The sequence below is a fragment of the Ciconia boyciana genome, chromosome 14, assembly GCF_034638445.1.
Source record: "Ciconia boyciana chromosome 14, ASM3463844v1, whole genome shotgun sequence".
Classification (NCBI taxonomy): domain Eukaryota; kingdom Metazoa; phylum Chordata; class Aves; order Ciconiiformes; family Ciconiidae; genus Ciconia; species Ciconia boyciana.
Genome location: NC_132947.1, coordinates 1,819,439 through 1,933,157, shown reverse-complemented (window position 1 = coordinate 1,933,157; position 113,719 = coordinate 1,819,439). Strand labels below are relative to the sequence as shown.

Below are 113,719 nucleotides of genomic sequence, written 5' to 3'. Positions count from 1 at the left end.
ACGGAGTCTGCACCCGAGAAGAGATGCTGAGCCCACCCCAGCGCCCACGCAGGGCCAGCCCAGGCTGCTCGCACCCACAGGGGCTCAGCGAGTGGGCCCAGGCTGGGAGCCCCGGGCCAGCGCTTGGCTCTGGACGCTGCCCGCTCAGCCGGGGACAAGCACAGGCTCCCAGCCTCTGGAGCAGTTGCGCAACCCCTCTCACGAGCATAAATGTCAAATTCCTTAAAAAACGCTTGCCATGGTTTCAGCTGATGACCGGGACATGGTGCCAGCAGGGAAAAGTGGCTCCTCCTAGCTTTTTGCAATTAGTTACTTTTCAATTCTGCTGTTTATCTGCTTGTTCCTACTCTGTGGGATGGGGCCATCCGGCTTCCCCCCACCTTTGATGCTCCCGATGAAGCCTCCACACCTCACACTCCTCTGCCCAAGTTGTCCCATTTTCAGGCATGGGTGCTCACCCTCTCCTTTGAAGGGATGCAGGTTTCCTTTTGATGGCTCAGGAATTCCAGTGCCCTGCACTGGACTCTCTCAAACTCTCCAAGCCAGGCGATCACGGTGCCCAAACCGAGAGCGAGGGCATGGGATGCTGCGCTGCGCAGCCACCACGTCACTTCGTGTTTTGGGCTTTAGGAAACTCCCAGTGAGGCAGGAGCGAGGGCTCCCATCCTCTTCCTCACAGGCAGGAGATAAACATCCCAAATCCCCTGGGAAGTTTTCATTTCAAGCCAAGAGGGTGAGCTTGTCCCTGGGTGCTTGCTGGCAGGGAAAGATGACTGCCGAGTCTCTTCTGTGTGTCACCACACCCCAAAATGCATCTTTGGGCTTCCTCGGGAAGTCCCTGCTCACTTTCCCTTCCCCAGTGATTCTCAGCTCCCTCCTGTTTGCTGGGTGCACACCCACTTACGGACCTAAATTATCCCCCCAACCCATCCAACAGAGCAGCCAAGGCTGGCAGCAGGACCCGGCCGTGCAGAAATGCTGCTGCATGAGCACCTGGCTTGGAAACACGTGGGGAATGGGCTGTCTGCATCACCTCGGCCCCATGCTTCGCACCACGGAGCCGGCAGAGATGAACCGCAGCAGCGGGAGGTGTAAGGAGAGACGAGCATCCTCCCGGCGACGCGGCAGCGCCGGAGGCACCACCACGGGAAAAGCCTCTTGTCAGCTACCGCGTCCCCCATTGATAACGTCTGCCCAGCATGGACCCACCCGAAACATGGGAGCAGACAAAAAGCCCAACAAGTCCTCAGTGATGAGGAAAGAAAAGGAGAATCATGCAGTAAAACCAGAGGAGCAGGAAAGAGGAGATGCTGTTTTGGTTGCTGGCTCCATCGCTGCCTGCAAAGATCCCAACGCTGATGGGGCTCGTGTGCTGGCCTCGTTAGTGTAGATTTAATACTGTGATGTTTCACAGAATCATATAGATTGGAAAAGACCTTTAAGATCATCGAGTCCAACCGTAAACCTAACACTACCAAGCCCACCACTACACCGTGTCCATAAGCACCTCATCCAAACGGCTTTTAAATACCTCCAGGGATGGGGGCTCCACCACTGCCCTGGGCAGCCTGGTCCAGTGCTTGACAACCCTTTCAGTGAAGTAAAATTTCCTAATATCCAGTCTGAACCTCCCCTGGCGCAACCTGGGGCTTTGTTTCATTTAAGGGAAGCAACAGGAAAAAGAGGGAGGAGAGAGAAGTGACTGAAAAAGCTCCAGAACAAATCCTCTCCAGGCTCCAAGGCAGCAGGAGAACCACCCAGGGACACCGGGCTGCGCCCGAGCCCCTCGGAGCAGCTCTGGCCCACCGAGGCCGCTGGCAGGGGTCGAACAGCAGGGAACAGTGCTGTCAAAGCCTTCTCTCCCAGTTACAACAGAGCAGGCGGGTGCTCACGAGGCTGCCGGGGCTTCGTAGGCTCCTGGTCCTGGGTTTTTGCAGAGAAGGAAGCCACGTGTGCTGTCCCGTGTCGTGTCCTCCCCCCCCCCCCCCCGGTCCTTTGCATGGGACTCTGCAGGCCACAGCCCAGCCCCAAAGGAAATGGGGCTTTGCACTTGTGAGAGCTGCCAGGAGCACGCTTAGAAACCGGGAAGTGACAAAAACACTGTCAAGCCTGTAACCAGGAAGGGAAGGCTTAATTAACCTTCCTTCAAAACACCCGAGATCCCTCGCGGGAAGGGACTGGGGAGGTGGAAAAGCATCCCCCTGCCCCTGGGGCTCTCGCAGAGGAGCTCATGGCCCCAGCTCCGCAGCCTGGGGGCTGCCTGCAGCATCTCTCCTCCAGGACTGGGTATCAGACCGACCCCTTTGCTCTCAGACCCAGGTGTAGTTTTAACTACAGAAGTAGCAAAAGAAAAACCCTCAAAACAAACAAACAAAACCCCAAACCCCACAAAACCAAAACCAAACCCTCACCACCGAGCAGATGCTTCAAACCTAGCCAGGCATCCTTCCTCTGACAGCAAAGCACACTGAGCAGCCACAGAGCTCTGCTGGCCTCTCTCACAACCTATTTGCCAGCTCTCCACTGCAAATCCACTTTTAAATTTAAGAGAGCAGCTCCCAACCCCAGTCATACATGCACTGCTCCCCTTGCACCGTGCTGTTTAAATCAGTAGCGACTGCCAGAGCTTCCAAGAAGCCAATTCCCTGAGGCATCACGCCGTAAATCCGAGCCAGCACTGCAGCTGCTGCTTTTCCACATTAGAAGTTTCTCCAGCCTCAGCCCCCACTGCCAAGGTTACCGCTGCGACTGCGGTCCCACGCTCCGAGCTCAGGGAAACGGCGTGAGGGAGCTGGAGGCACGTCTGGTTGACCGGCGGTGAAGGGAGCAACACGATGGCACTTGGAGGGTAAGCGTGGGCTTGCGGCTCCCCAGCCCTTGGCTGAGCACAGGTACATCTCGGGAACCAGCTGGTGTTCGGCATCTTGAAACGGAAACATCAGACTGTAAATATTATTCAGTATATCCCATCGTGAGAAAGCATCCGGCGAGCCGACAGACAAACAAGCCAGAAGGATAGGGCAGAACAGAATATTTTGGTTGCTTCTCGCCTCAAGCTGCTGCAGGCAGTTGGTATTTGCCTGACAAGTTCATAACACGTACCCAAGAGCAGACTTCAGTACAGTTAGATAGAACAAGACAAGAACATTCACCCCATTTTCTCCCAAAGGAATGCTTTATTGACAAGTTTCCTCAGTCTTTATCTGTAAAGAGAAACAGTTCAATACGCAACCTCCGGCAGTCCCCGTTTCACTGGCTCTGCTCCTCGCAGGGAGGCCAGTTTCAGTCAAACAAGGAGCACCAGTAAATGACACTACACTCCACCTACTGCCTAGTACATCTGCCTTCTAATATTTCATCCTGTGTCCCCAGGTCTGCAGAGGGAGGGGAGCAGGGGTGGGGGAAACGGAGACTAATCAGCAGATAAGTGTCAAAACTTGCTTCTCTAAAGAGAGGTCAGAGTTAGTTCAGTCCCTCCAGAGTGATAAACCACTAAAACTACCCAGATAAGTACATAACCAAGTCTAAAGACCTGAGTAAGTCCCACTTCGCCTCTAAGGCACAGAATTGCTCACTCTAGGTATTTCTATGTGGAGGCACCTTGCCTAGAATAAGATCAGGCCTCTAGAAGAAAACTCAGAATTTTTCAGCTCCTGAGCAATGAAGTTGGACATCAAAAGAGCAAAACATCCAGCCCCTGGGGAACTGGTTGAGCTCCGTGACTCTGCCAGTTTTGTAAATCAAGATTAGAACTGGGGCTTTCAACTGAAAAACCCGTCCAGTCACAGTCAGATGTACCAGATGGAGGAGCCCACAGAGAGGAGAGCAGAGCAGAGTCCCTCCAACATCGTGCCCGTATTGCTAGAGACAGCTTTGGCCTTTTTAACCTGGCCCTGTTGCTAGCAGCCTTCAGAAATTCTTCCTCCAAGAACGAAGGCATAAACTGAAAAGGGAGAAGCAAGTTTCATACACTCAGGAAACGGAGTGCACCACTGAATTTAACACAAGAACTGGCTTATAAGCATGCTGCTACTACTGTATGATGCAAAACTCCAGTGCTCAACATCCAGCTTTATAACCCTTACAGTCTTCTCTATAGAAAAAAAGTCATAAGCGAGTAAAGCGTAAGGTGATGTAAGGCTTGCAATTCAGTTTCAGAGTCCAAGGGAGCATTTCCCTAATATGATGCCGAAGCTTCTTTTTTTTTTTAAGCTTTATTTCTTTAAAGTTCATTGCATTTAAAAATAAAGATTTTTAGTTTTGTTAAAGCTAGAGCATTAGTGTAACAACAAGGCAGCTGCTAAGTGAAGTTTCCCTTTTGGGAGCCCAGAAAAAAACCCAACTGTTTACCCCATTTACCAGACTACTCCAATGAGAGCCAGAGAAAACAGTAACGGGAGAAGCCTGGGAGCTCACCGAGTAGCTGCATGGCATGCCCTGAACAGAGAACGTAGCCAGAAGCTGAGATGCCCATGCACTTGGCTTCTCCAATAACTGCCCTCCTCACGCTGCTCAGGGCGATCTGTTCCAAGTTATGTCAGACAAGGGAAAACTGTTTTTATCTATACCAGGGGCATTTCTGAGCTACTTTAAGGAAACTCCATCTTACATGCTCTCCCAAAAGGACAGCAGTGATACATTTAACCTACAAACTTTAGTGTAAAATATTATTTGTGTACAAAACTTTGCATTCTCTTCGACTTAGATCCAGCAGCAGTGTCTATGAATGAATGATGGATCTCTCCAGACTGGCTCTCAGCCCCTTCTTGGATTTGCATGTTGTTGCTGTTGTGAAGATTTGGGAGGGAGGGGGCTCGCTCTTACAGTTGTGCACAGCCGTGCAAAGCCACGTCGCAGGTCTAGAAAGGAGCGTTGTCTTGTGGAGGCTTGTCTCCAGCTCCCGAGGGGGAGTGGAGGCCGTCAGTGCTATTTTCCCGGCTGCCCACCACTCTGGACTGAAAGGAGAGAAGAGAGTTAGGACAACCAGAAACCAGCACTGAGAATACCAAGTCAATTCCCCCTTGTCAGGGTCACCTACTGTAGCAAAGACTTCACATATCTGAGAGGCCATTTGCCCGAATACTAGTTTACAAGAAAAAGACTGCAGAAATTAAAGTTTCTGCATAAGGCTTCACACTATATGTTTACAAGACAAAGCAGACTTACCTTTATGGTCCCAACTCTATCTTCAAATGACTTGAAGGTTGCAGAATTCCTTAAAGAAAGGAGAGAAAAAAACACAAAGAACAAATCAGGACAAGTTAGTTCTTAACTAAATCAAATCGCACAGCATGACTGGGCTCTCTGGCCGTTCCCATGCAGTGACAGCAGTACCCAGAACACTTCCAGCTCCTCACAGCCTTTGGCAGAAATCTCTCAGGCACACCAGACAAGAACACACATACAAACTCGGAAGGAAAACATTTATACCATGTGCAATCCACTCAATTGCTCAAGCTAAAGTGTTGAGAGAAACAAGTCCTAGTTCACTAGGGAATCAACGCACGACAAGTAGAAAAGAAACTAGCTCTTAGTTTTACAAGGCTTCCAACTAAAAGCATGCTGTCTTAAATAATGGAAAGGAAAAGCTGAAAAGGGTTTAAAACAAAAGCTTCAGTTTCCCATATTACATCCCATGGGCAGGAAGGGGAAGGACCATGTGCCTGTACCTATGGGCAGTTTTATTACTACAGGAGTGATCATTTGCATCAGGAAATGCTCATAAAAGCCACAGTGTAATAAATTAATCAGAGGATTTCATTTTTCTAGCAAAGAAAACCAGGTCAATTGTTCGACAACCTAACAAGCTTCTTTGCTTGCGAACGATTCCAGGGGAGTGCTCTGTACCAAGCATTCAGACGAGGCAATTACTCATACAGAGCTGCTCTCCCCAGGCTAGGCTGCAGGAGCGCTGGGAGATGACTAGCCTCATCTCAGTTATTTTTGTTCGAACGAATTGCTTCGTATTTGCACCCATAAAACAACCTCTGTTGATCTGGAACGAGGATGAACAGAGAGGGGGCTTCTGTGGTCCTCATCCAGCCCTGGCAGTCGTTTCTCCTGCCAGGAGATCACCACCGAATGCACCACAAGGGCACACAAGAAGGACACTGAGCTTCCAGGCTGGAGGCAGAGGGTTCAAGTTAGGATTCGTCTCTGTATTAGCAACGGCCATGCCGTATATTGCGAGAGGAGGGCTGTAATCCCTGCCCTTCAGGGACCTCTGAAAGCTGCAAATTTCAATTAGACTTTGGTACAGTTGTGACACTGCGCTTAAGTCCAAGAACAACACAGGTGCTAATATCCATAAAAGGAGATCGGGTAAAAAAACCACCCTGAATTACTCAAACTGCAGGACATGGTAACCCCATACTCTGAGTGGCATCTGCCTAAGAAGGGAACCAGTTTGTACAAATCAGAACAAAAACCCCAATAATGACGGAGTCAGCTGTACTCTCCCACCGACCCCACTGAGGAGACACAGGTATTTGCTACATTACCTCATCGCTGGCATACTTATCGAGTGGCGGATGGAGTAACTGCTACTCGGAAGCATTCAGAATAAGGAGGAAAAAGTTAAATGACAGTTTTATACTGACACCGTACAACAGCAGCGTACCCTTGGTTCTTAAGCACCTACTGTCCACACACAGGCTGCTGTGGACAATCAAAGCAATAAAGGCCAGCCCTCTCTTCCCTTATTTAACAGCCACAGCCCAGAACTTAGTTTTCCAGACACAGGACAGTAAGCACAAATATTTAACTGCAAACTGCAAGTGTGATACAAAAGTCAATTACAGGGCATTGCTTTGTGGTAGGTTTCTCAATCTGTGTCAAAAGTGTAGGCAAGGCTTAAATAATCAGCTTCCCCTTTAACGTCTGCAAGGGCCTGGCATTGAAACATCTGCTCTTTTAACAGCCTTGAACAGTATCTTACCTAAAGGAATGCGAGAAGGGGTGAGCCCTGGGAGAAGCCACGGGCAGCAGAGAGAAAAGGGAAGCAACAGTCAGACACTTGTGCAGATCTAAACACTAAATGCAGGGCAGCTAAGCAGGGACATGGTCACAGGATCATGGGACAGCAAAGTCAACTACCCAGGAGGAAGCCTCTCAAAATAAATTACAGAAGCAAGCAAAACCCAATTACTTTTCATTAACTCAAGCCAAGCTAAGACATTTTTCAGAGAACAATAACAGCACCTACAGCAACTTAGAGCCAGGGTGCTGGGGAAGGAAAGGAGTGGGTGTGCAACAACCACCCAAAACATTTTACCTACCCCTATCTGTTGCTTTCATGTGGATTTTTTTTTTTAAAGCATGTTTTCCTAAACTGAGGGTTTTACCAAGCACTAGCTGATTTGGTAAAAATACCTCCTTCCCCCATATTCCCCCACGAGCTCTCAAAGACAGTATTGCTAGGACTTCTGGGTGAGAACTTCTGTAACAGGAACCTGCAATGGATACCTGCACGCTACCTTGCCACGCCTGCAGATCTCAAAGTTACAGCTCAGAGAACAAACACATCTCAGCATAATAAAGATAGCAGTATCTGGGTAAAAGGTATCATGTTTACCCCACAAGCCAGTTGCCCATTTTTAGGTTTCAAGGCAAGCTATCCCCCACCAGGTTACCACATTCCCAAGTGTGATTTCGCAATGCAGTAGCATCTAAGTAGTCTGAAATAACAGACCAAGGTTTCCTACTTCTACTAGTAAGATTACCAGGATGCTCTAAAGGAGCTTCTCCTACCATAAGCAGTGTTTTATTCCACTTAAATATAATTTTTGTCTCTGCAGCAGGAAGCAGTCAAGGCAAGTTGGATCTGAAGTACTTGGCAAGGAGGACAAGGGCTTTTCCTTACAGCCAGAGCAAAGACGTTAGGCTTTGTGGTTTCATTTCCCCATGCATCCAAGTCAGCTCTTTGTCAGGACAGACTCCTTGAAACGCTGTCTTTGCATGCAAAATAAATTAATTTTCTACTTACTCTTGCTTAAAGGAGAAGAACACAGATAACACACGTCCATGCACCATGCTACTCTGTATGCAATACCACAAGCACTGGTTTGTTTGTTCAGTATCTTGGCCTGGACCTAGTAGTAATCCTTTTCCTCCTTTCATAAGGATTTAAAGTTTACATAAATTCAGAAATTTGCAGGCACCTTCGGGGCTTGGGCTAAGATTTCATAATGAATTTGCTTGTAGTATTATGTACAGCAAACTTCAGACAACATGAAGTGTATTGGGGGACAAAAACCACAAAGCAAGCTGTTGCCAGCAAAAAGAAAACACTTTCAATTTTGCACTTTGCTGGGGTCAGTAAAATGCAGGAACAGAACATCTAAAAGCCAATTTACTTTTTAACTGAAAGTGGAGATAACAGAAAAAGCTGAATTGGACAAGATTTGAAAAAACCCCACCCACTAATTAAGCTACATTTTCTCCCCTCAAGGCAAGCTAATAGAGCAACAGCATTAATACAGTTAGTGCACAGTTACCTCATTAACTTCACAACGTCTCCTTACAATCCACAGCTATAACATTTAAAGTTATTTTGACCAGAATACAGCAACTCTAAAGACTTAACCCAGGGACACATTACTTGTATTTCATAGCATTTTGGTCCAACCATTTTTAATGGAATTACGACTACGCCCTCCCCGTATCAGAGGCGTCTGTCCATTCATCACGCCTTCCTTGCATTTATCAACCGGTGAAGGCTGACTAAACAAGGAAATCCCTTCTGTTATCTCCACACTTCCAGTGATGGAAAATAAACCTGCTTTACAAGTGAATTTGTAGTGTAAGAGGAAAAAAGAAAAGTACAGCAACAGAGGTTGCAGTGTAGGCTACGAGGCCTGTAACAGAGATCATCCCTGCTCGTTCAGAGAAGTGATCACAACAATATAACAGACTTCACTCCTCATCAGCTCCGATCACATATCAGAACACCATTCACAGTTTCACCTGGCAAGGGTAGAGAGCAGGACAGTTTCTGCAGAAGCTTATGCTCAGAGTTAAACCTTATTCAGAATCAGAAATATCAAGACTTGAATGCAGCACAGGAGACAGAAGTCTGTTTATATACACACAGAAAAACTGAAAGTCTTAAAAAAATCATTACTGTGTTCCCCCACAGGGCTAGATGTACAAAGCAAATCCTGCTGAAATAACTTTGGCAGGGATATAAGACAGGAGCTGCCTCTATTTCATAATACATCACTCAAGGTATTAGCTATAAAAAGGAACGCAGGTGTTTAAACTGGTGATTTATGCTGAGCAATACCATTGCTGCAGAGGTCTGACTTGTTTGTAGTCAGCCACGCCAGCATCCACAGCCAGTTTTCGCTATGACTACGTCAGGGCAGCTCTGTTCCCAGGAGGAACAGGCACACTCTTCACTCAGCCATGCACACCCTCCCTCCATCATCTGCACCTGGGATGGTGCAAACATTTCTGCAGCTGCATGGTGAGTTGGATTCTCCCAACCAAAAAACAACAGGCAGGACCAAGCCTGTCAAAACGGCTTCTTCTGATGGCAACACTGGTTCAGGAGTTCCCTGTTTGGTCCAAAAAGCACAGTTCCCATCCCTTTGCCACGACAGCCTGACCAGACTGCAGAAGTCAGGCACAAAATTTACTTCACCATTATCAGTTTAGCAAAATCAATTACCACCACGTCTTGTGCCAATATCAGTCTGCTGTGACTACACGTAAATCTCTTATTTCAATAGACTAGGTACTTTCCAAGAAAGAAAAATTAAAACTTGAATACTGGAAAGGGTAGGGAGCCAGCTAGTCCTCTGCCAAATTCAGAGAATTGAGCTACTGAAAACACTCACTAAAAATTGCCCTCCAGGAACACAGTAAATAACTCCCTGAGGACAGAACTAAAATAAATCAGTACTACGTGATCAGAGGCCAACAAGTTCTTACCACTTGGATACTCCCAGCCACAGTGGAATAGGAAATTCCCTACAAAGAATGACAGCTACCCATTCAATCCAGGGTCTGATACATCATGTTAAATACAAGCTCTAAGAATACTTCCTTACTAGCCTAGACAGGTTGTATATTCAGAATTAGGTCTCAGTTCCAAGAAAAGTGTGTTCAGAGTATTCTGCATGAAAAACTTGGACATCACTATTAATGGGGAAAGCAATCCTCAGCTTAAATTACCTGAAGATCAGGTAAATCACCAATGCTAACCTTCAACTTTGTACGGCCGAGAAACTCACCTCAGCCAACAACCGAGGGGACCATCCCCCACTTTCCAGTTCAGAGAGGTTTAAATCTGCAATTACTTCAGCGGTCATCTGCTTAAGTAATCTAGATAACCACCAACCACAAGAAATTTTTGATGTTGTCATGATCTTCTGAACCAATTCATATCTATCTTCCAATCTACATGACATAACTGTGCCTAGAAAGCATACTGCTTTTCTCCATGGAAAGTTTACGCACAGGGCTTGAAACTGCACGAAATGCAGCATCCAGACTTTGCCTCATTTTAAAGCATAACAGCGCACAGGAGTGATGACCCCTTTTCTAATCCTAAACAGTAACACTGAGAAAACATACCTCCATAATCCAGTAATGAATGGAAAAGGTAAACTTTAATACTAGTTTCTTACATATGATGGAAGAGCTGCAGTGAAATCATATGACAGTAAAAATGGGAAGGCTGCTAAAAACATTCTGTCAGGTCTCTTAAGCCAAATCAAGCTTAAATGCCTTAGAACAGGTTTTATCCCGTCAACAAGACTTTAATAAGCATTTAATCTGTCCTAAACTACAATGTACAGGGCCACACGGAAGAAGGTAGTCCATCAACAGCAACGTGCTGCCAACCAAGCAGAAAAATGGAAAAAAGCCTAGTTATTGTCTAAAGTCTCATTCCTGTTTGAAACCAAGATCAAAGCACCAGAGCGCAAAACAGAAATCTTACCTCATGTCACCAAGTTTCCTGCTGATAACAGAACCTACATTGGAAAGGGCTTGTGAAGTCTTCTGTCCTGCCTGGGAAAGGGTTTCCTGGGTCTTCTTATAACTAAACAGAAAAAAAACATCATAAATTGAACTAACAGGTAGGATCTGAAAGCCAGAAGCATCCCCCCATTTTGAAAAAGGAACCCATATTAAAGGAAAGAAGCTAGGTTAGTGAGCTGCACTGACTTCACTGAAAAAGCCCCTTCCAGTCTCGCATATATTCAAAGACTTGAAGTTTTAAAGAAGCAGCAAGTGTAGGATTAACCTTTCCATACACTCACTTTACCATTTTGACCATACATTCTTAAATCTGACAAACATTTGCAAGTAAAAAAAGACAAAAAACAACCCAATTTTCCATGTGGAAACTCCAATATCATAGCATCATACCCTATTTGCTCTACAACTATCTTTTGGTCTCCTTGAAAAAGTAAGTCTAGGAACCTATTCCATAACATGCTTGCAGCCTTGAAGAAGTTACAGCGTTTGTTGTAGTGTTAGGTTATGGAAGAAAGAGGCAAGACTAACATCACTGTATAGAAAAGAAATGCAGGAATCAGCATTATCTCTACAACTTGCAGTTTCGAAATAAATTGGTAGAGAAGTTTCCTATCAGTTACCATTAACCACAATACATAAGAAGTCTGACAGCTTGTATTTGTCAGCTGATTACATTGGAGTTTATACCAAAGCTGGAGAAGACAGACACTTAAGAACCTTTGTTTCCTTCAGATGAGACTAATCTCAGGAACAAAGATTCTTTGAGGCACTTTCGTTAACTCATCCTCTCTAAGCTATTCCGCAGTTGGTGATTTACATCTAGATTTATGGCATTCTTCAAATTATAAAAAAGAGACTCAGGCTGGAAAACAAGTTCAACAATTTAAGCCAAGTTTTGTTATTCCAAATATTTCAGCTTGAGATAACTTTTTTGCCTGACTAGGATATTTAGGAGAAGGGCATTATAAACAGCCTAACGCGCTCTCTCATGCCTGAGCTCCCAAGGCTAGAATCACCGTGATGACAGCTGACTTCTTCACATCTCATTCTCTCCAGACAGAAGTGCAGGAGACAGCACCACAGCATCTGAACTGGATTCAAGCAATGCCAATGACAACATCTTGGTTTGTTGGGATTTTTTTGTTTAAGACCCCAGCCAAGTATTTCTGAATCAAGAATGGACACAAGACTTATGCAGAACAGGGCAAAACTGCATCAGCTTTACTTCTTCCTGCTCCTGAAAGAAGATTCCTATAACCTACACATTTTTCAGACCAATTCCTCTTGAATTCAGTGACTCCAGAAGAACCTGGGCATGCCCCAACAGCAAGGCCTCACTACTGTTTCTCCACTACACAATCTTTTGCAAGAAGTAGTTATCTCAGGATAATTTAGGAGTTAATTGGTCAGCATCAACGCTGCTTGCTCCTACATGTGCCTTCCTATCGCAATAACTATGTTTGAACCCTAGGGCCAAAGCTGCTTTGGAAGAGGAGGATCTCAACCCCTGCCTTCAGCAGTCAGGCTCCTCCCTGGCTGACCAAGTCCTGTCATGGGATTTGATTTACAGCTGCCTAACAGAAACGTCGAAGACCTCATGCTCACTGAAGGATGTTGCGCTGACTCTATGTCTGCTTTGCACTCAACTCTAACATCAGCACTGAGCACCAGAGCAGCAATGAGAGGAACGGTTTACAGACTCAAAGGACACCATCATGCCATGCACACACTGCCAACTCCCAGGTATTATGTCTAGCTTCAGCAGATAAAAGGCCAGAGATTTTCCAACAGTATTTTCCACACTTGACAGCAGTATTCTTAAGACAACTGAAGATCTAGCACTCAAGTGCTGCTCCTTCTGCCTGAGTGTGCTCCTTCATGATACAACTGTGTGTGCTGACACAGTGAGCTACATCAAGGAAACGATCCAGCTGAAATATAAACTCGGAAGAACAAAAAAGACAGCAGCAGCCAGATCAGATCACCAGTCTACTCCTGCATCCACAGCTCCCACACGCACGTACACACCTCCACCGCGGCAATGCAGGCGGCAGAGCCAGGAAAGCGCAACTGAGATTAGAAGCTCTTTAACCCAGAACTGCCATCAGACACACATGTGGAACTGCATCTGTGACAACCAGGGATCAGGTTATACAAGACTTCAATGCAACTCAACTACGCCCAGTCCTGACCTAGAAGTTGCAACTACTCTCCTGCAAGAGACACGGCCAAGTTCACCACAGCTTTAAATTCACAATCACTCACTTTCTTCCCTTAGCACCGGTACAAAGCACAATAGAACAATCCAAATCTGGGAGTAATAAATATGAGCTCTGATTAATACCTTGCTCTACTAACAGGCAATTGGCTGCAGCAGAAGCTGCAGAAATCATCTCTGCCCTGTGGTGTTCATCCTGTGGTATTCAAACATTTCATTGCACCCCTCTCCTATAAACCCTGACAGGGAGGAGCCAGACCCGCACCCTCAAATCCTCCTTTATCCATTAATACCAGCTTCCTCACACTTGCTCTTACCCAGCAATCGCCATTTGTCCTGTCTGGCTAAGTACACAAACCATCTAAGTGATGTTACATCCTGGTTACAATGACACTGGAGCTAGGGACAGAGTGGGCTTTCTGTCCTCTCTACGTACTGCTTGCAGGGGGCAAGTCCGCGGCCAGGAACGGCAACTACCAGGAAATTCAGCAGTGCGCAAAAGCACCATGAGGTCACGAGTTAGGCCCACTCCCCATTCAGTCAGGATGCTTGTTAGTTATAATGCCAAGAAGCTCCAACAACAGGAAAGGGGATGCATTTGCATAACAAACCCAAAACATATGAGTAAAACCTCATCCTTCTATTTCTTGAACTAGACTCTTCGCATTTACTGAGCTTTAGACAAAGGAAGTAGAAATTCTATTTGTTTTCTGAAAAGTTGCTCAAATCTCACTTTTCAATCCCCCTCGCCTCTCCATTTTAATCAGCATCTACCTTGCTAGCATGAATTGTCACTCTGTCTAGGGCCAAAGCAAGCAGGAAAACTAGTGTGCCACAGCTATTCAGGCCTTAAGTGCTCTACAAAAGCACACTTCCGCCACATTTCTGGTGCTTATTAAGTACAAGGAAACAAATACAACGAGAAGTTTTCTATTCTAGCAGGCACACCCAGGGACAAACTCTGATTAAACCCCGCTGGAGTCAGTCACACTGTCAGCAAGCAGAAAAACCAAGGTCATCCTATTCAGCAAGTGACATAGTGGCCATTTACATCTTCTTAATCTAGAAAACATACACGGAATGTTGAAAGTAGAATCTGCATACTTTAAAGGTTTTTCTGATACTCCTACTTTTTACCTCTGCTCAGCTTTCACCTGTCTTATGAAGAAAACCTTTAATCACACACACTGCCAATAACAAGCCAGCTCAAAGGACTGAATTTCATACCCACTCCAGAGAACAGGAAAAGCTGGCTTACCTAAGACCTACCTTACCATGGTTAAATCACTTCAGGAAACAACACCACTACCTACCTGCTCCCACTGCATCACTGTAAAGGATTCCCCTATATAACTGCAGGAAAGATGCAGTGAGAAGGACAAAGGCCAGCTTCCATTATATGCTTCCATAATTTAGTCCAGATGAGAATTTAATTTCAGGCGTTTAATAAAAACATGGCTAAGAGACCTTCGCAGACAACAGCTGGAGTATAACAGCTGTGAGGTTTAAGCTGTCCAAGTCCATTTGAGGCCCCAATGTGACAGAACAGCTGCCTTGGACACCACAGCTCTATTTATTCTCATCAGGTACTACAGCAAAAATAAAAGCTCCTGCTCCCTGCAGAGCATGTTGAGGGTAACAAGAAGAGGTCAGTCTGGCTATTCCACAGCTTGTCAGCCGAAGTTATAATGTGTGGCACACAGGTCTCAGCTACCCAGTGGCTTCAGCCAGTTCTCCTCTGAGAGCAGGCAGGCATTTGAAGAGTTATCACTTGGACCACAATAAAATCATTCAAATACTGACCTGAGGAAAAGCTCCCTCTCCCAAAAGAGGCATTTTTTGGGTTAAAAAAGTGAAAGCTAGAAAAGATAAGTGTTTAAATAGATCTAGTCAAAGCAGAGGACTGTGAGCAGGGGCACAGAACATTAGTGGCAGCAGACTACCTTGAAAGCATTTGTTAACGCTGAAGGTTAAGACACTCACGCTTCTGATTGAGTTAATTTTTCATTCCAGTCCTCCAGTGTGCTGCTGGCTGAAAGATATCTACAAACACAATGGAGGTTAGATACAGTGCCAAGATTCATGACAGATGCTTCTTTTGACACTTTCCACATTATTAGTGTCTCTCTACACTTGCAGTATCATAGGCTTTATTTCTCTGACAATAGCTTCCCCCCTCCTCTGCTACAGCCAGAAGGAAAAGAGCTGTTGTTTGAGAGGCGGGGAGACACCTAAGCCCCAGTTTCTTTCTTATTTAAGCAGGTTCAAACACTGAGCACAAAAGAAACAAAGTCTGCAGTTCAGAAGGTGTCAGGAATCGAAAGACTTTGCATCTTCTGCTCCCTTCCTACATGCTGCGTGGTGCCTATGTATTAAAAGCACAGAGCAGTGAACTGACCTCAAGGCCAAAAAACTCTGCCACACCCAAAGCTGTTTCTTACCAATTCAGCATGACCTGGACAAACCGTTACACTTAGTTTCATTTTCTAATCTTCAGAAATCATGTTTCCCTACATAGAAAACAGTACCTTAGGCGTTGTGAGAATTAACACGGGAGGTACAGAACAAATACAAACACTACGAAGTGTCTGCTGCCAGCTCAGACAATACGCAGAAGTGCTCAGAGGAGGTGACGTATCGCAGGCAGTTCACATCACCCAGAAGCATAACTCTCCCCAAGTAGGTCAGAGCTGTCTTGCCTACTGACAGGATGCTTCCAACCCACGTTCTCCTCTTAGCTAAATAACCATCTCCCTCAACACAAGATGTAGAGGGGAAAGAATCTTCAGTGCAGAAAACATTCAAGGTCTCCCTTACGTTCAGGTATGCAGCAGGAATCAAAATTATTCGTGTCTAATATGAATGGAGGCCTAATATAATTAAAGAATATGTTCTAGAGACAAAAGTAGCCAGATGTTCTTTGTCACCTGCTGGTATATACTGCAAAGACTAAAATTCATAAATTCATTCTTTCTAGTGTTGACATCAGCAAAAAGGTTCACATACATCAATGCAGAAGAGCCAGCTTTCAAAAGCTAATATATGTATTTGCATTTGCACAGCCCCTATTTCCAGCTACAGGTAAATGCCTGCAGGCACTCCCTCTCCCCTGTGGTCGTACGGAGAGGCCATAATCAAACTGATTCCTACCACATCCAATGATGAGAAGAGAAATAGTTTCACAGTAAAGATAGAGGTTGACTAATAAGACATCTGATTACAACATGCTAACCTACCAGTGACCAGGTAAAAGGAAACTGTGGTTGATTTTTCAATTTTTTTATAAAATGTGGTCTGGTAACTGATTGGAATTTTTCCTTCTGCAATAGCAAGACCATGAGAGAGATGATAGCAGTAACATTTACTCATCTCCTCTGCAACTGAGGGATGCTTATTGCTGGAAGCCAGGCATGCTGCTAATAACAGTCCTGCTTCACCATGCCTCCAGCTCCCAATCAAGCCCCGATGCCTGTGAGAACAAGTAGCAGCACAAATCAGGGAAGGCAGCAAGGAGCAAGGAGGTGTTGCTGAGGAGCCCGAGGCACTCACAAGTCAGACTGTGTCACTTTGTCATTCCACTCTCCAAGTTTCTCAGATGTTTTCACATAACTAGAAACAGAAAGTGTTAATGAATATAACTTTAATATTCATTTTTTAGAAGACAATGACACAGAGTTCAGTTACAAAGGAACAACAGAAATCGGGCAGGGATGTAGGAGGGAAGATGAGGAAAAAGGGAAGGAATAAACAGCGAGATGAACAGCTCAACGACCTGGTCTGCAGTAGCACTGTCAGTGCTAAACTCCAGTCAAGTTACACAAGACTTTTTAGACTGAACAACACCTCTACAGGTACCGAGAGTCCCTTACACTCAGGCACAACTGCAGGGTCAAACTTACCTCTGACTCTCCTTTTGGCACTGTCACACACTGCAGTGACCATACCCTTAATGCCTGTTCAGGAACAGTCAGTCTAATTTAATTCTTCTTTAGGCAGAGATGACTATGTGTAATGCACGCTAATATTACATAATTTTTTCCTAGGAAGTGCAGGCTTTTTAATTCCAGCTATATGACCCAGAAAATAGCTTCTGAACTAACACTATGCAGTAGAGCTTTGAAACTTCTTGCGCTTCTCTTTGAGCCCGAGTTCAGAACAAGGTAGCAGCAGCCTACGCCTCAAAGAATGGGCAGGAATGGGCAAATTGAAGCGTTGAGTGGTGATCTAGATCTCTAACATCATGGGAAAGAGCATCCAGCAACAATTTATCCAGATCACCCATCTGAAAGTTCTGTTTATGCTGACATAAAGACACTGACGCATGAGAGCAATGAAATACATACTTTTAAGTGCCTTTTACTCTATATAACCACCAGAGCAAAAGCCTCCAGCCACTTGGAAGAGCCCTGGAATATGCTGCTGGGCAATAATTACTACAGAGTCATACTTAATGTGAAACGCGCATCACAAGCAACACTTACGCATTGGAGACTTGGACATCATGCCAGCTTTTGGACAGGTTTTGCTTTAACCCATCCAAGGGAGTCAAACCTAGCTTCCTCTTCAGCTCTCCACAGTGCCTCTCTTTAGCAGCCAGAACTTGCCTGAGAGTACCGATTTCTTCTTCGACCTTAGAGAGAGGTAGAGGTTTGTCTTAAATCACCGTTCAGTAAAATTCTGAAAATTAAGTGTCCTGGTTTCAGCTGGGATAGTTAATTTTCTTCCTTGGTATAGTGCTGTGTTTTGGATTTTAGTATGAGAATAGTATTGATAACACACTGATGTTTTGGCTGTTGCTAAGCGGTGTTTACACTGATCAAGGACTTTTCAGCTTCCCATGCTCTGCCGGGTGCACAAGAAACTGGGAGGGGGCACAGCCAGGATAGTTGATCCAAACTCAAAGGGCTATTCTACACCATATGACATCATGCCCAGTATATAAACTGGGGGGAGCTGGCCGGGGGGTAGCGGTCACTGCTCAGGGACTGGCTGGGCATCGGTCAGCAGGTGGTGAGCAGTTGTATCACTGTTTGGGTTTTTTTTCCTCCCTTGAGTTTTGTTCCCCCCTCTCTCTCTCGTTGTTTTCCTTCTCATTACAATTCATTATTATTATTACTATTCTTTTGTTCCAATTATTAAACTGTTCTTATCTCAACCCACGAGTTTTCTTACTTTTGCTCTTCCAATTCTCTCCCCCATCCCACCGGGGGGGAGTGAGTGAGCAGCTGCGTGGTGCTTAGTTGCCAGCTGGGGCTAAACCATGACATTAAGGCAACTTTCTGCCTCCCTCAAAACCAGCAAGATTTCATTAACATGTGTTTAAAGAACTGGTAGGAGCTTCAGGTGCCTGCAGAACAATGCAACTGAAGATGAACGGTGCTGGAACAGGAGGCCTGCAGCTCAGACTCCAATCGGGAAAACACCCGTACAAGTCACTGTACCGGTGACTTAATGGCATCAAGATTAACAGAACCCATTTCTAGCATTGTAATTTCAACAGTAGATAAAAATCAGTTGCTAAGCCTTATTAACTAAGGTTTCTATCTCATTATTCTTTTCCTCTGACGTCATTAAAGCAAAGCGTTTTTCCTCAGAGATCTTTCTTACAACATTTTCAAAGTACTCTCGCGTTCTTTCCAGGCAGAGGGGGTTCATTTCTACTTTAACTGCAGCTCACCAAGATCTGTGTGACCACCCAGAGCAGCAAAGTCCTCCCTTGCCAAAACTTGCAAGGCAGAGAATCACCACGAGGTTCTCAAATGACAGAAAGGACTACAGAAGAACAGCCGCAGTTATCTTCAGCTACATTTCAGACAGAAGTTACAAACCAACTTTTAAAACCCAAAAGGTACCCAAAATTTAGGCTATCGCATTACAAGCTCTCAGCTCTTCAAAAGCATATAGGCACCAAAAATAGTTGCCTATAAAGTATAATAAATATTTAAGAGAGAAAGGAGAACAGGAAAGCACATTAAGTGCTCCGTTGTTTCAGTTTCCTAGGGAAAAATTAGTTTCTTTTGCATACCACTTGCCTAAAGTGTTTTCTCGCTTCAAATGGAGCTAAAAGCCTAGATTAAGCTCACTGCATCAAAAGCCACTTACTTCCTTAGAGCTCTAAATTAAGTCGTTCTGGGAAAGAGCACGCAACATACCAGCAGCATTTGAAGTATCTGTCAGCTTAGTGCATTTTAACAACGAGCTGAGAGATCCAAAGGCAACACCGCTGCAAAACTCATTAAAAAACCCCGAGTCCTGCTCCCGTGGCACTACGGATTTGTGTTTGTTCCTTCCCAGCAGCACGCAGGCGCAGCCACGCACAGTCCCCGCTGACAAACGTGAGCGCCCCGTTACCTTGGCAAGCTCAGATCTCAACTCCTCCTCTTCAGCAAGAGTCAGCCCCTCGGGCACGGAGGTCCTGGCCGAAGCCGCGCTATCCACGGGAACATCTGTCATGGCATCCGAAAGCAGACCTTTGTTGGGAGAGTTAAGGTTGATATCTGTCAGAGACAAGGAGCAGAGGGCAGACAGGATAAGCAGCCAGCAAGCGAAGCACGTTATGCAAACCTGGGCAGTCTGACGGGAAAGGTGAAGAGAGGGGCTTCACAGAAAGAGGAAGAGAAACCTCCAGTGGAGCTTCCTCCACGAGCATCTGTCAGAAGCGACAAAAGCACCGGGCTCTGCTCCTCGAAAACAGCTCCTCTGCCCAGCAGCGCCCGCTAAATACCCGCAGGGCCCACGCCAGCCCGGGGAAGGGGGAGGGGGACGAGCCGCCAGCCCCCTCCACGGGGCCCCGGAGCCGCAGCCCCCAGCGGGGCCCACCCGCACGGCAACCCCCGGGCCGCCTCTCCCCTCACGGCAGTCCGTCCGCCCGTTCCCCCTCCCCGGGGGCCGCCTCTCCCCTCACGGCAGTCCGCCCGCCCGTTCCCGCCTCCCCGAGCCCGTCCCTCCCCTCACGGCAGCAGCCCCCCGCCCCGGGCCGCCTCATCCCCCCGCCTCAGGGCCCCCGCCTCAGGGCCCCCCGCCACAAGGCGACCGGAGGCGAGGGCCCGTCCCGGGGCCCGGAGCGCAGCCCCTACCCTGGCTCGCGCTCTCCATGGCGGTGCCCCGGGCCCGTCCAGCCGCCACCGCCGCCGCCGCCGCCGCCGAAGAAGCCGCCGCCACCGCCCCCCGTGACGCAATCAGCGCCGCGCCGCCCGCCCGCTTCCGGGAAGAGTCGCGGGGAGAGCGCGTCACGTCGCCACGGCGACGGCGCCACGTTTCCCCGCCCTCCCCCCCGCCCCCCCCACTCCCGCCGCCGCCTGCCCCCGCCTCGCCACCGGAAACGGCGGCAGGGCGGGGGTGACGTCATGGGGCGGGGTGATGTCATGGGGCGGGGGCTCCGCTCCCCCGGCAGGGCAGCGGGGCCGGGCGGGGCCGGCGGTGCCGTGCGCCCGGCCGGAGGGAAGGGGGCAGCACCAGCACGGGCCTCCCGCCCCGGCCTCCGCCGGCCCCGGCCTCAGGGCCCGGCCGGCCCCGGGGTCCCCGCCCCGGCCGGCCCCCGTGCGGCCCCCGGCAGCCCCGGCTCCGTGCCCCGGCCCTTGTCGCCCGGCCCAGGCAGGAGTCCCCGGGCCCAGTGCAGGCCGGTGCTGGCGGCCTTCTCCCGCCGAGTCATTAATTAACCCTGATCATTCACCGTGATAATGAACCGCCCTGCGCTTCCCCTCTTCCCACCTATCGGCCTCTGCAGGCTTTGGGGCTCCTGCGTAGATCCGAAAGCGGCTGCCGTGCCCTTGGGCCTTCCCAGCACCCCCCGCCCGCCCCGGGGGCCCGGCCGCTGGGCCCGGGCCGTTGCCCGCATCCAGATGTGCCTCGAAGCTCAGATCTTCACGCGGTGCCCGCCCGCAGCTGGCAGCAGCGGCACCCAAATGGGGAAGCGAGAGCAGGAGAGGAGGGGTTCGCCCTTCCCTGCTACGGGCCCGCAGCGCTCGGCCCCCGGTGATAAACCTGGAAGCAGAGCGGGAGCCCAGACTCCCCGGCAGCACCACCTCCGCGTCTGCCTCGGCTTCGAGAAGCGCGTCAGGGCGCAGGAGGGTGCGGGGAAGCCCTGGGCTGCTCCGCTTCCATCAATTTTGCAACCCGCCTCGTTGAAAACCCCACTGGGTTGGGAGTCTTGTTTCCAGCTACTTTCATTTTCAGTGCATTTTCCACTCGGTCTCTTCGGGTTGACCAGGATGAGGCGTGAAAAGGGAAGCGAATATAAATGGGGAAATGGGCATGAATTTTTCCGAGCCCTTTCCAACAGCGTGCCTCGGCCGCCCGAGCAGGGGGTTTGCAGTTAGTGCCTGCCAGCGCTCCTGGAAATGCCCTTTCTGGGGCACGGCCCATCACCGCCACCCACCCTGCGTGCCTGCTTGTCTCGGAAAGGATGGGGAGCGTTTTAACAGCTCAGCTTTTTTTTTTTGGGGGGGGTTATTTTGAAGTTTGAAGCCACAGCGCCGGTCTCATTTTGAAGCTGCGCTCAGTGGAAACCCAGGGAGTGGCTGAATGCTGAGCCCATGTGAAAAATCTGGATTTTTCCGGGATCGCCAGAGCTTGGATTCCTGAAAATCTGGCCCCAAGAGGTGGCTGCAGCAGGAGGAGCCGGGAGGGCTGCGGCTCGCAGGGAGCTGCGGTGGCCTCTGCCAGCTCTGCCAGGCGTGAAACCCCACTGCCAAGTCCAGCCTCGCCGAACGGCCAGGGATCTGGCTGTGCCCCGTGGGGACGTGGAGGATCGCCCTCCAAAGATCCAGCGGCTAATTTCCCTCTACCTTCAAGCGCTGGCTTTTAATTAAATGCATCATGCTGCCAACTTAATTATTCCCCATCCCAAGTCCTTGAAGGGTGTTGGGAAGCAGAGAGCAATCCTGCATTTGGGGAGGAAAAAAAAAAAGAAATCCTCTTTGTGGAGGATCTTTGCTTTTGTTTGAAACCACTACTGGGGCTGGGCAGCAATTTGGGGGCAAAATGTCTGCGCTGTCTGCAGAGGCGTTCGCTCGCCCTGGCAGCCGCAGCTTCGTGCCCTCCATGTTCCCCCGAGTTCCCCTTTTGCTGCCGCTGGGCTTTTCACTCGGTTGGGGCTTTTTTTTTTTTTTTTTTTTTTGCCATTTGCTGGCGAACGCTGAAATGTCAGGCCTGGGGCCGGTTCCCTTCGCTGATGCCCTTCCAGCCATGTGGAGGTGGAGGGGAGGGAAGGGGCCAGCTTTGAGGAGCAGGGGGAACTTCTTATTTGGGAGGCGAGCGGCATCTCCCTGTGCCCGGGCATCGCTCCGTGTCTCTGGAAAGGGCACATCCCCGAGCAGCGCGTTGTTTTCCAGCCCTGGCAGAGCCCAAGTTACAAATCACGGCTGTTTCCCAGCAAAGTGAGGAATTGTGCGAACGGCCGCGCAGACGGGAATCGGCACCCTTGGGTGTCCTCGCCCGCCGCAGGTCCCAGGACGGGGATGCTCCAGGTGAACACGGATGTTTCCTGGCCGCCGGTTCCCTGCGTCCGCACCGGGCTCGGGCAGGCGCCGCTGCTCCGTGGCTTCACTTGGAAGCCGACGCGATCTGGGCTCCGTGCCCCCTTTTAAAGCAAGCCCTGACCTAGATTTCCCTGCCCGCTGCAAAGCCGGCTGGGCTCTGCTCTCCCCGTCGCTCCTCCCCGCGGCTGGAAAGGGCCCAGCAGAGCAGTCCTGGCTCCTGCTCGTTAAGCCAGTGGCTATTAGCCCCGTCAGGAGCGAGCCTGCGCCGGCTGATGGAACCCTAACGCGTTTTGCCCGGCCGAACACGATTCCCAGGCATGAGGCGCTAACGGAGCGTCCCCCGTGCAGGAGGGGTGGCCGATGGGCCTATCTCTGCGCCCAGACGCAGCGGTGATGGCCCACGGCCAGCCCTCGGCCCTGCCTGCTCCCCCCTCGGCAGTGCCCCCCGTCCCCACCGAGCCCCCCGGCATGTCCCACCCCTCGGCCCCGTCAGAGTGTCTGCGCCTGGGCTGACGCGGGGGGCAGAGCATCGCCCGGGGGGTGCAGCTGGGTGGCCTCCAGCGGAGACTGGGTGCAGCGTGACCGTGTTGCCTGTCTGTCCATCCATCCTTTCGTCCATCCATCTCTCTGTCCATCTGTCTGTCCATCCATCTATCCGTTCGTGCATCCACGTGTCCATCCGTCCATCCCTGTGTCCATCTGCTGATCCATTTGTCCATCCTTCCATCCGTCCATGCATCCATGTGTCCATCCATCCATCCATCCGTCCATCCCTGTGTCCATCTGCTGATCCATTTGTCCATCCATCCATCCGTCCATGCATCCATGTGTCCATCCATCCATTGTCCATCCTTGTGTCCATCTGCCCATCCATTTGTCCGTCCATCCATCCATCCCTGTGTCCAACTGCCCATCCATCCACCTGTTCATCCGTCCGTCCATCCATCCATCCACCCACCCACCCACCCACGGCTCCCCGGCAGAGACAGACCCCACCTGCGGTTAGGGACCCAACCCTTCCTTGGAGAGCTGTCACCCACTCTCTGTCACCCACGCCAGGCGGCTGCACACGATGGCATTTACCTGGGCACTGGTGGCAAAACACACTCTCAAAAGCAAAAAGCAGCATTAAAAAATGGCGTCTGCACCCCCCCGCTTTGCTCCTGCGGTCTCGGGGCACTGGCAAACACGAAGGTGGAGGTTGGGACCTGGGAGCACCGGGGGGTTCCCCGCGAGCGTCGCTCCCCAGGCATCACCCCGGGGGCTGCCCAAGCCCCCCTTGTGCGCTAAAAAAACCCCTTTTATGCTTCAGGTGAGATGGATCCTCTTTCCCCGTCCCCCGGGCGGCAGTGGGGGGCGCGGGGCGGTGTCGGCGTTCCTCTTTCCCCGTCCACTGCCGTCCCCTGCGTGCTGCGGGGCATCGCCCACCCGCTGCCGCAGCAGCCGCCCGCCCGGTGCTGCCTTCTGCTTTTCTCCAAACCCAAAATAGCCCCCGGGCCGCAGTGGGGGGACGCCGGGGGCGACGCTTCCTCTTTCCAAGCCGCCGCCGCTGGGGAAGGGACAAGGACTCTTGAGCGGGGCTGAACCAAGGGGACGTGGGTGCAGCTGCTGGGGCCGGAGGACAGACGTCAGGCGTGGGGCCCGTGGGCTGGATCCAGAGCATCCGCTGCGGGATGCCCGGCTCGTTGCCTGGACCAACCCAACGCCCCCCACGTTGCCATCTCCCCGCCGGTGCGGGGCTTGGTGCGGACACACGGACCAGGTGGCTCCGTCCCACGGAGCAGCCTGGGGTGGGCTGGGGTTCTGGCATCCCCTCGGGGGTCCCCGCACCCATATCCCCCCTCCCTGAGCAGAAAGCCCCACGAGCTGACGAGGGGTTCCCACCTGGGTCCCGCTCTTCCCTGGAAAGTGTCGGTGACTCCCCGGCCGGCAGCTGGGCTTCCCCGCCTGCGGCCGGAGCCCCCCCTGCTCCCACCCCAAATGCCCTCAGGACCCGTGGGACTGGCACAGGTCGGACTCCTCTCCGTGCCCAACCGGCCTCCTCCCGCTTCCTTTGGGGCCGGTTTCAGAGCCCCTCATTGCACCCCTCTGCCTGGCGATGGGTCCCTTAATTTCTGCTTCGTTATCCCGGCTCGTTTGGCTGCTCTCAGCTGCCACCCGGCCGCGGGGTTTCTCTCCGGTCCCCACCTCGTCACCTCTTGAACCAGCTTACGCTGCTCGTTTCCACCCTCGTCACCGGGAATTCCCCCGGCAGCATTTGGGGTGAAGTTGCTCATCTCCGCAGTCGCAGCGGAGCCCGGGGAGCCACCAGCGCCGTGGATTGCCCTGCTCCAGCCCCACGGCAGCACCCTGCTGCCCACGAGCCCCATCCCCGTGGCCAAGCCCCCCACAGGGGGATGCAGGGGGATGTGGGGGGAACCCTCTGGTCCCGGGGCCTCCCATGCACTCAGAGGATGATGTGCATGCTCCTCTGGGAGCGTGCACGCTCATGGGGACACGTGAACTCGTGGGGACAGGGGCCACGTGCAGCCGAAGGACGAAATGGGTGACAGAGCCACGTCCCATCCCTGGGGGCTTGAGCTCTGCAGCCCGGCTGGGGGTCAAGGGATGGTTCCTGGGGTGCAAGAGCCACGCTGCTGCCACTGCAGCTGTGACCGGCCCTGGACGTCAGCACGGGATGTCCTCGCTGGCACCCGGCACGCCTGGGAGCTGGGGGGGGGATCCGGCCCTCCAGCCCTCCCTCGTGCTCCTGTCCGGAAACAGGCTGGGCAAAAATCCTCCTCCTCCTCCCCGCGTCTGCCTGGGTCTCCCCTGCCCTGCCCAGGGCTGCTCGGGGACCTGCTTCCCACCCTGCTAACCTCGCCCTGGGATCCATCCAGCACCATCTGCCGCTTGGAAAAACCCTGCTCCCTAAGCTGCTCTAATCCCCGAATCCTATCTGCATCCCACATTCGGTGTGAGCCGCCGGCAACGAGCATCTCCCCTGGCTCCCGCAAGCCCACACTCCCCGGCAGCCCACGGCCACGCTCGCTGCGGCCGGGAGGGTTTTCTCTGCCCATGGTGCCGGGGCTGGTTGGGTGCTGGACGGGATCTGGCCACCCCAGCCCCTGCGCTGTGGGAAAACGCAAAATGCTTGGAGAGAAGAGGGAAGAAAAGCAATAAATGATGCCCGACGCTTCCGCCTCCCTGCCCTCCTCTCTGCCCCGGGGAGCGGGGCGAGCTCTGCAGCCGGGGCAGAAGGCTGGAGCGCAGGATGCGGCCCGGGATCGGGAGGAGGCAGAGGGGCGAGACCCCCAGGGCCGGGAGCTGGGGGGCAGCTGGCAGGAGAAGAAAGGGAGCGAGGGGCCGGGGAGAGGTGGGAGAGGAGACGGGGAGGATGGCAAAAGGGCCGAGCACGGGAGCAGACAGACCCGGCGGCTCAGGAAGCCGGGGCCGGAGGAGCGGGGGGCTGGGGGGGGTCTCCCCCCACTCTCCCTGCCCAGGAAGCGCAGGGGAGAGCTTCCCGGAGGACGCGGGGGGAGAGGAAGCACCGGAGACAGCTGCACAACATCTGGCAGCGGCGTGGCCCCCCCTGGGACCCCGAGGCGGCCGAGCCCGGGGGGGCCGAGCCAGCACGATGCTTCCTGCCACCCCTCCGCTGCCAGATGTGCCCCCCCGCTCCCCCCCGCCGGCTGTGCCCCCCGGCCCCCTGCACCCCCCCCTTTCCTCCCCACCACCCCGTTCCTCCGGGACGTGCCCAACACCTGCTCCCAGTTCAGTCCCAGTTTGACGGCGCTCCCAGGACCCCGCGGTCCCCGCAAAGCCCAGGGGACACGCGGCCCCGTCACCTCTGGCATCCCCATCCTTTGATGGCCTTCCCGGCTCCTATGGGGCGAGTTGGGGGGACCGTCAGCTTGCGTCCCCAAATGGGGCGCGTTGCCCTGCGTGGCACCGTGGTGCCATTGCCCAGCGCCAGGCCAGGCGCCCACCAGCCCCAGCCCCGCACGGGGACCCGGCAGAGCAGAGCAGAGGGTGCAGGACCACCCCATCCCGCCGGCACTTCCCACCCCATTCCTCCTGCCCCAAATCCTCCTGGATGCGGACTGCCCCAGGCGGGGAGCTGCCCATCGCCCGGCCCCAGCAAATAGCTGGGTAAGGTTGAAAAGCAAGACAGGATTAGCCGCGGGCAGGGAAAAATAGCCTCTCTCCTCAAAAATAGCTTCCTGGGATAAAAATAGACAGAGGTCCCAAAGCCATTGCTGCGGGGGGACGCAGGCACCAGCTGGGCTGGGCCGCCCGCTCCCACGCTGTGGGACAATTAGGGGCATTATGGGGAGCTTAGGGCCCCTCAGAGCCATCTGGCCGCGGGCAGAGCCCCTCGGCACCGTCCCTGCTGCAGGATCAGGCCCCTGCTGCAGGATCAGCCCCGCTCCGGGTGATCCCAGCGAGCCCCACGGTGGGGATGGTCCCCAAACCCCAGTTATCCCCCTTCCCAGGGCAGGTCCCCAGGGATGCTCTGGGCTGTCCCAGGGCACAGAGCAGGGTTTTCCCCACAGGCAGGATCAGGCCCGGCCGGGGGCAGGCGCAGGTGAAGCCCAGCCTGGAGCTTTGCGGGTGTCCCGTGGCACGGGGGCCGCCCCGCTCCCGGCACTGGAAACCCCCAGCCTGGGGCAATGCTGGGACACGGCCAGGCCACCCCAGTCCCGGCCAGCCCCGGGCGTTTCTGCCCTGCGTTGCACCCTGCGAACTCCTGTCCCTCTCCCGGGAGCTCAGGGCTGGGCTGCTTGACCCGGAGAGCTCGGGCTGAGCTGGAGCAAAACGATTCCCCTTCCCCCTGCTCGGGCAGGAGACCCCCGAGCAGCCCCCGGCCAGGAGCTGCGTGGGGCTTTGACACCCAGGCATCCGCCAGCCACCCCGGGGATGCCCACGGGACTGGGGGGACACTGGTGGGACACGTCCCCCTTCCTCCTGGCGCAGAGCACCGAGAGGCGTCGAACAGCCCTTCCCGCCGGCCACACCGCGCCGCTCCTCCCTGTGCCGCAGGAAAGCGGCATCAAAGGCAGCCGGAGGCACCCGGTCTGCGAACGCGGAGCCCAGGTTTTTCCAGAAAGCTCCGGCTCTGGTTGAGCCCCGGGTGCCAGCCGCGATGGCAACGTCACCGTGCACACCGAGCAGAAGCCGCTGGCGCTGGCGGGGAGGCGGCCACCAGCATCACCGCCATGTTGGGGACCGGAGGGCAAAGGTGGTGTCGGTGACGAGGGACGAGGACCAAAAGCCACCGGCGAGCGCCGTGTCCCTGGCGCAGCCAGCCCTGGGAGGGGGAGCGGGAGCTGGGCTTGACATTTTCACCTCCACCTCCTGTTTTCTGCTCTCCTCCCACCCGGCGCCTGGAAACAGCTCCTCTTTCTCTCCCTGCTTTGCTTCCCACATTTCCGCTGGCCGTGGGCTTTGCACAACGTCTCCCGGCGGGAGAAGGAGTGGGGACCTCCACCCGTTCAGGCGGGAGGGCTGGGGGGGCACGGGGGCAGGCAGGGGTCCCGCAGGCGAAAAGATTTTAGCAGGAGCCTTGCAAAGAATAAATCCCCAGCTCCTGGAGTCATGGGAAAGTGCAAGTTGCCTGGCTCACATTGCTACAGCCAGAAAGATGCTCGCGGGGCAAGAGTGGGGACGGCGGGCAGGGGATGGTGGCATCCCAGTCTCGAGCGGGGACAGTCGCCCTTGGGGAGCGGCGAGGTGGGGGGGGGCCTCTCCATGCCCCCCGGGTATCATCAGCTCCATCCGCTCCCCAGCCCCCTCTGCCCCCGCCGGGCATTAGCCAGCTGATCCTGCTCGCAGCCTCCCTAAGGCACTTACGGGGGTTAAAAACAGCAACTGTCCCAGCCCTGACCCCAGGGGACCCTCCGATGTCCCCAGCTCCCTCAGGGCCCTGGCACTGCCCTGGTGCAGGGTGGGCACCGAGGCCACCCCCCTGCGTGGGTCTCCCCCCACCCCGTTCCGGGAGGGTCACGGGTGTTATCTCCCGGTCACCCCATCCCCTCCCAGCTGGGGCGGTGGGGGCAGACGTGGGGTGACCCACGCGCATCGCCTCCTCCCTGCCTGCGTGGGGGGAGATGGTGGGTGACGTTAATAAGGGGTGCTGGGCTGGGGGACCGTGGCGGGGGCTGCCGTCTGCTGCAAAGGGCCGTGGCGGAGGGCAAGGGGGTCCCCCATCACCCAGCCGGTGCCCCCCTCCCAGCACCCTCCTCTCTGCCTTCCCCAAAATCCTGCCCGGAGGCAGGGAGATGAAAGCGGGGCTCACGCTGCCCTGCCTGCCCTGCCTGCCCACATCCTTCCCCGCACATTCCTCTCCCTCCTTCATCTCTCCGGGGGTGCCCGTCCACACTCAGTGCCGCGGCAACCCGGGCTGGAGGAGACCTTGGCGTTTTCCCCTCTGTTAAAAATAGCATGAGATTTATTTTCTGGCAGCATGGAAAGCCCCCGGGGCGGACAAGAGGAAGCAGCCGGGCTCGGGCAGGCCGGGGCGGTGGGGGGAGAGCGCAAAGGGCAGGAAATAACCCCCGGCAGCGGCGGCCCTGGCGAGGGGAAAATGCTCAGATGCAAACAGTGTGCGGTTAATGTGGAAACTCCCAGGGCAGCAGCGACAGCCGGCCCTGCGCATCCTGCGCTCCGGCCAAGCTGCCTCCTCTCGCTCCCCACGGTAGGGCTCCGGCTCCCCTGGGCTCCCCCCCGGCACCCCGACACCTCCGCACAAGCACCTGGGTTTGCCCTGACCCCAGTCCCACGTCCCCACACCTTCCCTGGCACCCGTCCCCTCCGCCTCTGTAAGGCAGAGGGGAGGTGGGATGCTGCGGGAGACCCCGGGATGCTGGCAGCCAGCAGGCAGGGGAGGGCAGGGGAGGGCAGAGAGAGCATTTCGCGTCCCACCACCCCCTGCCCCGTCTCCCTTGGGTCCAGCCCAAATTGCTCCTTGAGTGCCGGGGCAGTTGGTTTCGGGGTTTGGGTCCCTGTCGCCCCGCCATGACCGAGCAGGGCCATGCCCGGAGCGGAGCTGGCAGCTGCCTGCACGTAACCCACCCGGAGCTCCGTGCTGCCCACCTCTTCCCTGCATTTCACTCCTGGGGGGCTCACCCAGGGGCTCCCACCCGCCCTCCGAGGATGCTCGCGGTGCCTCTGCCCGCACCCACCTCCCACTGTCCCCCTGCCTAAAGGGGGGGGGGGGGGGGCGGCCAGGGCTGACCCCGCTCCTGCCCCCAGAGCACCCTGCCCTTCCCCTGCCCGACGCCCACCCCCCGGGAGCACAGGACCCCCGGTTCCCCCTGCTTCTCCCCGATCCCTCCTCCCTCGGGATGCCCTCTCTGTGCCGCTGCCCCCCACGACCTCCCTCTGCTTCCCGGGGGGCCTGTTCTTATTTCCTGGGGACATTTTGGTTCTTTTCCCCCTTCCCCAGCCCATTCGTTATCAGCCTCACTATTATTTCCTCCCTGTCCACCCACCTGCTTATTTTAGCTGCTTCTTCCTTCCTCTCAGCTGCTTTTGGAGCAGAGTCCGGCCCCGCTCCCCCTCCGGCAGCCCCCTGCCCGCCCGCATCCCCCGGCCCCTCCATCCCCAGCGTCGCCTCGACGCCCCGACCACGGCCAGGCGAGCGATGCCGGGTGCCGGGTGCCGGGTGCGGGCAGCCGTGGGGTGCCAGGCCACGCTGCCCACGGGCACGGTTCCCTGCCTGCCCGCCGGCCGGGTGCGGAGGCTCTATTTAAGGCAGGATCCTGCCGTTGCTCCTTGGCTAATTGAAGCCTGTGGCTGCCCTTTCAGGCTCCTCGGCTCGCTGGCCGGTCCCTCTCCTCCCTGCTTGCGCTGCTCGCTCGGGTTGCCTGGCCTCTGCCTGAACCCTGCCTGCAGGCTCTGGCTGCCTGCGCCCCTGCCTGCCTCCCGCAGCCTGCGTTGGCTTCTGGAGCGCTCTACCGTGCGAACCGGTTTGCAATGAAGCATCTTCCATCAGGGAAAAACACCTGGGTCACATCCCCCTCCCCTGCCTGCGCCCTGCCCGCATCCCCGCACCCTGCCCGCATCCCCGCATCCATCCCAGCACCCCCGGGCAGGCACGGAGGGGAGTCTCCCCCTGCCAACCTTCAGCATTTAAATCACATTTTCAACGCGAGGTCGTGATGCTCCATCACAGGAGGCTTTGAGGAGAGGCTTGGCAGACGCCTGCCGGGGTCCCTGGACCCCCAGCCCCTTTCCCCCAGCTCCCCCCCCATCACCACTACCCCGGGCCGAGCTCCCACCAGCCGCTGTCCCCATTCCCAGCACGTTTCGGAGCGTGGGGGCCGCCGGGAAGGGCTCCCAGCGTGGCGCTGCCAGCAGAGCCGGGAGATGTCGGCAGCTCGTTATTTATTTAAAGCTCCATCCTCCATCGTTGCGGGGAGCGCCTGTCCTGCAGGGAGGGATCCGGCTGCCGGGGAGAGCCACCGGCTGCCCTCGCTGGGGCTTTTCTCTCCCCCCGTGGGGCTGGGCGATGCCCCCCTGCCCTGGGGGAGGATGCAGCCCCCTTTGCAGCCACTTCTCCCCCTGCCCGGCACCGGCCATCGAGCGGGATGGGGGGGGGCACGCTTCCCGACACCCCTGCTGTCGCCCCAACCTGGCGAGCAGGGTTTGGCCTCGCCACCGCCATGGCTCGGTCCCTCGGTGGTAACAGGGACGTGTGGCTCCGGCACCGTTTCCACGGTAACCCCGGATGAGCTCGGCCTCCGCATCCCTCTGTGCCCCCGCATCCCTCTGTGCCCCCGCACGCCGAGGAGCCTCCCGGGGCTCGGTGGGGACAGCGGTGGCTCAAGCCGGGGACCGGGACAGGGACGGGGACAGGGAGGGTACCGACCGCAGGATGGGGAAGGGGAGAGATGCAGGACATTCTTCCCCTCCCCATTCCCAGCACAGCCGTCCCTTGGGCACGGGTGTGTTCAGCCCATCCCGGAGACGGGACCTCGGGGACATCGGGGACCAGGTCAGGGTGTTCCTGTCCTCCCTTCTGGAGCACCTCCCAGGGAGAAAACCAGAAATAGGAGCTGTGGTTTCCCGCCCAGCCACGGGCACGAGGCCAGGGCCACGGGTGGGAGCGTGCCCCGAGTCCTGGGGGCGGCTGGCTCGCCCCGCGGGACGCCCTGGCCAAAGTCCGTCCCCGAGCATCCCTTGTCCGGGTGGGATGGGGCTGAGCGGGCAGTGCTGGGGGTGCCAGGGGTCCCGGGGGGTCCCACCCCGGGGAGGTGCAGGATGGGGCGAGAGACCCGTGGGTGCTGCCCAAGCCGCAGCGCTGGGATGTGCTGTGGAGGAGACCTGGCCGAGCTGTGAGCCTGCCCGGGCTGCCCAACGCTTCAGAAATACCCAGGGGGTCATCCCGGCACCTTCCCCCCGCCCCCCGCCGTGCTCCGTGCCGGGTACGGCAGCGCCGAGCAATGCAGCATGGATGCAGGGCTGCAGCCCTCCACTCTCCTCCCCACCTCTCCCCCCCGCTCACAGCCCCCTGCCCACCCCATCCCTGGCCGCGCAGTCGATCCAGGTTGGACATCCGCAATTTTCCGTTCGCTCGGGCTTGTGTTAAACAAATCTTCCAGGCTGGGCAGCCGGGGCTGGAGCAGACCGGGATGCTCCAGCGGGGATGGCACGGAGGGGCTCGGCAGGGGTGGGGTGCTCCCGAAGGGAAGCGGAGCTGCGGAGGAGATGATGCCGGGCTCTTCTCCGCTGCGTTGGGAGACCCAGGGGGGCTGTGGGGAGCGCGGGGGCCCGGCTCCCGGCCCCGGCCTGCCGGCTGCCGTGGGGAGGGGCAGCGGCTCTGCGGCCAGGATGCTGCCAGCCCGCCCTGGGCACTGTTTCCATCGCAGCCCTCCCTTCTCCATCTGCTCTCACCAGCTCCTCGGGGCCCTCCAGCGCGCGGGGCCACCGGCAGCAGCTATTTCTTATTACAATACGTTCCGGTCCATCACCCCCAAGATCTGCATCCGTGGGACCCGTGTGACCAGGAATTCAATTCCTCCCCGTTAATGAGGAAAGAGCTTTGAAGATGTAAAGCTCCGTACAGGAGCTGAGCATCATTTTTGTTATTGATTTCACTGCCCAGCCCCTGAGACGCTGCTGGAGGACGCGTACCTCCGGGTAAAGCCTCTTGAGTCCTTGGGGAGGCAGCGGGGAAGGACGTAACCCCGGCTTGGAGCAGAGAAAGAGAAATCCCTTCTGCGTAGACACACATCTCTGCAACGCTTCCAGGTCTGTACCCTTCCAAGAGCAAACCCCCCGCACACAGCTTGCAGGACAGCGAACCTCTCCTTGTGATGAAGAAGCTGTTATATTGCAAAACCCCACACCAGGGGCCAGGGGAAGTGATCTGAGTCCTGCCCGGCTGCTAACAAACAAAAATGTCATCGCTGGAAATAACGAGCGGTTAATTACACCGTCCGCCACAAAGTGAAGATGAGAGAAAATTGCTCCAGGTTTATTACACTGGGCAAATACCCCCTTTCAGTAAATAATTTCCATACTCTAACAGGGCTCCTTTTATTAATTGAATTAATTTATTCTTAGCCTTTTTTTTAAGACTTCAGATGCTTTTTTTTTCCTTAGGAAAGGGTAAACAGCCTCGTGCTGTGTACTGCACGCTGGGCATCCGTAGGAGATGATGCCAAATGGGGATCTTCCACCTGCGCAGTGAAACCGAGACGGAGTCGGACCCGAAGGGAGCTGGGGGGAGTGAGGCTGCAGAGGTGGAAGCTCCCCGTGTCCCCAGCCGGTGCCGAGCTCTGCCCTGGCCACCCCACCCTGCCCGGACCAGCGGATGCAGGGACTGAGAACGTAGATGCTCTGCCGTGCGCTTCGCCCCTCTCCCTGCCAGGGGCTGAGACCTTTCTGGCCCCGACAGCCCTTTATTTTACAGGGCGCTTTGCTGATTCTCTTTCAAGGAAATTTGGCACCGGCAAAGTGGGGGGGGATTGATGGGGATGGAGACAAACCCCCCGCACGTCCCCAGGCCCAGCAGAGCCGCAGCAGCGGCAGTGCCCGCTCCTGGGTGTGCCATGTCGGAGAGGTTTTGGGGACGGAGGGGGCCGAGCTCTGGAGGGGATGGAGAGGAACTGCGGCACGGCTTCGGCATCCTCATCCTACCACGGGCACAGGGATGTGGGGAGGGATCTTCAGGGAGGTGGCAGGGCCAAGGTCACGTCCGTGTGTCTCCTGGGTGGGACGGGAGGCCGAGGGGCTCTGCCCATCCCGGAGCACCGTGCACACAGCGGGATGAGTCCGGGTGCGAATCCAGGCTGCGGGAGAGCGTGGGGCAGAGCAGACCCTGCCAGCGCCTGGGACCCCAAAGTGACCCGACGGCAACCCACCACCCTGCCCCGGCCTCAGCCTCCCCGGCAAGCCCAGCCCTGGGGGTCCTGGCGCCGCACGGGACCCTGAGCCGTGAAGGACCCGGAGCGGCGGAGGTCGGGGTCAGGGTGGGGCCGTGGGTTTGGAAGCGGCCCCTCCGCCGGGAGCTGCAGGAAGGGCGGCCGGAGCCTTTTGTCGGCCTCGGCTGGCGGCAGCCGTGCAAAGGTCCTTGACGGGCTCCGCATGGCCCCGTCCCCACGCACCCTCCCCGGGGACTGACCTGGCCGGGTGCTGCCCTTATTTCAGAGCAAGCAAACGTCGGGCGGGTGTGCAGCCTCTCCCGGCTGCTGGTCCCCACCGGAGCGGGGTGGTGGTGTGGGACCCCCTGCCTGCACCCACCATCGCTGCCCCGGGCGGACAAACCCGAGGAGGACAGAGCCTGGGGCCACTGAGATGCTCCATGGACCCCCTGGGCTTCGGGAGCCCTGGGGAGGATTTCCTGCGCTGGCAAAGGGCACCGCTGCCCCTTGGCCCGGACCTCTCCCGGCCATGGGATTTTTGGGAAATGCCTGCCTGGTTCCCTGCTCCCGGGGCCACCCGCGGTCATTTCCCGCAGTGGGAGCTGGCGTGGATGCGGGTCTCACATCTCCCTCCCAGCATCTGGCCGGGGAAACACTGCGCTGGGAGAAATCCCCGGGAACCACGAAGCCGAAGGCTGCGGGAGAATAAACCCCAGCTAATTATCAGCAAGGGAAGGAAGTGGGGAGGAAGATGCTGTGCCGGGGCTGGAGGGTGGGGATAGGAACCATGCTGCTCCACGCTCCGCCACTGACTCACCAGCAGCCCTGGGAAAGCCTCTTCACTCCGGCATTACGACAGATCAGACATTGATAACGTGCTTTCGGCAATCTCACAGACTGACCGGAGTGATTGCCGCCCTTGTGCTGAGCCTCGCATCTCTCCCGGTTAAATCCGGGATGGTGTGGGAGCGGGGAGGTGCTGCGCGCACGGTGCGAAGCCCATCCTCGCCTGCTCGAGATGCATCGTGTGTTTTACACTGTTTTCTACCTTATTGATGCTCTTGGGTGGAGGAAACGAAGCGGCGGCTGCTGCCGCCCCAAACGGTAGCCAGGGCCTCCCCAGCCCCTGCTAACGGGAGCCATCCAGCCCGGCCGTATCCTGACCTGAGTGGCACTGGTGCAAGTCTAATGCATTTCCACTGGGCTCCATGGCTTTTCTCTACATTTTCCCCCATGGGTCTGAGATCAGATGGCGGAGGCAGGGGCTCAGGATGAGGCCCCCGCCACGGGCAGGGTGCTGAGCTGCCTGCAGCAGGGCTCCGCGCGGAGCCGGGGTGCGAGTGGGGAGGGGATGGGTGCCACGGCTGCCGCTTCCTCTCCAGTTACCCCTGCCTGTTCCCACGGCACGGCACCGGCGCTGCCCACCTTTGTGCCGAAAGCACCCAAAGGTGCTGCCCGGTGAAGCACCCCTCCTGCCGCCCCGCTCCCGGGATGCAAACCCGCAATTCCTCTGGATAAATCAGGGGAGCACGCTCGGATTTCCCCCGGCAGGATCTGACCCTCGGATCAGCATCCCTCCCCTCTGGGTACCGCAGCGGGGATGCTTTGGTGGCCCCTGGGCTGCCGAGTGGGACCGGCGGAGATGCCATCGCGGCGGTGAGCGTGGCAAGGCCGTGCCTGCGATCTGGCTAAAAAATGCACGTTAAAAAAAAAAAAAAAAAAAAGCCGCCAAGCAGAGCCCCACTTTTGGTTCCTGTTTCATCGTCTCCAGTCTCGCCAGCAGCCAGCGCCTCAGGGGTTCGGTTTGGTGCGAGAGGCAAATGTCACCTCGGTGCCAGGGGGACGGCTCCTGGCGTGCCCTGTTCTCGGAAGGGGGGGAGCGGGGGGTGCCCGGTGCTCGCTCAGTGCTTGGGGGATTTTCGGTGGAGTTCCCGTGGGTCCTTTCTCACGGGTCGCCTCCCGCTGCGGGCAGAGCCGGCAGCTGCAGGCAGCGGAGGCAGGCTGCCCGCGGCAGGAGCACCAGTGCTCATGCGGGGTGCTTGGGCATGTCAAGGCTGAGTTTTGTGGGTGGCGGGGAGGGAGCCCGGCCGGCTCCTGTGGGGCGAGCATCCTCCCGGGGCATGGGGGGAGCAAGCACTGACCCATTTATCAAGGTCACGGCCGTGGGCAGCGCAAAGCAGAGGCGATGTGACTATTTCTGAGAGCTGAGGGAACTTCACTGGCCTGATTCCCATAAATAAAACATGCAGGGAACAGCCCCTGCTCTGTCCTATTAATTCTGGACCCCAGGGGCCCAGCTCCGTGCGCTTCCAGCAGCTCGGCATCGCCTGCTCTGCTCCCTTCTCCGGAGCCTGGCTGGGCTCAGAAAGGTTCGAAAGCCCCCGCTTTCCACGAAATGCAGAGTGTGAGTGCTCTGAGGGCACTTTACGGAAAATTCATTTGTTTCCTGAGACACACAGCCAGCCGGGAAGGATGCTGGTGTGCGGGGGGGCTGGGGAGCAGAGGACGGCCTCGGCTCGCTGCAGCCCCCAGCCCCGCTCCCCGGTTTCGAGGAGCCGGAGCTGTTTCCACCCGCTGCCCTTCCCCATGTCCCAGTGAGCCGGGTGCTGGTGCCCCCCCCCCGGCACCCCTCTATCCCCGGAGCTCCAGAAGCAAAGGAGCTCAGATCTTCCAGCCCCTCACCGAAGGCATTAGCAGAACAAGGGAGTGTAATTATCTGGGTTTTCTTCTAGGAGGGCATGAACCTGTCTCTCTGTTGAATTTATCAATTGCCACTAGATTTTATTCCTTGCTTTCAATTTGCTTGCGATGGTGTTTTCTGCACCAGGGGCATCACGTCAGCAGCTCCCCTCTTTGCACAGTACGGACACGGTGAATGATCTCACTCTTCCCTCCCCAGCATCGGGTCCTGGGCGCTTCCTCTGACACCTACACCGCAGCATCCCCCCCACCCACTGGTGGTCACGCTGGATTCGCATCTATTAACGACCCTGGCAATGCCCACCCGGCACGGCAGCAGCGGAGCAAAAGCTGCCAGGAGCGCGTCTCGCCCTGGGGCTCTGCTGATATCCATGACCCCACCAGTCATACCCAGAGATGAAGGGCCCCCATTTTCAAGTGACTCAGACTCACCCTTCCTTCCTCAGGAAAACCTGTGATCAGATAAAGCCATCAAACTATCTGGTAAGAATAAACAAGCTCGCATCTGCACGGATGCAGGCTATACCCCTTCTAACCCCGCGCCGAAAGAGGAGGCAACGTGCCTGCTGCCTTAACCCTGTCCTTAGGAGAGACACCTCCAGCCCCGGGAGGAGAAGCGGGGTTTGCTCGCACGTGTGCAAGCCTGGGAGCTGCTCTCCTGGTGTCACTGCCCTTGCTGGAGGTTGGGAGAGTCAAATCCCAGCCGGCACTGGGACAGGCACAGCATCTCTCCATCCTCCCTTGTCCCACTGAGCTGCATCCGTGCTGCACCAGCAATAAAAGCAGAGAGAAAGCAAAGGTGCCCATGAGGGTGAGCAGAGGAGGAGCAGAGGGGGCTGCATGGGCGGAGGAGGAAGAAGGAGGGAGGAAAACATTTAAAAAACCCCGCAACTGCCACCAGATGGGCAGCTGCCCCCGCAAAGGTGGTGTGCTGGCAGGCGGAGGGGCTGGTGAGGAAAAGAGCAAAGGAAGGTGTGAAGATTTCCCTGCAGATTAAACCAAAACCACACTGCGTCTGCTGCTCACTAACCCAGGCTCGGGCAGGGAAGACAGGGTGGGGCTGGGGTTTACTTGCAGCCCCTGAGGGTCCCGGTCTGGCAGCGGCAGGACCCCCCCAGCTCCCCGCGGGTCTCAGCCCTGCCTATGCCTGCGGGATGCCGGGGGGCTCAGGCCAGGGTGTTCCCACCCTACCTGGGGGGTTTGCATGACCCCGCAGGGGCTGGGAGCCCACGTCTGCCGGGGCAGCTCCGCTTCCCTCACCCCAAAAACCCCTCGGAGGCTGGAGACGAAGGAGCGCAGTGCAAGGATGCGGCTGCGGGCTCCCGGGGAGGTTACACCGGCAGCTTGGCAGATCCGGCGCTGCCTTCTCCAGGAAAAGCAAGGATGGAGCAGGATCTGACCGAGGTGGGCAGAGGAGAAGCACCACGGGGCTGCTTGACCTGGTGCCAGGTCCAGGAGTCGAGGGCAGGAACTGAAGCTCGGGGCTGGTGCAGCAATGCTGGGAGCAGATAACGCATTACAGGGAACAGACTCCCGGAGAAGCAAAAAAAGCGAGTGGGTTGGGTTTAGGAAAGCTGAGAAGAGAGCGGAGAAATTTTTTGAAGGTGTTTGGAACTACTAAGTCCAGGGGGAAAGAAAATAAAGAAGGCATCTGTCTTCTTCACCTGCATCCCTGTGCCAGTCCCCAGAGAGCAGGAGCTCCCCCAGGCTCCGGGGACAGCGGCATCTCCCCCTCTGCCTGGGAGCATCCCCAGACCTGGGTGCAGGTCCCAGCCCCGCCAGCACAGCTCCGGCCAGGGTGGGCTTCAGGGCTCATCCAGACAGTGACAATTTTCCCATCCGATGGCTGAAATGGGGTCAGACGCAATGGCCGGGCGAGAGGGCTCCTGCATGGGGCTGAGCGCACGCGAGGGACGAAGGCGAGCAGAGGGGAGGCCGAAGTCATCACTGCTGGTGCCTTGGTAACAGAGTCAGGACCTGGGGGACACGGACCCCTGCCTCCCCTGGACCCCCGAACCCCTCCGGACCGATATCCCCCTGCCCACGGCCCCGGGGCGATGCTGGGCTCTGCCCGCGCCCTGCCCTGCCTGCCCGGCCGTCCAAGAGAGCCAGGAGAAGAGGAAACATCTTCCCAAGGGCGGCTGGCTCGGGGAGGGATTTTCCGCTGCCTGTTTGCCGTGTGCTGCCGGAGCCAGCCCAGCCCCTGCTCAGGTGCTGGATCTCCCTGGCTGTAATTTCATCCCTGGGCTCCCGTAACGGCTCTGGCCGGGCCGCACGAGGGAAGTGACCGGGGCGCAGGTCCGAGCCCCGGCCCGGAGCTGCATCCGCCCGGCATTTCCACCCCTTATCTGGCCGCTCCCCACATGACTCCCAATTTTCCTCTTCTTCCCTCCTTTCCCCACCCCACCCCGCACACCCGGCAGCGCTTCCTGCAGCAGGGCGAGGGCTGGGGGCTGCTGGGCGCCCGGCGGGACCCCTCCCTGCCGACCCCAGCTCTGCCCAGATAGGAAATCCTGCAGAAGCCGAGGGCTGGGAACAGCGGCCGAGCTCTCGCCGGGGTCGGGCAGCACCGGGATTTCGGCTGCAGGTCGCATCAGCCAGCCAGGCTGCTCCAGGCAGAGGGGGAAAGCCGGGGTGAGCAGGGAAAAACCCAGGAGGAGGGCATGGAGACCACCGTGACATGCCCACGCCAGCCACCCATCACCTGCACGTGTGCCACGTACACCAACAAGAGGTTTTTTGCACTTAAATATGCAACTTTCCCGTCGGGAAGGGTGGGAGGAGAGGGTGGCCACGGGCATCGCAGCAGGAAGATGCTGCCCACCACGACGCAGGGCCACCGGCGTGACCCCGACAGCTCCCAGGTCTGTAGGAACCAGGCGTCGTCAGCATGGCTACTCACAGAACGGCTCGGTGATGCTAAGTCCTATTAACTGCCTGTGAATAGCCTCAAATATAAACCTCATGACAAGCAATTTAATATAAGTTCCAATGTCGTGCAAAATGCTTCTGATTTACTTAAGAGCATTTTGTGGATGTTTTGCCAGGGTTCTCCTAATTTTTCTTGTTATTATTTTAGAATGGGAAGCAACCACAGAGATCTGCCGCTACCCCCAGCACAGCTCAGCTCCAGGCACTGCCCCACGTGGGACCCCAAAATTTGGGCTCTCTGGGTAAATTCAGGACACCGGAGGTAAAACCGAAAGGAAGCATCAAAGCAGGAGCAAAGCGCAGGCGAGCTCTCCATCCCCCCTGAGCCAAGGGGGGAACCGAGGTGGGGTTAATTCACCCAGAAAGGGCCAGCCTGTGCCCGCCGGAGCGTCAGCCCAAGCTCCGCATAAACGAGAGCAAAACTTGACTTACCGTATTTAACCTAGCTAAACCTCGAATGTGGCCTGCATCGTTAGGCGAACTACCAATTGCCTGACTAAACCCCAAACCACACTTCCCAGACTTCAGTAGTTATATATATTTTAACTGTTGCTTCTGCCTTTTTGAAGCGTAGCTCCATTACACGCGCTATTTATACAGATTGCACGAAACAAAGGGCTCACGTGCAGCCCGGCAATTTCTTCGGGTTCTGAAGAAAACCAAATTGTTGCAAAGAGAGGGATATATTTCAGCTAAATCTCTCTTAAACGCTGAGTAGTTTGAGGTGCTGTAGCAAGAAGGCTCGAGCTTAACTGAGAGCCAGATCAGACTTTGAGGGGTGCTGGCACTATGGGAATGTCCCTATTTGTGTGTTGCAAGTATTGAAAAGAGAAATGGGTTTGCCCATTTCTAAAGGGGCTGGTGTGAGCCCCTGGGTAACGGCTGGGAAAGGTTGCAGGCGTGAAGGACGGCAATACTGGAGGAGGAAGGATCAAAATTTATTCTAAACGTGTCAGCGCTGCGCTGTTGGTCTCAGGAGAAAGCACGGCCCCGGCACTGGCTCTTCCCAGGCGTACAGAGGCGAACGTCAGCGAAGAGCTGCAAAAGGAGAAGATCTGGTTAAAGAGTACCACCCGAAACGCAGAGCGGTGAGCTGCTCCGGATCCACAGCTGGGAAAGGAGGAAACCTTTCCCGAGTGCCGGAGCACTACGATGTAAAATAAAGCAGAAAGCAACCCTGAGAAGAGCCCAAGCTGATGAAAAGGAAACAGAGACCCTGTATTGCAGGAGGAGGGCGATGCCGGCGTAGTACAAAGTGATCTGCTTGAGCCTGGACTGGCACTGAAATGGTCAGCAGGTTCTGGGTGGGAATCAAAGAGGCCCCAGGTTGGCTCCAGGCTCCCAACGGGGTCTGCAGAACCAGAGTTTGGCTGCTGCTGGGCCACCCCAGGGAAGAGAGCAGGCGAGAGACGAGACAGAGCCGGGGCAGCAAGCCGGGGACGGTGGGGACGGAGCAGCCAGGAGAAGGTCTGGGGACAGAGCTTGCTGCTGTCCCCCCCCTGCACGCCCTCCTGCACCCCCCCGTGCCATGGCCCCGGCACCTTCCATCCTTACCATCATCTACAGCCTTGGGGGAACCTAAACGAACACCCCGGAGCTGAACTCAGCCAGGCCACAAGGAGTCGGGAGCAGGGACCGAATTTGGCAGCCTGGATGCTCCTCCACTTGAGAGGCTTTGAAAGGGAATGTATTTTTGGAGCATCAAAGATCAACTGTTTCTGACTCCGGCCAATCCCTTTCAAGAGCAGCACCAAAGGAGGTCAGTGGGATGCGGCTGGTCAAATATTTTGTACATGAACATCATCTCTCACCCCCTCAAGTATTTACAGACCTGAGAGCATTTCCTGCTGTTCCCCCCCGTTGAATATTTGGTGTCTCTGCTTTCTCTAGCAGGATGGTGCGGTGCGTCTGGGTTAGCGGTGAAGACGTGAAGGACCACCCCAGCGCTGCCCTTCAGTACGGAAAATAAAAACTAAAGCAGTGCAATGTGTTTAGTCACACAAATGGCAATGGATGTACCCGGCAAGCGGTGAAACGGCAGCGTACGATAATGAGAAAAAATATGCGGGGGTGGTGGTGGTGGGGAGATGGGGTGGAAAGAGGGAGTTTTATTCTCCAGGGTTTTTTTGTAATCTTCATTCACCATATTTAGTAGGCTTGTGACTTGCCCTTGCTAGCTCATGGAGAATTCCCCCAAGTGTTTACTCCCACAACCCAGCAAATGCCTCAATACACATCATGGAAAAAATACAATCGACATCTTCACTCCCACTAGAGAAGGAATTCTAACTTGCCCGGCACAGACCGGGAGTATGTGCCTGTGAGAGAGACAAATACTGCTTCATTAGCTCGCCTCAGATGTGGTTTACTCCTCAAATGACCTGGTCAGGGCTGCACACCACCTCCCTCCCTTCCTTCACCTAAAGAACCGCCTGACCTTTGATCGGAGCAATAGGGACAGGAATGTGGGTCCTTTAACCCTTTCCTCCGACATCCCTGAGCTGCTCTAACTTGGCTGGCAAAGTTGATGGTCCCAGGATTTTCAGGGATCCGGAGCTGCCGTGAGGGGTAGGAGCAGAGCCCTGCAAAACGGCTTTCTTCCGTAGTTGGGGAAGAACAGGCTTTGGTGATGGAGATCCATGTCTACCGTGTACAGAACGTGGAAACAAAATGGGGATCGCTGCGAACAGAGCTTACAGATCAGAGATCGCTCGGCTTTTTTTTTTTTTTGCACCTCTATTTCAGAGCACAAAACTTTTGTAGGGGGAAAAAACCCAGAGTAATTAGGCCATTTGGGTTTTCTCAACGTGCTTCCAAACTGACCACGTGACAAGGACACACAAGAAATAATTTTAATTTATCAAATGTAAAATCTCCTACAACTGCGATGAATATAAGGTAGAGCAGAGCCGAAGAGAGGAGCTAGAATGAGAATGCTTCAGAATTACTGATGATTTTGCAAATGGGACGCGGTACGAACGCAGCAACCCAGGCAGCTTTCCTCTACCGCTGTTCCCCGCTCCCGTCCCACCTCACCCCGGCACAGGGGACAGCGGGGGGCTGGCTTATTAGCACCGGTAAAGTCTTTGAGATTGTCTAGTGAGCGATCACAGAGGTGCAGGGACGCCGAGCAGGTGGCAGAATTCAATGACAGGCGTGCAAGTCCGCATGGGCTTAATTTGCGCAGCCGGTGACGATGATTAGCCACTGAGCATCGGCACGTGGCTTCGGCTTGGCTATGCCGGTGGCTGGGGGTACATTCGAGCGCTCGCACGCTCTTCATAAAGCAAAGGGAACGTGTCGGGGCGATTCCAAGCGCCCTCGTGCTACAGGAATATGACTTTTACCTGTTTTCCCAGTGGCTAAAAACTATCAGCGGTGCGACTAAAGTCCTCACCTCCGGCGGTCTCTGCCTTGATGAAATCCGTGATACGGTGGTGTGCAAAGGACGTTGACTCGGGCTGGAAACACGCGGTCTGGAATCCCTGACATTTCTCCAAAGAGGTCCATCGTTATGCTCTTAACCTCTCCTTTGCACAGCTTGTTTAAGGCACTTTGCACACCAAAAATCACACGAACTACCCTGATTTTTCCTCCAGCTCCTCTTTTTTCCTCTTCTCCTCTTTTTTCCACGCACGTTCTTTCCTTCTTTATGAGGAGAAACCACTTCTCTTCTAAGGACAGGCTGAGTAATTGCAGTATTTACCTAAAATACAACACAAACTTCTAATTAGAGGGGGGGGAGTGTGACTGGCAAAAGAATATTAAACCTTTTCCAATCTCCTGAAATCCTTTGTGCAGAACAGCTTTGGGAAACTCGGCCTGCCGCCACCCTCCCCCTCTCGGAGAGCGTTCCCCAGGGCAGTGCCCAGGCTGCAGCTGCTGCTGCTCTGGGGGAGTCAGCCCAGCCTGACACACAAATAAATACCACGTAAATAAATACTTTTTTCCAACAAAGAGCTGGGGAAGAAAACCTGGGTCGGAGGAGAGGAAGGGAACGTAGGCGCTGAACCTGAGGAGCTCTGGGATAACTGGGGGAGCGTGGTTTCAAATGCAGAGGAGCGAGGAAAGGCAGGAGGAGTGCTTATAGCTGCAACCAGGTATAATATAGGTTTTATGCAAAATAGATATATTTGCATAAAGATATAGCTCCATTTTCAATCAGCTCCTCTAACCTTCACATTTCAGTGTGGAGCCGAAAAAAAAAAGAAAGACAGACTTAAAGCACAGAAGTATTTAACACCTGCAGGCGCAGGGGGGATAGCTTCACATGAAAACCAGCTTGAGCATTTAGGGCGGAAAAGGGGTTTTGGCTGTTTAGTTCCAGTGCCCTTTGTCCACAGGTGACAGAGACTGGGAAATGTGCGTACAAAATGTGCGTACAACAAGGCAAACACCCGGGATCGGGCATGCAGACAGAGCAGGTGGCAGCGGGAAACCCCGCCTGGCGACGATTTAGTCTTGCTTAAGTCTAAGAAATTGTGTCCTTCGTTGCATTAACAGACAACTTCTGCAAAGTCTTCATTTGCATTTTAATGGAGCTCTTTCTAGGAAGGTGCTGCTTGGACTCTGTCGCAATATAAAGCAAAGAGGTAATTAAAAACATGCTGGAGTTAAAAGACATTTCATTTTCATTAACCAGGTTTATTCATAGTTTTTTCAAAATTAAAGGTATTTAGGGTATGTAGGAGGAAATGGGGGGGGGGGAGGAAAACACGTGACGGAATATCTGTTTATTTAAATTACAGATTAAAAAGTGGAGAATACACTTTTTGTGAGGGGACGACCTAGAGATTAAAAGCACCTTGTAAAAGTGGAGTTGAATAAAGAGTAGGCATAAAAAAGTCAATGCCGAGGCTTCAACAGTAGGTCTGCCTACTTGAAAGCCAAAGATGAAGAAAATACATAGGATGAGGGAAAGGAAACCACGGAGGAAATTTTTAAACCTTAGGCATGCAATTATCCAGGCAATTACTGTGATTACACACCTAAGTCAGTTAACTCTGCAAACAAATGGCCAACCCAAGTTACTCGTTATGTGTATTTCCCCAATTTTGGGCACAATCACAGTATGCAAATGTTGATAAAGTTTGCAAACATTTTATCTGCTGGACCAGCTCCTGCTTTCACAATCCAGCAACTGCACAGATTTCAAGAACGATTCCCTCGCTCGCCACAGCTATTGTACGACCGGCGTTGACTCCCTCCACGCTCCACAGCTATCCTGTCCTGTTAAGCTCTGTCCTTTGAAATATAGGGCAGTTTCCGTCAGATCCTTCAGCGCGACCGTCAAAAAGGGCAAAATCCTGCCCTTTGTTGCAACAAGAGGTTTTTCATCCCCAGATCTGACGGCACCCTACGCCGACGAGTAACTAAGATCTCAATTTCGCAGCGGCAGAACCTCATTCTCCAGACCCCCAGCCACGCTCCCCAGCCAGCCATCAAGCCGGGCCAGCGCCCCGCCGCCCAGTGAAGTCGGGGGGCTCTGAAGCCTGCACGGCTGCATATCTTTCTTTTTTTTTTTTCCCCCTCAGGGGGTTCTGAAATACAGCTTATTTCTTAAGAGAGCGGAAAAGTGATTTTTTCCCCCCGCAAGGTGCCGAGGAGGCAGCAGCACGGCCAAGGCAGCGGCCCAGCACCGCCGGGAGCACGGGCTCCCATGATGAGCCAACCCCTGTCCTTCATCCCGGCTGCGGCTCCCGGGGAGGCCGCGGTGGGCCCGAGGGGATGCACCCCGACGACGGGAGACGGCCGGCCGCAGCGGCGCGCCCTCTCCTCGGGACAGGCGCACCTGCCGCCACAGAGAGGCGAGGCGAGGCGAGGCGAGGCGAGGCGAGGCGGGAGCCGCCCGAGCCGCCCCAGACGGGCCGGCGGCCGGTCCGGAGCGGGGCCGGGGGGAGCCGCCCGCCCGCTCCCCGCCTCAGCCCTGTCACCGCGCCGTCCCGTCGTGCCCCGCGCAGGCGAGCCCGGGCGCGCGCCCCCGCCCTCCCTCACTTCCGGTGTCCGGCAGTAGCAGAGCCGGCGGCGGCGCCCCCGCTCCCCCGGCGCAAGGGGGGGGGGGCGGGGGGGGAAGGGGGCGGGGAAAAGGGGCGGTGCTTACGGAGGCCCGTTGCCCGCCACCGCCCAATCATCGGCCGCCGGCGGGGGGGAGGGGGCGGGGAAAGCGCCGGCACGCGCCGCGCGGCGCCGCCCCCGCCCGCCGCGGGCTCGCGCCCCGCGCGCCCGAGGGAGCGGCGGGAGCGCGCCCGGGCGCCCCCGCCTCCCCCTCCGCCGGCTTCTCCCCCCTCCTCCGCCCTCCTCCCCCTTCCCCTCCCCACCCGGGAGGAGAGGCACGGAGTGACCGACGGAGCCAGAGCTCCGGCCGCTCCGAGACCCCGCTCTCCTCCATGGGGCCCAGGTAAGCGCGCCGCCCCCCGCCCCCTGAGGCGAGCGGGGGGTCGCCATGGCCGCCCGCCCCCTGAGGCGGCAGCGCCGGGCCGCCCCCATCCCCGCGGCCGCCCTGAGGCGAGGCGAGGCGGGCAGCGCTCCGGGGGTGGCGGGGAGCCCCCCCCGCTGCTCCCGCACCTCCGCCTCGTTTATTATCACCGTTATTATCACCCCCCCTACCCCCCACCCCTCCGGCCCGGCACCCTCCTCCGCCTCGGGCAGAGCCCGCCGCGGGGGGAGCGGGGGCCGATCGCTCCCTGCCCGCGGAGGGGGCACGGTGCCTTCTTTGGGACGCGATGTCTTATTTGGTGTGGGTGGATGGCTTAACTTGGTAAGTGGCAGGGTTTAACCCCCCTCCCCCGGCCCTCCCCTCCCCTCGCTCCGCCGCCCGCCCCCCCTCCCCGTAACCTCCAAAAGGGGAATTTTCCAGCTGGTAATTTCTGCTGCGTCAACACCCAGCTCAAGGGAGAGGAGAAGAGACAAGGGGGCATTTTAACAGCAGCTCCACTTGCGAATAGCCAGCCTCAATCCCGGCTCCAGCATTAAAACCCTTTCCGCCCCCTAAAAACCAGCATCCGTGCAAGTTGGACCAAGAGTTTGTCAGGAGTGTGGTTCAAAACTGCTTGGAAAAAGGGATGAGGTAATAATACTGGTGAAGCATGTTGTATTTCTCTCTTTCTGCCTGTCTCTCTCTCTCTTTCTCCCTCTCCTCTTTTTTTTTTTTTTTTTTTTTTTTAAAAGCCAGGCCTGTTTTGGGTTATTGTCTCCCCCTAAAGCCAGACATAGATCGCCTGGCCTTGCCTCCATTTTAATTGCAGGCTGAAATGGGGGAAGTGACCCTCTTTATAAAAAAAAAAAAAAACCCAAACCCAACAACAAACAAACAAAAAACCCTTGAAAAAATAATGCTGTTCCTTTGGGGGGATGTAGTTGATTTTTCATAAGGCTGTAACAAGTGCAAAAGTGCCTGGAAATGTTGTCTGTCATGCTGGGAAACTAGTGAGGTGTCCTTCCCCCCTCCCCAGAAGAAAGTGTTTGTAAAATTTGGCCGAGGGGAGAAGGAGAGGTGCTGTGAAAGGTGCTGATAAAAGAAGGGGTTGTGCTGCTGGATTGCCTTTGTGTCTCTGTAAATAGACATGTCAGTTCCCAAAGTAATACAAGTAGTGTCTGATAACTCAATCCCAGATGACAAATAGAGAATGGAGCAGATTTTCAGGACTGTAATAGTGGGAGGATTTCTCTTTTGAAACGGAGGAGGAAAAAAAAAAATCTTAGTACCTCCTGAGGAGGTTCTTCACCGGCACGTTACTGTGAAGCTGAGCGTTCGGATGAAATCCGGAGATATAAACCGATATTTATTTATTTTTACACCTGACAGGGGAAAGATAAACAAAGGAGAGTTTAACAGCTCTTTAATGAATTCCTCATGCTTTTTATTTTGCAATCTCAATGATTCATTTGGCAAGCCTTACAGGACGGGATTATTATCAGCATTGTTTAAAGCCATGCTAATTAGGAGCTGTGTTTTGCAAACAGTGGTATGGTAGACACCTGTACCAAAGTTCTTGCATGCATTTTAATTGCATCACTGGTATCATTTTTTGCATTTAGTCACTGTAATGTCGATCTAGGTCTCAGTTCTTGAACTCGATCAAGTATTTATTACAAGTGTGGATTCTCTGTGTACATAGAGCAGCCCTGCTACTAATGCATTAAATGTATTTTCTCAAAAAGGCGAGGGAGTGTGTTTTCTTCTTTTTTTTTTCCTGTGGGGTTTGAAAGGAAAAGCTACGTTATCCAAGCAGAGTGAGAAAAACGTAATTTTGAGGAAGAAGCTTGCTGTGACTGGATAGCTCTTCCACTTGTATCACTACCTTGTTTGAACGTTTTATGTTTTTATAGCATCCTTTAATTGGAAATAAAATTTGACTTTCCCCTTCTAGATTCTGTCTAGCTTCTCTCACTGTGTGTCAAGTTTTATATTTTGAAAGCCTTAGTGATGGAAAAAAATGGGTGGAGTGTATTATTAGTCACAATATTTTCAACATGTGGTGAGGAATTATCGCTTTAAGGTGTTTTTTGGGAACTGGCAAGAAGTGGGTAGAGGAGTCTGCCCCATGGGCTGGAGGGAGAGCTAGAAAACAGTGTTTAGGGGAGCTCCCAAACATAAGTTCCTGAAAAATACTATGTGGTTGAGTGTACTAGTGGGATAACTGGAACTGAAATAGAAAACTAGTCTTTTGTTTTTGATGCAGCCTGTCCAGGAGGGGGAATCTCGCTCACAGCTAAACTTCTCTCTCAGTTGTTTTCATAGACTCTATGTTAGCTTTGGTGTCATTTGAGTCAATTTTAGTGTGGTACGAAAAAACGAGGTATTCTAATAATGCTAACGTTAAGTGTTTATTCATGTATGTTTAAATGCTGCTTCATTCTAGAGTGTGTAGGATTGAGCCTTTGAAAACATGACCTGTACATGGGGTTCTTGGAGACTGAAGAAAATGGGCCACTTTCTCCCCGTGGTCTTTGTTTTCTGGGACAGTTGTACAACAGTGGATATGTTCTTTGCAGGAGGGTTTTTTTTTTTTTAATAACTGGAAGTGCTTAGAGGAAAACCAGTTTAGCAGCCCCCCCTTCCCCAGCAGTCCTCCATTGAAAGGAAAAATGCCTCACGTTTGAAAGACCTGTTATTTGCTGTTAATACGCCTGCTTTTCCTCCGGTAGCATGTTGTGTTGCTGTGAGGTTGAGCATATTCTTTTTGTCTTTGCTATCCACTTGTGTGGATTTTTTTTTTTTTAGATACATGTTTTTGAAGTTTCTAAGCAAAGTTTCCTGTCCTCCCAGCAGCGTAGCAGCAGGCTAACACCCAATCCAAACTGCTATTGCTTGCTTTCAGAGCAGAATTATTTCATAAACAGCTCAACCTTTCCCAGGACATTTTTCCCTTCATGTTCTTGCTGGTTTTACTGGCTGCTCCAGAGCACTCTGTAACGCTCTCTAGACTCCCCCTAAATCAGTAAAAAGCATTCACAGGGGTTTTCCTTGCTCCTGTGTGCTTAGTTTAATGGGCAAACAAAAGGGCAAAGAGAGGGCTTAGTTTTAAGTCTTTGAAGAGCTACCTGCAGTTGTAATGGTTATCCCACGTGTCTCTTATAATTCCCAGGAGCCAGCGGTTCGTGTCCATTCCTGGCTGCGAGCATTACCCTAGAAAATTCTGACACTTTGCACAAAAGGATTAGTACCGTGTTTATATTTTGCTCCTGGCTTACGACTGGCTTGAATATTTTGAAGTACATAGCTTACCTGTGTTTTATGTGTGTGATATTTGAAACTTAAAATGTATTAATAGTGAAAGCAAGCGTGCTGCGGGGTTGTCTGTAGATAGCCGGGGTCACGTTAGGCGAGAGTACAAGGACCTACCACGGCTGTGAGATAGAGGGAGGTATTTGGTCTGCGCGAAGTACTGCGATCTTACTCCTTTCCTAAGGATCTCCGTGAGCATTTTTGTGATATTTGGTCGAGTACAATGACAGTCAGGACTCCAGCGTTAAAGTTTGTTGCTTCAAAACTTCAATTTATTCGTTCTTGAGGACTTTTTGTTTCAGTAGGCGATACGTTTGTGTTACAGCCCCCTTAAATACAACCTTCAGTAGTTGGTTTTCTCAATTCCCTTTAGATCTTTAGTCCTTCAGGCAGGATGAGAAATAAAAGCGTGTATCACTTGTTGCGGGACTTCTTTCGGTCGAGGAAAGAATCTCGACTTCCCTAAACAGTTCAACGCTTTTCTGTTTTGTGCTGCCTTGCTGTATTTGGATGCACAAGGATGTCCAGTTTGCAGGGATGGCTGCTGGGGATTCAGTTCCCATCCCATAGCTCTGTTGATTGAACGTGCTGGTGTTGTAACTGCTTTTTATCAGTCTCCCCTTCTGTGAAACAGGGGTGCTGGGGTTTACTCAGCTCTTCCAAAACATTTTTCTAATATACCGATGAAAAATCATAGTCATGTTAAAAACACTTATTCTTCATAAATTCAAACTAGTGTGAAGTCCTCACTGAATTTCCTCCAAGATACAGTGGAGTTCAGAGGCTCGTGGGTGGGGTTTTCTGTCCCTTACCAAGTTAGCTGTGGTGCAGTTATTTTCTGAACAGTTGCTTTAACTTTTTTTCATACCCATATATTTAAGAAACATCAGTTTGCGTTTTGACTGCTGTTGAAATGTTGGGTTTGAATAGCTTCTGAGTGCTTCGCAGGGAGGATGAGATCCTTGACAGCAATTCTAATTAGATGGAAACGTGTTCCAGTTGGTGGTGTTTTGTTGCGTGCAGGCAAGGATGCATGTGTGCATCGGAACAACGCAGCTGCCAAGAGGGGCAGTAGTTTTGCTGAAATGCAACAGGTAGATGCCGAGTTAGAGCTGAAACTCACCTTTTTTTGCCTTGCTTTTTGGGTGTGTGGCTCGCTTTCATTACAGCCCATGCAGTGGTGTTCCCTTCTGTCCTGCTACTCGCTTGGCTTGTGTATGCACTCAGGAAGAAAAACATTCAGCAGATGTTGGAAGTTGCCTGGCGTTTGCTTTATAGTAAAACTGAGTTGGGGTCTCCTGTAGTGGAGGGAGGCAACGGTGTGTCAGAAATATTCTGCAAACACAGCTACTAGCTTGTGTATGGATTAAAATAAACTTGGGAACAAGAATGTCGGAGTGTGTGCCAGGAACTGAGCTGCTTAAGAACCCTACTTAGAAAAGTGAGTAGGGTTTTACGTATTAAAGAATATGTTTATACCTGTGTATACTTAAATACGTAGTTATCTTTCCTAATTATTTCCTCCTCATGTGTTGAACAAGCTGCTTATTCCATCCAAGCGAGTTTGCTTCCTGATATTTCTCACCTTGTGAGGAAGAACTCTGCAGAAAGAGTCGATATTTCAGGCCATTAGCTCACTCCCTTTGAGGAAGGGGTTAAACAAAATTTACACCTTTTGCACTAATACACCATTGGAGGAAATACCTTTCTGACTAGTGCTCAAATCATGCTCTGAAACAGAAGAATCGATGGTCTGTATTAGCCATTAGGTGCTTAAAATACCCAAACCCGACACCAACTAATTTAAGTACTGATAAACGAAGTAGGATGCAGTACTCCTAAAAGTCCTGCCACTATAGTATTGGAGAATGAGGTGGTGGCTAAATATAAAACTAGCTTATTGACTTCCTTCTTATTACCACTGTATCCTTCTTGGCTTCCATCCACTTCTTTTTTTTTATAATAGTTGATCAAGTCTGGATTATGAGATTTATACTAAAAAGTAAGAAGGGATACTTACCCAAGGCACTAAGCGCTTGTACCACGAGTTACACAAACGAAATCAGATTGTTCACAGAGTACCTTATATGTCATCTTTGGTTTTGCACTGGTTGATTTTTTTACTCTTGGGTTATTCCTGACTCCTTATGTGTCTTTTCTGTCTTTTAGGTGCTCTTTCCCTCGGTTCCTCCCAGTGCTATACTTCTCTCTAAAAATCACCTCATGATTCTTCCTCCTTTTTTGGCTCCCTCCCTTTTTACGTACTGAGTTTGGGAACTTTAGCAAAGATCCCCTAGTTAAAAACCCAAAAACCAATGAGAAAGGTTTGGAGGAACCATTCTTCAGGGCAATTCCCAGTGTGATATGCTTGCAGTTCTTTAATCCTCTTTTATTTTTAAGGTGCTTTTTATGTTGGTTTTTGTCTAATAGATGCACAAGGGCAAAGTCTTTTTGCTTAAATTACTTTTGTGACTCTTTTTTTTTGTTTTCTTTTAAGTGGAAGCTTAAGATCTTGCAGGATTTAATGGCACTTGGACAGGTAAGTGTTGTACTAGCCACAGGCATTTGGATTTTTTCAGGCTGTTTTTTTTATCTTCACTGCTAGAGTAGCAGATATATCTGTTGCTAAATTTTTTTGTTTGTTTGTTTTTAATATCACCAGACTTCTCAAGCCTGGTACCCTGCAAGATACTTGATTTTTAAGTGCTGGCTAGCTCTTCTATGTTCTTACTGTGTTCTCCAAGGTCCGTGGTGTGGGTAGTGTTGGATCTGTTCTTCTCTTGGTGCGACCAGATGAGAGAGAGAACAAAAATAGCGGCATGATAGGAGCAATTGTTTCTGTGTTGTGATGGAGCTCTCCATGATGGAGAGAGGGGACGGAGGGACAGGCACACAGACAGAGTTGGAAGTTATGGGGAAATGAGTAAGTGAAATGCAGAGGAAATACAAAGAAATATTACTGCAAGTAAGCATTTTGACTAGAGCATGCACCTAGTGCCCTGTAAGGAAAGGTGCATCCTGTTGTCTTAGCAAATTGTTACCAGTTGGAATATTGTATTTTGGGCTGCGTAGCTTTTACAGGCATGGAAAAGAAAACTTTCACCTTCTGTTAGGTATTTGCATCTTTTTCTGTATCTTTTGAAGGCTGTGATTCAGTCGAGTTGGGTGGGAATAGAACACAAATACCTTACTTTTGTATAATGCAGGCACATAATTTTTCTGTAACCTTAGGCAAATATTTTGGTTTGGAGGGGAATCACTGTAACTGTGAGGTTAGATTAATACTAACCCCATTTAAAGTGTGTGGATGGCAGCTGTCACAGAAACATTAACTGAAACTTTATGATGTCAACTAGAACAAATAATACTGTTAAAATTGTTTGAAATCCTCATATAAAGTACTGGTTTTTACAGAGACTTCTTCAAAGCACTTCTGTCGAAGCATAGTCAGAAGTTGTTAATAGTCTTAAAATTTCTATGTTAAACTCTAATTTAACAGAAGAGCTAAATCATTTCTCCTATGTGTCAGAATATATTTCCTATATATCGGAATACTTGTTCAAAATGGCAAACAGTGTTGTGCAGTTATTTTAACTGTTGCTTGTAATTATGTGACACTGAAGGTTTTTGTATTATGTTAAAGTTTAGATTTTAATTTTTGCCTCCTATTCTTTCCATTCCCAAATACAGGACATCTGATGAACCTTTTGGAGCTTGCTACCAGAGACCGTTCTCCTCTATTCATTAAATCATGCACTATCCAGCTGTGAAACATTGTGACGTTTATTTTTGCTAACAGAAAACATTTTCAATATTGGTAAGTTCTCAGCATTTAAAGATATTTTTGCAATGTGGTAAGGGAAGGAGAAAGAGTAGCTGGAGATAATGTTGTCATGAGGACTTGCAGTTCTTTATAAAATTTGACTTAATGTTGATAACAAAGGCTGGTTTAGAAATCTTACCCAAATGCAAAAGTTGAAGAAATACCTCTGGCTATTCTTCTGCTCCTACCTTGTGGTAGGGCTGCCTCCATTAATCATGGTCACTTGTTCTCTTCCGTTCAATTAGAAGAGGAAAACAGGTGCAGAGCTCAAAGCAAGATGAAAAACTGCAGAGCAGTGCAAAATAGTATAGGTCTCAGCTTCACCGTTCTTACCAGACTATTCTGGCTCATTTTGTGACTCTGGGACGGAGGTGTAAATGAGAGTCTCAACAGTAACAGTCCTAAGACTAAGTGAAAATACCTATTGCTTTTATACTTTGCTAACAAAGTAATTTCCCATGTGTCTGTGTTGGTCTGGCTCCCTCACTCCCCTGCTTTATTTTTTTAACTGTCTAAATAACAGGACTAATAAGAGGTAGCCAAAACAATTGCTATGGAGAAGCGATCAGAATTAGAGAAAGGCAAGACTTGGCAGCCTGAAATAGAAATTGAGAACAAAGTCAATGGTATTTGCTTCAATTGGGTCATATTTGTTTTCAGGATTTTCACAGTTCTGCTTGTTGCCATAAGAATGCTTGGATTTTCCTTATTACTTCATTTGTTTATTAGATAAGTTATTTCACCGTTTATAATGACATTAGTTGGTATGGGAAAAGCTTTCTTAATTTTTATCTTCTGATGCTTTCTTTCACAATCTATTACTACAGGTCAGTCTTGAAATCAACAGTATTGATTTATAGCTTATTTTCACTAGGAGCTAATCTATGTATCGAAGATGTCTGAAAAATACAGAGATCAGAAATAAATGGCAAATACTTTGCTGTAATGACTAACAGTATATAAACAGTATAAAGCTTTGAATAAAGTGTCGTCAGAAGTTTTAGTTGAAGTAAAATGTTGCAAGTGTAGTGAATATGCTATTCTGAAGAAAATAAAGTCTGTTTTGTATAAGGAAAACAGGCTTACAAGATGATAGTCACAGTGGATGGGTCCTCACAGGCAAAAAATCTTTGTGTGGATGAACTATTCCTATTCTTAATACCTCGTAATTGTAAATGTTAATATTTTATCTGAGAAGTCTATCTGTGAAGGTGCCTTACTATATCTAAGGATCTATATTTTACACAGAATTTTCAAAATCTTGGGATTGTTTAGTCTCTTAGGCTAGAATGGTGTCAGCCAGTAGAAACTGGCCATTAAACGTTTCAAGAGGAAATTCTCTTGAATATTCCATTGCAAACTTGATATTTTTTTCTTCTTCGGGAGTTGTATCAGTAGCTTTTTAACCTCAGTGTTTTATAGGTCAGATAAGGTGAATTAGTGCCCTTCAGGCCACAAATGTCTCTTTAAAAAGTCATTAAAGTGAGAATGTTTTGAAAAGCTACCAAACAGGAAACACTGTTGTTTCAAGGATCTGTTTGAAGTTTTAGTATCTAAAATTAGACTTTTCTTTTTCCCCATACTTTAAGAAGTAACTCTTGCTTATGTTACTGCAAAACAGTGACCAGGATTTAATTACCTGCAACGTATTGATACACTTTGAGTTAACTTTTTTGGGGGGGTTCATTGTCGTAAAAAGGGGTGTTATTAACTGAGTTTGGAGGGAAAGCACTTAACAATGTATCACTATTGTTCAGTAATCTTGTAGTTTAATGCTAATAACTTATTTTGGTTTTGTTTTTTATCATAGTTCTGTCTTTCTCCTACAAGAGTTCCTACCAGTGCTATTGGAAGGTCGCAGAAAAGTGCACTACCTGTGCTGCCCTAGGGCTGTTGATGTCCGCAGCTGTTGTAGGAGAAACACTAGACCTGGAACCCAGTTTGTTACTGGTAAGAAGTAATTGTCTTGCATTTTATTTTTTTGTTTAATATTAAAGTTTGCATGCTTTCTCTAACAAAATCACTAAAAATCTTTTCACTGCTTATTACGTTTAGAACGCTATGGCAAAACATGCATCTCTGGTCTCCCCCACCCCCCCCCCACCCCCCCCACCTATTTTTAACTTTACAGTTTCTAAATTTCTAATTCTAATTTCTCATTGCCCTCCTTCCAAAATGTGGAGGCTAACACTTTTCCCTTAGCTTTCATTTTCAGACCTGGTTTTCTCTTGAAATTCTTCGTGCACTGTCAGAGCTAATGAAGGTTAATAAATGGATTTTTCCAAGATACCTTCAGAAATTCTGTCTTTCGGTCACACTTTTGTACTGTGCAGCTTCTGCGCACTATAGCTGGCCTCGTAACATCTGGTAGATGGTTTGACAGGCCAAAGGCCAAAGCCAAGTCTCTAGTTTGAAGTTCTGGAGTAGAGTGAAATGTTTCATGAAAGCTCCCTGTTATTTTACATTCTGCTTACTGGAGTTAGATTTTGCTTGCGGTTCGTGTTTGGATTGCAGAAACAAAGCTTCGATGATATGAATGACTAGAAGCGTGTATTGTTTTGCATGTCCTTATTTTTTTTTGCTGAAATTGGCCACCTTTTAATTCCTAATTGCATTCAGATCTATGTATTTTCATGGTAGAAGCAATTGTCTACTGATGATGTCTTAAATGTATTGTATTTCCTGACAAAATCTAACCTGGACCAACAGGGAGTTGAAGTCTCTTTGCCTGCCCTGAGAACTAGCAGTTTGAGTGAGTGATTTCTTTGCTGGTGTGTTACAGCTACTGAAGGTGTAATGCTTGCCCTGCTGCTGCTGTTTGAACTTTACTTGTGGACTTTCTGGATTGTAGCTACTCCAGAGATGCTAAACAGAGATGTTTTAATGCTGTCGATGATGGGGTAGCATTGGCTTGAAATTGGAGAAATTTTAGTGAATCCTCATCAGGCAGATTTTAATTAAATGCTGGTAGGGGCTTGTGGTAGGGTTTTGTTTTGTTTTTTTTCTCTAAAGTCATTGAGAATTGAGTGGGCCTTTCAAATCTGATAATAAAAATATAACTAGTTTGGGGTTTTTTAAGTTCACTGAAAATGGTTTGCCTCCCAAATGCTTGCCATTTCTGTAATTCCGTAGTATTTCTCAGACTGAATGACAAAACTTTTATTTTCTTCCTGTGACTCCTAACCCCTAAGGATGAGCATGCACTGTTGGGCTGTAATTAACCATTCTCATCCCCAGTCATAAGGGAAAAGTGGTACACTGTTGTTATCATGAAACCATGAGTTGTGAGTAACCTATTTGGTCCAAGGGTCTGGTTTGGTCTGTTTACAACCATCTGCCTGTTTCTCTCAGAATTCAGAGTTGTGGTTGGAATGACCAACTTAACCAATGATCAGTTTCGTGAATCAGAATAGGATAGAAGAGTTTCTTTTTTGGCAGCTGTTCATTTTCATAAGCTGTTACTTGCATCGACTTTGAACAAAGCTGAACATACGAATATAATTTTGGGGTATCTGGTATCAAGAAACTGAAGCTCTTCTAGAATTGCGTGCTCTTCTTCAAACACACTTATGAGAAAACGCTTTACTTCTGGAGATTTGTACTGGTAAAGCTCACGAGCAGTGTCTTTACAGGGAATTATCGTCCATTAATATCCTGAGTCTTCTGCTCGCTTTCTCATGTAGGAGAATAAGTGCAGGTGCTGTCCTTTTCAGTGGCTAAGCTTACGTTGGGGTTTTTTGTGCTCCATTCTTTTCAGCACAGGGCACATGGATAGGAGGAATCCTATGCATTTCTGTTCTCTTTAATTGGATGAAAGTAAAACTCGTATACACACTGTGTCTTGTTGTGCAAGGAGGCGTTTCAAGCCCAATCTCACCTTACAGAGCTCCTTTGCAGAGGAATTTAAAAAATGTTGGAATGTCTTGGGAGTGGAGACATGGACAGGACACAGGGGAAGCAGAGAAGTGGGGTGTGTTTGTTGGGTTTTTGTATAATAAACCATTGGAGTGAATTTGAGTTCTTCCTTAATCTGTTTTTACTTTTCTCTGAAGGGAGAGGGGGGAGGAAACAACACATTTTTGGTTAAATTCCAGTTGGCCTGTTTTCTTTCAGGAGCGTAGAGTGGCTGGTGGAGGAGTGCACTAGTGAATGTTTTGGTACTCATAACTTGTGTCCTTAGTATTAGGTGTAGAAACATGTTTAGAAAATTGTAACAGACTAAATGTCATGTAGTTTAAATTTTTGGTTTGCTTATATTCCGAGAGAGCAAAAAGTAAACAAACAAACAAAACCCCTACCAACAACAAAGCCCAAAAAAACCCTCTAGCCCTTTTTTTTTTTTTTCCTGTTTTCCTTCTGAGAGAAGGGAGTTTATTTTTGTCCCCACTGTTTCCCAGGGGACTGTACCGTACAGGCTTTCATCTGTGTGCTCCATTTCTTGTCTGTGGGTTTGTCAAAATTCAAATAATGCACTGAGTTTTAGATGCAACAAATTTGTACCCCTTAATTTTACTGGTGTTAAGATTTTGGTCAGGAGACCTATTATGGGTACGTGTGCTGAGAGCTTGGCTTTGTAAGTATTACTGGTTATTCTTTTTAAAACCTTTTCGACAGTAGGTGAAGATGGTGTTTATTTAGACTCTTGTTATGTCATCAGGTGATATTTTTGTGTACAAATAACTGTACTGATAGTGCAAAATAAACAGATAAACAGATTTCATAGATGCTATATTTGTAGAACTAGGTTCATTCTAGCTAGGCTTAAGGATTATATAAATTATTAATGCTTACTTTAAGACCAGGTTTTGGACAACATGAAAAAGAAAAAGCTGGCCTGCATCTTGACAGAAGTTTGTATGAAAGTGATTACTAAATCTGCTCATGTTTTGTTCTTTTTGCTGTTACAGGCAAGTGTTGTTTGTTTAGGGACAATTTTTTTAGTTATTTGTGGGAAAGTAATAGATTTGAATTACTGTGCTGTCTGCAAATTGACTTATGGAGAAAGCCTGATCTGCTACAATTTATTTTGTGGAAAACCTACAGATGAGCTTTCATGGTTCGTTGGCTTCTTGGAAAGCTGTGTTGTGGCCATGTGCTGTCATCGCAGGCCCAGGCCTAAAGGATTTTAGTAGGTGCTCTATGTTGAAATCCTTCCATGTACTAAAAAGCCCCGAGATAAAACAAAAAATATATCATTGATCTTTGAGGTCTGTTTCTAAAAAATCTCCACAGTTTATTCCATCTTTACCATGCTTCCACTAGAAGTTTGAAGGGTACTGCTTTTCTGACAAAATCTTTCCAACATCTTTTAAGTGGAGATAAATGTCGTTACCAGGAAAAGGGGAAAAAAAAAGCCCAACAACAGGCCACAAAACAGCATGTAAAATTGGAACACAAGAGCACAGGGTTTTGAAGCTTCCTGAATTTTTAACTACTAGCAAATTGCCTTAAATTTAACTTGGTTTAATTCCCTAGTGATCCTTGACATTAAACGGATGTTCTGGTTTGACATGGGTAGACAGAAAACTAATTAATTCCTCTGAATTTGAGGCATATTTAATTTTTCCCCCAAAGACCTCCCATTTAAAAGGTACAATGCTGTGACAAATGTTGAACGTGGAACAATGCTTATAAGGTAGCAGACCTTTAGACGGAGGAAGATCAAGACATTTACAAGAATAATTGGTGGTTTGGAAGATGTTAAATTTGATTGATCAGACTGAACACGGGAGTATCCACATCATTGCTTGCATGCTTGGAAGTGCTGTAATGTGCCCACCTGTCAGTGGAAAGGGTGCTGCTCTTTGGGATGGGTGTCTTCCCCATTCACCTCCCTATCTCTTTATACTTAAAGTACTTTGGAACAAGGACAAGTTGTCTTCCCTTTGCATAGAGGAATGAATATTGTCATTATTTTTACTTGTTTTCTTATATTCATCATATTTTAGAATGTCAGGTATTTTTGCTTTCTTGACCAAAAGGTACCTGCCCACCCTCTGCTCTTGTCCCCAGTGTCCTTGGAAATGTGGGCAAGTAAGATATACCAGGACTGTATGATCTTGCTGTAATGACAGGCTTTTGTTCATCCATGGCTTGCCTGGAGGGTGTCTTCTGTCAAGAGCTTGGTGGGTGGGAGGGAGGCCAGTAAGGAATCTTGCATAGATTTTTTGTGTGTGTGTGTGTAGTAAAAATCCCTCGATAGGAAATAAAGTCAGAGGAAAGCTATTTCCTAAAGAGGCTAGCAAGTGCTTCATCCATAAGAAGCGCCAGGTTAGTCAAAGCCTGAACCTCAAACTGGTCCAGTCTAAACCAAAGGTAGCAAGAGACAAATATTTTAATCTGGGTTTCTGCCATAGGCAGCTTAAACAAAGGGTAAGGTGTGTCTGAAATAGACTGTTATCAACAGTGAGGGGAACCCAACCCACTGAACTAAGCTGAATAAACATGTGAAATAGTAAAGAAATAAAATCTCAAGGAACTGGTGTAATTTCCAGGTGAAAAACATTGCAGAAGAAAAGCTGTTGTTGCATAAACTCACAAAAGCAGGTGAAGACATTGACAGATATTCCTGATGCTAATCTGTATTAAATTGAGGAAGAGAAAATTACCCTTGCAGGAGATTTCCTGCCCCCCCCCTCCCCCCCCCCAATTCCAGGGAGTTGATGTCTTGGAATATGGATTTTGATACCTATGAAGGAACAGCAAAAGGAAATGCCATATCTGAAACCTTCTGATTGCTTCGTAATTGTATGCTGTGAGGTTTTCTTGCATCTTCCTCTGAATCGTAATCGTGTGGATATGGCAGCTGTTGAAGACAGGATTGGTGACGGACAACTCACTTTATCCTATGTGGCAATTCGTATTTCCTGAGGGGACTAAGCTGACTCTTCAACTCCTAAAAGTAGATGCAGTAGTGGTTTCTGGAATAAAGACAAAACTGAACTGTCATTCTGCCTTAAGAGGTGGTTCTCTCAAAGATGAAGACGTTGGGAAGCGGTGGCAGCCACCTTCAGAGCCTGGGTTAGAGAGCTGCTGTGCTGGCTGGTTCTAGCACAACCTTTTCAGGCCAAACACCTGAAAAATCAGTTTGGTTTTTTTTTCCTCACTCCCTGACTGATTCTTGGTTTGATTGTTACTTATTTATTTAATTTATTTGAGATGGAGATGGCTTCTGTGCAAGAATTTGACTTGAGGTCTCTGGGCAGATTTCAATGGTAAATAGGCAGTGTTGTTCAGATAGTGTAGAGCTACGCTATTATTGACCTCTTCCAGTTCAAATAAAGAAAAGATTAGCTTCTTTCTGTGTTCTGTGCTTAATTCTGTAGAAAAGCTGTATGGATTTGAAATAGATGAACACCAGTTCAGCCTGTTTGTGTTGCAGGAAGATGGTCCTTCCTCTCAAGGGAAGCAAATGCTTCTGGGTGATCAGGGACCAGCTGGTCTTGCAAATTAGCATTTCTGACACTGCCGAAGAGACAGCTCTGTTCTTGCGGAACTGGAGAAGCTTGTGCAGGCAATCTTGCATAACTTGAACTTTTGAATGATCAGGTGGCTCTCTAGCAGAAAGGTCCTGTGTCACGTATGTTCTGTGGGCTGAGAGGTTGTTTTCTAGCCAATGGTGTTGGCTAAACTGTAGCTGTTTTGCTCCTGTGGATGATAATAATAGCACAGACTAGGGGAAGGGGGCAGAGGTCTTATGGATCTATATTCCACAGTACAGGAAACCCACTTACATGTGTCAGGAAACTTTCTTAATCATGGCTGTCCTAGGACTGCCCGCTGCTGTGAGCCGATTTGAACAGATGGGACTGAATTTGTGTTTGAACTCGATGTATGTTAGAAAGTTGCTTCACGCTCGCATCAGCCTCCTTACTGACAGTGCTTATATTTAACCGTGTACGCTTCAAGACCATAAGACCTCAGAAGTACAGTGATTTTGGTTTTATCAGCAACCACCGGTAGCCTAAATCCAGGCTTCTGATGTGTGTGCCTACCTATAATTACATTTGGAATTTGGTCTTGTCAGCAGATACCAATTTTACAGTTGTTTGTTGACATGTGGACCCACGTAGCAATTTTACAGTAGGAACTTCTTGTATTGGAACAAATTTAAGTTTTAGAGAGAAAGGAGTAGATATTCATCACGTTGTGTGGCAGCTCGGCACTCTTAATTAGTTGGACCATTAAACCACTGTTACGCGGTATATAAATCTTGATAGTAACTTCCAAATAGGCGGTATAAGCTGGATAAAATGGCAGAAATCAATGCCAAGGAATTTGTAAAGCTGTGGCAGCAAAGGCGAGTACAGAGTTGCAAAGGTAGTAACTGCCGAGGTATGGTGTTGCAGAGAGTACTTCATCGGTCTGTCCTGGTGCTGCCGGCGTCCGTCCACACCACCTTGAGTGTTGTGAACTTGAAGTCGTCTCACGCGAGAGGCAGGATGTGTTGATACGCCTGATAGCAGTGAAGTGTTACCTTGGGAGACGAAGGGCAGGGAGTTTCTGATGACGCTGAACAGACAAGAGGCTAAACCGCGTGGTAGGAGTGACTTACTGAATGCTGCGAGAAATGTATGTACGCGCTCGTCCGCGCTGATGTATTGCTTCTCTCGTATTTGTACTTTGCAGGTGGGATAAAATTCCATCTAAAAATACTAGCGCCACTGATTACTGTCAACCTGTCCACATTGAAGACCTTTTTTTCTGTTTTGGGGTGTAAGAGGAGGATAATTTGGAGCATAACTTACAAGACATGGGTCTCTGCAATGCTGTTGGCACTAACTAGCGGGTTTTTTTATAATACTGTCAAATTTTATGAAAGGTGATCAAAAGTCCTGTGAATTCTTCTCAGCTTGGTGGATGCTTTGTTATTTTGGTCATAAGCATCCTTTCTAAACATGAATGTTTAGGTGATTATTAGAATTTCTCTACCTAATATCTTAAGGTGGTTGTGGGGTAAACTTGGAGATGTAAAGCCAAGGAAATAACCCGCTTTATTGTGAAGTTAAACATCTTGTGCTCATAAGTAGTTAAGCTTCAAATAACATGAATTTCATAGTTCTGATCTATTGCCAGTTTAGTTTGGGTGGGGACTTAAAATTTTGTGATCTGTGGTCTTGGATTTGCCTGTTGCTCTTCTGACTTGAAAACAGTATTTATAGCCCCTTAACGGCAATATAGCAAGGGAAATAGCTGGTTTGAATTGGCTTTTGCTGTTTGAGGATTTCAGCTATTCAGTGTGCTACACATAATGCTTGCTCCCTTGAGGAAATTGTGTTACAGAGTGCTCTTCAATAGTTTGTCTCCATCAGCGTGGTTTCAAGCTTAGTACCTCTTTCAAAACCAAACTTTACTGAACCTAAACAGTAAAAACTGACAGCTGTTTTACCCAAGTAACTTAAGACAGGTTTTCTTACAAGTCTGTAGTAATTTGAAGAAATGTTTCTCTGGGATCTTATGAGGCACTGGAGGATTGAGCTTCAAATCTAGTCCCTTTTAACGTAAATTATTTTGAAGTCTGGTAAAAATAAGCTGCATTGCATAATGAACGTGCAGTCTTTCTAGGCAGTAGTTGTATTTTGTGGCATTCTTTCAAGATGAACCTGTTACTTAATTTGGTACAACTTGGGGTTTGTCTCAGTCTTTGAAAAACATGTCTGTGAGCTTGTATTGGATTTTGTAATACTGTCATTTCCTTCCCCATACAGGACTTGTGGAAGAGGAAACACAAAGATTTCCAAATGAATAACCGAAAGGAAGATATGGAGATTGCTTCCCACTACCGTCATCTGCTGCGTGAGCTTAACGAGCAGAGACAACACGGCATCCTCTGTGATGTTTGCATTATAGTGGAGGGGAAGATATTTAAGGCTCACAAAAACGTTCTGCTTGGGAGTAGTCGCTACTTCAAAACACTGTACTGCCAGGTACAGAAAACCTCTGACCAGGCCACAGTCACCCATTTAGACATTGTAACTGCACAAGGCTTCAAAGCAATCATTGACTTCATGTATTCTGCACACCTAGCGTTGACCAGCAGAAACGTCATTGAGGTGATGTCAGCGGCTAGCTATCTGCAAATGACAGATATTGTACAAGCCTGTCACAATTTCATAAAAGCAGCTCTCGACATAAGCATAAAGTCCGATGCCTCGGATGACCTCGTTGATTATGAACTTGGAGCCCCTTCCAGCAGTAGTACGGATGCTTTGATTTCAGCAGTCGTGGCTGGCAGGAGTATATCTCCCTGGTTAGCTCGGCGAACAAGTCCAGCAAACTCTTCTGGAGATTCAGCTATTGCCAGCTGCCACGAAGGAGGGAGTAGTTACGGAAAAGAGGATCAAGAACCAAAAACAGACAGCCATGAAGACGTTTCATCCCAGTCTCTTTGGTCTAGTGACATGGGCTATGGATCTTTACGTATCAAAGAGGAACAGGTTTCACCATCACATTATGGAGGGAGTGAACTACATTCTGCCAAGGATAGTGCAATACAGAATGCGTTCTCAGAACAAGGAGTAGGGGATGGCTGGCAACCCACTGGGCGCAGGAAGAACCGAAAAAATAAAGAAACTGTGCGGCACATTACGCAGCAAGTGGAGGATGACAGCAGGGCAAGTTCTCCGATGCCATCTTTTTTACCTGCCTCAGGATGGCCATACAGCAGTCGAGACCCAAGTGAGTCGTCCTTCTGGTTTTTTGTGGTTGAAAGTAAAAATTTTAATTAGATCTGTTTACAGTATGATCTTATCAGTCTCTGAAATATATTAGCTTGCCAGAAACTAAAAATGTAGAAACTTGTGTGGGCAACGATTCAGAAGAACCAAGCGCTGGTCCTCAGTGTCACAGCAGTGCAGGCTGGTTCTCCCGTGAAGAAAGTTGGTAGCTTTGTTTTGGCCTTGAACATAGAGCGGCCTAAATCACCCCCAAAACACTATTATAATTGTTGGAATTAATGAGAGAAAAGGTTGGAATTTATTTTAGCAGGTGTGCAAACTGATGTCAAGGTTGAAGAATTTTCCTTGCACAGTGTATTGATGATGTAATTACACCACACACAGGTGTAATTTAGTCTTAACAATACTATCTTCAGTACTCCTGGGACTCAGGTGTCACTTCCTTGTGTGTAAGAAAACCACCATAGCTTGTGCTGGTAATGGCAAGATAAGTGTTTGGTAACTCTTAAGAATAATGTGGTTTTTTGAGGTACTACTAAGGCTTAAAATGTATTTTGATGTGTGACTACTTGTAGTCTGAGATGAGTGGCTGCTTTTAAAGTGTATAGCCAGGGAGAATAATGTTTTCTTGACTTCTTTTGAATCTTCAGTAGTTATTTTTCTGTCTCAAGATAACTGTCCTATTTGATTCATTAAGCACTGGCAATTAATAGATCCAGGAATGCTACTGATGTAGGGGTTTGGGTCGTTTTTTCCTAAGGACTTTAAGGGAGCGTGGTATTAAACTCCCTCAAGCTGACTTGAAGAACTTAGTCTAATGCTGCGAGTTTCATTGCGTGTTTCATGGCATACTAGAATCCAAGTCGGCCAGGAGAAGGGTGTGTGAGATTATATACCCTTATGTTGCCAAATTCAGATGAAAAAAGCAATATAAATAGTACTGAAAGTCTGAAGAGTCTTTATGGGCTGAAAAAGGATGTTTAAGTTGCTTACATACTGAAGTTTAAATGTGGCTTTCATTGAAGGGGTAACTTTCTACAAATGTCTTTAGATTTATTATGTTTTACTGCAGTTATTTGCTGCAGCAAGCTTGCATGTAATTATTCTAATTGGCTGATGATAAAATCTAAACAATGTCAGTTAGAAGAAAAATGCGATATAACTTAAGATAACGGTAATTCATGACGAATCCTGTTTTTATAATGCATGTATTTTAGGATTGTTTTGAATGAAGATTCAGCGTGGATTGCCTGGTATGCTATTCACATGCAAATATATTTCACTTTCACGGCATCCCATAAAAACAACTCAATCACTTGTACTGTCTGGGGTGTGTGGGGTTTGGACAGGTATGTGAAGCAAACCACATGTGTTGGAGTGACTGCAGAACAGAACTGCAACTCTGATCGTCTTGGCAAACCGGTTATAGATTGAATGTCTTTACGTTACTAAAACCAGTGCAAAATATAAGAGATTGTATTACTGGAAGTTGAATGATGTCTAGATTACTTAATTCCTAATTGTTAAGGAATTAAATAGAAGTGGCCTTTTTCTTTACAACTGTTTGCAGATGAAAGGAAGATGGCTTCGGGTGTTGACTCAGCACAGTGCTGAGACAGCGCATCAGCAGGCACAATCAAATTATTTGTTCCAAATCTTGTCTTAAATGCGGTTTCCAATAAGAAGCTTTTCTAATGATGGAAAGGGGAAGCGGTGTGGTGGTAGTTGGGGGAGTAGTTTCAATATTCCACTAGTGCTGGTGAAGCTAAAGGAAAAACTGAATAGCAACACTTCTCACTGTTGAAAACGAGAGGAATGCCAGAACCGAACAGGCACAGGAGCTACGTATGTTGGCAGCGGCCAGCCGGTCTGGCTGCTGCTCCGGGAGCAATGCGTGCAGTGTAAAAGTAACCATGCTGAGCAAGGGGGATGTTTGGAGACTGAGCTGCTCATGGTTTCCCCATGTTGGCCATCTGGGGATGAAATTCTCCTTTCTGCCCTGCTGGAAAGGGATGTTTCTCTGCGCTGCGGGCCCTGAGCTTGTGGGATGGGTGCGTCTCTGTGTGCTAGGGGGAAGCACGCAGGAGGAGCTCTGCTTGCATTTTAGGTCGAATTTTCTTGTCTTTTGGGGGATTTTTTTTGGTACGATTTCAGAGGATTTGAGATCTGCGCGTGTTCAGTTTTGGTTAACATTTGGACATCTTGTCAGTGGCAAGCCTCTCGTGCTTGTGTGTGTAGATGTGTGGTTTGGGTGAAATCTGAGTTGGTCGCTCGGGTGAGATTGTTTCTCTTTCAGTGTGAAGTGAAAGCATCCCTGCTACCCCAAACCATCACTGCCTTGGTCCCTGCAGGCAGTAAGGTCTTTTGGTCTCACATTAGCATTTCCCATCTCCGGCAGGTGGAAGCAACCCTCTTGCGAACTGCTCCATCTCCCAGATTGCCAAGCTACAGGGTTCTGCTTAGGTTGGTTATTGGTACCCCGGGTTCTTCACTTTCCTGCTAGAATTCAGAAGTAGTCTAAGAGGTGTTGCAAACGTAGCTCCTGTGCATGAAGAAAAATTGATTCACTTGTGTGAAAACAGATGATGGCAGGTGTCTGCACGGTGTAATGAGTATTTGGGATGTGTATAAATTTCAGCTTGGAGTTGTCTTTGATTTAGTAGTGTCAGGCTTCATTCTTTAGAAGAGACTTCATAGTCCAGGGCTCTTTCTTTACCTCATCTATTTAGAAGTGTCCCTATCTGTATTGTTCATAGCTAAGATGAAAAGGTGCTCCTTTGCTGAGGAAATGGGTGTTGAATGTTCTTTCATAAGTAGCTAAAAGGAAAAAAGTTACCTAGAACTCTTTGTTGTTTGAGGCTCATTCGCTTTTCTGATCTATTCAGTTATTCTAAGATGCTGCTTGTTAAGTCTGAAAGCCCTCATTGCGGGATAATCTGGGTACCATTTGCAAATGCCTCTGTACCGGAGGACTAACACAGACCTTCTGGCAAAGCAAAAGCTGATTTAGGCGAGTCCATCTTAAAAGTTCAGTGTTAGTGTCTTCCTCCTGAAATTGTGCAAGACACTCATTTGGTCTTGCTGGCAAGCAGGATTGCATTTCAGCAACATACAAGCAGCATTTTGGAAGGTGGATCTTGCAAGTAACCATTGCATCACCCTTTTAATTCAGTGATTATTTGAGGCAGTATATACTTGACAGATTAACAATACTCCCGTACTCCTGTGTTACACATGATTACTTAATTTATGTTATATCACAAAGAAGCGCATTGCAGTCACTGAACTTTGCTTTTGAAACAACTGACGGCTCATCTACACTTCGTAGTAGTGCTTCTTTCAGTGAGAAACGTGTTCTTATCAATACAGGCAGAGTGTACTAAAGTGTCCCAAATACAGTAGCCTGGACTTAAATATGATGCCATGGGGCCTCAAAAAGACACGTATCTTTTTTAATTGAAAGGATAAGACATTTCTTTCCAAATCAGTTGATTGGTTTCCAGATGCTGGTGGGGTGCTGCTGAGAGTCTTTGAATTCAATCACACTACGGATTAAAATAAAAAGGAGTGTCTGGAGTAATCTTACTAATGATAATCTAACGTCATGAAAATAGCTGAGATTCTTAATGTCTGCCATGAAGAATATATCTTCTTCCTCCAAGAAAGAATGGTCAAATAAGATTTGCAAAAGAATCCAAACTGAGTCAAGATGCTAGGTTGAGAATGTGATTACGCTCTCAGTTTCTATAGGGTGGTATCAGTCAAGCACAAAGCTCGGTGAGGACCATCTTTTCATGCTAGTTTCGGTTTATTAATTTGGATTCTCTGTTTAGCATAAAACACATTAGGTTTTTTCTTTCTCATCCTGTTTGGGTTGTTCAGGATGTCAGTCTGTCATTCCTTGTATGAAACATTCATATATATGTTTTCCTCACCAAGCCACATTAACTTGGAACAGCAATTCTCCAAAGTAAACTGAAGGATGGGCTTTTATAAATAATAACTTTCTTCATAACCGCGCCAAGAAGAATTTCCTCCATGGATTTGCCAAAATAACAGGTCTGCCTTTTATTTTAATCTTTTTTTCTTGAACTTCGTAGGTTTTCTAAAGAAACATATTGCTATTTGTTAGTCTTAATATCAAAGATGCTTAGGAAATTCAGAGGTAGTCTTCTGTCTTGAGCATCTTCGTTTTCCTTAGGTTCCTGTTCCTTTAACATTGCTGGATAAAGTTTTTATGGGATTACACGTCCCGAGTGCCTGGACTGCAGGACTGGGTGGTATTTAAAATGTTCTTGCCAAAGAGGACAGTTATCTTCACTAGAAGAGTTGTTAAGCTAGCGAAATGTTGCTGGTTTTGCCTCTTCATATAACAGAAAACTCTGTCACTTGGAGGGTGTCTTTTGAAGAATTTATTGATGGTTTTATTAATGTGTTAGTTCAAGCATAGTAGTTACGATTCAGGACTTTATTTCTAAGGAAGTACTCCCACACATCTTCTGAGTGTTTGCATCCTAAAGCTGCGAGTGAATTTTTGTGTGCCAATTGACTGTGAAATGAAGCTAATTATTTTCAAAACAGAACAGTCATTTTTAAAGACACTACAGTTGGGGAACTTTTTGCTTTACTTTGGTTACGTGTAGTGAAATCATTGTATTCTGTAAGAAGAGCTTCAGGGCTTAAGCCTGGAGTAGTGACCTTCATGGGAAGGAGCGGCAGGACTTCACTATAACCTTCTGACTTTGCAGAGTTCCAAGTTCCTTTAATATTTTCCCATCAAAGTCTTTAATTTTGCACAAGTTTCCTCCCTTGTGGTGAGGAGCCGTTCAAGTTCATCATTTTCCAATGACACAGTCTGATTCCAGTGCCGGCTGCAGGGAGTTGTGTTACTGGCTCTCTGTGAAGACTGGAGACGGCTGGTGTCGTAAGCCTTTTCCTAGCCCTTTCTCTGTCCTGGTTTCTAGAGAGCAAATTATGATTACAGGAGTTGGCGAGCACAGATGTTTAACAGCTGGATCATACAGTGAGCTTCCATTTCAGAAGGTTTCAGAGAGAGGCAAGAAGGAGCACTGTCTAGCTGAACACTCAGCTAATTTTGTCCAGGTTGAGGTCTCTGGCCCTGGCTGAGTGCAGGTAGGTGAATGTGTAAGATTCTCTTACTACAGGATGATTTTATGCTTGCAAAAAAATTCTTTTTCTCAGCAAGCTACCAGGCTTCCTGTAACTTTTTCACCTTTTCAATGCAAATCTTCAAATCTTTCATTGATTTTTGAAAAAATTATTATTATTTTTAAAAAACAGTGAAAATTCTGTTGTTTCTGTTGTGATATTTGGCAAGCATATTAGTCCAAGTAGTGGAATAGATGTCTTGTGTAATGAGAAGAGGACAAAATTGAGCATGGTGTTTGTATTCAGGATTCAGGTGTTTAAGGAACTCTTTAAGATTTTTGTTCTGCAAAACCTGTATACTACTTCTGGCTTTACATGATGCTTTATAAATAATCAATTTACCTGTCCTGAAGAGCTGGTGTTTAAAAGAGAAGAAAAAAGATGATCTGCGGGCTAGCACTGAAGGTTAATATTAATGAAGACATAAAGAAAATGCAGTGTGAACGAGTTCAGAAAGAATGGGGCCTTGCAATTGGCGATGGAGGCTATTCGGTGCGAAGGATTATGCCAACGTGGAACAGAGATAGGGAAAGCGAAGGAGGAGTAGCAGGGTATAGGAGAGAAGAGTATAAGGAACGGGAAGAGGATAATAGAAAAAGAGAACTGAGAACAAGTTCTGAGAACAAAGAGCCTGAATTGGGTGCAGTAAAGGTGATATCTGAGGCAGACTGAAGAGATGAGGGAGCAAGGTTAAACCGGAACGTGTCTGTACTGGGAATACCTGTTGAGCATTAAGGCACAATGAATTAATTGATTTTTAGGCTTTTCTACCTAGCTATTCCCATTAGAGATGGATAAACCTGACTAACTCTCTCCTGTCCAGTCATTCTTCACTCTTCTTTTTAACTTTTGCAGCACAGTATTAAAAACCTCTTGCTCCAGCTTGAAATGCAGCTGCATGGTAAATACGAGTGCTCCCACGTGCTGGTCTGCCCTGCCTGTCTCCCATTAGTGGCAGACTGAGCCGTCTACACTGACCTTTACAAAACTTCTTTCCCTGCTCCTCAAAAAGTGTACGAAAGGCGTATTTTTTTGTGAGACATGGTATCACATACTTGATATTAGCTATTCGTCTTATCTAAAATAAAGATATATTGGTAAATCGTAGATTTGTATGGGACAAAACCAAATCTATTGAAGGAGATGCTAAGGGAAGTCTTAGCAGGTAGATTGAAAGCGTGCAGTGTTGAAATGATCCACGTAGTGTGGCGGGCGAAAGAATCACTGGGGCAGAATACAGTCCTTCACTCTTTCTTTAAATGGATTTTGCTTTGAAGAGATGAAGTCTCCAATCCGTCTGCCATGGTCTGAGTTCTGGTTGTAAGGTAAAAACTTAAAGGCAGGTGTTTAAGTATTAGTTACAGCAATGAATGACAAACTAGGCTGGTTAAAATTTCAGCTGTCAGATTAATATCTGATGTCCTAAAACAACGGAGGCTCCAATTTTAATAGTTTCCTACTGTTAGGTCATTATTTAGATCATTCTTTTATGCTCAATTTTGGAAAGATCACTTTTTAAGGAGGATAGATGTTTTGGATCAAAACTTTCAGCTTGTTGGAAAGGTGTTGGAGTATTTTTGAGGGTAGGTAATAGTAAGTTACAAATTGCCTGCCACTTGGAAAATTAAGTGAATTACTGCATTTTTCCACCTGCTTTTCACAAAGTTGTCATTACAGTGCAAGGTGTCAAAGTGTTTTTTGCTATGATTGAGGGAGTTTTAATGATGTTTTTATTGGGGAGATATTTTGATGCCTTAAGCAGTGGTAGTCAGCGATGCCAGGCTTTCTTTCTCAGCCAGACCTGGAGGGGTTACAGATTTGTGCTCTAATGCCACCCCCAGAATTCTTTCTTAGTGCCGAAATCAGCTTAGCCCGTGTTCTGCATTCCTCTGGCTTACGGAGCTGCCCAGGTTTCTAGACCGTCTTTGGTACTCTCTTCATGTGCATGAAGTTTACTGTGTGGAGGAAGCCGCTAGTTGTAGCAAAATGCAAAGCCAAGCAAACAAAACCACCAAAACTCAACACCCTGACCTCTGTGTCCTCTTGCTGAGTTTTGCAGGAACGTTGCAGAGAGTGCTCAGTGAATAATTCAGGTTCTCCGTGTCACTACAGTTACAGGCTAACAAAATTATTAGGATGCAATCTCTGCAGGAATAACTCTTCTGAGTTTCTGTTATTAAAGGGTTAGGTCAGGTTATTTTCAAGTCTGGAAATGAAAATCATTGCTTTAAACCTAGACACTTTACTCCCTGGCTACACCCTGGCTTTAAAATGGTTCCACCCTAAACCAGCTTTAGCTCAAAGCTCAGTGTCTGTTTCCTTTCCCCACCCTGCATTCCATTTTCCCCAGGCTCCAAAGCCCTCCTCCTCCTCCTCTTCCTCCTCCCTATGGTAACAGCCCTGATTCTGTTAATCTGCTTTAACTCCAGAGATCAGAGGCGCTTCCCCTCTCTTGAGTGCCCTTCTCACTATTTTATTCGTTCCTTGTGCCAAGGTTACACTAGGCTCATCTTTACAGAGATCTCAAATTTTTCAAAAAAAATTTTTTTACCCTTTTTTGTTTCTTTACTGAAATTACAAGTGAGAAATCAAGTAGGTTTTAGAATTTTAACATAAAAAAATTTGAATCCTGCTTTGCAATCATCACTGTTCAGGACTTTCACTTTCCTATTTGAAGTGCTGCTTTTGCATTAAAACATAGTAGGAATTCATTCTTTAGATGCAGTGTCTAGGAATCAAAACCAAAACCTAACTTTGCTGTACTGGTGTCAGATTTTTTAAATTTTTTTTACATTTCTTACAGGCACTTGTTTCAAAAGGTAAGTATTTGTTCTGAGGATTTTGAAAGGTTATAACATCCTGTCATATCATGAGTACTAGTGTTCATATCTAATGTGATACTCGAATGTTATATTTCTATCCCTTCGTGTTTGTGTCTGTTCACATGCAGATGTGCAGCAAGAGACTGGCTCTGTACTGAGGAGCAGCAGAGAATAATATCAGTCCTTTTACTGCGTGAGTTATGAGACTTAGAAAAAGAGGTTAAGCTTACAGTCAGCCTTAGTATTTTTAAAGTGATAGTCTGTTTGAAGTTACTGTACAATTCTCTGCATATTTTGGGGAAACAAGAGTGTGGCTTAAGGTATTTCTGCACTGCCCGGTCATTCCTGCTCCTGCAAAGGACCACTTTATTATTCCATTTTAGAATAGTTTCAAAACCAATTAAATCATCCAATGTAACCATTTTTCTCTTCTTTGGATCGGGGTGTTTTGTTGTATCTTGTTTTGGGGAAGATCAGTTTGCTGACCAGGTTTCCTCTGTAGCCCTACAAACAGTTGAGTCGAGGTCACTAACAGGCGGTGGGAGAGCAGCGAGCAGCAAGCAGCAGCTGGGCTTGGGGCCAGGAGCTCCTTTTGCTGACACAAACCACAGAAAAATAGCTGCAGAATTTGATTCAATGTTAGAAAAACAAATATTACAGGAAAGAGATAAAAATTGGGGTGGTTTTTTTTTTTTCTCAGATACCTGGAGGAGTGGAGGGAATTTTCCAATTGATATTTGTACACTGATTACTGTTCTGAGGAAAACAAAGATGGAAATACACTTGTGCTTTTAGAGTACCACTGCAGAAATATCAATGTACCAAATATCAATCAAGGTCATATGTGTAGAACAAGCCTGTTTTATTTTAGAAATACTATTCTAGAGGTATTGAGGAGAATGTTTCCGTTGGTAAAACATATGTGGTGAACATCCTATGGCTGTAGGCTTGAAAATTATATTTAAGCCTATATGATGAATGCTGCCTTTCAGTTGGCACGGACTCCCCCGAGCCCACCAGAACCAGTAACAGCATTGGAAATTTGCAGTTTTATGCGGGATGGTGTTTCTCAGCAACTCAAATCCCGACAGTGCAGGACAGTGTCCCACATCACCCTGCTTTGAATCACAGTTGAGAAGCTGTGGTAGGAGTCAAACCTGGAAGAAGAGGGGTGGGAAAGCACAGCCTGAAGGAGACCACGGGTTTGGTTCCATAAGGATTCTCTTAAGATATCTTACAGTCTTTAACATAAAGGCAGTTTTTAATTATCATATATGTTGTGGTTAAATATCTGTGTTTGCCTGATAGTTTCCTGAGTTATGAAATTGGAGCTTATTTTGAATGCTGTGCACATTTATTATATCCACATGTATACTGTTACGTTTGTAAAATAGTGCTAATCAAAACCAATATAGCTCATGGCATCACTTCTCTGTAAATATTACAGTATGTGAGAATGCAGGGTTTTGCTTAACAAATAAGCAAGCAACAAAAAACAAGTAAGTTGTGAAACACTTCTGAAGGATTTCTGTTAGAAAGGAGGGAGTATCTGAAATACAAGCTTCAAGGATAATTTTAGTAGCTAGTAAAAGACTGTCATTTTTCTACCAGCCTGGGTGCTCCTTTTTTTTTTTTTTTTTATTCCCAAGAAAAACCAGTAGGAAATGAAAGCTTTTTTTTTCTGTGGGTTTAAAAATTAATTACATCTTTTGCACAGAAGGAGATCAAGTCAAATCTTCCTAAACCTATACAAGAAACATCATCCCTGAAACTTTAGGTGAAATCTACTGTCAGGCAGATCTGTATAGACACTTGACACAAATGGGTGGAAGAACCTCAGAAAATTAAGTCTTTGATTGATTTCACCAAAGTTTTTTCCAGAAGAGTTCTGCTCGGATCATAATTTGGCAGTGTCCTTGAAAGAAAAGCTGAGTTTAAGTGGCTCCCACTTTCCCTTGGTACTTAATTGCACCCCCACGCCCTCCTGCAGTTGTTCCGGTGAAAACGTCTGTGCAACCATGTAGTGAACCGGATTGGGGAACTGATCTGGGTTTAAAAATAACTTTTTTTAATAAACCAGTTTTATTTTTAACATATTAGTTCCTGTCTCAAGTTCACCTCACAACTATACATGTAGTCTTGGTACAACTGAGGGAGTAGCAGGGGAGGATGCAGGAATGAGCATTTGGGGTGGGAGAAGTCACTGTTGTTGGGACCTCTTCCCTCGCCCCCCTCTGCCCTTTCTGCTTATCATGTTGTCAATAAAAAAAATTACCTTTGCCACCACACTAAAAATTATCCAGCTGTGTGCAGGAGATCCTAAACAGCTACCCCAGAAAGTGCGATGCCTGCATCCATCACAGGTAGCTTCCAGGGCCGATGCTGTTTACTTTGTTCATTAACAACTTGGGCGGTGGGATGGAGCGAACCCTCAGCAAGTTGTTGGATGACACCAGCCTGGGAGGAATGATTTGCTGGAAGGCAGTGGTGCCGGACACAGCATGAATTCAACAAAGACAAATGTGAAGTCCTGCGTGTGGGACAGAATAACCCCATGCACCAGTACGGGTTGGCAGCCAAGGAGTGAGGAAGCAGCTTTGCAGAAGATGTGTTCTGGTGAGTAACGGGCTGAAGAGGGGTCTGCGTGCCCTCGCAGCAGCAAAGGCCGGCTGTGTGCTCAGTTGCCTTATGAAGAGCCTACCTAGCCTGTCAAGGCAAGTGAGACCATGTTTGGAGTACGAGATCCAGTTTGGGGATCTCCAGGACAAGAAAGACTTTGACAAACTTGATGGCCCAGCCGAGGCCATCAAGATGTTGTGTACGCAGAGAGGCTGAGACAGCTTGGTTTCACCTTGAGGAGGAGAAGGGGGGTGGATGGATTGTCCAGAGCCAGACCCTTCTCAGATGTGTATGGAGAAAGGATGAGAGGTAATGGACACAAGTTACAGGAAGGGAAATTCTCATGGGGTAAAAGGAGGAAATTCTTTACAGAGTGGTCAAACGATGGAGGAAGGGCTTGGCGAAGTTGTGGTTATCTCTCCCTGCAGTTACTCAGAACTTGGCTGTACAAGCCTCTGAGCAATGGGATCTAACTCTAAAAGTAGCCCTGAAGTCACTTTCAACCTAACTTACTCTACAATGCTTAAAAATGGATCCAGGTAATACAGCAGTAACGCCGTCACAAGTCAGGACGGCTGCTTGCTTGCTGTCTGTTGGTGACGCCACTCAAGACGTAACTTCAGTTGCTGTTGTTTTCAAGCCGTACTTTCCCCGATGCTTGCCTTTCTGACAGTGGGACTCGTCTACCTGAAAGTTTGTCTTTCCTTCCCTTCACCTTTCCACCCTAATTTATGCAAAGAGAGAATATTCTCTCCAACTGTAAACTTTGCTGTGGGTTTTTATGTGTTTGTTCTTACATGTGTTAAAAAGAAAACGAGCAGTATGACTTGCCAGCCCTGCTTCGTGTTTGCCTATAAGGAGGGAAAGTATTTGGTGGACTTAGCTGGGGGTTCTACTGTTCATGACTGTCAAGAGTGCTTTATAAATAAGAGTAGGATATAAGATTATCCAGTGTTTCTTTAATTAGCTCCAGATAGTTGTGGGATCTTGCTGTCACCCCTAGCTTTGGCAAGCGTCCACAAAATGGAGGCAGCCAGAGACTTTGGCTGGGTTTAGTTGACGGTGTTACTGATGTTGGGTTGAAAGGATGCTGGTGAAAGCGGCAGGACAATGGCCTTCGTTCTGCTGAAGCACCGACAGGCTTCGGTTCTGCCAAAACAGGTACTGGAGCTGTGCGATGGGGTGAGCTATGCAGAAGGGGTAAGGATGCTTTTTGAATTGCTGTTATCTTTGGATTTTGTGGGGACTTGTAAAGAGTTTACTCCAGGTGCTGAGCAGTGATAACCTCCCGTTCAGAAAGGTGAGCTTGGAGGAATGGCTCGTGCTGTGTGAAAAAGCGCTGAATTCGAGGGGGGTTGAGAAGAGGTTGGAAGGGCTCCTAAAAGCTTCCCGAAATTTGCCAGGGTGATAGAGAAAACTTACAGAAACTGGCCTAAAGCTTTGGCTGTAAATGATAACTTAGAATCGTGATAATGATTCTAATGATAACTTATCTAATGATAACTTATGACAAACTTCTTGGGTCTCCTCTTACCTTGAGACTGTAATGAAAAGAGCAATATTGAGGAATAGCGACCTGGCGAAACGTTGCCTTTGGTTCCCGGGGAAGAGTTTGTTTCTGCTTTGAATTTTCCAGCAGCAGATGTAATCTTGTATGGCTTTTATTCATGCCTTTCTCTCTTCTCATGGGTTTAGTCCTCCAGCTACAGATTTTTAGATGTTGTTCAACTATGTACGTGAGACAGCAGGAATAAAAGTTGAAAGAGGAAAAAATTATTAAAAAAACACAAACAATGAAAGAGAATAATAGCATTGGGAGTCTGGGAAACAACAGAAAACACAACTGGGGGTTTCCTGAGAAGGTAAAAACAGAATACAAACAAGAAATCAGTGGTGTGAGAGAAGCAGACACTGAGGAGGTAGTTTGGTAACAGCTGAGTTTAAGCTGTAATGAGGAAAAATGACTGAAGCAGGGAGAAGAAATACAAGAAAAAGATTGTGTATTAAAGTAATTAATTAAAGTACTCAGATGGATTCTGTAAAATGGAGAAGCTTTTCCTTGGTCTTTCTGAGATGGCATGTGTATTTTTGCAGGTGTTTGACTAAGTTTAATGCTTTTTACTGTCAATTTTCTTCTAGATCTTGGAAAACAATTTATCACATTAACATTTCATTCAGATACGTTTAGGAAGTTTCATCACCTTTATTTCTGCCCGTCCCAAGGGGCTGGCAGATGTCTGTGATACTTGGGTTTTTGACTAGTACAACTTGGTTTTCTCATACCTGGGTTTGTGACAGGAGCTCAGTTTATATGACTTTTAGGTAATTTTTTTCTTTATGGTAGTAGTGGCATGCCTGCTGACAAATGGACTTTCTGATCTGGATTTGAGCTTCACGTAGTGTAGCAAAGCAAATGAGTTTCCTGTGGCTGTGCTTCCCTTGCAGAGCAAACATACAGTTCAGTTTTGTTCTGCCCCAGTGTCTATGCCGCAGCCACCCTGCGTGCGTTTGGGACGTTGGACTGCTTGGCCTGCTGGTGCATGGGCGTTGTTCCTCTTTATAGAACGAAGAGCGTTATTCCTGTTGGGAATGAAGTGCGTTTTGTCCTGCCATGCTCAGCTGGGCTGTGTGATGTCTGTGAGAAGGCGCTTGTAATCGGGCTTCATATATTCCTTTTAGTTTAGGCTTTCATGTGTAAATAGGAACTTTACCAGTTAAATGGTGCTTTTGGAGTTTCAGGGATGCATGGAAATACTGTTGCTAAAACTGTAAAAATATTCCCTGTGTTTTATTTGAAAGTAAAAATAATAACAAAAAAAAATAATCCAGGTCAACAAACTTCTAAAGCTTCTGTGTTGCGGAAAGTAGGCTGGTGTAATAGAATAACTGCAAAATAATTATTTGCTAAAGAGACTAATGGGCTCAGTTTTTTAGAGCAGCATTAATCCCACATTTAGCTTCCTGCCCCGATCGGGATTTCCTGCAAGCGGTGCCTGGAATCTGTGCAGTCGCAGGGACTGTCTTGGCGGTGTGAAAAATGAGATGTGGAGGAGCTGGATGGAGCTCTCGGCCTGCCACGTGACCCGTTGCCTTGAATAATTGCAATATAGAAGCTCATTTACTAAAGCTTGGTTTACGTACTGTTGAAGCACTGTAGTAAACAGTTTAGATTACTCGGCAGTGACGGATACTTTTGATTCATGCAATTCTTTGGCTAAATCTTGTTAAAAGAAGCTGTATTCTAGAGAAAAGAGAGAAGTGGTTTTGGAAGCACCGTGAAGAGGAACTTCATTTTTTGGGTTTTGGTGTATTGAGAGTATTTTAGTACTTATGTGACTAAGTGGATATTTATTTTGCCTTAATGTGTATTTGATTAGGTTACATCAGCTATAAATACTGGAAGCTCTAAAGCCTCTATTTCACTGTCTGTCTCTAATCTTGGCTTTTGAGGAACATTTAATGTCGTCTTGTGGTTACAATTAATCTGCGTGTGTTTTAGCAATTACTGTTTATGTGCAGCAGGCAGCAGCAGATTCTGGCAACTGTCAATCAGCATCTGTAATTGGCTATGAAAAAGGACGGGAGAGAACGCACGGTGATTTACTGCCTGCCCAGTTATTTGGCAGCACCGTTTTGTTGACAAACACTCTTTCTGGCCCAGGTTATTTGCTGTGATTTGCCATGTAGGTGGTGAGGAGCAGAGGAATAGCAGTGTTATCATGGCTTTGATTTGATAAAGCTGTCTCTTACATTACCAGTTTAATGGGCGAGAATTTACTTTCTTTGCCACCTTTTGTAACAGCTGCTGGTTTTTAAGCTCTTGTAATTTCCCGTTATGCAGAAATGTTTGCTTTTAAAACAAACTTCATTATCATCTAGAAAAACGTATATACCTGTTAACCACTTGCTCAGTAACAGAGGGATGACAAAATATGGAAAAATTCAAAGCAGTTGAATTCTTCTGCTTGGCTAAGATTTAATAAAACTGATCATATGAGATTATACAAGCAGAACACAGATGGAGGAGGGAAAATGGTTTGATTTAGAGAGAGAGAGCATCTCTGATAGTTCACATAGTTGCTGCTACTGTGTTTGTAGGCCCCAGCTTTGGGTATTCCTTATATCTCCGGGGTGTAGGAGTACTCTGCTAATGATTGTTTTTTCCTTATTGTTTGCTTTGAGGCTTTTTGTTTTTTAAAGGAAGTGGAAGAAGCTAACAGCAAGAGGTACTGGCAGTACAGTACAGCTTAGTGAAGTAAATCTGGACATGTTAAGGAACCTGATGTGCCCTGGGCTGGGACCGGGAAATTCACTGTCTGATCCTGGCTCTGTGGGCTGGACACCTTGAGCAAGTCACCGCGCCTTTCTCTGGCAGTTACCACCCGTAAAATGGAGATAAAAATAATGATCTTCCTTTAGCTGTTTTCCAGGCTACAGGAGGTAGGCACTGTACCAGTGTCCTCATTAGCATTTTTTTAATAAGGCTATGCCGATTGATGTCTTGCCCTGGTTTGAAGTTGTTGAACGCTACAAGCGAGTGCTAGTGTGCCACACTCTTCTTCTTCCCTCCTCGGAAGCTCCGCAGCTGTGAAACCTTCTGTACGGCAATAGGTTTATTGCTGTGGTGTGTATGGACAACGCCTGGACTCCTTGCCCTGAGGAGTGCGAGATGAATTTGTGAAAGCAGCTGAGGGTTAATTTTGTACATGTCATACCACTGTTTTGAACTGTAATAGTTGCCTCTTGCATTAAGTAGATTTAAAGGTATTTTGAACTAGGAGGCAATAAAGTGTTCAGGATCTGCAAAACAGCTTCTTTTTCCATCTGATCACTCATTATCAAAGCACTCTCTTTGGATTTGGATTTTTTTCCCCTCTACATCTTGATAGTACCAATGCTACAAAGGCATCCGTTTGGGAAGCTTTAGCCCTGTTTGCCAGGTACTCGACTGGGTTTTGAGCACGTCAGCTGTGTTCTGCTGCTGCAGATTCTGGAGTAGGTAATTGCAGTTTGTTTTATGCACTTTATGAATGGGGTAACAGCCCTTTTTGTAGATAATTCTTTTGTTTTGTGTGAAGAATAGAGAGGAATATGAGTCACTTTACATAAAAATACATAAATTATTTAAGAGTATAAGAGAGTCAAAGTTCAACCAAGAGAGACTCTTTAACTAGACCTCCCCAAAAATACAAAAAGAAAAGGTATTTTCGCAGGGAGGAATTAACCTTAATCATAGCTTTTTCATTTTTGTTTGGGTTCACTAATTGATGTTTTTGTTAATAGTCTGTTATGTTTTTATACAGCTTCTTTGTAGCTACCTGTTGTAAAGTGGCTAATCTGTGTCTTTGGTTTTTGTTTTTAACTGTATCACTTCTGTATAAAACCTACCCTGTGATATATGCTGGGAACCACTGATTACTGTGTATTTTTCAGATAAGTGACCCCAAGGGATTTGTACTAATTAGCAGCCCGCTGTTGTAGGCTGTTTATTACTGGAGTTTTCAAAACTTTCATCACGGGGAAGAAATGAAAGAATGAAAGTTTGGACTACAGGAGTAAAATTATGGGGAAAAACCAGAACTTAAACATTTGAACGTAATTTCAGTACTAGCAGACTATTCTGAAATCTTAGTTTAAAATAAATACATAAATAAGTTTTACCCAGTTATTGGTTGTGGGGGAGGTTGTACACACCTCTCTCCCTCTGCCCTGCCTTCTTCGTGCATGGTGCTGAAGGTGGGACCCGTTGATGGGGCAGATGGGCACGGGCTGGAAGAACAGAAACCCTCGGCTTTCTATCCAGCCTCTGAACAGCCAAGTTTGGCTTCAGACTTTTGGAAAAGGGGGGGCGAGAAACAACACTCTTGGGTGAAAAGTGACAATAAGGCCGAAATAGGTGGTGGTAAGTTCCTGGTTCTCAGTTATTTGGGCCCATGGTTAGACAGGCACGCGTGGTTAGCGTGCACCATCTCGGGAATTTGTTTGTGTCTCTGACGGCACCTTTCGTCACGCAGGTGCTGATGTGACAGTAACAGAGCCCAGCAGCTCTGACAGCAGAGTGGAGCGATCGGACCCCTACGCGAACGTCGACGAAGCCCTCATCGGCGGGGAAGCCAGCTACATCTCTCAGCCCCTGACTCCGGAGAAGGAGGATGCGCTCCAGGCTGCCACCGTCGCCAACCTGCGCGCGGCTCTCATGAGTAAGAACAGTTTGCTGTCTCTGAAAGCCGACATGCTGGGAGAGGATAGTTCTCTGCTGTTTGAGTACTTGCCCAAAGGCACGCATTCTCTCTCTCGTAAGTTTGTGTTTTTATACTTTCTGTTTACTGATACTTTAAGTAAAATCTTTACTGAGAAGAAAATACAGGTCACTGTCTTGTTTATTACTACCGATATGCTTATATCCAATTTTAAGTCCTGCTTAATCCCACTTTCCTTAGAATTTGGAAACCTGTGCCTGGTATTGATCCAACTTTAGTGTTAACTGCTGAAGCCATGGAAGGAAGTATTTAGTGTCTGTGTATGTAGCGCTTGTCCTCAAATTCCTCCTTTACTTGTTTGCAAAATGGTACTTACAAACCAAATACAAAGTATTTGAGTCCTTATGGTAAAAGAAGTAGCTGCAAAGGTTTTGAATCCAAAATTGCCTAATGTTGAAGGGAGGCTTGACTGTCACTCCTGTGTCTGTAGAAACAGTTGTGATTTTGTAGATCGTGTGATCTTTACTTCTTGCTGTTGACTTCCAGACCTCTGTCTAAGTAATGAGCAGCTATTGATTGTTTTATTATACTCGCTCATGGAAATGAATGTTTTTCTACTGGTGATCTGTTGGAGACAGCTGATATGTACCATTACGTGTGGACAGCTTATTTTTCAGCATACTTGTGTATGTTCTCCATTGCAATCATAAAATAGTTCGATTCTCCAGTGCACAAAGAAAGAAAAATTATTAATGCTGTATTTTAATAATGCTCTCAGAAGGTGGGGATATCTGGATTTTGTGACATAAAATAGAGCAAGCGGTGGCTTTCTGAGTATCACGTGTTAGTTTCCAGCAAAAAAGGTTTAATCTATACTGAGAAAATTGACCAATTAAATAGAAGGAAGAGTTCACTTAAGATACTTATTTTTAGTTTCCTTGATGACAAAAGAATAGGTAACTTTTAATGGTCACTTGGGTTCTACGATAAAGGGAAAAAAACACACAACTTAATGTTAGTCTTAGTATCTCTTCCACAGTAGTTCGCTTACTGAACGATCTCCAATTAAATCAGATTTAGATGGTTCCAACTAGGCTCCTGGGTTGAAAATCCCTTCGTTGCAATGAAATAGCAAAGATCCTGTGCAGCAGTTCAATCGCCAGGCTTGCGTGCAGTGAGAAGAGTGCCCTCAGCTGGCACCGGGACGGGTGGGAGCGTAGATCAACGCACGGCTGCGAGGGTGATTTATGCACCGCGTGTTCGGATCTGTGACTCGTGACAGGTGAAATCAGCGGTTTCATCTTCTGTCATGATAAACTGGAATAATGACGGGGCTGCCCTCTATCCATCATCCTTCTCTTGGTTGGAGGATTTTAGATTTTACTCAAAAGCTGAAGGACCACTTGGCGTAAAGACAAATGAGTATAAGGCAGTCATAAATTTGGGCTAGAAATTAGAGATTGCCTAACCAGCTGAGAAGCAGAGCTCGGGAACAGGCATGGTGTAGGCAGAAGACCAGCTGGGTTTAAAATAAAGCTTGATACATTTAGAAAAGGGGGTAAGTGGTAGCTCATTGAGGGGTGTGCTGACTCAGCAGGTCCTTCCAGCCTGCATTTGAGGTCCCTGTTTTCCAGTCCTCTCACTATTACTTGAATTTAATTCATCTAAGTTTCAGTTATCTCATTTTTAGGGAAGCAAAGTGAATTGCGTAAGACAAAAAGAAGACTGCTCACTTGGTCTGTAGCTCCCACACCAGTGGGTGGATGTGGCTGTGGCCTGGTAAGAGGATTTTTACAGAGGCAGGGAGTTAAGGGACATATTTTTCTTTAATCTTATTCAGATTCACAGGTATTGATTTATTTTAATCACTTGAAGAAGATGTTCTGATACAACAGTCACTTGCTTTTAAGTGGTCATTACTGAATACAATAGGACATCAAGTTTAATGAGAATTTTCAGTGTATAAAATGACATTAAAGCAAGTGGTAAGAAGATTCTGGAGATCTAAAAGCACAGTCTAGGCTGGTGCTAGCTTTGTAGGTGTTTTTCACATTTTTCTTCAAACACAATTTGAGGATGTTGAGTCATTTTAAGTCCTGGGTTATATTAAAAAAAAAAGGGGGGGGGAGGGGAGCGTTGTGGGGGAGTAGGCAGGAGCACAGTGAACAAGAATCTTTTTTTTTAAACCAAAACCAGCACAGTCTGTGGTAGTTTTCATCTGTCTGATTTGAAAAGGAAACACACTATTTTCAAGATTTTTAAGTGATCAATCTCTCTTGAGTTTAAAAAAAAAAAAACGTGAAGTGTGTTTTTAATCTTAACTGCTATAACTAGATTGTCTTCGTATTCTCTTACAAAGTGTTACAGTAAGGAACTGACTCAAGGAGCAGCGTTAACGTTTATTTTTCTTTTCTGGAGGAAAAGACTTAATGGAGGTGGACAGATCTGAAGAGTATATGATACGCATTTAAAAGTCTGATGAGCCGTTTCTTAAGGGGATGTTACTCTCCAAGTTACTGCATACATTACAAGTTTTCATTTTTCTTCCACATAGTTCATACTGTTGTAGAAGTTAATAGAGGATACCCCAAGGTTTTCATTTTACCCCGTGTTCTTTTTTCCTAATTCATCATATATTGTAATGATGGTATGAGGTGTGAAATTACTTAATATTCTGCTGATGGAAAATGAAGCCTGGGATGTGAGGGGGGGTGCTGTATCACTATGATGTAGTCAAACAGAAGTACAGCATTTGTAAAGTTAACCAGTTCAAGCTAATTTAAAATCAGAAGGGAAAATGTAAATATCTGGCCATTTGGGTGACACAGTTGCCAGATAACCTGCAGCTGAAGGGCTCTGAGAATTTGACGTTCGTGGTGTATGATCAAGACTGACGTTGTTCATGTGCTTGTCAGAAACCTAAAGAACGTGCAGGTTTTGCAGAAAAAAGTACGTGTCAGTTATTCATGGGTAACGCTGAGGTCGCCTTGGGTACCCATTAGTTATCGAACCTGCATAGTTTGTTGGTGGGGATGTCTTTCAGATAAGACAATTTAAGAGGTTCAGTTTTCCTCGTCTTTACATGTTTTCATGGTTTGTCTGTAAAAGTGGGTTATTCTTTGCTGATTTCCAGCTTCAGCAATGCTGTTCTGCTGAGCTCCTTGGTTTAATAATGCTTGTCTTATTTCATCTATGATGCTGAACTTTGGTAGCATTGTTCCGTACGGTTACACCACATCTACAAAAGTCTCAAAGGCTTTAGCTGAATGTTTGTAGTTGGTTTTGCCAAGTGTAATCAAGAGAACGAGAATTTTAATATTCATTAGAAAATGAGTTGGTTAGTTTACATCCTTGTTTTCTCATTTTAAAAAAAAGTCAGAAAACTTTCAGATTTTGGGGTGATTGACTACCTTAAAGGGCGACTCTTCCACATTTTCAGAATAGTACATTGCATACTTTTTTATATGCCTAAGTTTGGCTTTTCCTGTTTACCCTGTTGCAACTGAAACTGTTTATAGAAGCAATTCCTATGAAGCTTGCTGTCCAAGTGATTACATGGTACACAGAGCCCTTTTCTTTTGGGCAAACCAGCTAATACGTTATTTTTAGTTAGTGGTTCATTGGAGCCAATAATTTATACTTGCACTGGATGTTAAAGGAATACATTTTACACAGTGGTCAACTTTCCCAAGAGGGACTTAAAGGTATTCAGTTTGGCATGGAATTTTTGTACATGGTAAGCCAAGATTTAGGGGAGAATGGATACAATTTTAAATGAGATTATAACTACCTTTGCCGTTCTGTTTTCCACAGGTTTACTGTCTAGCTGTCAGAGAATACTATATTCATATAAATACTGCTAAACTAGTGCATCATCTTCCGTACACGAAGCTGACTGAAGGAAAGCGCTTTTGATTTCTGATTTAGAAATTAAAATACTTTTAATTAAATTCATTTCATACAAATTTAGGAGGGAAAAAGGTTTCTCACAGTACTAGTCAGAATGGGACAAAACGTAAATTCAGGTGCTGTTTGCGTTCGCATGTACAAAGTATGGGTCATTTATGCGGGTTTCTCTTCTTGTGTTACTTGCAGTTGTTGAAACCAAATAAATATTAATTGTTGTTTTAAAAATCATCTTTGTACTTTATGTTGTACATCTTTGTGGCTCACGTTGGATGATTGAGTTTATTGTTCCTCCTTACTCTATTTCATTGCTCGTGCGTTAGCCTTAACTTTTGCTTTAAGAAGTGCATAGTTTCTCTAGGAACCCATGTAATTCTGTAAAGGTGCTAATAAAGAATTAATCAAGCCAGACCCCACTGGCTTATCTTTACTGTACACTAAAATGCCGTTTGTTTAAGGAAGTGCAACCTAGAGGTGCCTCTAAGTTGTCCATGGTCACAGCGTATAGCTTCAATGTAAGCAGGGCAGTTTGAGTCAGTCTGGGATGTTCAGGGGGAAAAAAAGGAATGTGTGGATGTCTCGGCAGGAATTCTGCTGCAGACCTGGAGAGCTGGGTTCCTGCTAACAGTTTCTAACAGGAAACACTGACGAATTCACTTTTCCCCATTTTTTCCTATCTTGAATTTACAGGATTTTAGCATTTTGTTGTCCTGCCTTTAGATTACAACAGCAATAGATGAGCACCACCAGAGTGAAAACTTGATGTATTGTTATCACACTTGAATAGAGTTAATTAAGTCGTGAAAGATTTCAATCTGCGATCAAAGCAGAGGAAGGTAAATCAAACATCGAGCTTGTGGCACAAGAGCAGAATTTCCTTTGATAGCTGATAAAAAGTTAGATTTGGGATTGTTCGCATTTAGAAACCTTTGTGTGGTTTCACTCGAATGCTTTGTTGTGACCCAGATCACAGTGTATTGTATTTGGACATAGTATAAACTTTGACTTGTTATTTGTAGCTGCATTAAAAAGTGTGGGTTTTATATGCATAAAGGTTTCAGTCAGACTCTTTTGTGTAAGAAATAAAAAAGCCTTTAGGGCATCGAGTGCTTTAAGTATGAATTTGTTTACTTTTATGCCATATTTGCTTCTGATTTCGCCTACTTGCTTTTCAAAAATAATGACCTGCTCGATATGTCATTCCAATATTCAGTCAAGGTGTTTGTTAAAGTTCGTTTAACAACTTGTAACGTGCGCCGGCCTTGATTACACAGTCTTTATTTGTATATAGATTTGTCATTGATTATCAGTGCAGTTTCGGGAATATTGTTTACCATTTGGCTGTTGCTACAGCGTAGGCAAGAGGGTACGATTCTGCTTCGGCCGGACAAATAATGTTTTCCTTTTTAACTACAATAGATTTTTAGAATGTAACAATTGTCAGGTATAATTGAATAGTTTTGTACAAATATCTGAACTTGCTAGCTATAGAATGAAAGGAATGTTTTTTCCGATCTTTTGTAAAGCACTTTGAGATCAAGGACTGACAGTAACTATGTTAAATAACGGTCAAATCTTGAGATGTGAAGCTTTGACATACATTTTCAAGCAAGTGAGTAGCAGAATAAAGTTTGTGTGTATGTTACTTAAAGATTGAAATGTATGTGTTTGAAACAGTGCTTCTCCAAGAGGTGTCTTTCAGAAATGCGATTGCTCTGGATATTTGTGCTGCTCTCTCCCGACGGACTCTTTAGTGACCGTGCCATGCGATATAACCCCACTACACACATCACGCACAGACGAGGCATTCTGGGTGGGGAGGCTGGTTTTCAAACAAACAAACAAAAGCCTGGCATCACTGTCCTGCTGCATTCCCTCCCACTGACAGAAGATAAGCTGCGAGTGCTGGTGTGCTGCCTTTGCAAGGCCTTTTTTAAAACCACCAGCTGGTGCTAGTTCACGTGGGTGAGATTCGTTTCCTGTGTTCCCCAGGGCCTGGCACCAACTTGAATCGTTCAAGGGGCGAATGTGATGGCAAAGTGGAAGCACCATCCCCCCCGCTGCCTTCATCACACCTTGCCACTCAGAGCCCCCCCGAGATCTGCTCTTCTGGTGAAATGTCACCAGAAACCGTGATAAAAGGAGAGGTGCCTTCCTCAACCCAGGTAAGATCGGAGGGGAAAATGCAGAGAAATTTAAATGCAAAGGTATCTGTTAAATCAAATTCTCCCCAGTTAGGAGTACTTTGAAAGACCGTAATACCTTATACTTTGATCTGTTAGCTTTTCTTTTTTTTTTTTTTTTTAAATATAGGTTATTTTAAAACTGGAAGTCTGTTGAGGTCAGGGCTGGTTCTGTCCTAATTTTATCCTTTCTGCCTTACCTCAACAGAACTTGTGTTCAAAAAACTGTGGTGTCTTTTTTTCTTTAAGTATACATACCCTTTTTATTGTAAATCCCTTTGTTTGCAAAGCATTGCATACAAAAGTATAATAATGGCACAAAGATAGCTGAGACTCCAGCTATCCATTGCCCACTTCTGGTGTTTTGCCTTTGGGTTTCTTGTAACTGTCTAAATTCAGATAGAAGCAGGCTGGCTTTCTGTATTACAGGAGTCAGGAGTTTGACATAAAATCCATAGCTTTCTGTGGCATTTCTTCTTAATATTTTTGAATGAGACTTTAGTTCCATTAAACAAATGGGTGGAAACACAGATTTTCCTTTGCAGTCACCTTAGAGGAAAGTGAGCTGGTAAGAACGGCTGGTAGCCGCTTGCCCGGTCCCCAACAGACCTGCCCAGGCTGCATCATGCCTCTGCCTCATAGAGGGTTGCCATCTGCCGCACGCTGGCATACTGCAAATGCTTTATGAAAAAAAAATCAGCTTTTATTTATAATTTGGATCAGCAATGCCAGAGAGCATTGCATAAAGGGAACTACCCAGAAGGTGTTTGTTTTGTATGGGCTTTTCTATGTGGAAAGAAAAAGTAGCTATGTAGGGCTAAGGGAAAATTTTCCAGTTCTGTTGTATCTGCTAGACATTTTCTATCCAGTGTTTCTTTCCCATTGGCCTGAGTGGGAGCTACAGATGCTTAGCGAGACTGAAAACTGAGTAGTTACCCGGGACCTAAATAGGCATGTTGATTACTGTCTTTAAACACCAAATCTTGCAAAATATGGCCCAGTTACCTTAGCTGCTTGGACAGTGAAAGCTTTGTAAAGGCAAATAGGGTTGCTGAGTCAAATGATGAGCCTCCGTTAAAGAAGGGGTGAAGGCAATGATAAGATGGGAGTCTGAGCACTAACTACAAAGATGCTTGCCTTAACTTAAGTATGCTTTTCATTTGCAGGCCACTTATGATGGATTTTTAGCACTTTGGCAGTTTGATAACTCTGATTCAGGTAAGTAGAGAGAAAAATATTTTTTCTAAACTATCATTATTTTATACCAGAAGACACTGATTTGTATGTGTGTATGTGTGTTTCTATTTTAGATACGAGTTTGTCGAGATCTGAAGACATGGACATAACCGCTGATGGCCTGTTTCTGGATTCAGCCCTAGCCAAGAGGCTGACCTGTGGTTTCTGCAGGAGGGTTTTCCAGCGTGCTGAAGAGCTGAAGGAGCACATCCATGAGCATGCTTTCTCCATGCTTCTCCCCTTCGACTTGGTTGACTGCTCCCGGCCTGCCCTTGCTGACAGCGTGCCTCCTGGCCAGCTTGCCCGCTTCCAGTGCTCCAAATGTCCCGCGAGCTTCACTCTGAAATCCAACATGGATCGGCATGAAAAGACCATCCACTTCAACTGTAAGAAGATGCAGTGTCCTAACTGTGCCAAGCTGTTTCGAGACAAGACAGACTTAAACCGGCATCTTATGTCTGTGCACTCGAATGAGCGTACTTTTGTGTGTCTCTTCTGTGCCAAGGGCTTCGGTACCCAGAAGAACCTCACTAACCACGTGAAAGCGTGTTTCCTGGGCTCTGCCCAGCTGGGCGGGTTTGAGCTTTTGGACAGTGTAGGACGAAACGAGGATCCTGAGGATGCGTAGCTACTGTTGTGTATATGAGACACTTCTTTTAAACTAGGAAAAGCAAATTGTTCCCTTGTTCTCGTGCTGCAAATAAACGTACCACGGGTATAATACAATAGAGTAACTCCCCAAAGCTGATCAGGTCGATAATGTGCTGGTTCCAGACACTGTGTAACTGCAGCCACGGTGCGATTTTTGTGCAAAGATAACTTGTCAGTCCATATAATGGGCACTTTGGCTATCTTATTGGTGTGATCATGCTGTGTGCTTACACTACCTTAAACTTCTTTTATCAGTAGATCTCAAAGTGCTTTATAAAAGAAATGGTGATGTTTTCCTCGGATTCCCTGGGAAAATAACGTACCTCAGCTTGTTGAGTGTGTTAGCAATAGAATTAATAATAGAATTCAGTCTTCTGAGTTCTGGTCTAGTGCTCTGTCCATTAGACAATTCGGGCATTTTGGGATTTTTCAGCTTGAGATTAGGAGCTGTGAAAGCGCTGGGTTGCTCAGTCCTGTAAGCTGTTTGTAAGTCTGGTTTTCTATGTCATTTAAAGGAGAAAAACATGCTGCTTGGTCATATGTGCAACAGGGTATATTATTCGGGCTTGAAAGTTGTCGCAAGGCTTGTATGTTTTATTGATACTATGTTTGAGTACTTCTAGGACTTTTTTAAAAATATACTGGAGTATGGCTGTGGTTTTCAGGAATTCTGTAAATTTTTCTGACTTGTTTGCTTTATATAATTAAGTTAGCCAAACTGAATGTATGTTGTTGAAACTGAGGAGAGGAGACTTTACACAGAAGATCTAATTGTAACTTAGGGTGCGCGTACAAAATCAGTAATGGTTGTTACTGGAGGGTAGAAGTCTTACTGTTATTCCTATTTTATTATATGAAATCCATTTATTTTTTTAGAAATTAAGTATTTTGTGTCTCTTGCTATATATTTACATACAAAACCAGATTACAGTAACTGTGAAACGAAAGTAGCGTAATTAAGTATAGTGCTTCCCAGCTGCTGTGTACAACACAGCTTGCCAGCAGCGTGAGCTTTAGCATTGTGGGGTTGCTTTCCTTAATGTGCGAGAGAGACAGCTGAGGAGACAAAAGCAACTTCTACAAATGATCTTTAGAGTTCTTCAGAAAAGTTCTTTCTCATAATAGCGTTGCATCTCAGGGAGACAAAAATGAGAAATATTTGGTCGTGCACAAAGTGGACTTGAGCAGCCTGGCGGTCTCCAGTGGAGAGTTTCTTGCAAAGCTGTTTCCTGTGGAAAGCTAGATGAGAGATCATCCGGTTCCTGCTGCCCTTGCTCTCGTAGAGAGGGAGCAGGTATATTCTGGTGCAGCGCTGCTCTGCCCATTCCTGCTGTGAGTCGGAGCTTCGGGGAGGCGGCTCCGTGCCGCATCAGGGCTGGGTCTCTGAGGGTTGGGAAGCCAGAGCTTCCCTGCTTGGCTTAGTTCTTACTCTTCGTTTGAGCAGGTTGCAGTCAGAATTGAGAATACGTTCCTATCTAATCAGCGTAGTACACCATACTTCAATCATCTTTTTAAATTTAATTTTTTTTTTTTGCAAAGTCATGTTCATTTTTTTTCACTCTTGTTCCCGTTGACACCTTTGGCATTGTTGATCACGGCTGTCTGTGAATGTGTATAGTTTATAGTCTGTCAGCTTCCTGTGTTACAGATGTCAGTTTAATTGCCTCGTAATTTATTTCGCTCTTAAATAACCAGCAAGCAAGGAAGGAGAAAGCTGAGCTGGAAGAGAAAGTTGTGACCAAAATGAGTCTTACCTGGAAATTTGGGAGCAGCATGGTAGAGTTTGTCTGAATTGGAAAAGTAAGATGCCAGGAAAAGTAATTTCAGCAACTTTTTAAAAGGCTTCATTACATGATAATAGTTAATGACGTTTCATGTTTGTTCGTTTTCTTATATTTGAGAATTTAATTCAACGTGGAACTATTTTTCTATAGTAGGGTCAAGTCATTCTCTCTAATAGAGGTTTAAGTAGTATTTTACTTGGCCTGTACATCAGAGTGTTTCCTGAATTCAGCACTGAGAATTTCCAGTGTTTCCCTTCAGGATCAGGAGTAGGTTTTTTAAAATGTTAGAACCATAGGGTATAACATAGCAGAGGCATCCAGAGTTTGTGTAGAAAACTTTTTAAAAGCAGGACTTTTGTGTTAGAAAATGGCAGGGGAAGATGATGGAAAGTGTAAGTTTGACAGTTAAATTGCACCTTGCTATTTATAACCTTAAATGTAATGAGGATTAAGTGGACAAGAATTCTCTTAAAGTTTGTGAATTCTTCGTAATAACCAAATGAGCGTAATATTTCTGTGATTATTAACTACATATCGGTTTACAGAGTTAATACAAAGTAGCTCTATCTGGCAGTATATCACTAGTGCTTTTTCTTCTCTCGAGTCAGGGATGTAGGAGCCTATTTCATTTAACAACCTCAGCGAAATAAGTAAAGTTACTTGAGATGACAACACCAAAGGCTTTTTTCCAAGTATTATTGTGGTGGTTTTAAAAAATGCACATCTTCTGTAAATATTTGGGTGAAGTTAAGTACATAGATTTTTACTATGGCACTGTTTGTATGACGTTCTCCATTTCTTGGTGCTATTCTTCCTATAGTTGTGTCCAGTAGCTAGTTATCTATGGCACTACTGTTAATGGTCTGGATGATCTTGCTACAGATTATTTCTTAGGACCTTAATGCTGCTATGCGTAAGCTCTAGAAAATACTGTCATTTAGACAAAAGATTATACTCGTACCAAAGTTGGTATGTTGTTCATAAAATATATGTACTTGTGGGTGCATATATTTAACAGTACTGTGAAATGTTAACTCTGCAATACAGTTATTTTTCTAACAATGTTGTTATTTTTCAGGTGTTTACTTTGTAGATACAAGAACTAACTATATGGCTCTTTGGTGAAAAAATAGTTTTCAATAAAACTAGAGCTGCAAAAAGTGTTCTGTGACTATTTTTAAATACAAGCGTACTAGGAACTGAAAATGTTATTCTCGAGTGATTTAGGATGAATACAGGCAAAAGTAAGCGTGAGGGATCTTGAAATCAGAAAGTGTTACGAATATGTTGTTGGAAATACATTTATGTGTTGGAAACTTATGTAAAGGTGTAGCTGGCTATTTGCGTGTGAAAGTAGCGTGCCAATGGTGCAGGTTGTGCACCTAAGGTTGGGAGTTGCCTTTTCAGCTTCTACAGGAGCCCAGCCATGAAGTGAAGGGACAGGTACGGGCAGCGACTGAGAGGAGGCATGCCATCATTTAGGAAATGACGGGATCGGGTACAATCTGGCGATGTAGGGGAATAAGGGACTTTGTGGTATTCTTTTCTCTAAAGCACTTTTGCTTCATAATCTTGGTATCTGGTTACTGTAGTTCCACGTCAGTTTTTTTCCAGAGTGAGGTGGTTAAACCTGACTTGCTGAGCAGCTTGTCCTGCTAGCTGTGGTCTGCACACGTAGCGTGTTTGTGTTGTTTAGTACTGGACATGGCCTTGGACTGGAGGAAGGAGGGTTACATGTCCCCTCTTGACTTCCCTTGATCAGCTTATAGCTTGCTTACCTTGTCTAGACTCCACAGTAATAGGTTTATAGTGATCCTGGGGAACACGAGTCTTTGCGTGGCCTATCACTAATAATGGAGCCGTTACAAGATCAAACCGGAAACGTATTTATCATAAATAGCTTTGTATCATAAAAACGATACTTGCTTAAGACTTTCCTGTAGAAGTAAGTGGGCTCCTTGCCTCTGATTGCATAGACAAAGGGGTGTCAAATCCAAAGGAGAAAATAAAGCAAAAAAATACTTTTCCTATAATATAAAAGAGAAAGAGTTTTCATATTCTATTTGTTTAAAAAAACCCAAACTATTGTAAATCAGAAGTTAGGGATGGGGTAGGAGAAGGGCTGCGCAGCCCAGCCGAGTTGTTGGGTTATCAGCAAGAGCCTGCACAAGGCTCTGGGCACCGGGCCACATTGAGCTGTCTGCTCTGGGGGGTTCCCAAAGCAGCGCAAGTGCATGTGCGCATACCCACTGGAAACCAGCCCTTCAAAATTCGGCCTGATCACAGGAATCTTTACTGGTGGGTGAATAAAATAGTCTTAGCATTCACTTTCCCAGTCGTAAGTATTGCAGCCATGGCCCAGGTGAGTGGCAAGTAGGCTCTGGTTTTTTTGTTGTTTTTTTTTTTTTTCTTGGGGTAGACAATTCTCTTCATTCACAGCTTTACAAATGCGCTCAAAATCCCACCAAACCACCAAAAAAAAAAAAGCACCTGTAGGATGGACCACCGCAGTTGCTGAGCAGCCCAAAGCAGCAAGTTAGGAGCACAAGAAAAGAATATAAGAATATTAGATCCAATTCAAACTGCTCATCAAAGGGAGGATTTTTTCCACAGTTACCTGTGTGGAGGATATGTTCAATCCCAAATAGTCAAAACAAATGTGAAGACGAAAGTCATATCGTGACAGCTTTTAAGATCTTGAACTTGGAGATCTTGAAGATCGTTAAGAAAACAACTTTAAGATCTTGATCTAACTGCATTAGAACAATAAAAAACTCCTTAGAGCGCTTTTCTAAGATGGGCTTGTGTGGCGATGTTTGTTCCGACTGTGAAGGGTGGTGTCACCCTGTTTAAAGATCTCTCTTAGTAGCGTCAGGCAGTTTTGCACTTTTACATGAGTGACAAACGTGGTTCCTTTTCACGTTGTTTTATCTGTATTGCAAATACAAGACAAAGTAAATGTTAAAAGGAAAAAAGAAGCCCGCAAATTGGGCATTAAAATAAACAACACCGAGGACATGGGCCTCCTGGCTTCCTTAAAAAAGGCCATTTCTAAGTAGCTGGTTTTCAGTGTACAGTGTAACTCCCAGGGCATTATCTGCGGCATACTGAGAGCATGCCGTGTGCATTCAGCTAGCAGGGCATTCGTAGGAGATAACATTTCAATAAGCATCTAAAAATATTGCAAAGTACTCAGTATGTTAGGAGCCATATAGCGACTCTGGTATTTCCCTTATTCCCTTAGCTCTCCTACGTAGACTGTTTTCATCTACCGAGAGCCATTTACATACACGATAGTGTACTTAAGGTGATTAACTAGAACTTGCGTTCTTTTTTTTTTCCCCTCGTTGTTATGTAAACAATATATTGCTTTGAGAAATGACAATAATTAGGAGAAAAGTGGGTGAAAATTAACATACTAATGGAAAGCAATAGAATTATTACAAGGTGGAGATTTAAAATTGTACCTATGTGGACAGTTGCTTCCAAACTTGTAGTGGGTGGATGTCTTCAGGGAATAGCAAATATTCTGCTTTCACCTGCGGTATTTTACATATTGCGCTTTCACTTTGTTTGGAGGAGGAAATACCAACACAGCTGCCATGTGCATTCTTCTGGCAAATTAGGCCCTTGGGCTGTCAATACTGTACGCGTCCCCTGGGTCCGCTTTCAGTGCGCTTCTAAGGAGATGACAAGAAGAAAAGAATCAACAATGTCAGAACGACTTCAAAGAATTCATCCCTTTTCTAGTTCAGCAAAATACGATTGGGGGGGACAGAAAAAAAAGTCCATCAAGGGCTATATACAGTTGTCTTGTAAGGAGGCTTGCAAGGGTCGTGCTGTAATTCAACATAGGCATCCCTTTATATTTCTGTACCATGCCGCAATGGTAATACTAGTTGAGTTGGATAATGTAGCGTGTGTTTGTTGTAACTGTCCTGTTTCTTCTGGGTAATCCTTAGTCTCTGCACCTTCACTGAAATTCTCCTGGCGTGTGTGATGATGTTCTTGCATCGCCCCATAAATCAAACTGAAGCGCATGGCACTGTCGGGGTGTTATGTCTGTGGTCTTCTGTTTGTGGCTAGCTACTTCTTCCACAAATAATAGTGTTAGAATTTTAGATCTTGATATTTAGGATCATTCATTATAATAAACCAGAATTATAGCAGATTGTCAACCCTCTTTATTTGCCATTTAGCTAGCGTTAGGCAGCGTGTGTTGCAGACTGTTGCGAAGTGTTTGTGTATCGGCTTGTTCAAAAGCTTCTCTGATGAAGGTACTTGAAGTTCTTAGCTTTAATAAGTGCAATAATATAGTATAAGGATTAAAAAAAATAGGAGATGATTAACAGGTGAGAGTGTGATTTCACAGTGAACTAATTTAATAGTGAAATAGTAAATGAGAAGACTGACTGTTTTGAGACATTCTGAAAGTAATCTGGGTGTTTTGCTTGCTCTCTTACAGTCAACGAGTTCACAGTCATCAGGAAGAAATTCAAGTGCCCGTACTGCAGTTTTTCAGCTATGCATCAGTGCATCCTGAAGAGACACATGCGATCCCACACGGGAGAAAGACCCTACCCCTGTGAGATCTGTGGGAAGAAGTTCACCCGCCGGGAGCACATGAAGCGGCACACCTTGGTAAGAAGGCGGGCGTTGGGTGGAAACAGCCGATTTGTTCAGGTTAAAGATAACAGGAGCTTCATCTGGTTTAGGTCTGTATTTTGTTTTCCCCTCTGGGGCTCTTCTGAAGGCTTCTCCAGTATCTTTTTTTTTTTTCCCCCACCTTTCAAAGGGCCCGTGTTTTGCTGCCTGTTCATCCGGAGCTAACCTCCACCTGCTCTCTGAGCTCAGCCGGAGGGTTCCTGAGCTGCACCTCGAAGCAGTCGGCACTGAGCCAGCCCCGCTCTCCAGCGCAGCCTTCTCCTTCCCATGCAGCCCCGACTGCTGGGGAGAGCCTGGGCGTGAGGGACGGGAGGTAGAATAGCTAATGCTGTCTTCCGGATGGAAAAGGAATTCTTTTTTAATAGGCTGAAATGACTCGATGCAGAAAGCTTTAAAATAAGTCGCTCAGCGAGAAGAATTGGAGGCAAAGCTACTCTGGTCTGGCAATGCTTAGTTATCAAAAATAATGTTATGCCTTATTAAAGACGGCTGCTCAAAACCGACTAGGAGGCTGGCTGGTGCCATTGTCTGGCTTTTCACAACTTCTTCGGAAACAAAAGTTTAAGCCAAATTTTGCTTGTTTTCAGGGGAGAATTAATTTGCCATCCTAAAGTGGTTTCTCAAAGCTTGGTATAGAGGTGATATTGTGGAAGAGCAAATAGTTTCTATGTAATTATTTCAGTAATGCGTGCCAGCAAGCTCTGTTGCCCCTCTAATAAAGCCTGTAGAGAAAACCTGATTTTTTTTTAAATACTAGGGATGGTAGCTGTGGGGTTCTAATACAGTGAGATATTAAAAAAAAAAAATCACGAGTGTTGGCAGTTTCAGTGACTAAGAATTGATTTGTTGAGGTCATTTAAATAACTTTTTCCATATTTATATTATCTATATATATCATATTTATATTATCTATTAAATTTTGCATGTAAAGAATATCTTACTGGAGGAGGTGTGCTTAGACTAGTTAATGTTTTCCTGGTTGTAATTCTCAAAAAGCCACAAAGAACTTTAATTCCCTCATCCCAGTCCTGCAAGCGCCTGCGTCCCCTTGCATACCTTCCTTCAAAGGCAATTTAATAGCAGTGATGCAGCTTGGTTCAAGCGTAGTAAAATTTGCAGTTCCTATTCTTGCTCTATAAATTTCTATACTAATGAGAATCAACATATCTTTACATACCATGGGGAAGGCAGGAAAATGCATTATACCCTCCAGGAGTGAAACTGAGGTGATCTGCAAATTAATTTCAAGTCTCAAGTTTTTTTTCTGCTGGAATCATTCCAGGTGAGGGACTTGGTTCTGTTGAGTGCAAGTTCTGTTATACACCCAGGGAGATGAAAATAGCTGTTTGTGAACATATAGAGGAGAGGTTATACATCTGTCTGCATCTCTGTATGACTACTTTTATGTCAGGAATGAAGTTAGTTTAGAAAATACCAGCTGGATTACAAATTTTTAGTGCCAGTTCCTGAAAAAAGTGTAACGCTGGCATTACCGATCTATTTTCATTTCCAAAGAGCCATAAATTACTCCGAGGTATCTTGGAATGGACGCACTAAAGAAAAAAGGACAGGGATTTGGGGTGGTTTTTGGGTACTGTTGTAAGTAAGGCCTCAGAAGAATCCCGGTTTCATTATTAATCTGAAGTTTCTTTCGAAATGAAGCGACAAAAAGGGGTATTTTCTTATATGCAAATGACAGCGTGATCTTCCTTTACAAAAGCGGTCATGCAGGCTGTCTGAAGTGCTTGTGGCAAGATTAACTGCTGGATTCATATGCTTTGCTTGTCTTGTCATCTTATTTCCAGTGTGTGTGGCTTGTCAGCTCTCAGGTAAATCTGTGAAGGTGAATGCTGGTGTGCGTCAAATAAAAATATGTGTTATAAAAATAATGTGTAGGAAAGGAAGTAGGTTTAACATACCAAACCCCATGTTTCTCTCAGTTCCTCAGCTGATAACCAAAGACAAAAGGGACTATTTTAGTTGGTTTAGTTCAAATTAAAAAGCATATTTTTATAGTCTTTATATAAAATTTAAATTTAATAGAAACACTTGTTTTCTTTGAATTGGAATATCAAAGTAAAAACAAGATTTTCTTTCTAAGATCTTTGCATCTCAAGTGATACTTCAGTGTGGTGGCAGAGCATAAACCGAGGTTTCTTGTGCCGTTGCGGTGAAGAGGCTGTGTCCAGAAGCAAGTGCTACCCCTCTAATAACCTTGAGGTTTGCAGCTTAAAAAAAAAAAACCCACTTAACCAAAAGTTTCTTGGTTCTAGTTTGAAGTGACTTGTCTCCACACGTGCTGAACTTTCTTACCTGGTCTGTCGCAGCATCACAAGTGACTGCTAAGTGCTTAAAACTGGCAGGATAAATTTAGATGGGAAAGAGCAGTTTTGTTTTCGTGCTGAGCTTCTGTTTCCTTGCAGTAGCTTTTAAAAAAATTTTGGTTTTTTTAATTATTTTTTAAAAATCCGTAGCGAACTTGGTTATTATTGCAGGCATTACACCGCCTGTGCAGCTTGCTCCGTCCCCGCTGCTGTTGCAAAAGCGGGTGCCTTTTCCTGGGAAGAGCTGCTGCCCGATCAGCTGGAAGCCAGTTGTCCACTTGCAGCAGATGCCGGCGGCGCGGCACGGCTTGCCAAACAGCGGTGCCGCCGGCACCGGGCGGGCGGTTAGCCCCGGCCCCTTGCACCGGGACGATCAAGGGGCTTACATGACGAGTTGCTATGGTGTTCAAAACCCCATCATCTACCACCGCTTCCTTCCATGCGTGCGTGTCCATTCGGATGAGTGCCCAGCCATCTGCTCGGGGGACTGCCTGCTCCCCGAGATTATTTCCTTGGGGTGTTGGGGTTCTGGTGTTCGGGAGGCAGATCCAAGCCGTGAGCTTAGTCCTGCTGCAAGCACACAGATTTCAAGCTCTGTTACTAGTTTTGCAGCAGGGAGCACCTCGTCGTGCCAGCTGGTTGCCTCCATCATTTTATTTCTCAGAACTTTCCCTTTTTTTTTTTTCCCTCAGAAATTTAGGATATTGTCAGCACAACGTTTTCCCCTCTCTCCCTTGGAATATTGGTATTTAGTCAGTTAGAATATGGTTTTTCTAATGGCTTTTTCAGATACTGTGGGCCAAATGCCATTTCTATGTTTAATACTTACTAATTTGGCAATAAGGAAAATAAGATTAATTTCTGCTCAGCTGCATCCAGTAATATGGTTCACTTCGAATATGCTGACTGAACTGTCAGTGTTGGAAAAGAGGGAGAGAGCTGATCAGTTTTTGGACAGATATTTCAATTACGCATCGGTTTAGTACCTGTTTTATAAGTTCTTTTTTGTATAGCTCTTTTAGCCCTTATTCTGCGCCCTTGTCCACCTTCTGTAATCCTATTCAGCTTTTGATGCCTGAAAATCATTCTTCTAGCAGTTAAAAATGAGCGATACCTATTGAGCCTGTTAGATGGCTTTGACCAGCCCTGTCCAACTGCTTTTAAAAAAGCTTACGCGTAGTTTTAAAAAAAAAAAAAAAAATACAATTACTTTGCTTGATGCAGTTGAAGAATACATCGCGGGGACTAGCTCAGAGCAAGGAGAACCTGAAGCCAGAGCACATCAGAAGAGCTCGCAGGCTTTGAACGCGGTTGGGACCGGTGTGATACAAAGCCTGAGTGAGAGTCCTGCGGTAGTGAGGGCTGAGGGGGTAAGATGGGTCAATTTGTCCTCTTCCCAAATACCTTTAGCTCAGCTGGGTATTCCGGATGAGCGATGAGCCAAAGGTTATGAAGAATCCGGTTGTGAGAGCGGGTGATCCCATGCTGGGGCAGGAGCAGGGACCTGGCCTGCCAGGCAGCTGGTTCAAAATAAAATGACTTTTCCACGCAAGGCATGTTTAACCAGCAAAACCTTTCCTACAGGCTGTTGTGAGCATGAAAAGAATAAATGAGTTTAAAAAAGGATTAGGCACCGGCGATACTTGCCCGGAGGCTCTGGTAGCTGATGGTCTGCACGAAACAGCTTGCACAGGACGACCCCAAATCACTGGTCACTGAACAGCGTAGTACAAGGTGGATCCTTCTCTACTTCTACACCGCTTCCCAAAGTGCCTCCTGCTGACCAGTGCCAGCGACAGGGCACTGGCCAAGGCGAGCTCCTGGGCTGTCCCGGTGTGGCGTTATAAATAATATATATATAAAAAATATATATGTATAATATGGTCAGCCCTGAAGTAGTCAGGCAGTTGGACTAGATGATTGTTGTAGGTCCCTTCTACCTGAACTAGTCTATATATAAATAAAATTAATATATATGTGTCTATATGTATTTTTAATATGTATCTTATTTATCTATATAAATGAGAGGCTCCTCGTGGTGGAATTCAGGCGTTCTCGCTGCGCTGGTTGGCTGTTGCCTTTGGGAGAGGAGCAGGTGAACGTTTTGAGCAAGCTCCTTGCCTTCCACACATGGCAAAAGTAGCCAGCGACAGATTTCACCTCTGATCAGGTGTTTTTGTGCTTCTCAGAGTATGTAATTTTGCTCATTGTGTAGTAAAGTTTGAATCTTGAAGTGCTTTCTGGTATCCTGCAGAGCATTTTCCCATTTACCGCTTATTCTGTAAGTGTGGTAGCTCTGTATGCCTGTTCTTCTCGGACGTAAAATGCAGCGTGATTTATAGAACAGAAACACTTGTGACAAACCATTTTTCAGCCACCATAGTAGTCAGAAATAAGGTTAGAAGTGCATTCGGCTGCATTTTTGTAGAGATACAGAATGCATTAACGATGCTCTTACTCTTTGGTTCTTGGCAGCAGTGGGATCAGGAGCAAGACAGCAGAATTAACGTGACGTTAACACCGGTTTGATCGTGGGTTGTTCTGCTCTGGTCTGCAGAGAACTGGTGCTTGGGGTCTTTTTTCCTTTGTAAGATTTTCCTCGCGGTGATGGTGTAATGCAACTATTGCGCCCCAGAGAAACAAAAAGAAAAGGGGAGAAAAAAATTAAGTGATAAAAATTCCTCTCAAATTCCTCTCAAAACTACTAGTTTGATGATCAAAAGGCAGTCTCAAAAGGATTTTCCATTGTGTGACACCATTACAGGGTTGAATTAACCACGGTGGGTCTAAGTTCAGCGATGAAAGCCCGTGACGATCTCAGGTTGCAGTCGTGGGCTGCGGTGGTTTTGCCTTTGCAGAAGGACAGGGGAGCGCGTCCTTCCCTGCAGCTCTCGGTCCGTCTCAATTGGCATTAACGTTTCTGATCGTTCTCCTCTTCCAGGTCCACAGCAAAGATAAAAAATACGTCTGCAAAGTGTGCAACCGAGTGTTCATGTCTGCGGCCAGCGTGGGGATTAAGCACGGCTCTCGCCGCCACGGAGTTTGTGCCGATTGCTCTGGTCGAGGCATAGCTGGTCACCTGGACCACAACGGAGGAGAAGGGTCTCCAGACGAGTGCTACCCCGGGGAAGGCCAGTACATGGAAGACCCAGATGACATCAAAGTGGAAGGAGACGAGGAGATGGGAGACGATGACGACATCAAGTGGAAGGATGACGTAGGAATGTCACAAGATGATGTGATTTTAGATGATGACAAAGATGTCGACTCTCCGCAGGAGCAGGACAACTCTGGGGAGAACGACAAGGATTTTACCTGGATTTCTTAGGGATTTTTTTTGTTTTTTGTTTCGCTCTGTTGTTTGTAGGGGGAGGGAGGGTGGGGGAGGAAGGAGTATGTTGGAAAAAACTAAGTAGCCTTGTCGTCGTCCATGTGTGCAAAATAACTCTTGTGTTTTCTAAACAAGTCCTTCTCTGTTCCACTCGGATACTGTCTTAGCAACGTCGCTTCCAGCGACACAACTGACTTCGCCTTCCCCCTTCTCCCTTCATGAACAACCCCGACCGCGGCCGCCCCTCCGGCCGAGCCAGCCAGGTTGCATGCAAGTGAGGTAGCGTTTCTGCAGGTGTGAGCACTGCGTGATGGGGAGGCTGGGTGAAGCATCAGTCCTCGTACCCTTCCCACCCTGAACCGAACACCGGGGAGATTTTTGTGTCCGAAGGAGGGGTTGGTTTGTTTTGGTTTTTTTTGTGGTGGTTGTTTTTTTAACACTTTGTCTGTGTGCTAAAATCCCAGCAGCAGTGGAATTACAAGCTAATGTTGTGAAAGCAAGTTGATGTATGTGTTGGAGGGCTTCCCTTGATGATACGGGCTTTTTGCAAAGTTATTTAAAGAGTTTTTATTATTTTTTACAGAGCCAAATAGATCAAAAGGCAAGTCAGACTACAGCCTTATGAATTCTTTTCTTAGATTCTTAGCTTCCAAAAGAATCACCATCAAAGAGAGAAAGATTATGACGTTTCTTGGACCTACTGGCGTCTTACCCACGTCCCGTCTTCCAGCCCTGGTTATCCGCGGTCGCTGACATGCGTGCTGGTGCTTCCAGAAGCACCCTTTGCTATAAAGGACACAGGTAGTTCTCTACCTGTCATTCTTCTCCGCAGGTATCTTCACTTTTCTCCCTTTGCTCAGCTGCCTTTTTCGTAAATATATGCAAACCGTAGCAAAAATGAGGCATTTAGAGAAGTGCAGGACGAACTGGGAAGCGTGAGAAGCCAAGGTGAGGAGATCCCAGCTGGGTGGAAATCTTGCTGCTCCCGTCCCGTAGACTTTGGTGGGGCCAGGATTTCACCTGGGTACATTGCTCTTCCTTGTCAATCTAAAAATTTTCATTCATCACTGGTAGGCATAACACCTACTTAATTCACGACGAAAACCTTCAGCTTTAGCTGCGCTGGTTCCACATAAGTTTTCAAATAAACCTTTTTTTTTTTTTTTTTAAATAAGAGCTAGGTTTCTCTCCCAGCATCTCCTAACAGACTCTGGGGGGCTGCTCCAGGTAGTTGGATTCTCCTTGTTCATATCGGCCACTGTTGCCTTCTTCCAGCTACACCTAAATGACAACAGCAACAAAGTGCGTTGGAAGTGTCTTGTTCCTGAGAAGAAGCTTGTTTCACCCTTCACCTCTTTGCTTCTGGTGCTTTTTTAAATAAAAATAAAAGCTGAAGACCTCACTCTTTCCTTGCCGTGGAGCAATTTTATACGATGTCTGTGACGATGGTATCTTGAAGCCTGCCACAAGAGACAACCTGTTACCAGAAAGCCAAATGACTAAAGGTGCTATTTTCCTCCCGTGGTGGGACAGGCGATCCCAGCGGGGTGGAGAGCGTTCTTGCAGGTCTGGTGGTCCTTAACGAAAAGCGTGGTTCCACCCAGCAAAGGAAATAAAAAGTATCTTGTACAATAAACCCCAGTAAAGCAAATAATCTTGAAGGATTTAAGCCGCTCAGTGCCAGGATTTGGTGGAGCACGGTGGGAGCCTTGATCCTGGCACCTGCAGTAGCCGGTTCTTTATCCATTCCCTGATTTAAGTCGCATCCTGGGTTTATGGCATTCGGTTCCTTTCTGTGCTCCTCAGTTCCTTGCAAACGTTCGCCGCCTTCCCTCTGCGTGCATCGTCCCGGTTCACGCTGACGATCACCTTCGCGGGGAGCCTCCAGCAGCTCCCAGGCTCCTGGTCTATCGGTTGTAGTGCACATCAGTGATTTGGAAACGTGGGTCTTGCCTAAAACCCTCTGTTTGGCTCAGCGAGGCCACGCGAGCACCATCTCTGCTGCTGCTGATCCTTAGGATTGAAGGAGTTAAGTGGGACTTGTTGCTTTTAGCCAGTGAGAATGGACAACCCTCTTCTTTAATTAAAGAACAGAGCGGTAGGGTCATGCAGAAACATTTCTATTAAACCGTAAAAATCTAATTTTGCATTTTAGCTTCTTGTAAAGCCCTCCCACCGTATTTAAAAAGACGTAAACAAACCCAGTGTTTTACGATTTGGACCTTTGTATACTTTTTTTCCAGCAGCCGTAGCGGCTGGGGGGGATCCCAGAGCGAGGTCGCTGTTGCGTTACCCTGACTTCTGCCTCTCGGAGTGCGGGCTCTGTATTTATTGTCATTTATCCTGTAAATATGGAGGGGGGGTAGGGGGTGTCTGAGGTCCTGAACTTGCAGCCTCACCTGTTATGTGTAGACAAATACATGCAGTACTTAAAAGATATCTGTAGCTTTGCTTTTTATATGTAAAAATCTATTTTAAAAAAATTTTAAAACCCAAACCATTCAAAACCCCTTGGTTTCTGTGACATTCCGTCTCGCCCATCTACTCCGATGCCGGTGTGTGCATCCGCTGTCGTACCTTCCGAGGAGGAGCAGGAGACGTTGGTCCGAGTCCTCCTCTTCCTCGCTCCTCCCTGCCCTCGCCCTTGGGCGACTCGATTTTTGTAATCGGAGTTATGGGGTGCTTAGCTTTACTTTGCAATTCCTTTGGAAATTTTTTTTTATTTTCTTTTCTTTCCTTTTTTTTTTTTTTTAAAGGGTGGGCAGTAAGGCAGGTGGCTTTCAGAAGTGTTTCCTAGTCGTGTCACTTTGAAGCTCTTTGAGCCGAGGATGCAAAAAATAAATCAAAAAAAGGAGAGAAAAACGGAAAATCCACGTAAAATCTAACTTTTACAGTGTTACCATTATAATCTAGCACATGCTTCTATATTACTAACATACACTATATATACCAAATAAAACCCTTCTAACACCTGATGTATATTTTAAGTGCTTTGTTTTGATGGAGGCGTGCAGATTCGGAAAGGCAGGAATTTGTCTTTAAACTTCCGTGCTCCGGCGGGCGCTTCGTGAGGCTTGGGTTCGAAAAAGGAATTTGGGCTTTTTTAGTGCTGAAACTTTATAAAACTTCATCAGTTGCTCCCTGCGACCGGACCTCTCGGGCTCCTCTCCGGGCGCCTCTCGGATCTGCTGCCTATGCAAACTTCTGCTCTTCGAGATTTAAACAAAACCCCAATAATTCTGCCTGTTCTCTCCAGCACTAGCTCGAGTAACCTCTAGCATCTCGTCTTTGTATTTCCCTTCAGGGCTTTGTATACTTCACTGAGGTTCCCTTTTTTCAATTTTTTTCTAAATATATATATATATATATATATGTGTGTGTATATATATACAGATTTAGTTTCAAAAAACCCACCTCCCTTCTAGGTAAAAAAATTGATACACTTGGTCTCAATAACATGCGACTAATTTTTTTTTTAAGTATTCATACATACTTGTGAATGTTCCTCCCTGAATTTCTGTATTACCCTCATGGGTTTTTTTAAAACATGAAAGCGTGCCAGGAGTACAAAGAGCATTTCAAGCCGGGCTTTGCGACCGTCTCGTGCGGAACGGGGTGCGAACGGCGTCGTCCTGCCCTTGCCCTCCAGAAGTCGTCCCCGAGGAGTACAGCGAATGGCGCTCGAGGTGGGCCTTGGTCTGGTAGTGCATTTGGAGAATATCTTACACTATGAAGATGAAGGAGGTTTTTGTGTGGCCTTCTGTCAGTTTATTTCCAAAAATTTTATTTACAAAACATAACTTGCCCGGTTTTGTATATTTTTAAGGTCACCCTAAAGCCTCGCAGCCGCAGAGTGACTTTGCGCAGAGGTGAGAGGGGGATGCGTCTAGGGAAGGTTGGCAAAGTGACTGTCCGTTTTTTCTTTCTTTTCATCAAAAATCAGTGGTTTGGACTACAAAAGGAATCTTCTTTTTTCGTACGAAAGGAAACCCCGCTCTAGCATTAGGTCCCGTTTTCTTTCTTCTCTCGACTCCTGCCTTTAAACACTCCGCTTTTCCAAAGCGAAAGCCGCGTTGCTTTGGCGTTTGGTGCGTCTGGTTTGGGATCGATGACCTGGATGGGGGCTCGGTTCCTGCCCCCGAGGGACTCCCCTTCCCCTGGGGCTGAGCCCCCCGCGCACCCCCCGCCTCGATGCTTCCCGTTTTGCACATCGCCCTTTAGGAAAGAAACTCCATGGAAATAATGCAAAAACTGGAATTTTTTGCAATATTATGAAAGATAATCTTATTTTAGCTCATTCTGTGACATGTGCAACTCCTAAGAAAGCCATACTTAATGGTTCTTTTTATTTTTTAGATTCTCTATTGTGTTTTGAATTTCTGCCTTTTTTTTTCAGTTCTGCATAGTAAGAGTGCTGTGTGTATGCTTTCATATATATTTATTTTTCAACGTGCTTTAAACCTGTCTACAAAAATAAAGCTAAACAAAGAAACAAAAAAAAAAGGACAGCGTTTGAAGATTGTTGATTTTTTTTTTTTTCTTTTTTTGCTGGGAATATTCTATATTATACTGACTTTATATTAATTATTATAAACCTGTGTTTGTATTGAAGATGTGTTTAATATTTTGGGGAGGTTGAGATTTTAGTCACCAGAAGTCAGTGGGAGAACATGGCTGTGTTGTACTGATTTTCTGTAAATGTAGTTCAGGTAAATATGACCTTATTTTCTAGTTGATCTCCCGGTTTCTCGTCTGCCTGGGCATGCCGGAGGCGTGCCTCTTGATTATAATTACTTTGTGATGGGATTTAGCTTAGACATACTTGCAAAAATCAATCAGTTTCAATAAATTGGGAAATTGCTGCTACAATTTTGTCTTGGGGTTGGTTTTTTGGGTTTGGTTTTGTGTTTTTTTTTTTTAAATATTACTATTTTTTCACCTCGATGTATGGATGGGGTGAGGACGGAGCCGTCCGGGGGCCGTGGGCACCACCCAGCTGCGGCCCTGCGATGCTGCAGGGCCGTGCACCCCCTGCGCTCCTGGGCCGCTCTGGGGTCCCCGCTCCCCAAAATCCCCCCTCGCCCCCAGGCGACGCTGCCTTTGCCTTTCCCTTTCCCGTCCCCATCCCAAATAGGCGCCTGTGGCTCATCCCTCCCCGTCCCGGTGTGTAAGTGGTGGTGGCGGCAACCTCCTTCTTTTTAGGGCTTTATTTGAAATTAAAAGAATCCCTTTTGCACAGCTCCGGGGACGATGCACGGGGGTGACGCCGTCCCTGGGGGATGCGGAAGCGGGGGTGACAGCACCAGGTCCGGGGCTGCCCACCCTGCGGCGCAGAGCCCCTCTTAAAAGTAAGTAAAGAACAGTAATAACTGGAAGGAAAAAAAAAAAAAAAAAAAGAATCCAAATATTTATTTTTTTTTTTTCTTCTGGATCTGTCACATCAAATCCCCGCGCCGGGGACAAGTGGGGGCCCAGCCTGGCACAGCACCGGCCCGACCCATGGGGCCGAAGCGGTCTGACCCCCTGCGAGGGGGCACCCTGCAAGGGGCGGGGGGGTCCCTGACGCGAAGGGAACCCTCCTGCAAGGCGGGGGGACCTGCCCCGGGTGCGAGGCCGGGCAGGGTGGCAGTGCCACGCTCCCCTCCCAGCCCACCCATCCTTGCACGGGGAGGGGTGCGGAGTGAGGAGGGGGCGGTGGGGCCCGGCCAAACCCAGCCCTGAGCCACTGCCCGGGCAGGCGAGTGATGGGATGGGGGGGGGGAAGGGGTTGAGGGGAAAAAAAGGGGTTTGGGGGGGAAAAAAGAGGGGGGGAAGGGGTTTGAGGGGAATAAAGCCCCTTAAAACCCCCCCAGGGCTGGAGGCATCACGCTGCTGCAGCCAGTGCGCTCTCGTACCCTGGGAGGGAGTATTTAAAAATATGAATTTTTTTCATATATTTTATTTAAAAAATAAAAACACACGAAGGAAAAAAAAAAAAAAGAAAAAAACCCAAAAAAAAAAAAAACCTCTTTGTGCAGTTTAGCTTAGTGCAAATGGGCGCATTCCTGCAGGCACTTCCCGGAGCGTGGCCCCGGCGGGAGCGGCTGCTCCCCCGATATGAAAAATAGAGAGAAACGACAATACAAAGAGTAAAAACCCCCTCGGGGGGGTGGGGGGGGCAGGCGCCCACCTCTGCCCTGGGCACTGGGGGTCCCCCCGGGAGCAGGCGGGGGGCCAGGAACGGACACCCCCTTTTCTGAGCCCCCGCCGGCCGCAGGCACAGCTTATTTGAGCGATGGGCAGCCCCGGGGGGGTCCCAACCCGGCATGGGGAGGGGGCCAGGAGCAGCCGGCTGCCCTCGCCAGCCCCGCCGCGGTGCTGGCAAGGGGGGGGGGGGCACATTTAGCTTATTTTCAAAGGGAAAAAAAAGGAGGGGGGGATGAGCTCCGTGGCGGGGGGGGCTGTGTGCATAAAGCTTTCGGGGGGCCGTTCCCTGAGTCCGGGGGGGGCCCGGGGCGGCAGGGGGGGGCGCGAAGGCACCTCGAGTGCAAAATGTGCAAGAAGGAGGGGGCGGCGCGGCGGCAGCACCGGCGTCAGTCGAGGAAGCGCTGGCAGGCCTTCTTCCAGCGGCACGCCGTGCACCACATCTCCCGGTTCTCCATGCCGTACACCTTGCGGCACTTCTTGGCCTCCCCCCGCGGCCTCCTGCGGGCAGAGGGGACGCGTCACGGGGGGAGTGGGACACGGACACGAGGGGACAGGGCGGGGGCGTGGATGGCGATGACTCACCTGGGGACGGCGGGCGGCTTGGGTGGCGGCGGGGCGGGCGCGGTGGGGGGCACCGGTGGCCGCGGGGGGGCCGGGCAGCCCTGCCGAGAGAGAACACGGCCCCGCGTTCAGAGCTCGGCTGCAACGCCGGCACCGAGCGGCTGGGGGGGCCGGAGGGTGACGGTGATGCGGTGAGTGTGGCGGCAGCCCCTCCATCCCCGTCCCCCCCTCACCTGGTACGCGTGGTCGGTGTGGACGTGGCAGAGGCCGGGGGGGGCCGGGGGGCTGCGGGGGGAGGCCAGCGCCAGGTCGGGGCTCGGCAGCGCCGGCGGCACCGGACCCTGCGCCTCGGGGCCGGGGAAGGCGGGCGGCACCGAGGAGGTGGGCGAGACGGGCGTCAGGCTGGAGAGCCCGTCGGTCAGCGAGTCCACGTCCACGTCCAGCTCCGTGTAGTAGAAGTCCTCCTCGCCGTCGCTTTGCTCGAGGTCGGCTTTCCGGCTGCGGGGAGAGCGGGGTCTGGCTGGGGCGGCTCTCTCCCTCCACAGCAGGGCCCCGCAGGGGGCACCGGGCCGGTCTGGGGGTGCCCAGGGGGACCCCACACGCTTACCCAAGGTGCACGGTTCGGATGTGCTTCTGCATCCCTGAGGAGCTGCTGAGGACTTTGCCGCAGCTCTTCCACAAGCACTTGAACATCACCTTGGTGGAGTTCTGCAGGAGGGAGGCGTCAGGCTGGCAGCCCCGTCCCTGTCCCCAACGTCATTCCCGTCCCCAACCTCATCTCCAACCCCAGTGTCATCCCCAATGTTATCCCCATCCCCAACATCATCCTCATTGTCATCCCCATCCCTAACCTCATCCTCCTCTTCATCCCTGTCCTCACTATCCCCATCCCCAACCCCATCCCCATCATCATCCCCAACTTCATCCCACCTTCCTCTTCCGCGGGATGGGCTCTCCGAAGACGAAGTGGGTGCCGTCGGGCTCGTCAGGGCCCTCGTCCGGCAGCGGGGCGGGCAGGAAGGTGCTGGGGACGTGGCTGGAGAGCGGGGGCGATGGGGTGGAGGGGGTGGAGCGGTCGCTGGGGGGGTCCCAGCTCCAGTCCCCGCTGGTGTTGCTGCTGCTGCTGCAGCTGGAGGACATGGTGGGTGCCTCCTTCCAGACCTCACTGCCGGACTCTGGGGGGGAGGAGGAGGAGGAGGAGGAGGAAGGTCAGGTCCTGCCATGGGAAACGTGTCCAGGGATGGGGGGGGACACAGGGGCACGCTCTTACCTGGGGCAGGGGTGGCTGGTGGGTGACCGAGCACCAGCGGGCTGGTGGAGAGGCTGGTGAGCACCGTGGCCGCCATCACCTCGTCGATGCCCGCCTTGCCCGAGAGCTTCCTGCCAGCGAGAGCAAAGCGGGGGGCTGCGGTGAGGATGGACGAGGCCCTCCCGGGACCCTTCCTCCCTCTCCATCACCCACCGAGGTACCGGGACCCCCTGGCCACGGTGGTCGGGTCTGCACCCATCCCAGGGGTGGCTTGTGGAGGGGGGGGGACACACATGGGTGGCACGGGGTCACGGTGGCTACACCGCGCTGGGGGCATCACCACATGCAAAGGCACCCATGGGTGCCCCCCGTCCCTTTTGCAGCACCCTGAGATGCCGGGCTGACCCCGGCACCATCCCAGCAGGCAAACTGGAAACTCGGGCTGGGCAGCAGTGCAGGCAGCGGCACAGGCAGCAGTACAGGCAGCCAGCCAAAATGCCGCTGTTTACCACTCCGGGGGGGAACCCTACATGTCCGCGGGCAGAGCCGTGCCGGAGGGTACCGGCACCTGCATCCTGCCGCGAGTGCCGAGAAACGCGGGGTTTGCTCAGCTGGGGCCAAACAACTTCCTGAAGTGGAAAAAAAAAAAAAAAACACACAAAAAAAACCCCAACCCTATTAAAAAAATTAAATTAAAAAAAAAAAAAGGCGAGAGGTCAGGAGCAAAAGAAGCCATTTTGCAAACCTCTCGTGCCGCGGGGACGGATAAATACGGCGCTGGAGAGCGGCGATGCTCTCTGAGCCCTCGAGCGGTTGCGGTGCCAGCGCCGGCGAGGCTTTGCCTCGCCGGCGCTGGCACCGCAACCGCTCGAGGGCTATGGCGCCTTGCTTCACCACCCAGCGGGGCCAGGGCCGGGCAGAGCCCTCGGTGCTGCCGTACATGGGACGGCTGGTCACAGCCGGAGACCCCGGCGCCGCGGACGAGCGGCCAAAGTCCTCCTCTTGCAGCCGGCGGAAAAAAAATCCCGGCTTCCCGTGGTGAAGCCGGTGCCGGCAGGAGGTTTCGGTAGGGTGGTCACCATCATCTCCGCTGGCCATCCCGCCGTCGTCGTGGTCCTACCTGTGCCGGGGCACGGGGATGTACGCCGAATGCAGCGCCAGGCATCGCTCCAGCCCGGCGTCCAGCACCCGCAGCATCGCTTCCCGGCTGGCCGGCTCCCGGCGCGGCAGCGGCTCTCCCAGGCGTGGCAACCAGCCCTCGGCTCCCACCGGCAGCCCCCGGCCACCGCAGGGGAGAGGAGCCTGCGGGAGAGATGGCAGCGGTCAGCGGGGGATCCCCTGAGCATCGGATCCCGCAGGGATCCCCCTCCGACCTCAGTGTGGAGGGGAGGCGGCGCAGGGGAGCTGGTCAGCGCCTGCGCGCAGGGCTGCGGCGGGACCCTGCCGGCCGCTCGGTGGGTCCCTCTGGGGTAGATCCCCGGTGGATCCCACCAGGTCGCAGCTGGGATCCGGCCGAGATTTCCCTGGTGCTCTGCAGAGGCGAGGGCAGAGAACATCCTCCTGCGAGGCTGCTCCCAGCGCCGTCACCCGCCGGGTGGGCGTCAGCAGCCGGTGGATCCCTCCACAGGCAGATCCCCAGGGTCACAGCAGGGATCCAGCGGGGATCTCCGCAGATCCAGGAGACCTGACACCCTCCTGCAGGGGGGCTCCAAGGTGGCAGCACCCATGTGCCACACAACAGCACCGAGTGGATCCTGCTCTGAGCAGATCACCCGGGATCCAGCAGGGATCTCCACAGAGCTCTGCAGATCAGGGAGCAGGCTCGGCCCTGCTCCGCCAATTGGAGACAGCAGCACCCCCTGACTGAGCACCAGCGCCAAGTGGATCCCACTCCAGGCAGATCCCAGGTGATCTCCCTGGGGCTGGGCTGGGGCCCTGTGGGGATCCCCCGAGAAGCGGGGAGCAGCCCTTCCCGCAGGGCTGACCCAGGTCAGCAGCACTTGCTGGTCAAGTTTGGTGATCAGGTGGATCCCTCTACGAGCCGTGCCTGGGCAGATCACCCAGGGCTCAGATCCAGCAGGGATCTCCCCCGAGCCTTGGAAAGGAAGGAGCCGACTTGGTGCGCTCCTCAGGGCTGCTTCAAGGCAGCCGTGTCCATTGGCCGACTGTCAGCAGCAAGTGGATCCCTCCACAGGCAGATTCCTGGAAGATCCCAAAGGGCTGGGATCCAGCACGGATCCCCCTGGAGCTCTGCAGAGTGGGGAGCAGACGGGGTCTGCTCCAAGAGATCGCTGTCCTCTGGCTGTGTGGCAGCGCTGAGCAGATCCCTCTCCAGGCAGATCACCAGCTGATCCCCCAGACTCAGGCTGGGATCCTGCAGGGATCCCCCTAAGCTCTGCAGAACCAGACTGGGCCGCACCGGGACAGCAGCATCGCCTGCCTGCACGCTGGCACTCAGCAGATCCCTTTCCAGCAGATCCTCTGCAGCAGAGCTGGGATCCAGCAGGGATCCTCTGGCAGCTCTGCGGAGCAGACAGGGCTGCCCAAGACAGCAGCGCCTGCGGGTCAGCTGAGTGGATCCCTCTCCAAGGCAGATCCTGAGCAGATCCCTCTCCAGGCAGACCCTTGAGCGGATCCCTCTCCAGGAAGACCCTGAGCAGATCCCTCTTCAAGGCAGATCCTGAGCAGATCCCTCTCCAGGAAGACCCTTGAGTGGATCCCTCTCCAAGGCAGATCCTGAGTGGATCCCTCTCCAAGGCAGACCCTTGAGTGGATCCCTCTCCACGGCAGATCCTGAGCGGATCCCTCTCCACGGCAGATCCTGAGTGGATCCCTCTCCAAGGCAGACCCTTGAGTGGATCCCTCTCCAAGGCAGATCCTGAGTAGATCCCTCTCCAAGGCAGATCCTGAGTGGATCCCTCTCCACGGCAGATCCTGAGCGGATCCCTCTCCAGGCAGACCCTTGAGTGGATCCCTCTCCAAGGCAGACCCTGAGCCGATATCCCAGGGCTGGGATCCCACAGGGATCACCCGAGCGGGCTGCTCCAAGGGAGGAGCGTCTCCCGGTGCCAGCCCGGAGCAGATCCCCCGCTGCAGCCAGATCTCCCCCGGGGCCTTCCCCAAGCTGCGACCAGGGACGGAGAGCCCGGGAAGTGGATCCCCGCCCCGGGATCCAGCAGGCCGACAGCCAAGCCCGTCGTGCTGCACCGGGGATCCAGCCGGGATCTCCCGAGCTCCAACCCACCGGGCAACGGCCGGGATGGACCCCGCTCTCCGGGCAGATCCCAAGCTGGATCCCCCGGGGTTGGGATCCGTCTCTCCTGGGATCTACCGGCAGAGAAGCGCCGGATCCCACCGGGGGGCGGGGGCGGCGGGGCGCGGGGGGTACCCCCCCGCGCCCCGCCGCCACACCCCCCCAAAGTTTGTCCCCGAGCGGCGCCATTTTAGCGGCGGGGAAAGTTTCGGGCGGGCCGCTGTCAGCTGTCACCGCCCCCCCCCCCCCCCGCCTCCCCCCCGGTCGCCGCCGCCACCGCCCCCGGTACCTTCGGGGCGGCGCCGCCGCCGCCACCGCCACCGCCGCCGGGCTCGGGAGGAGGAGGCGGCGGAGGATCGCGGCGGCGGCGGCGGGCGGCGGCCAGCAGCACCGTGGGCGGGCGCGGGGGCTCCATGAGGGGAAGCGGCGGCGGCGGCGGCGGCCGCGGCCGGGCCCGGCGGGGGAGCGCGCTCCGCCGCGCGCGGCCCGGTGTCGGCGCCGGCCAGGCCACGCCCCCCACTCCCTTCGCCATTGGTCAACTCGCCCGGGTTGGCACGCCGCCGCCGCTTTCCCTTCTTTCTATTGGCTCCGTCGAGCTGCCACTTTACGCGCCGCGACACGCCCCCCCTCCCCGCCGCCGCGACACGCCCCCGCCGCGACACGCCTCCGCCGGCAGCGGCCATCTTCGCCCGCCCCGCCCTCCCGCCGCCCCGCGCGCTGCCCGCGGGGCCCCCCAAAAACCACCCCCCCCCTCCATCCACCACCCCATAAACCGGCCTTTCGGGTGTCCCCCCCCCCCCCGTTAGTTTTGGGGCTGGGGGACCGGCGCGCCGCCCTCCTAAAGTCGCCCTCCCCCGCCGCCCCCGCCAAAGTCGGGGGGGGTCCCCAAAAGTTGCAGCGTGTCCCCAAAAAGTTCTGATTTTATTATTACAGGGCGGAATTAAAGTTTTCCCCCGAAAACACAGGGCTTGGAGGGCCCCGCAAAACTCCTACGGCTCCCTCGAAGTTACAGGGTTGAACCTTCCAGTGTTATAACTTGTGGGGTTCCCCCAAAAGTTATGCCCCCCCCTAAATTATAGGGCTTTCGATGAGTTACAGGGGCTCTCCAGAAGTTGCACGGCTCCTCACAGAGTTACACGCCCCGAAAGTGATAGGGGTCCCCCCAAAGTTCCCCCTGAAGTTTTAGACCCACTGGAAGTTATAGGGCTCCCCCATCAGCCATAGGGCTCCCCCAAAAGTTACAATGTCCTTCTGCCGGGGGGAATGTCTGGATTTTTGGGGTGGGAGAGCGGGAAAGGGGTCCCCGGTCCCGCGTGGGTGGGGTCGGTCCTGCCCGCCACGAGGAAACACTGCCGAAAGCCACCCAGAACAGCAGGGCTGGGTGTGGGGTGCCCGGGGTGCGTGGGGTGCGTGGGGTGCATGGGGTACCGGGGCGCAGGGAGTGCATGGGGTATGTGGGGTGCATGGGGTACGGGGGTGCATAGGGTGCCCTGGGTGCATGGGGTATGTGGGGTGCATGGGGTGCTCGGGGTGCCCAGGCTGGCCCCCACCCACGCTCTGCTCCTCGCCCGCCCCAAAACCTGCGGGGCCGCCAGCACCGGGCGCCGGCGTGGGGCTGCCCAGGCCCTGCCGCTGTTTGATTTACCAACCCGCAGCCTGAGGGCCAGGACAGAGTCCGTGCGGTGTCCTGGC

The 113,719-nt window shown here is 48.8% G+C and overlaps 3 protein-coding genes and 1 long non-coding RNA gene across 13 annotated transcripts; 1 reads left to right on the top strand and 3 right to left on the bottom strand.

Moving 5' to 3' along the window:
- Positions 1-3,158: 3,158 nt before the first annotated feature.
- On the bottom strand, positions 3,159-20,413 carry TPD52L2 (TPD52 like 2). Of its 5 annotated transcripts, none has more exons than XM_072879001.1 (8): positions 20,281-20,413; positions 19,556-19,674; positions 17,686-17,834; positions 16,754-16,813; positions 15,188-15,247; positions 10,946-11,047; positions 5,167-5,215; positions 3,159-4,955 (listed from the first exon to the last, which is right to left on the bottom strand). In XM_072879001.1, exons 1-8 carry the CDS (start codon positions 20,297-20,299, stop codon positions 4,860-4,862), a joined length of 654 nt encoding a protein of 217 aa, XP_072735102.1. In that variant the 5' UTR covers positions 20,300-20,413; the 3' UTR covers positions 3,159-4,859. The 5 variants fall into 5 exon arrangements, with proteins under 5 accessions (XP_072735102.1, XP_072735101.1, XP_072735104.1 ...); XM_072879000.1 differs by having other exon boundaries at positions 19,556-19,701; positions 20,281-20,372; XM_072879003.1 differs by lacking the exon at positions 15,188-15,247 and having other exon boundaries at positions 19,556-19,701; positions 20,281-20,372.
- Positions 20,414-40,584: 20,171 nt separating this feature from the next.
- Positions 40,585-41,497, bottom strand: LOC140659427 (uncharacterized). The gene is made up of 2 exons (XR_012045129.1): positions 41,217-41,497; positions 40,585-40,700 (listed from the first exon to the last, which is right to left on the bottom strand). It is a non-coding gene; the product is annotated as an uncharacterized lncRNA (long non-coding RNA).
- Positions 41,498-45,948: 4,451 nt separating this feature from the next.
- ZBTB46 (zinc finger and BTB domain containing 46) lies at positions 45,949-105,635 on the top strand. Of its 6 annotated transcripts, none has more exons than XM_072879094.1 (12): positions 45,949-46,059; positions 46,548-46,728; positions 51,887-51,928; positions 53,080-53,206; positions 55,023-55,162; positions 62,920-63,889; positions 80,513-80,794; positions 86,597-86,769; positions 87,954-88,005; positions 88,098-88,409; positions 94,924-95,099; positions 100,389-105,635. In XM_072879094.1, the coding sequence occupies exons 5-12, from the start codon at positions 55,109-55,111 to the stop codon at positions 100,773-100,775; spliced, it is 2,406 nt and encodes an 801-aa protein (XP_072735195.1). In that variant the 5' UTR covers positions 45,949-46,059; positions 46,548-46,728; positions 51,887-51,928; positions 53,080-53,206; positions 55,023-55,108; the 3' UTR covers positions 100,776-105,635. The 6 variants fall into 6 exon arrangements, with proteins under 6 accessions (XP_072735195.1, XP_072735198.1, XP_072735200.1 ...); XM_072879095.1 differs by lacking the exon at positions 45,949-46,059 and adding an exon at positions 46,066-46,419; XM_072879096.1 differs by lacking the exon at positions 45,949-46,059 and adding an exon at positions 46,066-46,419 and having other exon boundaries at positions 46,519-46,728.
- A 1,560-nt stretch (positions 105,636-107,195) lies between these two features.
- On the bottom strand, positions 107,196-112,508 carry SLC2A4RG (SLC2A4 regulator). The gene is made up of 8 exons (XM_072879057.1): positions 112,317-112,508; positions 109,895-110,076; positions 108,796-108,905; positions 108,456-108,700; positions 108,133-108,233; positions 107,759-108,023; positions 107,547-107,626; positions 107,196-107,462 (listed from the first exon to the last, which is right to left on the bottom strand). The coding sequence occupies exons 1-8, from the start codon at positions 112,440-112,442 to the stop codon at positions 107,351-107,353; spliced, it is 1,221 nt and encodes a 406-aa protein (XP_072735158.1). The 5' UTR covers positions 112,443-112,508; the 3' UTR covers positions 107,196-107,350.
- Positions 112,509-113,719: the final 1,211 nt, after the last annotated feature.

Coding starts and splice junctions, on each gene's coding strand:
- ZBTB46 (XM_072879097.1), top strand. CDS start 55,109: ATGTCCGCAGCTGTTGTAGGAGAAACACTAGACCTGGAACCCAGTTTG. Junction 55,163..62,919: donor TGGAACCCAGTTTGTTACTG/GTAAGAAGTAAT, acceptor TTCCCCATACAG/GACTTGTGGAAGAGGAAACA. Junction 63,890..80,512: donor ATACAGCAGTCGAGACCCAA/GTGAGTCGTCCT, acceptor TTCGTCACGCAG/GTGCTGATGTGACAGTAACA.
- TPD52L2 (XM_072879000.1), bottom strand. Junction 16,814..17,685: donor GATGTCCAAGTCTCCAATGC/GTAAGTGTTGCT, acceptor TTCTGTTTCTAG/TTATGTGAAAACATCTGAGA. Junction 15,248..16,753: donor AAAGTGACACAGTCTGACTT/GTGAGTGCCTCG, acceptor TTGTGTTTGTAG/ATATCTTTCAGCCAGCAGCA.
- SLC2A4RG (XM_072879057.1), bottom strand. CDS start 112,442: ATGGAGCCCCCGCGCCCGCCCACGGTGCTGCTGGCCGCCGCCCGCCGC. Junction 110,077..112,316: donor GCGGCGGCGCCGCCCCGAAG/GTACCGGGGGCG, acceptor TCTCTCCCGCAG/GCTCCTCTCCCCTGCGGTGG. Junction 108,701..108,795: donor ACCAGCCACCCCTGCCCCAG/GTAAGAGCGTGC, acceptor CCTCCCCCCCAG/AGTCCGGCAGTGAGGTCTGG.